This window comes from Capra hircus, chromosome 29, assembly GCF_001704415.2.
Source record: "Capra hircus breed San Clemente chromosome 29, ASM170441v1, whole genome shotgun sequence".
Lineage (NCBI taxonomy): Eukaryota > Metazoa > Chordata > Mammalia > Artiodactyla > Bovidae > Capra > Capra hircus.
The window spans coordinates 39,559,441-39,703,619 of NC_030836.1; the positions used below are offsets into that span (position 1 = coordinate 39,559,441).

General features: G+C 38.2%; 2 protein-coding genes across 2 annotated transcripts; one reads left to right on the top strand and one right to left on the bottom strand.

The window, feature by feature from the left end:
* LOC102171498 (spermidine/spermine N(1)-acetyltransferase-like protein 1) lies at positions 2,526–56,569 on the top strand. The gene is made up of 5 exons (XM_005700624.2): positions 2,526–2,655; positions 54,051–54,131; positions 54,788–54,889; positions 55,493–55,533; positions 56,399–56,569. Exons 1-5 carry the CDS (start codon positions 2,526–2,528, stop codon positions 56,567–56,569), a joined length of 525 nt encoding a protein of 174 aa, XP_005700681.2.
* APOOL (apolipoprotein O like) lies at positions 62,481–110,074 on the bottom strand. The gene is made up of 8 exons (XM_018043233.1): positions 109,975–110,074; positions 91,564–91,683; positions 86,442–86,496; positions 84,432–84,530; positions 77,101–77,192; positions 75,039–75,146; positions 74,744–74,855; positions 62,481–62,991 (listed from the first exon to the last, which is right to left on the bottom strand). The coding sequence occupies exons 1-8, from the start codon at positions 110,059–110,061 to the stop codon at positions 62,903–62,905; spliced, it is 762 nt and encodes a 253-aa protein (XP_017898722.1). The 5' UTR covers positions 110,062–110,074; the 3' UTR covers positions 62,481–62,902.

Below are 144,179 nucleotides of genomic sequence, written 5' to 3' on the forward strand. Positions count from 1 at the left end.
TGGCTCTATTATCTTGGTCATGAAGATCTTTTTTGTACAGTTCTTCTGTGTATTCTTGCCATCTCTTCTTAATATCTTCTGCTTCTGTTAGGTCCATACAATTTCTGTCCTTTATCGAGCCCATCTTTGCATGAAATGTTCCCTTGGGATCTCTAATTTTCTTGAAGTGATCTCTAGTCTTTCCCATCCTGTTGTTTTCCTCTATTTCTTTGCATTGATCGCTGAGGAAGGCTCTCTTATCTCTTCTTGCTATTCTTTGGAACTCTGCATTCAGAGACTTATATCTTTCCTTTTCTCCTTTGCTTTTCACTTCTGTTCTTTTCACAGCTTTTTGTATGGCCTCCCCATACAGTCATTTTGCTTTTCTCATTTCTTTTCCATGGGGATGGTCTTGATCCCTGTCTCCTGTACAATGTCACGAACCTCCATCCATAGTTCATCAGGCACTCTATCTATCAGATCTAATCCCTTAAGTCTATTTCTCACTTCCAGTGTATAATCATAAGGAATTTGATTTAGGTCATACCTGAATGGTCTAGTGGTTTTCCCGACTTTCTTCAATTTCATTCTGAATTTGGCAATAAGGAGTTTATGATCTGAGCCACAGTCAGCTCCCAGTCTTGTTTTTGCTAACTGTATAGAGTTTCTCCATCTTTGGCTGGAAAGAATATAATCAATCTGATTTCAGTGTTGACCATCTGGTGATGCCCATGTGTAGAGTCTTCTCTTGTGTTGTTGGAAGAGGGTGTTTACTATGACCAGTGCGTTCTCTTGGCAAAACTCATCCTTTGCCCTGCTTCATTCCATATTCCAGGACCAAATTTGCCTGTTACTCCAGGTGTTTCTTGACTTCATACTTTGACTTCCTACTTTTGCATTCCAGTTCCCTGTAATGAAAGGGGCATCTTTTTGGGTGTTAGTTCTAAAAGGTCTTGTAGGTCTTCATAGAACTGTTCAACTTCAGCTTCTTCAGTGTTACTGGTTGGGGCATAGACTTGGATTACTGTGATATTGAATGGTTTGCCTTGAAAATGAAAAGAGTTCATGCTGTCATTTTTGAGATTACATCCAAGTCCTGCATTTTGGACTCTTTTGTTGACCATGATGGCTACTCCATTTCTTCAAGGGATTCCTGCCCAAAGTAGTAAATATAATGGTCATCTGAGTTGAATTTACCTATTCCAGTCCATTTTAGTTCGCTGATTCCTAGAATGATGACATTCACTCTTGCCATCTCCTTCATGGGAAATAGATGAAGAAACAGTGGAATTAGTGGCTGACTTTATTTTGGGGGGCTCCAAAATCACTGCAGATGGTGATTGTAGCCATGAAATTAAAAGGTGCTTACTCCTTGAAAGTAAAGTTATGACCAACCTAGATAGCATATTCAAAAGCAGAGATATTACTTTGACAACAAAGGTCCATCTAGTCAAGGCTATGGTTTTTCCAGTGGTCAGGTATGTATGTGAAAGTTGGACTGTGAAGAAAGCTGAGTGCCAAAGAATTGATGCTTTTGAACTGTGGTGTTGGAGAAGACTCTTGAGCATCCCTTGGACTGCAAGGAGATTCGTCCAGTCCATCTTAAAGGAGATCGGTCCTGAGTGTTCTTTGGAAGGACTGATGCTAAAGCTGAAACTCCAATACTTTGGCTACCTCATGCTAAGTGTTGACTCATTGGAAAAGACCCTGATGCTGGGAAGGATTAGGGGCAGGAAGAGAAGGGAACAGCAGAGGATGAGATGGCTGGATGGCATCTCTGACTTGATGGACATGAGTTTGGGTAAACTCCAGGAGTTGGTGATGGACAGGGAGGCCTGGCATTCTGCGATTCATAGGGTTGCAAAGAGTCAGACACGACTGAGCAACTGAACTGAACTGAAAGGGCAGTTGATTTCTGCTTATCTGTTTAAAGGCAGAACCAACAAGATTTCCTGATGGACAAGAAAGAGAGTGTATTTTTAAAAAGAGGACTGAAGGATGACTTTAGGTTTTTGGCCTAAGCAAATGAAAGAATGGAATTGCCATTGTCAACTACAAATTGGCAATTACCAAGAGCATTGCCAATGACTGAACAACAAGGCATTTCACATTTACATCTACTGAGATTGAACACCATGCTGCTATAGCTGGTGACCTTCAATAACCCCTGAGGGAGTTCAGAGTATAGTGAGGCACTCTGTGCTCCAGGGAATCTTGTGGGACAGGTCTTTAGATAGTTGGATGTTTTTAGGAGCAGATTTTATGACCTCAATCCTTGCATCTCCTCATATCTAAAGAAGCACTAAATCCCTTCATGGTGACATCAGACCCTCATGACTAACAAAAAGCCTTTTGTAAGTTGAGTGCTTCATGTTATTGAACTCCCCCTTCACCAAAACCTTATATACTGACTTTCCCCCACTGCTGCTTTGGAGCAGTCTGTCAGAGCTATCTGAGATGCTGCCTCCTGGTCTGCACTCCTCATTTTGCCCCAAATAAAACTTAACTCACAACTCTTAAGTTGTACATCTTTTTAGTCGACAGTTATGGCGACCGATGAAGTGACCCAGAGTGGACTTTCTTCCTTCAACTGGACTCCAAGAGGAACCGGAGCTTTGGTATCAGCAGCGGCCCCTTGTGCCCATCTGCCTCCTTGGGGAGGGCAGATGAATTTGGGTAAGCCTCTCCTGGTTCTTGAATCTCCCATATTGGTTGAGACTGTGAGTTTTATTTGGCGGTGGAGAAGGTTACCTGCCCCCTCCTAGTAGGAAAGATACTAGGGGGGACCTCGGTGAAACATCTGGGGCATACCCATTCATGGCCAAGACACTGAGTGGGACTCGTGGAATTCCCACCCAGTTAAAAGATGCTGGGTGGGGGGCTGGCTGAAAGATGCCAGGAGAATTGCCCATCCAGTGGAAAAGTACTGGGTGCGAGGGCGGGGCGGGGGGGGGGTTGCTCAATTGAAAAAAAAAAAAAATGAAGAATATCTGGGGCTCGGCTGAAAGATGCCAAGGTTGTTCCGTTGTAGGGGACTGAATGGTCTTGGCTGCGTGGTTAAGTAAGAGGCTGATCTAACACTTTTCCTCAGTTTGACTGCCATTATATAATTTGTCAGGATAAAAGTGAGGAAAATACATGAGAGCTTTGCTCTGAAGAAAAGGGACAAGACTCCTGGCTGGTTTCAGTTTTCTCAGGTGACTGAGAAATTTACGGGAGTAGTGGAGGCCTAGTCCTCATGCCGTGCAGTGGTCCCATAGGGAAACACACTCATCAATTAAAACACTTGCTCATCTGGGAGTCGCATGTAAGAACTGGCCATTCAGTGACCTGAGCAGCCATGGTGGTCTTAGAGTCGCAGAGGCAGAGTCCGAGACACATAAGACGAGATGAAATGACTCTGGAGTGACTCCTGGAGGAGTTAAGCTCACAAGCAGCACATTGGCCCACTACACAGTTTCACTAGTGATTTTTATCCCTGACAAATTCAGCTTAAAATGGGAAACAGAATCTCTCAACAAGACATAAAGGAGTGTCAGAAAGCCAGCCTCTGACTAACAGTCTAGCCAGATTCATGCAAAATACATATGGAGCTCACACTTGCAAGTACCTAGTTAATTGGAGAAATTATACTAAAAGAGATCTCAACCTAAAATGGCCAAATTTGGGTTCTTTTGATGTTCTAAAATTGATATGTTTCTGTGTACAATTAGAAAAGGCCGGCCATATTTGACTGGTATCTAGAAGCTTCTAAAACAGAAAATGATAGAGTAACTTCTTTGCAGAAAATCAACAAGAAATTGCTTGAAACTATATCAAAACTAAAGCAAGGCTGCTAGCAGTGACTTTGCCAGGTCACAGGTCTAATTGAACTGGGAAGTCACGTTTGGCATTTATGCCTTTTGGCTTTTGATTTCTGGGCATCTCTTTACCTTTTGTTTCATTTGGAGTGACTCTTGGCTGGTGAAATTCTGGTTTGGTTTGGTTTGTTGGTTTAGTTTGAGTGCACAGACATCTGGTACAGACTGTTCAAGTTAATACATGAATTTCTCTCTAAGGTTCCACACTCCACCCGGGAATCCCTTGGGAAAATTCTTTTAGATGATTGGTCAATCTATAGCTATGATCCAATGACAAGGAAAATGGCCTAAAACTATTAGATCTCTGTTGACATAGGATAGGAAAATGAACTGAAGTTCCCTTTTGTCCAGGACTTCCTCCTGTAATCAACAGCCTGGGGCTGATCAAACTAAGACCCCTACTTCTTCAGAGGGACAATCCCTGCTGGGACCAATCTGCCCTTGTTTTCAGGGCCAAGTTGAGTACTACCTGGTCTAAATTTTGGCTATAAAACTATGGTCACACACAAAAAAATAAATAATTTTTGACAATGTGGTCATAATATTCTTAGACTCCATTATGTCTCAGTGTGTGTCTTTATTTCTTTTGATACTATTGCTGATTGCTGGGATAAGTTTGTAAATGAGCTCTAATCTAATTGGCCTTAAAAAAAGTAAATGCTTACAAATCAAATAATTCTAAATACAAGAGAAATTTACCTAAATGAATTTCAGGTTCATGTGAATTGGAAAACATTCATTGTTAAACACCTGATATTAATGTTTATTTGTTGATCTGAGTAATGTAGACATGTCTAAGAGTAATTAACATTAAGCAGAATATTTCTATTGTACCTAGGTTTAATATAAGTTAAATATTATATCTGTTACAAGTTTGTCAGCAAGGAAATTACCTTGCTGAGTGAAGAAACTTCTAAAAAAACCGTAAATGAGATATGAGCCTTTAGACAAACTCTATTAAGAATAATTATACTTTAGGAATGTCTGTCTAAAATAGTCTATCCAGATTGGGGTAACTTGAACTTCTGAGGGTTGTGCTAAACTAAGTGTTGGAAGCCTATTGAATAGCTAAGTCATTTACAAATAAAATAAATATTAAGATTTTGAAACATTTACTACTAAACACTAAACACTACCTCTTACAGAGAAACTAAAGAGATTTGGGCTCAAAAAGAGATGTTTGGTGCCATCCTAAAATGTTATCTCCAAGAAAACAAAGGTTTTAGAAATTATCACTGGTATTTATGCTCAACAATCTATAAAATCTGATGTAAAAGTCATTTCTTGGTTGCTTAATGGAAGTAGGAAGTGTCTTTTCGGTAAAGAAGGTATGAGGAATGGAATTACCTTTTTGTTAAAGGAGAAAAGAAGTAAGCCTGCCTTACAGGTGGCTTTTTAGGATGGAAGAACACAGTAATGGGTACAGAAAGTGATAAGGTTTGTAAAAAGTGAACCATAAGGAAAGAGTTTTGTATATGGTTAGGACTAAGATTAAAATAAAGTTAATTAAGTTTATCTTTTAAGTAAAGTAAGCTGGTGCAAAAACTTGAATTTAGCTTTTCTCTGTTAAGAGGACACTTTGTCTTCAGATATTGGACTGCCTTTGATAATAGATTTAAGTTTCTTTATCTCTTAAATGATCTGTTCTGAAATTCTTTATTGTGATTTTGGCTAGGTGAATAGCTATTGTTTCACAATGACCTAGAGTCCTATCTGACTGAGTGTTGTAAACGTTTTTGATATTTGCCGACAAAGCTTCCTAAATCATTCTAATAAAGATTTCTAGCTAACTTTGGGATGCTTCAGAGGGCCCCTGAAACATCCCAAAGAGAGATATTACACTAATTAGGTTCATTTTGTGTCCAAAATTACATGGGGGATATTGTCAAGTGAGTAATAAGTCTCAGGTTATATTGTATGGTAAATGTTACGAATATATATATATATATCCTAGAGACTGTATGGAGTTCCTAAAATTTTGATGTTTGGGTAAAATGCTATCAGGCATAATTCTAGATGCTATCTCAAAATATTGTCATAGCACTAACCAAGTTTCAAAAAAATGCTTCCTCTTCAAGATTTATAAAAAGAACTTTTGGATAAGCACCAGTTTCTGAACTGGGTAAAGATTCTAATGAAAAACCTGATGATGTCACAAAGGTTAACAAAAGGACTGAATGAACGCTTATAACTGAACATGCTTATTACTTTTATGGTTTCTAGTTTTCCAAGTTTAAGAAAAACCTTCCCCTCAAACTAATTATGATGGTAATTTGGTAAAATTATATTTTATAAACAAATCGAAACATTTATCTTTTCTATCTGAACCCTCCAGAGACTGGAAACTCTTAGTTTCCAGTAACTTTATCAGAAAAGTTAGGAAGGTTATCACACTAACAGGTAAGAAATCTGAAGGAACTTGAAGGAATCTGAGACCTTGAGAAGGGAGGAATTTACTTAGATATGTTAGAAAAAATCTGTGATAAACCTTTGGCATGACTTTTCTCACCCTGAAAAGTTTTATTTTAAAAGCTCAGTCTGAGACTTTTATAGTCTCAGCAAAGCAAAAAAGTCTATGATCAATTATGGTTATATAAATCATAAAGCCAAGTTTATTGCTACCAGACCTGTATTACAAACAAGTCTTAATTTGTTATATTTGGCAAAAATGATGGTGATTTTAGGGAGAAAAAGATATTTCAATGAATGTTAAATCCCAGTTTGTTAATGAAGGTCTGTATCTACTAAGACTCATTTCCCGGATAGTTGTTTGCTGTTAGGGTATATTAATGTAAAATTTAATTGAATTATTAAAGGACATTCTAGGGTTGTTTCTGAAACTCATCTCAGTAATCTCTCTTTGGATGAAGACTAGATGCCTCACACATCACCTTCAGTCAAGACTGGATGAAGACATAATTTAAGGAACTGTCTCTAACCTGTGTGGAAGAACTTTTCTATCAGGTAGTCTTAATTAGCTCATGCCCAGTGAAATTGAAGGGAAATTGACTCTTCAGTTAATTGCTGCTTCCAAAGGCCCCTAAGCTGGACTGGTCCATAGAGAGGTATGATGACCTCAAACTCACCTTAAAACAATGCTCAAACAGAAAAAACTAAACTACAGTGGATGACAAGAAGATGACATCAGAAGTAGACAGCTTGCCCAAGCTGCTGATCTGACTTTTATGATCATTTATTATGTTTTCTTCATTCCTTGGACCTATGCCTATCAACTACATGTTTTAAAAACTCAATCCAGGGGGCGGTCCTAAGATGGTGGAGAAATAGAACGGGGAGACCACTTTCTCCCTCACAAATTCCTAAAAAGAACATTTCAACACTGAGCAAATTCCACAAAACAACTTCTGAATGCTGGCAGAGGATATCAGGCAACCAGAAAAGCAGACCATTGTCTTCGAAAACAGGTAGGAAAAAATATAAAAGACGAAAAGAGAGACAAAGGAGGTGGGGAGGGAGCTCCGTCCTGGGAAGGGAAGCCTGTCCCGGGAAGGGAATTTTAAGAAGAGAGGTTTCCAAACACCAGGAAACACTCTCCCTGCCGAGTCTGTGGTGAGCCTTGGAAACACAGAGGGCAACATAACAGAAAGGAAAAATAAATAAATAATTAAAACCAACAGATTGCAAGCCCAACAGTAACTACCCCAGCGGAAAAGCAGCACAGATGCCTGCATCCGCCACTAGCAAGTAGGGGCAGGTCAGGGAAGCGTGGAAGGCGCGGGCTGCAGAGATTTGTAAGAATTGGGCAGGAACGCCCCACGTGCAACCAGAACGCTCTAACTTGGGCTAGCAAACCAGACTGTGGGATAGCTACCACGCGAAAAGCTCGAACATAAGACACTGCCAGGACCGCACACAGAACAAAGGACGGAACAGAAATAGCCGGCTGCAGACCATCTCCCGCCGGGAACAGGCAGCCAGAGCCGTAAGGGCTAGAAAGGGGCAATTGCAGCCCCGGAGAGACTTTACCTACCAAACTGCAAGCAGGCTTCTTTGCTGAGACTTCTGGGGGTGCTGGACAGTCACCATCTGCCTCACAAGGGGCACCAGTGGTACACCCAGAAAATTGAGCAGCAGAGACAGAAAAGGCGACAAGCTGCAGCAACCGCACTCGCCAAACTCCTGAGCTACTTGGACCTGGGAAGGGCACAAAACGCAGTCCCAACCGAATCTGAGCCTCTGAGGGCTACCTGAGCGGCTTAGAAGGGGGAGGTGCACACAGCCTAGGGCCGGCCTCAGACGGTTCCCGGCTGAGCATTGTAGAGCCAGAGCAGTTTGTGCACCATGAGAAGGGACAGGTCCAGTGGGGCTGAGACACTGTGTGCACACGACAGTGCTATTTGTTTGCAGCATCCCCCCCTCCTCACAGTGCAACTGAACTAGTGAGCCTAAAAAACCAGCAAACAGAAGAAGTTAAACAGAGGGAACCGCCTTGGAAGTGACCCCACACTGCCCACACATCAGAGAAGGGCCAGATATATCTTTACTATTTTTACAATCATTCCTTTTTTTTCCCTCCCCCTCTTTTTTTTATCTTTTTATCTTTCTTTTTTTTCCTAACTTTTTTTAAAATTGTTAAGTCTTCTATTTCTCCTCTAATTTTTATTTCTATAACCTACTATTACTTTTCAAAAAAAAGACTTTTTTTTAAGGCAAACACCATATATAGTCTTTATGTGGTTGTTGTTGGAGTTTTTAAATAATTCTTGTGGCTTTTTTGTCTTTTTTTTGTTTCCTTCTGCTTCTCTTCTTTAATATTGTATTTTTGAAAATCCAACTTCTACTCTAGATTTTTAATCTTTGCTTTTTGGTTTTTGTTGTCAATTTTGTACATTTAAAAACACAAACTTCACTACCCGATTTTACCTGATAGCAAGATTACTGGCTTGACTACTCTCTCCTCCTTTGGACTCTCCTTTTTCTCCACCAGGTGGCCTCTGTCTCTTCCCTCCCCCTTCTCTTCTCTATCCAACTCTGTGAATCTCTGTGTGTTCCAGATGGTGGAGAACACCTAAGGAACTGGTTACTGGCTGGATTTGTCTCTCTCCTTTTCATTTTCCTCTTTTATCCTCCTGGCCACCTCTGTCTACTTCCTCCCTCTCCTCTTCCCTGTATAACTCCATGAATACCTCTAAGCAGTCCAGACTGTGGAGCGCACATAAGGAAGTGACTACTGGCTAGCTTGCTCTCTCCTCTTTTGATCTCACCGCGTCTCATTCCAGTCACCTCTAACTACCTCCTCCCTCTTCTCTTCTCCATGTAACTCAGTGAACCTCTCTGGGTGTCCCTCAATGTGGAGAATAAAGCCCACTTGGTCATGGTGTATGATCTTTTTAATGTGTTGTTGGATTCTGATTGCTAGAATTTTGTTGAGGATTTTTGCATCTATGTTCATCAGTGATATTGGCCTGTAGTTTTCTTTTTTTGTAGCATCTTTGTCAGGTTTTGGTATTAGGGTGATGGTGGCCTCATAGAATGAGTTTGGAAGTTTACATTCCTCTGCAATTTTCTGGAAGAGTTTGAGTAGGATAAGTGTTAGCTCTTCTCAAAATTTTTGGTAGAATTCAGCTGTGAAGCCGTCTGGACCTGGGCTTTGTATTTGCTGGAAGATTTCTGATTACAGTTTCAATTTCCGTGCTTGTGATGGGTCTGTTAAGATTTTCTATTTCTTCCTGGTTCAGTTTTGGAATATTGTACTTTTCTGAGAATTTGTCCATTTCTTCCACATTGTCCATTTTATTGGCATACAACTGCTGATAGTAGTCTCTCATGATCCTTTGTATTTCTGTGTTGTCTGTTGTGATCTCTCCATTTTCATTTCTAATTTTATTGATTTGATTTTTCTCTTTTTGCTTCTTGATGAGTCTGGCTAATGGTTTGTCTATTTTATTTATCCTTTCAAAGAACCAGCTTTTGGCTTTGTTGATTTTTGCTATGGTCTCTTTTGTTTCTTTTGCATTTATTTCTGCCCTAATTTTTAAGATTTCTTTCCTTCTACTAACTCTGGGGTTCTCCATTTCTTCCTTTTCTAGTTGCTTTAGGTGTAGAGTTAGGTTTTTTTTTTTTTGACTTTTTTCTTGTTTCTTGAGGTATGCCTGTAGTGCTCTGAACTTTCCTCTTAGCACTGCTTTTATAGTGTCCCAAGGTTTTGGGTTGTTGTGTTTTCATTTTTATTAGTTTCTATGCATATTTTGATTTCTATTTTGATTTCTTCTGTGATTTGTTGGTTATTCAGCAGCATGTTGTTCAGCCTGCATATGTTGGAATTTTTAATAGTTTTTCTCCTGTAATTGAGATCTAATCTTAATGCATTATGGTCAGAAAAGATGCTTGGAATGATTTCAATTTTTTTAAATTTATCAAGGCTAGATTTATGGCCCAGGATATGATCTATCCTTGAGAAGGTTCCGTGAGCAATTGAGAAAAAGGTGAAATTCATTGTTTTGGGGTGAAATGTCCTATAGATATCAATTAGGTCTAACCGGTCTAATGTATCATTTAAAGTTTGTGTTTCTTTGTTAATTTTCTGTTTAGTTGATCTGTCCATAGGTGTGAGTGGGGTATTAAAGTCTCCCACTATTTTTGTGTTATTGTTAATTTCCCCTTTCATACTTGTTAACATTTGTCTCACATATTGTGGTGCTCCTATGTTGGGTGCATATATATTTATAATTGTTATATCTTCTTCTTGGATTGATCCTTTGATCATTATGTAGTGGCCTTCTTTGTCTCTTTTCACAGCCTTTGTTTTATTTTTATCGGATATGAGTATTGCCACTCCTGCTTTCTTTTGGTCTCTATTTGCATGGAATATCTTTTTCCAGCCCTTCATTTTCAGCCTGTTTGTGTCCCTTGTTTTGAGGTGGGTCTCTTGTAAGCAGCATATAGAGGGGTCTTGTTTTTGTATCCATTCAGCCAGTCTTTGCCTTTTTGTTGGGGCATCCAACCCATTTACATTTAAGGTAATTATTGATATGTATGATCCCGTTACCATTTACTTTATTGTTTTGGGTTCAGGTTTATACACCCTTTTTGTGTTTCCTTTCTAGAGAATATCCTTTTGCATTTGTTAGAGACCTGTTTTGGTGATGCTGAATTCTCTCAGCTTTTGCTTGTCTGTAAAGCTTTTGATATCTCCTTCGTATTTGAATGAGATCCTTGCTGGGTACAGTAATCTGGGCTGTAGGTTATTTTCTTTCATCACTTTAAGTATGTCTTGCGATTCCCTCCTGGCCTGAATAGTTTCTATCGAAAGATCAGCTGTTATCCTTATGGGATTCCCCTTGTGTGTTATTTGTTTTTTTTTTTTTTTTTCCCTTGCTGCTTTTAATATTTGTTCTTTGTTTTTGATCTTTGTTAATTTGATTAATATGTGTCTTGGGGTGTTTTGCCTTGGGTTTTTCCTTTTTGGAACTCTCTGGGTTTCTTGGACTTGGGTGATTATTTCCTTCCCCATTTTAGGGAAGTTTTCAACTATTATCTCCTCAAGGATTTTCTCATGGTCTTTCTTTTTGTCTTCTTCTTCTGGGACTCCTATAATTCGAATGTTGGAGCATTTCATATTGTCCTGGAGGTCTTTGAGATTGTCATCATTTCTTTTAATTTGTTTTTCTTTTTCCCTCTCTGATTCATTTATTTCTATCATTCTATCTTCTATTTCACTAATCCTATCTTCTGCCTCCATTATTCTACTATTTGTTGCCTCCAGAGTTTTTCTGATCTCATTTATTGCATTATTCGTTATATACTGACTCTTTTCTATTTCTTCTAGGTCCTTGTTAAACCTTTCTTGCATCTCCTCAATCCTTGTCTCCAGGCTATTTATCTGTGATTCCAATATTTTGGATCATTTTCTCTATCAATATTCAGAATTCTTTCTCAGGTAAATTCCTTATCTCTTCCTCTTTTGTTTGTTTTGGTGGGCATTTCTCCTGTTCCTTTACCTGCTGGGCATTCCTCTGTCTCTTCATCTTTTGCTGTGTTTGTGGTGGCCTTTCTATATTCTGGTAATTTGTGGAGTTCTCTTTATTATGGAGCTTCCTCACTGTGGGTGGGGTTGTATCAGTGGCTTGTCAAGGTTTCCTGGTTAGGCAGGCTTGTGTTGGAGTTCTGGTGGGTGGAGCTGGGTTTCTTTTCTCTGGAGTGCAGTGGACTGACCAGTAATGGGTTATGAGACATCAATGGTTTTGGAGTAGCTTTGAGCTGCCTGTATATTGAAGCTCAGGGGTGTGTTCCTGTGTTGCTGGAGAATTTGCGTGGTATGTCTTGCTCTGGAACTTGTTGGCCCTTGGGTGGAGCTTGGGTTCAGTGTAGGTATGGAGGCGTTTGATGAGCTCCTATTGCTTAATGTTCCCTGAATTCAGAAGTTCTCTGATGTTCTCAGGCTTTGGACTTAAGCCTCCTGCTTCTGGTTTTCAGTTTTATTTTTGCAGTAGCCTCTAGACTTCTCCATCTATACAGCACCCATGATAAAATATCTAGGTTAAAGATGAAAAGTTTCTCCACATTGAGGGACACCCAGAGAGGTTCACTGAGTTATATGGAGAAGAGAAGAGGGAGGGGGTAGTTAGAGGTGACTGGAATGAGATGAGGTGGGATCAAAAGAGGAGAGAGCAAGCTAGTCAGTAGTCACTTCCTTATGTGTGCTCCACAGTCTGGACTGCTCAGAGGTATTCATGGAGTTATACAGGGAAGAGGAGAGGGAGGAAGTAGACAGAGGTGGCCAGGAGGATAAAAGAGGAAAATGAAAAGGAGAGAGACAAATCCAGCCAGTAACCAGTTCCTTAGGTGTTCTCCACCGTCTGGAACACACAGAGATTCACAGAGTTGGACAGAGAAGAGAAGGGGGAGGGAAGAGACAGAGGCCACCTGGTGGAGAAAAAGGAGAGTCCAAAGAAGGAGAGAGTGGTCAAGCCAGTAATCTCACTCTCAGGTAAACTTGGGTAGTGAAGTTTGTGTTTTTAAATGTACAAAATTGACAGCGAAAAACAAAAAGCAAAGATTAAAAATCTAGAGTAGAAGTTGGATTTTCTAAAATACAATATTAAAGAAAAGAAGAAGAAGGAAAAAAGAAAAACAAAATAAAACAAGAAAACAAACAAACAAACAAAGAAACAAAGCCACAAGAATTATTAAAAACCACCAACAACCACACAAACACTATATATGGTGTTTGCTTTGAAAAATAGAGTTTTTTTTTTGAAAAGTAGTAGTAGATTATAGAAGTAAAAATTAGAGAAGAAATAGAGAACTTAACAATTTTAAAAAGTTAGGGGAAAAAAAAGTAGAAGAAGAGAAAGAAAAGAAGAAAAAACAACCTCACAACAGCATCAACAAAAAAAACAAAAAAAAGGAATGATTGTAAAAATAGTAAAGATATTTCAAGCCCTTTCTCTGGTGTTGTGGGCAGTGTTGGGTCACTTCCAAGGAGGTTCCCTCTGTTTAACTTCTTCTGTTTGCTGGTCTCTTCAGTGTCTGATTTCCGTCCTGACACAGGGAGGGTGGTGGTGGGCACTTTTTTTTTTTTTTTTTTTTTTGGCTCGCTTGTTCAGTCGAGCTGTGGGGAGGGAAGGATGCTGCAAACAAATAACACTGTCGTGTGCACACAGTGTCTCAGCCCCACTGGGCCTGTCCCTGCTTGCAGTGCACAACCACTCCGGCTCTACGTTGCTCAGCCGGGAACTGTCTGAGCCCGGCCCTAGGCTGCGTGCACCTCCCCGGTCTAAGCCACTCAGGTTCGGCACTCAGGTAGCCCTCAGAGGTGCAGATTCGGTTGGGACTGCGTTTTGTACCCTTCCCAGGTCCGAGTATCTCAGGTGTTTGGTGAGCACGGTCGCTGCGACTTGTCGCCTTTCCTGTCTCTGCTGCTCAGTTTTCTGGGTGTACCGCTGGCGCCCCTTGTGAGGCAGATGGTGACTGTCCAGCACCCCCAGAAGTCTTAGCAAAGAAGCCTGCTTGCAGTTTGGTAGGTAAAGTCTCTTCAGGGCTGCGATTGCCCCTTTCCAGCCCTTATGGCTCTGGCTGCCTGTCCCTAGTGGGGGATAGTCTGCAGCTGGCTATTTCCGTTCCATCCTTTGTTCTGTGTACGGTCCTGGCAGTGTCTTATGTTCAAGCTTTTTGCGTGGTAGCTATCCCACAGTCTGGTTTGCTAGTCCAAGTTAGTTCGTTCTGGTTACGCATGGGGCGTTCCTGCCCAATTCTTACAAAACATTGCAGCCCTTGCCTCCCGTGCCTCCCTGCCCTGCCCCCACTTGCTACTGGCGGATGCAGGCATCTGTGCTGCTTTTCCACTGGGGGAGTTACTGTTGGGCTTGTAATCTGTTGGTTTTAATTATTTATTTATTTTTCCTTCACTGTAATGTTGTCCTCTGTGCTTCCAAGTCTCACCACAGATTCGGCAGGGAGAGTGTTTCCTGGTGTTTGGAAACCTCTCTTCTTAAAATTCCCTTCCCGGGACGGGCTTTCCTTCCCAGGATGGAGCTCCCTCCCCACCTCCTTTGTATCTTTTTTCATCTTTTATATTTTTTCCTACCTGTTTTTGAAGACAATGATCTGCTTTTCTGGGTGCATGATGTCCTCTGCCAGCATTCAGAATTTGTTTTGTGGAGTTTGCTCAGCGTTGAAATGTTCTTTTGAGGAATTTGTGAGGGAGAAAATGGTCTCCCCGTCCTATTCCTCTGCCATCTTAGGACCGCCCCAGATAGTTGGATGTTTTTAGGAACAGATTTTATGATCTCAATCCTTGCATCTCCTCATATCTAGAGAAGCACTAAATCCCTTCATGGTGACATCAGACCCTCATGACTAACAAAAAACCTTTTGTAAATTGAGTGTCTCATGGTATTGAAGCACCAAAACCTTATATATTGACTTTCCCCACTGCCACTTTGGAGCAGTTTGTCAGAGCTATCTGAGATGCTGCCTCCTGGGCTGCAGGCCTCATTTTGCCCCAAATAAATCTTGCCCCAAATAACTCACAACTTTCAAGTTGTACATCTTTTGTAGATGATACCATCAATTGAGACGGGAAAGACTGTGTAGAAAGAACATTTTGGGGTGGAAGTGATGGGAGCTGAAGAGTTCAGTGCTGTACTTGGTGATTTTGAAATGGGTATTAGACATCCAAGTAGAGATCTTGAATAGGCAGTTATATCTCTTAAGTCTGGAAGCATGAATTTTCCCAGTTGGATAGTATTTAAAGACATGAGGCTAGATGTTATCACCAAAGGAGGTATGAGGATGAAGGAACAAGTTCTATACACTCCAGCATCAAGTAAGTGGGGACAAGACAAGAGCCTAATGACAGTAATTGAAAAATGATCAGTGAGGCAGAAGAAAAAGATAAAAACAGGAGAGAGGAATATCCTGGAAGCTAAGTGAAGATTCAAGGAGGAGAGAGTTATCAACTGTGTTAATTGCTACTGATGGATTAAGTAAGATGAAAACTCAGAATTGAACATTGGGTTTAATATCATAGTGGTTAGGGAGAAGAAATGAACTGAGTTTTGGGGAACAGCTTTCTGAACCGGTTACTACATGAGGGATTGTAAATACTTAATTCTCATAGCAATCCTGGGAGACATGTCATTTTTTCTATCATAATGGAAAATAAAATTTTTATATAAAAATACATTTAAAATGTAGTTTAGATTTTTTTTCTCAGAAACGAGTAAGTAGGTGAGAAATGTGAACATTGGTTGAGAGATACATAGCTATTTCACGTAAAAATAGTCAACCTCATAGAAGTAGAGAATAGAATGGTGATTTGGAGGGATTGGGAGAGGGGTAAATAGGGAATTTTCTCAATGGGTATGCAGTTTCAGTTATGTATGATGAATAAGTTAATAGAGATCTGTTGTACAACACAGTACCTATAGTTAATAATACAGATTTGCACACTTTAAAATATATTAAGAGGATAGGGGATTGGAGACAGTGAAGAAGGGCCTTGATCTCACCTCTTCTCATGAACACACCAAAATCACAACTAACTGCTGAGTAACCATTGATAAAAAATATTGGGACCTACCAAGAACGATATCCTACATCCAAATACATAAAGAAGAAACCACAAAGAGATGATTGGAGTGGCACACTGGTGATAAAATCAAATCCCAAACAACCTGGTTAGGTGACACACAAACTGGAGAATAATTATGTTGCAGAAGTTCTTCCACAGGAGTGAGAGCTCTAAGCCCTACATCAAGCTCCCACATCAGCTTAGGGGTGTTGTATTAGGAGAAGGAGCCCCCAGAACATTTGGCTTTGAAGGCTAGTGGGGCTTCACTGCAGGAGCTTCACAAGACTGGGGGAAACAGAGACTCCATTCTTGGAGGGACATACAAAGTCTATCACACACTGGGATGCAGAGAGAAGCAGTAAGTTCATAGGGGCCTGAGTCTGACCTACCTGCTGGTCTTGGAGGATCTCCTGAGGAGGTGGGGGCTGGTGGTGGATCTCTCTGGCATCATAAATGGTGGTGAACATATCGAGGAATGAACTCTTGCTGGAGGCTGACAGCAAGACCCTTGCTTGAGTCATTAGCAAGACCTGGCCCCACCCAAACAGCCTGTAAACTCCAGTCCTGGGACACCTCAAGCCAAACTATCAACAAGATGGGAACACTGCTCTGCCCATTAGCAGAGAGGTAGCCTAAAGACTTCCTGAGCCCACAGCCACCTCTAGACCCTCCCCTTGACATGGCCTTGCCCACCAGAGGGTCAAGACCCAGATCTACCCACCAGGAGGCAGAAACCAGAAGCAAGAAAATTGTGATATCAGAACCTGTGGAACTGAATCTGCAAATATGGGTCAGAACCAGCTGGTCCTTGGCCTTTGGGTGAGAAGAGTATATTGCTGGGACACATAGGGCATCCCCTACAGAAAGCCACTTCTCCAAGGTTGAGAAACATAACTAACCTACTACATACATAAAAACATAAATAGAATTTAAACAAAATGAGATAGCAAAGGACAGATGAAGGAACAAAATAAAGCCCCAGAAGAACAAGTAAGTGACATGGAAATGGACAATGTACCCAAGAAAGCGTTCAGTGTAATGATTGTAAAGATAATCCAAGAACTTGGGAAAAGAATAGATGCACAGAACAAGAAGTTACAAGCAGTTTTTAACAATAAGTTAAAATATTTTAAGGGGATAGATTTCATTAAGTGTTATTAAAAAAAAAAAAAGCAAGTGAGTAAGCAAGCAAAGATACCATAAAAAAATGTAAGGAAATTTTGGAGATGATGGATATGTTTAGTGGCTTGGTTGTGGTGGTGGCATTACTGGTGCATGCATATGCTCAAGCTTATGCAGATATAAACATTAAATGTATGAAAATTTTGTATATAAATTATACCTCAAAAAAAAATAGCAACACCAAAAAGAGATTTGCATCTTGTTTAAATGTACTGAGGTACTCTCATTTTGATGAATGATGGATGTAGGGGGTCAGAGTTAATTGAATTTTTAAATGTATTTATTTTTAATTGTAGGATAATTGCTTTCTTAAATAAACTTTATTCTATTTATAACAAATTAAAATGTAGTTCTTTTAAATAAAATATGACTGAAACATTTAAAAAGTATATATCAGGTATGTGTCCTTAGTTTGGCCAACTTTATTTAATTGTCTATATGTAAATATATTTTAAATTTGGCTTTTTTGATTCATTATTTGAATAAAATATTTGGAACATCTGTGCATGTACGTGTGTGTGAGAGAGAGAGATCTGCCTGTAGGGGTGTAGGTAGTGGTATGTGTATCCTAAGACAATTTCAGCAATGCCATTAAAATATTTTAAGAACTTAAAAATAATGATAATATCATTTAATTGGATATGTTCAATTATAATTTGTTAGTGCCTAACTCTGATTAACAATGTCAAAATAACTCACTCAGACTGTGTGGTGCTAATATATTTAGTAATAAAAATTGCCCATTGTCATCAGATATATATTCAAAGAACCTGATACATATGCACAGGCACACCAAGTCCAGAGCAGTTATATTCCACATTGAGATCTACCAGTAAAATAAGTTGAAATAATTTGTTTGAATCAACTTGTTGCAGAAAAACTTTAAAACAGGCATAATGTCAATGTGATGTAGCAGTTAACAATTGTAAAGACTTGTAAAAGAAATGAGGCATATAATCATAATAGGGATTAAGAAGATAGATAAAAGGTAATTTGTTTTTAGCCAAAATTTTGATTACATGCCTCCAGAATTCCTCCAACTAAGAGTTTACAAATAACATTAAAATTGCCAAGTAACTTGTATAATGTTTCTTCATTGCTGTATTATGTTTACTTCCCACTCCTTGGATGTAATTTTGCCATCTGGTTTGTATTCTCATCTCAGTCTTGGAATATTCTCATAGATTATCACCAACAACTCTTAAATGTGAAATCAAATGGCTTTTTTTTTTTTTTTCACTTTTCATCTTCTTCAGTATTTTTTTTCTGGTATTTTGCCCTATTGAATGACTGATTCATTCAACAAATCCTTGCAGGACATCTTCTACATAACAGGCATTACACTAGGTGTTGGAGATAAATAGGACTAAATTTTTGTCTTTGTGGTGCTTTCAAAAAGAATAAGTGATTAACTTCCAATTAATATAAATACATTTATATTAAAAAATAAATAAATAAAATTAAAAGAAAAACCTACCCTACATTCAAAGAAATTGTAGTAGAGTAGTTTAAGTGCTATGTTAGCAATATGATGGAGCTTAGTCTTGAAGGTTAAGTAGAAATTCACCAGGGGAAGAAGAGCTGTGACGAGAGGAGGGAGGGTGATTTAACAGTAAGTTGTAGTATACATCAACACCCAAAGGTGAGAGAGAAAATAGTGCACTTGAGGAACTTTATATCTTAAACCTATGGAAATAAAGCAAACAGCAGGAGATGAACAGAATTCGAGTCAATCTAAACATGTAGTCCACCATCATGAAAGTAAGGAAGAAACACCAGTGGTCCTCACAGCAGCACCTAAAGACTCCTGTAATTATGAGAGAAGATCAGTGAACAGAGACTGTGAGTGATTATTAAAGGAGAGAAGTGAGAATGGATTTCGAACTTTCTCCTCCAGCCTCTGTAAATTACTAGGTAACTTTCTGGTCATGAACTTGTTGGGTCCTCATATCTATAGTTCCTATATATAGAACGTACGTGACTTGTCTGTGAGTTGTATACCACTTCGGTTTAGTCACAGGTTATTTGTTACTTACAAAAACTATTTGTTTGTACTATCTTTGTACTAGGTTTCATGTTTTATTGTTTGCCACCCCCACACCTCATGCATGAAATATACTTTCATGAATACAGTTTTCAACCCTGTGCAAATCAGAAATCTCTGACCTTATGGCCACCAGACTGCTAAACAATAATCTGAGGACATCACTGAATATCATTGACAAGGAGAAGAGATGAAGAAAGAGTAAGAAAAAAGGAAGTTGAAAAAGGCAGAAAGAAAAATGGAAGTAAGGAGAGTTGTCAGGGAGAGAAAATAAGGAGGAGACAGGGAAGGAAATATTAGGCAAAGCAATAGACATAGATGTAATCCAACTAGAACACTAGGCTTTAATTAGGATTTCCTCTCTCTCTCCCCTCAAGTTCACAGTTATCAGCATGTCACTTCACATTCTGCTAATATTCTACCATATATTTTCCATTAAGCTCATTTTGATAAGTTTTTAACCTTCTACCCACTGTGTATCTCAAAATCTACTACTTCTCTTACCTACTGGCAAATGTATTTTTTGTACTATTTCCTGCTTGGAAGGTATCCATTATTGTACTTTTTTCTCCACTCCTTCTTCCTGGAGACCAATAAAATGGAAGTTTCATGAGAATTCCAGGGTGAGTCATGCCACCTGTTAACACAAATAATTTTTTATCTACCTGGCCCTTGTTGACCTAGCATAATTAATTTGATTCCAATAATTATATTTCATTTAAAAATGATCTCCTTGTTTTAGAACACTTATATCAGTAAAATAGGTATTTCATGGTATTAGTACACTGTTATGAGAATATATATTGATTGTTTAGTTGCTGAATCTTGTCCAACTCTTTTGCGACTGCATGGACTATAGCCCACCAGGCTCCTCTGTCCATGGAATTTCCCAGGCAAGAATACTGGAGTTGGTTGCCATTTCCTTCTCCAGGGGATCTTCCCGACACTGGGACTGAACCCATGTCTTCTGCATTGGCAGGTGGATCTTTACCACTGAGCCACAAGGGAAGCTGAGAATATATATATCCACTTTTGAAAAGGGAATTTTAATTTTTTTCAATTACCATGAGAGCTAAGTTCTTATTTAAGTGTTTAGTAAGAAATAAGATATGAGGGTTATGAATCACAGAGAGTAGTAGTCCAACTCTATGTAACCTCTGTCTGAATTTCCTTTACAAAATTACACTTGTCTTTGAGATGAATCCAAACTTTTCTTGGCTCAAAATTTATAGGTTACTATTGTCACTAAAGTGCTCTGCTTAAACATTCTGATGACAAGTAACTCAGACCCTCAGAAAGCAGCCAGCTCTGTCAGAAGTATTCTTTCTTCTATTAAGCCAAAATTTACTCTTCTGCAACTTCCAGTCAATATGGAGAAAATTTACCTTGGACCACTGGAAGACCTGCCATATGGTGAGACCTTATCTCATTGACTATGAGTGTAGTTAATGTCCCCCTTCTTCATCTCTATTCTTTCTAAGACAGTAAGTTTTTTTTTGAACTGAAAGGAATAAAAATAATTAGTAACAACAACAATTTAATGATAATAACAACTCATATGTTGGTTCTTATCTTCTCTTGCCTACTCAAGGACTCTGCTCTGCAATGCTTCCTTCTCTCCTCTGCAACAGAATTTTTGGTTCTCCATTGGATCATTCCCATCAATAAACATGCTTTTATGCATCTCAAAAACAAAGAAAAACCTTACATCTTCTTCCAGATATTTTCCTTACTCTCTTTAACAACAAAACTCCTCAAAAGAGATATCTAGACTTGTTACTTCCAACTTTTCTTCTACATTGTCTTGAACCCACTTCAAACTTTTTTCTCTCTGTTTCACTAAAACTGTTGCTACTATGCTCACCATTGATTACCATGATGGGAATTACCAAAGGCCAATTCCCAGGCTTCATGTTACATGACTTATTTTCATGACTATGTGTCCCAGTTTACCCAGACAGTCATGGTTTTGGCCATTTCTCCCCATATGGTTATTAATACTGTTATCTTTCACTCTCATAAGTGTCCCAATTTGAACAAGTTACATGATCAGCTCACCCTACCTATCTGATGCAGTGGTTCACTCTCTATTCTTGAAAAACTTTCTTCACTTGGATTCTAGGACATCCCCCTCTTTTGCTTTTTCTCTTAGTTTACTGGACATTCCTTCAGAGTTGTCTCTGTTGCCTTGTTAATTTCTAAACCATGGAGTACCATGGTCTAAAGCTAAACCTCTTCTCTTTTCTATCTCACTTCATAGGAGATACCATCTCACCCCAGGAAAATGACTCCAGCATTTCTATCCCCACTCCAAAGTGCTCAAACTACAGACTCATATATCCAACAACCTACATGAAATTTCCACCTGGTTGTATAATAGATATCTCAAACTTATTTCTAAAAGCCCCTTCCAATTTTTCCCCTTAAATAAGCTCCTTGAAGTCTTAGATTCTACATATTCTAACCATATATCCTTTTAGTTGCTTCCTTGTTTACTGAACTTCAAACCACTGCACTGGCTTCCTTATTGTTATTCCAAAATGTTAGCACCCTCCTTCACGGCCTGAAACACTCCAGCTCCAAATAACCAAGTTTCACTCTTTCCTTCAGGTTTCTGTTAAATGCCAACTTGTGAGACCCTCCCTGGCCACCCTATTTTAATTTCGCATCACCTCCACAACCCCAGCTCTTCCAAATCTCCTTCCCTGCTTTATTTTGCTTCATAAAGTTATAATATTTTGCTTCATAAAGTTACAATCATCTGACACTCTATACATTTTGTTAGTTGGTTATTTCTGTCTCTTCCTATTAGAAGGTAAGATTCATGAAGGCAGATGATATTTAAGCAGAGACATAAAGGAATTCATGGAGGAGTCACATGGTTTTCTAGCTGAAGGACTTCTGGAAAAAGGGAACAGAGTGACACTGTATTACTGAATCTAACTTGGGTCCACTTGCGTTCAGCAAAGCCAATCTACTGACATCAGGTTGTGGTGAAGGGAAGTACAGCATTTATTGCAGGGCAACAAACAAGGAGTCTAAGGCAGCTAGTGCTTAAAATACTTGAACTCCCAGAAGGCTTTCAGGGAAAGGTTTATAAAGACAGGTGATGTTGGGGGATTGTGAGGAGTGTGATCAGCTTCTGGACATTCTTCTGATGGATTTGTGGTGAGGTAATTGGGAGTCAACACCATTAATCTTCTGGTTTCACCTGGTCTGGGGTCTACTTGCTTGTGGGCAGCACATAGTTAACATCTCCCACCTGGCAGGGATTTCAGTATCTGTAAAACAGCTCAAAGGACATGGCTCAGAAAAGTATCTATAGCTCTAGAGGAGGAACTAAAGGTCCCTGACTTTGTTTAATGGATAAGCTATTATTATTTTGTCTTGCTTGACTGTTTTCCTTTCTTTCTGCATTTAATTACTTCTCTGATTAAATATACTCTTTGGAACTTGGGGGAGCTTAGGAGGCTACAGTTTTTCTACAGATAAGAAGCAGGTGGAAGACATGGGGGGAGGGACTATTCTGGGAAGGCCTTATAGGGTCCTGCTCGGTTGCAACTACGTGACTTACTTTGAAAGCATCACATTGGCCACTGAGAAAATACTTCAAGGGGAAAGGGTAGAAGCAGTGGGGATAGTGGAAAGCTATCACAGCCTTCTGGCTTCAGCTCCCACATATGAACAGCTTGTAAGTTCATCACTCCTATCCTTACAGCAAGGAAAAGGCTGAACAAACTGAAGATCAGTGATTTTCTTAGACCCATCAGAGAATTAAGGCCACAGACCAAGTCATTGCCTCCTAAAACTAGAGTGACAGGTGAACATAGAAAATAAAAGTCCAGATCATCTTATCTGGAGTAGAAGCCACTGGAGCCAGTAACTGATAGAAACACTTAAATGCCAATTAAAGAGTTGCTGGAGACTCAACATGGACCAGCTAGATAGTTAAAAAAAAAAAAAAAAAAAAACTCCTGGGGCTCAGTCTGAGAGGGGGCACATTTTCATTAATTTTAATTCCAGGAGCCCCACCAGATTTTCAAGGTGAAGATCTGAGGAAAATCCATCATACTTTAGGTAATTGGAGGGGAAAAGTAACCATACTGAAATATGACCAGAGAAAAGTAACCACTTTGAAATGTCCAGAGTGTTCTGTTCACTGTAACAAAGGCCTGACCTCAGAAAGTACCTTATCTAACTTAAGGGGAGAGCATCTAGGCAACTCCAGGCCCTTCTAGTTTTCCTTTTTCAGATACAAGAGGTAGAAAAAAGAACAAATGTTTCTGAAAGTCACAGTTCAAGACTCAGGGCCAGTAACAAAATGAGCTCTAATCACAAGATTGAACAAGTTGCAGATCTCTGGAATCCTTGCTTTTGTTATCTCCAGACTTTCATAAAGCCTTCCTTTAGTACCTAGAATATTCTCCACTCTCCTTTAATATGAATAACCCCCATTTCTCACTTATAACTTGGCTTAGACTGTCATTTCCTCAAAAAGGCCTTACTTGACCCTTTAGTTTGAAACAGATGCTCTTTTTTCCTGCTCCTTTAGCAGTCTCTGCATATCTGTAGCATGGCTCTTAAACTTACTTGTTTATTTATCATCTATCTATCTCTCCAATAACACTGAAACCTTTGAGAGCAGAGATTTATTCATCTTTCTCTCCTTGAAGTCTGACACATGAAGTCTTACACATAGTAGATGAACAAGAAATGTTTTATGAATAAATGCTTAACTGAATGAATACATTTTCTTTTTCTTCAATCTAATCTCCAAATTTCTACATTCCCTTTCACTCATTTCTTCCCTTTCTTATAAGTCAGACATTTCTCTCTTATGATTTAATGTGTTTTAAAGACTTCTATTTTGAAGTTTCCACTGGCAGAAAACTGTGTATGTGTGTGTGTATACATATACATATATATTTGATTAACTTTTATGTTATTATTACTGATTTAGAATACTAAAAAAATTGGAAGCAATACACTTTTGGAGTTAATGGCGACCTCCTCCAAGAGGGTTTAAGCCACATGCTGCGTGACCCAGGTCTCCTGCACCCAGAGCTCCTGCCCATGCAGCACGCCACTGCTGATCCTTGCCTCCACGGGAGATACTCAAACACTCAAAGGCAGGTCTGGCTCAGTCTCTGTGGGATCTCTGGGTCCCGGTGCACACAAGGTTTTGTTTGAACCTTCTGAGCATCTCTGGTGGGTATAGGGTTTGATTCTAAATGTGATTTTGTCCCTCCCACCGTCTTGCTGGGGCTTCCCCTTTGCTGTTGGATGTGGGATAACTTTCATTTGGTGGGATCCAACATTTTCCTGTCGATAGCTGTTCAGCCACAAGTTGTAATTTTGGAGTTCTCTCAGGAGAAAGTGAGTACACATCCTTCTACTCCACCATCTTGTGTTTTGTTCTTTACCAACTGAGCTATCAGGGAAGCTTGAAAGCTGTGCTGATGGGCACTTAATATTCAGAAGGCCCATGGGGTTGTGAGTAAACAACACCTGCCGTCAAGGAATGTTCTAGGAGTGTTCATCAAAGCACAGGGCAGACGTTCAAGAGTCAGTTGCAAGATGTTTCACTCATGCCCCTACAAAATCGGGGAGTTGTTGATGGATAGGGAAGCCTGACATGCTGCACGGGATTGCAAAGAGTCAGACAAAACTGATTGACTGAACTGAACTGACCCTACAAATGAAATTGTGCCCTTTGGCTCCAGAAGTTTGTTTTTTCCTTGTTTCAACTGCCAAGCTGCCAAGCGCTGGGGGCAGCTGGTTACACTTCAAGGAATCTTGAAGGAAAGAACCTCAAGACAGTAAATTTTTTGAGCTATTTCAAATCCAAAAAGATGATGCTGTGAAAGCGCTGCACTCAATATGCCAGCAAATTTGGAAAACTCGGCAGTGGCCACAGGACTGGAAGAAGTCAGCTTTCATTTCAATCCCAAAGAAGGGTAATGCTTGATGATAGGAAAGATTGAAAGCAGGAGGAGAAGGGGACAACGGAGGATGAGATGGTTGGATGGTATCACCGACTCGATGTACATGAATTTGAGCAAGCTCCAGAGTTCATGACATACAGGGAAGCCTGACATGCTGCAGTACAGTTCAGTTCAGTCGCTCAGTCATGTCTGACTCTTTGCAACCCCATGGATTGCAGCACACTAGGTTTCCTTGTCCATCACCAACTCCCGAAGCTGGTTCAAACCCATGTCCATTGAGTCACTGATGCCATCCAACCATTTCAACTTCCATCATCCCCTTCTCCTGCTTTCAGTCTTTTCTAGCATCTGGGTATTTTCCAACGAGTCAGTTCTTCACATCAGATGGCAAAAGTATTGGAGCTTCAGCTTCAGCATCAGTCCTTCCAATGAATATTCAGGACTGATTTCCTTTAGGATTGACTGGTTGGATCTCCTGGCAGTCCAAGGGACTCTCAAGAGTCTTCTCCAACACCACAATTCAAAATCATCAATTCTTCTGCACTCAGCTTTCTTTATAGTCCAACTGTACATCCATACATGACTATTGGAAAAACCATAGCTTTGGCTAGACAGACCTTTGTTGGCAAAGTAATGTTTCTGGCTTTAAATATGCAGTCTAGGTTAGCATAGCATTTCTTCCAAGAAGCAAACATCTTTTAATTTCATAGCTTCAGCCACCATCTGCAGTGATTTTGGAGCCCAAGAAAATAAAATCTCTCACTGTTTCCATTGTTTCTGCAACTATTTGTCATGGAGTGATGGAACCGCATGCCATGATCTTAGGTTTTTTTTTTTTTTTTTTGAATGTTGAGTTTTCAGCCAACATTTTACTCTCCTCTTTCACTTTCATCAGAAACTCTTCAGTTCCTCTTCATTTTCTGCCATAAGGGTGGTGTCATCTGCATATCTGAGGTTATTGATATTTCTCCCAGCAATCATGATTCCAATTTTGCTTCATCCAGCTTGGCATTTTGCATGATGTACTCTGCATATGAGCTAAATAAACAAGGTAACAATATACAGCCTTGAGGTACTCCTTTCCCAATTTGGAACCTGTCTATTTTTCCATGTTTTGTTCTAACTGTTGTTTCTTGACCTGCATACAGATTCCTCAGGTGGTAGGTAAAGTGGTATTTTATTCCCATCTCTTGAAGAATTTTCCACAGTTTGTTATGGTCTACACAGTCAAAGGCTTTGGCATAATCAATTAAGCAGAAGTAGATGTTTTTCTGGGACTCTCTTGCCTTTTTGATGATCCAAAGGATGTTGACAATTTGATCTCTGGTTCCTCTGCCTTTTCTAAATCAAGCTTGAACATCTGGAAGTTTGTGGTTCATGTACTGTTGAAGCCTGACTTGGAGAATTTTGATCATCACTTTGCTAGTGTGTGAAATGAGTGCAATAGTGCATTATTTTGAACATTCTTTCGCATTGCCCGTCTTTGGGATAGAATGAAAATTGACCTTTTCCAGTCCTGTGGCCACAGCTGAGTTTTCCAGATTTGCTGGCATATTGAGTGCAGCACTTTCACAGCATCATCTTTTAGGATTTGAAATAGCTCAACTGGAAATTCATCACCCCCACTAGCTTTGTTCATTGTGATCCTTCCTAAAGCCTATTTGACTTTGCTTTCCAGGATGTCTGGCTCTAGGTGAGTGATCACACCATTGTGGTTATCTGGGTCATGAAGATCTTTTCTGTATAGTTCTTCTTCCCCCTCTTTTCAATATCTTCTGCTTCTGTTAGGTTCATGCCATTTCTATCCTTTATTTTGGCCATCTTTTCATGAAATCTACCCTTGGTATCTCTGATTTTCTTGAAGAGATCTCTAGTCTTTCCCATTTTATTGTTTTCCTCTGTTTCTTTGCATTGATCACTAAGGAAGGCTCTATCTCTCCTTGCTTTTCTTTGGAACTCTGCATTCAAATGTGTATATCTTTCCTTTACTGCAGTCCATGGGGTTGCAAAGAGTTGGACACAACTGAGCAACTGACTTGACTGACTGACACTTTTGGAGTTTTAATTCTGAGTGCAGAAGAAATATTTGGTCCTGATACAAACATTTTATTTGCTTTAAGACTTCCCTAAAATATGTATTTCTTTCAGTTTATTTTTGAGTAATGCAAAGAGTGATTTACTGTTTTCCATATAAGGTAATACACATAGAACACTTGCTTCATCATCATTTATAATTATAGAAAACAGGAATAATGAAATAATGTATTCATGCAAAAGAGCTATGTTATTGCTAAATGGCAATACAAAGCAATGATATAAGGTAACTTACATTATGGCATTGGAGAAGGAAAAGGCAACCCACTCCAGCACTCTTGTCTAGAAAATCCCATGGACGGAAGAGCCTGGTGTCCATGGGGTCTCAAAGAGTCGGACACGACTGAGCGACTTCACTTTCACTTTCACATTATAGCATGGGCTGAAAAAATTCAGTGACAATTCAGTTTTTTTTTTTAAGTATCAGTTTTTCTGATATTTGCCAATAGAATATGGAGGAAATTAAGATCATTAGATCACACAATGTTAAAGCTATAAGATGCCTTGTTTACAAATGGTGAAAATTAGTTTTCAGATAAGTTAATGCCTTCACTCAAATCACATAGTTTAGATTGGGGTTATTGCTTCTCGGCCTTTTGGCTAAGATCAAGTGTAGATTGGGGTTAATGCGAAATAATATTTCTTTGTTTTCATACCTGATAGTATCAATAATAATAATAATAAATACATTTGCATAGTGCTGCAAAGTTTAAAAAGTACTTTCAGATGCACTTCTTTGATCCTCAAAACCATCTTTAAGGTAAGGCAAATATTTTTTTTCATTATTTTATTTATTTTTTTTAATTTTTTATTTTTTTTAAATTTTAAAATCTTTAATTCTTACATGCGTTCCCAAACATGAACCCCCCTCCCACCTCCCTTCCCACAACATCTCTCTGGGTCATCCCCATGCACCAGCCCCAAGCAAGCTGCACCCTACGTCATACATGGACTGGCGATTCAATTCTTACATGACAGTATACATGTTAGAATTCCCATTCTCCCAAATCATCCCACCCTCTCCCTCTGAGTCCAAAAGTCCGTTATACACATCTGTGTCTTTTTTCCTGTCTTGCATACAGGGTCGTCATTGCCATCTTCCTAAATTCCATATATATGTGTTAGTATACTGTATTGGTGTTTTTCTTTCTGGCTTACTTCACTCTGTATAATTGGCTCCAGTTTCACCCATCTCATCAGAACTGATTCAAATGAATTCTTTTTAACAGCTGAGTAATACTCCATTGTGTATATGTACCACAGCTTTCTTATCCATTCATCTGCTGATGGACATCTAGGTTGTTTCCATGTCCTGGCTATTATAAACAGTGCTGCGATGAACATTGGGGTACATGTGTCTCCTTCAATTCTGGTTTCCTCAGTGTGTATGCCCAGCAGTGGGATTGCTGGGTCATAAGGTAGTTCTATTTGCAATTTTTTAAGGAATCTCCACACTGTTCTCCATAGTGGCTGTACTAGTTTGCATTCCCACCAACAGTGTAGGAGGGTTCCCTTTTCTCCACACCCTCTCCAGCATTTATTGCTTGCAGATTTTTGGATCGCAGCCATTCTGACTGGTGTGAAGTGGTACCTCATTGTGGTTTTGATTTGCATTTCTCTAATAATGAGTGATGTTGAGCATCTTTTCATGTGTTTGTTAGCCATCCGTATGTCTTCTTTGGAGAAATGTCTATTTAGTTCTTTGGCCCATTTTTTGATTGGGTCGTTTCTTTTTCTGGAATTGAGCTGCAGAAGTTGCTTGTATATTTTTGAGATTAGATGTTTGTCAGTTGTTTCATTTGCTATTATTTTCTCCCATTCAGAAGGCTGTCTTTTCACCTTGCTTATATTTTCCTTTGTTGTACAGAAGCTTTTAATTTTAATTAGATCCCATTTGTTTATTTTTGCTTTTATTTCCAGAATTCTGGGAGGTGGATCATAGAGGATCCTGCTGTGATTTATGTCTGAGAGTGTTTTGCCTATGTTCTCCTCTAGGAGTTTTATAGTTTCTGATCTTACATTTAGATCTTTAATCCATTTTGAGTTTATTTTTGTGTATGGTGATAGAAAGTGATCTAGTTTCATTCTTTTACAAGTGGTTGACCAGTTTTCCCAGCACCACTTGTTAAAGAGATTGTCTTTACTCCATTGTATATTCTTGCCTCCTTTGTCAAAGATAAGGTGTCCATATGTGTGTGGATTTATCTCTGGGCTTTCTATTTTGTTCCATTGATCTATATGTCTGTCTTTGTGACAGTACCATACTGTCTTGATGACTGTGGCTTTGTAGTAGAGCCTGAAGTCAGGCAAGTTGATTCCTCCAGTTCCATTCTTCTTTCTCAAGATTGCTTTGGCTATTCGAGGTTTTTTGTATTTCCATACAAATCTTGAAATTATTTGTTCCAGTTCTGTGAAAAATGTGGCTGGTAGCTTGATAGGGATTGCATTGAATTTGTAAATTGCTTTGGGTAGTATACTCATTTTCACTGTATTGATTCTTCCAATCCATGAACATGGTATATTTCTCCATCTATTAGTGTCCTCTTTGATTTCTTTCATCAGTGTTTTATAGTTTTCTATATATAGGTCTTTAGTTTCTTTAGGTAGGTATATTCCTAAGTATTTTATTCTTTTCGTTGCAATGGTGAATGGAATTGTTTCCTTAATTTCTTTTTCTACTTTCTCATTATTCGTGTATAGGAATGCAAGGGATTTCTGTGTGTTGATTTTATATGCTGCAACTTTACTATATTCATTGATTAGCTCTAGTAATTTTCTGGTGGAGTCTTTAGGGTTTTCCATGTAGAGGATCATGTCATCTGCAAACAGTGAGAGTTTTACTTCTTCTTTTCCAATTTGGATTCCTTTTATTTCTTTTTCTGCTCTGATTGCTGTGGCCAAAACTTCCAGAACTATGTTGAATAGTAGCGGTGAAAGTGGACACCCTTGTCTTGTTCCTGACTTTAGGGGAAATGCTTTCAATTTTTCACCATTGAGGATAGTGTTTGCTGTGGGTTTGTCATAGATAGCTTTTATTATGTTGAGGTATGTTCCTTCTATTCCTGCTTTCTGGAGAGTTTTTATCATAAATGGATGTTGAACTTTGTCAAAAGCCTTCTCTGCATCTATTGAGATAATCATATGGTTTTTATTTTTCAATTTGTTAATGTGGTGAATTACATTGATTGATTTACGGATATTGAAGAATCCTTGCATCCCTGGGATAAAGCCCACTTGGTCATGGTGTATGATCTTTTTAATGTGTTGTTGGATTCTGATTGCTAGAATTTTGTTGAGGATTTTTGCATCTATGTTCATCAGTGATATTGGCCTGTAGTTTTCCTTTTTTGTGACATCTTTGTCAGGTTTTGGTATTAGGGTGATGGTGGCCTCATAGAATGAGTTTGGAAGTTTACCTTCCTCTGCAATTTTCTGGAAGAGTTTGAGGAGGATAGGTGTTAGCTCTTCTCGAAATTTTTGGTAGAATTCAGCTGTGAAGCCGTCTGGACCTGGGCTTTTGTTTGCTGGAAGATTTCTGATTACCGTTTCAATTTCCGTGCTTGTGATGGGTCTGTTAAGATTTTCTATTTCTTCCTGGTTCAGTTTTGGAAAATTGTACTTTTCTAAGAATTTGTCCATTTCTTCCACGTTGTCCATTTTATTGGCATACAACTGCTGATAGTAGTCTCTTATGATCCTTTGTATTTCTGTGTTGTCTGTTGTGATCTCTCCATTTTCATTTCTAATTTTATTGATTTGATTTTTCTCTCTTTGCTTCTTGATGAGTCTGGCTAATGGTTTGTCTATTTTATTTATCCTTTCAAAGAACCAGCTTTTGGCTTTGTTGATTTTTGCTATGGTCTCTTTTGTTTCTTTTGCATTTATTTCTGCCCTAATTTTTAAGATTTCTTTCCTTCTACTAACTCTGGGGTTCTCCAACTCTTCCTTTTCTAGTTGCTTTAGTTGCAGAGTTAGGTTATTTATTTGACTTTTTTCTTGTTTCTTGAGGTATGCCTGTCTTGCTATGAACTTTCCTCTTAGCACTGCTTTTATAGTGTCCCACAGGTTTTGGGTTGTTGTGTTTTCATTTTCATTCGTTTCTATGCATATTTTGATTTCTTTTTTGATTTCTTCTGTGATTTGTTGGTTATTCAGAAGTGTGTTGTTCAACCTCCATATGTTGGAATTTTTAATAGTTTTTCTCCTGTAATTGAGATCTAATCTTAATGCATTATGGTCAGAAAAGATGCTTGGAATGATTTCGATTTTTTTGAATTTATCAAGTTTAGATTTATGGCCCAGGATGTGATCTATCCTGGAGAAGGTTCCATGAGCACTTGAAAAAAAAGTGAAATTCATTGTTTTGGGGTGAAATGTCCTATAGATATCAATTAGGTCTAACTGATCTAATGTATCATTTAAAGTTTGCATTTCTCTGTTAATTTTCTGTTTAGTTGATCTGTCCATAGGTGTGAGTGGGGTATTAAAGTCTCCCACTATTATTGTGTTATTGTTGATTTCCCCTTTCATACTTGTTAGCATTTGTCTTACATATTGCGGGGCTCCTATATTGGGGGCATATATATTTATAATTGTTATATCTTCTTCTTGGATTGTTCCTTTGATCATTATGTAGTGGCCTTCTTTGTCTCTTTTCACAGCCTTTGTTTTAAAGTCTATTTTATCGGATATGAGTATTGCCACTCCTGCTTTCTTTTGGTCTCTATTTGTGTGGTATATCTTTTTCCAGCCCTTCACTTTCAGTCTGTATGTGTCCCTTGTTTTGAGGTGGGTCTCTTGTAAGCAGCATATAGAGGGGTCTTGTTTTTGTATCCATTCGGCCAGTCTTTGTCTTTTGGTTGGGGCGTTCAACCCATTTACGTTTAAGGTAATTATTGGTAAGTGTGATCCCGTTACCATTTACTTTATTGTTTTGGGTTCGAGTTTATACACCCTTTTCGTGTTTCCTGTCTAGAGAATATCCTTTAGAATTTGCTGGAGAGCTGGTTTGGTGGTGCTGAATTCTCTCAGCTTTTGCTTGTCTGTAAAGCTTTTGATTTCTCCTTCGTATTTGAATGAGATCCTTGCTGGGTACAGTAATCTGGGCTGTAGGTTATTGTCTTTCATCACTTTAAGTATGTCTTGCCATTCCCTCCTGGCCTGAAGAGTTTCTATTGAAAGATCAGCTGTTATCCTTATGGGAATCCCCTTGTGCGCTATTTGTTGTTTTTCCCTTGCTGCTTTTAATATTTGTTCTTTGTGTTTGATCTTTGTTAATTTGATTAATATGTGTCTTGGGGTGTTTCGCCTTGGGTTTATCCTATTTGGAACTCTCTGTGTTTCTTGGACTTGGGTGATTATTTCCTTCCCCATTTTAGGGAAGTTTTCAACTATTATCTCCTCAAGGATTTTCTCATGATCTTTCTTTCTGTCTTCTTCTTCTGGGACTCCTATAATTCGAATGTTGGAGCGTTTCATATTGTCCTGGAGGTCTCTGAGATTGTCCTCATTTCTTTTAATTCGTTGTTCTTGTTTCCTCTCTGATTCATTTATTTCTACCATTCTATCTTCTATTTCACTAATCCTATCTTCTGCCTCCGTTATTCTACTATTTGTTGCCTCCAGAGTGTTTCTGATCTCATTTATTGCATTATTCATTATATTTTGACTCTTTTTTATTTCTTCTAGGTCCTTGTTAAACCTTTCTTGCATCTTCTCAATCCTTGTCTCTAGCCTATTTATCTGTGATTCCATTTTGATTTCAAGATTTTGGATCATTTTCACTATCAATATTCGGAATTCCTTCTCCGATAGATTCCCTAATTCTTCCACTTTTGTTTGGTTTGGTGGGCAACTCTCCTGTTCCTTTACCTGCTGAGTATTCCTCTGTCTCTTCATCTTGGTTATATTGCTGCGTTTGGGGTGGCCTTTTTATATTCTGGGAATTTGTGGAGTTCTCTTTATTATGGAGCTTCCTCACTTTGGGTGGGGTTCTATCAGTGGCTTGTCAAGGTTTCCTGGTTAGGGAGGCTTGTGTTGGAGTTTTGGTGGGTGGAGCTGGGTTTCTTCTCTCTGGAGTGCAATGGAGTGACCCGTAATGGGTTATGAGACATCAAAGGTTTTGGGATAATTTTGAGCTGCCTGTATATTGAAGCTCAGGGGAGTGTTCCTGTGTTGCTGGAGAATTTGCGTGGTATGTCTTGTTTTGGAATTTGTTGGCCCTTGGGTGGAACTTGGTTTCAGTGTAGGTATGAAGGCATTAGATGGGCTCCTATTGCTTAATGTTCCCTGAATTCAAGAGTTCTCTAATGTTTTCAGGCTTTGGATTTAAGCCTCCTGCTTCTGGTTTTCAGTTTTATTTTTACAGTAGACTTTTACTCTAGACTTCACCATCTATACAGCACCGATGATAAAACATCTAGGTTAAAGATGAAAAGTTTCTCCACATTGAGGGACACTCAGAGAGGTTCACTGAGTTATAAGGAGAAGAGAAGATGGAGGGGGTAGTTAGAGGTAACTGGAATGAGATGCGGTGAGATCAAAAGAGAAGAGAGCAAGCTAGCCAGTAGTCACTTCCTTATGTGCGCTCTATAGTCTGGACCGCTCAGAGGTATTTACAGAGTTATACGGGGAAGAGGAGAGGGAGGAAGTAGACAGAGGTGACCAGGAGGATCAGAGAGAGGAATGAGTAGGAGAGAGACAAATCCTGCCAGTAACCTGTTCCTTAGGTGTTCTCCACCGTCTGGAACACACAGAGATTCACAGAGTTGGATAGAGGAGAGATGGGGGAGAAAAGAGACAGAGGCCACCTGGTGGAGAAAAAGGAGAGTCCAGAGGAGGAGAGAGTGGTCAAGCCAGTAATCTCGCTCTCAGGTAAACTGGGATAGTGAAGTTTGGGTTTTTAAATGTACAAAATTGACCACAAAAACCTAAGAGCAAAGATTAAAAATCTGTTTTTGAAGACAATGATCTGCTTTTCTGGTTGCCTGATGTCCTCTGCCAGCCTACAGAAGTTGTTTTGTGAAGTTTGCTCGGTGTTGAAATGTTCTTTTGAGGAATTTGTGAGGGAGAAAGTGGTCTTCCCGTCCTATTCCTCCTCCATCTTTCCCTCTCCTCTAAGGTAAGGCAAATATTATCCTCAATTTATAGATGAAAAAGCAGGTGGTGGTGGAGGGAGGGCTCAAAGAGATTATCTAACCTCTAAATTTACATAATCAGTAAAGATGTAGAACTGAGACTAGTCTTTTGGCTCTAAATCACACAATAAATCAATAAAATGTATAGGAATCTGAATCAGCAAGTTAGTAACAAAAATTCACTCACTTTTAGATTTATTTTTTTTCCTCTCAAATATCTCACTAAAGAATTATAAATGGTAGACTTTGAGGAAATTCAGTTGATAAAATACTCTGAGGTAGTTCAGTTTATAAAATACTCTGAGTCAGTTTTTCAATGTTTCAAAGTAATTTTGAACTTTAACTACAATGAATAAGTTTCATATAATGGTATATATCAGCTTAACAAAAACAGCAGAGTGAAATCTGTAATAAGCCGGATAAAGGGTCATTGGATATTTATCCATCGTTAGATATTTCAACTTCTGAAGGTTTGCTCAAGTCTTGGGCAACTTATGAGGTACCTAGCCCTGTATTAGGCGTTCTAAGGGCTACAGAACTCAAATGATTGCTGATCCTTGAGAATTCAATATCCTGATTGAGCTGTCCAAATCAGCAAGTATAAAACAATTATATGAAAAGCAAGTACAAAAGTGGTGCAGTTTATAAATGCTAAAGGAATTCACAGAAAAGATCAGAAGACCAGAGTAGCAGAAAGATGTCTCATTATGCTGAGAATAGTAATATTTGTTATAAGCATACATTTTGGGAATAAGTTGCCTAAATTTAAATCCCAGTTTTACCATTACTAACTGGGTGTCCTTGGGCAAGTTACTTAACCTCTCCGGTGCTTCAGAGTCTTCACTTGTAAAACAGGGATAAAGATATTACCTATATCATAGGATTATTGGGAATATCAAATGACTAATTTTTTGTAACGTTCAGAACAATTCCAGATACCAAATATATGTGAATAAGACATAAAATAATGAGTGACCTGAATACATGGTAGGGTAGACTAGAGGGTAAATCTTGAAGCTAAGGAAACCAGATGAGAAGCTCCTTCATTAATCCAGGCTGAAATGATATGGGATGGGAAGGATGTGACAGAAAATTCAGAAGGATGATGGGCATATTTGGTGATGGATTGGAGATAATGAAGGGGAAGGAGAGCCTGAAATATAAAATGGTCATGAATTGATCCTTACGTTAATGCTTGGAAAGCCAGGTTGATACTGGGACCTTTGAAATCATTTATAGCTTTCTGGATCTGTGTGTGTGTGTGTGTGTGTGTGTGTGTGTGTGTGCGTGTGCGTGTGCGTGTGCGTGTGTGTGTGTGTGTGTGTTCGCTCATGCTAAGTCATTTCAGTCGTGTGTTTTGTGAACCCATGAACTGTAGCCCGCCAGGCTCCTCTATCCGTGGGATTCTCCAGGCAAGAATATTGAAGTGGATTGTCCTGCCCTCCTCCAGGGGATCATCCCATCCTAGGGGTCAAACCCAGGTCTCTTACATCTGCATTGGCAGGAGGGCTCTTTACCACTAGCACCACCTGGGAAGCCATATATATATATATATATGCCCTGAAGAGATTTTTTTAGACCAGGAGCGACATGGGATTACAATGAGTGAAGCATACTTAAACCTCCTGAACTACATCATGGGTCAAGCAATTCTTTCCCTTCAGAGTTCACTAAGAACCTTGAACAGGCAGTTCAAAATTTTTGAAAAATTCACACATTTAGATTTAAGGCATTGCTTAGCAATGGTGAGGTCTTCAATGAAATGATTCAAGAATGAATTGACTGGACTGTGGAAGGACAGTTTTATTATTGTAAGTTTCATGACATGGACATTGTAAAGAAAACTTACAGTTGGCCATTAGAAAGATTTTTAAAGTACTTGAACATACAAACAAGGTTTTGGTTTTTTTTTTTTTTTTCTACAAGATATATTCACACACTTACGATTTTTCATCTGAAATCTGTACATGGCATGTTCAGTTCAGTTCAGTTCAGTTACTCAGTCATGTCCGACTCTTTGTGACCCCATGAATCGCAGCATGCCAGGCCTCACTGTCCATCACCAACTCCCGGAGTTCACTCAAACTCACGTCCATCGAGTCAGTGATGCCATCCAGCCATCTCATCCTCTGTTGTCCCCTTTTCCTCCTGCCCCCAATCCTTCCCAGCATCAGAGTCTTTTCCAATGAGTCAACTCTTCGCATGAGGTGGCCAAAGTACTGGAGTTTCAGCTTTAGCATCATTCCTTCCAAAGAACACCCAGGACTGATCTCCTTTAGAATGGAGTGGTTGGATCTCCTTGCAGTCCATGGGACTCTCAAGAGTCTTCTCCAACACCACAGTTCAACTTTCTTCAGAGTCCAACTCTCACATCCATACATGACTACTGGAAAAACCATAGCCTTGCATGTTACATTCCTATAAATGTTTGGTTAAGCAAATTCATCTGGCTCATTACAGATTGACTTTGAGATAAGTTCTCAGATGTGCAGAGTTCAGAAGTGTTCATTTACCATTTATATAAATCAGTGAGCACTTCTACATTCTTTTTTTTTTTTTTCCTCTCCCCTACATGCACACACACAAACTTTTCTGTTTTTCTGCCTTCAAACGGAAGGGAGAAAATTCATGCTTCAGATTAAAGCAATGCAGGGTTCTTTTGGCTTTTGCCTTTGCTTTTTTGCCTGAACACTTACTCAGTTTCTTTCCAAGGAAGACACCTACTTTTCTACATTAAAAGAAAACCCAACAAATTATTTGGTTACCCTGTTCTTCTCTCTCATAGTACCCTTTGCTTCTTCTTCACACCATGTATCACACTTTTCCCTCTAGACAGATAGATATAATTTAATGTTTGTCTCCCCCAATGACAATGTTGTCTTTGAGCACCAGTGTATTCCCAGTACATAAAGTAATTTCTGGCAGACAGATGCTCAGTACCTATTTGCTTAATGAACAAAGTGGAGAAGAAAGCTGGCATTTATTTAACACTTAGCTTCATGCTAGAAACATTCACATAAATTCACATTTATACTTTATAAGAGTTTTGTGAGGAAGGAATTATTAGCATATTTTTAAGAGGATGAAAGTCGGAGAGATTGTATAACTCTCCTAATATCACAGCATTATTAGCTAGCAGTGCCAGGATTCAAACTGAGGAGGCTTTGAATTCAAAGCTAGTGCTCTCACTCTACCACGTTGCTTCTTCTTTTATTGTAAATTAAGATATAATTGATATACAACATTGTGTTATATATATATGATTACTACGGGAGCATTAGCTGACACCTCTCTCATGTCACATAATTATTCTTTGTGTTGAGAACAGTTAAGATCTAGTCTCAGTGGGAGAGGGCAAGGGTGGGATGGTTTGGTTTGGGAGAATGGCATTGACACATGTATATTATCTTTATGTGAAATGGATTGCCAGTCCAGGTTTGATGCATGATACAGGGTGCTCAGAGCTGGTGCACTGGGATGACCCAGAGGGATGGGATGGGGAGGGAGGTGGGAGGGGGGTTCAGGATGGGGAACACATGTACACCCGTGGTGGATTCATGTCAATGTATGGCAAAACCATTACAATATTGTAAAGTAATTAGCCTCTGAAAAATAAATAAAGTAATTAATTTTAAAAAAAAGATCTAGTTTCTTAGCAACTTTAAATTGTATAACACAGTTTTGTTGTCTATAATCACTATGTTGTGCCTTAGATTTCCAGAATTTATTTACTTACTAGTTGCAAATTTTTACCCTTAAACATCTCCCCAGGTCCTCCATTCCCCAGCCCTTTACTACATTACTTCAATCTATGTTTACTGTGACTTCTCTATTGACTCAATGATGTAAAGGATGGACCAAGGAGCCATATTTAAAAGAAACAGAAGGAAGGAATAAGACAAATATTAGAAGCTAAATATTTTCACTTCAATTCCAAATATCTAAATATCACAGAGAAAGTTGGATTACAAACAACTATACAAATGCATTTTTGTAAAGTAATATATTGATAAATTGGGATATCAACAGCACACCCCTGAAGTTTTTAAAACATATTTTATTTTGGGTATTTTAAAATTTAATAGGTAATATGTATACAAATAATAAATGCTGAACATGGTATAGAAAAAAATGGAACCTTCCTACAACATTGGTGGGAATGCAAACTGTTGCAGCCACTATGGAGAACAGTATGGAGGTTCCTTAAAAAAAATGAGAAAAAAGAACTACCATATGACTCAGCAATGCCACTCCTGGGCTTATATTCAGAGAAAACCATAATTCAAAAAGATACATGCACACCAATGTTCATAGCAGTGCTATTTATAATAGCCAAGACATGGAAGCAACTTAAGGTTCTATCAAGAGATGAATGGGTAAAGAAGATGTGGTACATATATACAATGGAATATTACTTAGCCATAAAAAGAATGAAATAATTCCATTTGCAACATCATGGATGGACCTAAAGATTATCATACTAAGTGAAGTATACCAGACAAAGAAATACAAGTATATGATATTGCTAAATATGTGGAATCTATAAAATACAAATGAACTTATTTAAAAAACAGAAACAGACTCACATAGACATATAAACAAACTTATAGTTACCAAAGGGAAGGAGAGATGAATTAGGAGTAGGGATTAATAGATATGTACTACTATATATAAACCAGATAAACAACAAGGATTTACTGTATAGTAAATCTATACAGTGAACTCTATTCAGTATATTTTAATAACCTTTAATGGAAAAGAATATGAGAAAGAATATGTATATATATTTATAACCGAATCACTTTGCTGTATACCTGAAACTAACACAATATTGTAAGTCAACAATGTGCTATGCTCAGATCACTCAGTCGTGTCTGATTCTTTGTGACCTTTTGGACTGTAGCCCGCCAGGCTCCTCTATCCATGGGATTTTTCAGGCAAGAATACTGGAGTAGGTTGTTATTTCCTCCTCCATGGGATCTTCCTGATCCAGGGATCAAACCCATGTCTCCTGTGTCTCCTGCATTGCAGGCAGATTCTTTATCACTGAGCCATCAGTAAAAAGGTAATATGTACTCCTATTTGAAAAAATAAAACAATACAGAAGTATATAAAGTAAAGCCCCAAATCACCTTAACCTCCCTCCCAATCCCACTTTCCGGCTGTAACCAGATTTAATAATTTGATGTGTTGTGAACATGCCTTTTGGTTTCTGAAAAATTATCTACAATTTCCATTAAAAGACTGTTATGAAACTCACAATTGGCAGTTATTATGACAGTGAATCCAGGTGTTGGTAAATGTTTTGCGTTTAGTGTGTTTTTTCTCAGAGCATGTCTTTGTAATAATTTACATGCAGGGTTCAAAGGGCCATGCAGATTTCATATGGTTCTTCCTATCTAAGGAAGCCTTTTCTTTTCCTTTTTCTTCCTTTCATATAGTCACTCACATATTTATTTGTTCCAATGTGTATTGAGTGTCTACAATATGTCTGGCACTAGGAATATAATCATGAACAAGACAGACACAGTCCCTGGTCTCCTTACAGGTTAAAGGGAAGAACCCCAAATGGAAGAGACAAATATACAATTTTAACTCAAGGTGATGAGTAGTATGACAGAATGTGCCTCTTAAACTTTAGTGCATGGCAAAGTCATTTGGGATTCTGGCCAAATTGCAGTCTGGCCCTACACCAGACCCACTAAATCTGGAGAATGAATACTAGGAATTTGTATGTTAATAAGCTCCCAGGTGGCTCCAACTGGAGTATTTTATTTTGGCGACATATAGAGGCAGAAGGAGAGCAATAGGGAGTATGCATGTGGGAGTAAGTTTATTTAAAGGGAGTTAAGACTTCTGCAAACAGTATGTCTAAACTGAGACCTGAACAATGAGTCAGGACTAACTAGGCAATTGCAATTGGGGGGTGGGGAGGTGGAGAGAGACTTGCCTGAATGTGAGAGGGAGAGGGCCTACACTCAGGAAATGAAAGAAGCTCAATATGGCTAAAGAGTACAGTTTGAGGTGGGTAGGTAAATGGCAGGTGCATAAGAAAGCCTTTGGAAAGAGTAGTTTGAGGTGACAACCAAGGCTAGTATCGCAGGAATTGTTAACATTTAGGGGAAGTGAGGAGGAGGTGAAGAAGACTAACGGGCCATTCAATTACTTTCTGTCATGTCTTTGTCATATACTTTTCCCCACTTATACATATATCATTTTCTCTCTAAACATAAAAATAATCCATTACATTTTTACTCTCATACATTTTTTCTTTCAAATGGACTGTCACAACAAATCTATGAGATACGTTGGGCAGATATTATTTCCATTTTACTCATGAGAAAACTATGGCTCATAGAAGTTAAATTTCTTAAGGCCTCAAAGTTACTAAGAAGCACAAAACTGATCCATGATTTAGATTTTTTAATGTTTGTTGTGATCTGTTTTGGGGTATGTTGTTTGATGTTCTTACACTCTCTATTCCCCTATTTGAGGGTTTTTTGAATTCTGACTTTATCCTCCAAAATTCTATATGTTCCAGCCAACTCAAAGCCATTACACTGTTGAAAATATCGTCACCAAGCTAGTGATGATGGCACAGGTTCCAACAACTTAAGTAAGATCTACTCTTTTTCACCCCTCTCTATATGGATAACTTTTATTTATTTATTTATTTATTTATTTATTTATTTATTTATTTGTAACAAGCTTGTAGAAGAAAAGCAATATGTTAACATTATAGTACATGTTGCAAAATCAGCAGCACCTTGTGAGTACTTATTAACTAAGTACAATATTCATAGTAATAGCCTTTTCTATAACAGCTCAAGATACTATAGAAGAGTTTATTGCTATGATTTTCAGTTTCAAAGTTCAAATAAAGCAGAATGCTTTCATAAAACACCATTGACATAAACTCAGTTTCTGGAAATGTGCTTCCTTTAACTTTCAAAGTGTTAGTTGCTTAGTCATGTCCGACTCTTTGAGACCCCATGGACTGTAGTCTGCCAGGCTCCTCTGTCCATGGAATTCTCCAGGCAAGAATACTGTAGCAGGTAGCCATTTACTTCTCCAGGGGATCTTTCTGACCCAGGGATCGAACCCAGGTCTCCCACATTGCAGGTGGATTCTTTACCGCTTGAGCCACCAAAGTAGTCCTATAACTTTGCTTCCTTCTATTTGCATATTTCTTACTAACTCCAAAGAGAACTGAATTCACAGGTTCATCAATTTTGTTATTTTATTTGGTCTACTTTCATTTCAAAGTTATGTTCTTAAGACCTCCTAACTTTACTTTTCACTTTCTCCAATAATACTACTTCATTAGAGCTGGAGAAAGATTGTTGTTATTTCTCTTTTGGAGTTGGGATTCCTCTTAAACTGGAGACATTTCAGAAAGACAATAACTAAGTGGCTAAAGGTTAATAAGATTAGTGTTCCCTATAATTAATGGTGAAAGAATTTAAAATTTCTCTGGGGCCACATCTGTAGTATCAGTCACTTGCCTCTACCACACTCTGGAGGGAGAAACTTCCCCAGAGAGCTAGTTCAGGAATAGGAATAAGACTAGAAAAAACTAGAAAAGTAAGATTATAATAATATTTAGTTGGGTTATAAAGTAGTGTAAAAGGAGGACTCTTTGAAGTGAAAAAAGCAAGATTTAAATTACATTAAATTTCTTAATTTTAATTAGTTACATTAAATTAATGTGGGGAAGGGGGGCGGTCCTAAGATGGTGGAGGAATAGGAGAGACCATTTTCTCTACCACAAATTCATCGAAAGATCATTTGAATGCTGAGAAAATTCCACAAAACAACTTCTGAATGCTGGTAGAGGACACCAGGCACCCAGAAAGGCAGCCCATTGTCTTTGAAAGGAGGTAGGACAAAATATAAAAGATAAAAATAAAGACAAAAGAGTTAGGGATGGAGACCCATCCAGGGAAGGGAGTCATAAAAAAGGTTTCCAAACACGAGGAAACAGGCAGGTTTGTGGGGAGTTTTGGAATCTCAGAGGGCAACATAACTGGGAGGAAAAATAAATAAATAAAACCCAGAGATTGCATGCCTAATAGCAACTCCCAGAGGAGAAGTAGCCCAGACTCTTGCATTCACCACCAGCAAGTGGGAGCTGAACATAGAGGCCCGGGCTGCATTGCTTAGGGGAGGAACCTGGCCTGAGTATCCTGAGGACAATCTGAGGGAGCTAACATGAGACAGCAACCCAAACTGTGGGATAGCCAGAGAGAGAGAGAGAGAGAGAGAGAGAGAGAGAGAGAGAGAGAGAAGAGAGAGAGAAAACTTTTCCATGAAAAGCTCTAACCTAAGGCACTGCCAGGCCCACTCACAGAACAAAGGATTGAGCAAATATCAGAGGAGAGCTAGCCGGCTGAGGACCGGCCCATTCCCTACCAGAAGCAAGGAGGCAGGCAGGCGACAGCCAGAGCTGGAAAGGGGCATCATCTACCAAACTGCAAGCAGGCTTCTGGTTTCTAAACAAGTCTTTCTTGGATTCTGGACGGTTGACATCCACCGGGAGGGTCACAGCCAGTGATCAGCTCCCCAGAGGAGACACACCTGACACCCAATGCACACCCAGGAAACCAAGTGGCTAGGACAGGGGAGGAGATAAGATGCAGTGCCCCACTTGAGATTGTGCTCGCCAAGCACCTGGTCACTTGAGCAGCTAGGACCTGGGAAGGACACAAAATGCAGGCCCAACCAAGTCTGCACATTCATGGAATACCCGAGAACCTGAACCTGAGCAGCTTAGACCTGGAAAGTGCAACCCAGGGCCCGCTTTAGACAGTTCCCCTGCAGAGTAACCTGGAGCCTGAGCAGTGTAGACTGGGAAAGCATATACGCCTTCAGCAGGGGCAAACCCAGTGTGGCCAAGACACTGCAAGCACTCCCCACACATGCCAGTGATATTGGTTTTCAGTGTTCCTCCCTCCCCACAGCACAACTAAACAAGTGAGGCAAATAAGTGACCACATTCGTCCCTTTGTGTCAGGGCAGAAATTAGACACTGACGAGACTTGCAAACAGAAGAAGCCAAAATAGAGAGAACTGCTTTGGAAGTGACAGGTGCAACAGATTAAAACCTGGTAGTCAGCACCAACTACATTGGAAGGGGCCAATAGACCTTGAGAAATATAAGCTGGATCAAGGAACTATCTGAAACTGGACTGACTCCACACTGCCCTCAAGAGCTCCAGAGAAATTCCTAGATATATCTTTACTATTATCATTTTTTTAAATTTAAAATTTTTTTTGAAAATTTTAAGTCTTTTATTACTCCTTTAATTTTCATTTTTATAACCTACGATTACCTTGCAAAAAAAGACTCTGTTTTTAAAGAAAATTCCATAAATATTTATTTTATTTTTTTAAAAATATTGTTTTTTTTTAAACAAATGGGATCTAATTAAAATTAATAGCCAGGACATGGAAACAACCTAGATGTCCATCAGCAGATGAATGGATAAGAAAGCTGTGGTACATATACACAATGGAGTATTACTCAGCCGTTAAAAAGAATTCATTTGAATCAGTTCTGATGAGATGGATGAAACTGGAGCCAATTATACAGAGTGAAGTAAGCCAGAAAGAAAAACACCAATACAGTATACTAACACATATATATGGAATTTAGGAAGATGGCAATGACGACCCTGTATGCAAGACAGGAAAAAAGACACAGATGTGTATAACGGACTTTTGGACTCAGAGGGAGAGGGAGAGGGTGGGATGATTTGGGAGAATGGGAATTCTAACATGTATACTGTCATGTAAGAATTGAATCGCCAGTCCATGTCTGACGTATGGTGCAGCATGCTTGGGGCTGGTGCATGGGGATGACCCAGAGAGATGTTGTGGGAAGGGAGGTGGGAGGGGGGTTCATGTTTGGGAACGCATGTAAGAATTAAAGATTTTAAAATTTAAAAAATAAAAAAAAATTAAAAAATTTAAAAAAATAAATTAAAAAAAAAAAAGAATGTCCAGAGACAAAAAATATTGTTTTTTTTTTTTTTTGAGAGTCTAACCTCTAGATTTTTAATCTTTCCTTTTTGGTATTTGTTATCAATTCTGTACCTTTGAGAATCTAACCTTCAGTACCCATTTTTACTTGGGAGTGTGATTATTGGCTTGATTGCCCTGTCCCCGTTTTGATACTCCTTTTTATCCCCTAGGTCACCTCTATTGCCTCCATCCCCCTTCTCATCTCTACCCAACTCTGTGAATCTCTTTGTGTATTCCGGGCTGTGGAGAAAACTTATGGAACTAATTACTGATTAGACCTGTCTCCCTCCTTTTGACCCCACCTCTTCTCCTCCTGGTCACCTTTATCTCCTTCCTCCCTTTTCTCTTCTCTATGTAACTCCATAAAACTCTTTGGGGGTTCCAGGCTGTGGAGAGAACATAGGGATTTACTTAGTGGCTAGATTGCTCTCTCCCCTTTTGACTCTTCCTCTTCTCCACCTGGTAATCTCTATCTCCCTCATCCCTCTTCTCTTCTCCATGTAACTCAGCGAATCTTTCTGGGTGTCCCTCACTGTGGAGAAACTTTTCTCCATTAACCTAGATATTTTATCAGAGGTGCTGTATGGATGGAGAAATCTTAAGTCTACTATAAGAATAAGACTGAAAACTAGAGGCAAGAGGCTTAAATTCAAAACCTGAGAACACCAGAGAACTTCTGACTAGAGGGAACATTAATTGATAAGAGCTCATTCAAAAGCCTCCATGCCTACACTGAAACCAAGCACACCCAACAGCCAACAGTTCTGGAGGAAGATATATTTTGCAAATTCTCCAGCAACACAGGAACATAGCCCTGAGCTTTAATATACAGGCTGACCAAAGTCACTCCAAACCCACTGACATCTCAAAACACACTACTGGACACTTCATTGCACCCCAGAGAGAAGAAATCCAGCTCCACCTACCAGAACACGATGCAAGCTCCCCTAACCAGGAAACCTTGACAAGCCACTTGTCCAACCCCACCCACAGGGAGGAACCTCCGCAATAAAGAAGAACCACAAACTGCCAGAATACAGAAAGACCACCCCAAACACAGCAATATAAACAAGGTGAAAAGGCAAAGAAATATTCAGCAGGTAAAGGAACATGATAAATGCCCACCAAACCAAACAAAAGAGGAGGAGATAGGGAGTTTACCTGAAAAATAATTCAGAATAATGATAGTAAAAATGATCCGAAATCTTGAAAACAATATGGAGTTACAGATAAATAGCCTGGAAACAAGGATTGAGAAGATGCAGGAAATGTTTAACAAGGACCTAGAAGAAATAAAAAAAGAGTCAATATATAATGAATAATGCAGTAAATGAGATAAAAAACACTCTGGAGGGAACTAACAGTAGAATAACGGAGGCAGAAGATAAGATAAGTGAGGTAGAAGATAGAATGGTGGAAATAAATGAAGCAAAGAGGAAAAAAGAAAGAATTAAAAGAAATGAGGACAACCTCAGAGACCTCTGGGACAATGTCAAATGCCCCAACATTTCAATAACAGGAGTCCCAGAAGAAGAAGACAAAAAGGAAGGCCATGAGAAAATACTTGAGGAGATAATAGTCGAAAACTTCCCTAAATGGGGAAGGAAATAGCCTCCCAAGTCCAAGAAACCCAGAGAGTCCCAAACAGGATAAACCCAAGGCAAAACACCCCAAGACACATATTAATTACAGTAATAAAAATCAAACACAAAGAATAAATATTAAAAGCAGCAAAGGAAAAACAACAAATAACACACAAGGGGATTCCCATAAGGATAACAGCTGATCTTTCAATAGAAACTCTTCAGGCCAGAAGGGAATGGCAGGATATACTTAAAGTGATGAAAGAAAATAACCTACAGCCCAGATTACTGTACCAAGCAAAGATCTCATTCAAATATGAAGGAGAAATAAAAAGCTTTACAGACAAGCAAAAGGTGAGAGAATTCAGCACCCCCATACCAGCTCTCCAACAAATGCTCAAGGATCTTCTCTAGACAGGAAATACAGAAAAGGTTCATAAACTCGAACCCAAAACAACAAAGTAAATGGTAATGGGATCATAGTTTTCAATAATTACCTTAAATGTAAACAGGTTGAGTGCCCCAACCAAAAGACAAAGACTGGCTGAATGGATAGCAAGACACCTATATATGCTGTCTACAAGAGACCCACCTCAAACCTAGGGACACATACAGACTGAAAGTGAAGGTCTGGAAAAAGAAATTTCATGCAAATGAAGACCAAAAGAAAGCAGGAGCAGCAATACTCATATCAGATAAAAAATACTTTGAAATAAAGGCTGTGAAAAGAGACAAAGAAGGACACTACATCATGATCAAAGGATCAATCCAAGAAGAAGATATAGCAATTATAAACATATATGCACCCAACATAGGAGCACTGCAATATGTAAGGCAAATGGTAACAAGTATGAAAAGGGAAATTAATAGTAACACAATAAGAATGGGAGACTTCTTAGTGTAACCCCACTCACACCTATGGATAGATCAACTAAACAGAAAATTAACAAGGAAACACAAACGTTAAGTGATACAATGGACCAGTTAAACTAATTGATATCTATAGGACGTTTCACCCCAAAACAAGGAATTTCACCTTTTTCTCAAGTGCACAAGGAACCTTCTCCAGGCTAGATCACATCCTGGGCCATAAATCTAGCCTTGGTAAATTAAAGAAATTGAAATCATTCCAAGCATCTTTTCTGACCACAATGCAGTAAGATTAGATGTCAACTACAGAAAAAAAAAAAAAAGCTATTAAAAATTCTAACATATGGAGGCTAAACAATACGCTTCTGAATAACCAACAAATCATGGAAGAAATCAACCCTGTATGCGAGACAGCAAAAGAGACGCAGATGTACAGAACAGACTTTTTGACTCTGTGGGAGAGGGAGAGGGCGGGATGATTTGGGAGAATGGCATTGAAACATGTATAGTATCATATAAGAAATTAATCGCCAGTCTAGGTTCGATGCAGGACACAGGATGCTTGGGGTTGGTGCACTGGGATAACCCAGAGGGATGGTATGGGGAGGGAGGTGGGAGGGGGGTTCATGAGTGGGAACTTATGTACACCTGTGGTGGATTCCAGTATTGTAAAGTAAAAAAAAAAAAGAAAAAAAGAAAAAAGAAAGAAAGAAAGAAATCAAAATATGCACAGAAATGAATGAAAATGAAAACAAAACAACCCAAAACCTATGGGACTCAGTAAAAGCAGTGCTAAGGAGAAGGTTCATAGCAATACAAGCTTATCTCAAGAAACAAACAGAAAATTCAAATAGATAACAACTCTACACATAAAGCAACTAGAAAAGGAAGAAATGAAGAACCCAAGGGTTAGTAGAAGGAAAGAAATCATAAAAATTAGGGCAGAAATAAATGCAAAAGATACAAAAGAGACTATAGCAAAAATCAACAAAGCTAAAAGCTGCTTTTTTAGAAGATAAACAAAGCATTAGCCAGACTCATCAAGAAACAAAGGGAGAAGAAACAAATCAACAAAATTAGAAATGAAAACTGAGAAATCACAACAGACAACAAAGAAATACAAAGATCATAAGAGACTACTATCAGCATCTATATGCAAATAAAATGGACAACTTGGAAGAAATGGACAAATTCTTAGAAAAGTATAACTAACATCAATTGGAGGAACTGCAAAAGCTAGGAAAAATTCAAGAATATGTACATATTTCTGCATCTGTTTGTGTCATCTTTGATTTCTTTCATCAGTGTTTTATAGTTTTCTATATATAGGTCTTTTTTTTTAAGGTACATTTATTCCTAAGTATTTTATTCTTTTGTTGATGTTATTATATACAGGTTACACAGTACCAAATTCTGAAAGATGTGATTGATATAAGTTTAACAAATCTGAGCTACTTATCTGAGTTACAGAATGGAGACTTGAAGTGCTAATGAGACCATTCAAAGATTCCAGCCAAAGAATTCAACTATAAGAAAATTGCATTTATTTACAGTTTATTGTTTTTGAAGACTAGTGAGATTTCTTTAATAATTTTTAACTCTTTAAAAAGTGAAAGCTCATTGTGTAGATATTTCCTTTTTTATAATAGAGCAAATATCAAGAGAAAAATGTATTTCTTTTGTGGGCAGTTGGTAGTTTCAATTTTTTTTTTTTTTGCTTTAGATTCTATAGTGTTTAGTAATTTGTAAGCATAAAGTACAGTAAGCTAAATTACAGCTCTTTGGCCTCAGAATTTTCGGTAGCAGAATTGCTATTGATTAGCTAAGATGAAACTTTTATTAGAAACTTTAAATTGGTGATATTAGAGTATATGGTGGTGGTTTAGTCGCTAAGTCATGTCCGACTCTTACGACCCCATGGACTATAGCCTGCAAGGTTCTTCTGTCCATGGGATTCTCAAGGCAAAAGTACTGGAGTGGGTTGCCATTGCTTTCTCCAGGGGATCTTCCCAACTGAGGAATCAAACCCTGGTCTGTGCATTGCAGGCAGACACTTTACCACTGAGCTATGATCACAATAAACTGTGGAAAATTCTGAAAGAGATGGGAATACCAGACCATCTGACCTGCCTCTTGAGAAATCTGTATGCAGGTCAGGAAGCAACAGTTAGAACTGGGCATGGAACAACAGACTGGTTCCAAGTAGGAAAAGGAATACGTCAAGGCTGTATATTGTCACCCTGCTTATTTAACTTATATGCAGAGTACATCATGAGAAACGCTGGACTGGAAGCAACACAAGGTGGAATCAAGATTGCTGGGAGAAATATCAATAACCTCAGATACGCAGATGACACCACCCTTATGGCAGAAAGTGAAGAGGAACTAAAAAGCCTCTTGATGAAAGTGAAAGAAGAGAGTGAAAAATTTGGCTTAAACCTCAGCATTCAGAAAATGAAGATCATGGAATCTGGTCCCATCACACCACAGGAAATAGATGAGGAAACAGTGGAAACAGTGTCAGACTTTATTTTTTGGGGCTCCAAAATCACTGCAGGGGTCACTGCAGCCATGAGAGTAAAAGACGCTTACTCCTTGGAAGAAAAGTTATGACCAACCTAGATAGCATATTGAAAAGCAGAGACATTATTTTGCCGACTAAGGTCTGTCTAGTCAAGGCTATGGTTTTTTCAGTAGTCATGTATGGATGTGAGAGTTGGGCTGTGAGGAAGGCTGAGCACCAAAGAACTGATGCTTTTGAACTGTGGTGTTGGAGAAGACTCTTGAGAGTCCCTTGGACTGCAAGGAGATCCAACCAGTCCATTCTGAAGGAGATCAGCCCTGGGATTTCTTTGGAAGCAATGATGCTAAAGGTGAAACTCCAGTACTTTGGCCACCTCATGTGAAGAGTTGACTCATTGGAAAAGACTGTGATGCTGGGAGGGATTGGGGGCAGGAGGAGAAGGGGACGACAAAGGATGAGATGGCTGGATGGCATCACTGACTCGATGGACGTGAATCTGAGTGAACTCCGGGAGTTGGTGATGGACAGGGAGGCCTGGCGTGCTGCCATTCATGGGGTCGCAAAGAGTCGGACACGACTGAGCGACTGAACTGAACTGATAAATAGGCTTATGTCATCAGAAAATAAGGGCTTCCCAGGTGGTATTAGTGATAAAGAACTTGCCTGCCAATGCAGGAAACATGAGATGATCCCTTGGAAAAAGACGTGGCAAACCACTCCAGTATTCTTGCCTGGATAGAGATCATTTTACCTCTTCCTTTCTAATTGGGATGGCTTTTATTTCTTTTTCTTGTATAATATCTCTAGCTATAACTTCCAGTACAATGTTGAACAGCAATGTTGAGAGTGGGCATCCTGTCTGTTGCCTTTTCTGTAACAACTGAAATGGTCCTATGCTCTTCCCCCCCCCTCTTTGTTCTGTTAACACGATTGATTTCCTTATACTGAACCATCCTTTCATTCCTAAGATGAATCACACTTGGTCATAATGAATGATCCTATTAATATGCTGTTGGGTTCAATTTGCTGTTAATATTTTGTTGAGTAGTTTTGCATCTGTGTTAACAAGGGATATTGGTCTTTACTTTTCTTGTGATGTCTTTCTCTGTATTTGGTATCAGAATTATGGTGACTTCATAAAATGAGTTAGAAAAAGTTCCCTCCTCTTCAATTTTTGGGGAAGAGTTTGAGAAGGTTTGGTGTTAATTCTTTAAATGTTTGGTAGAATTCCCCAGTGAAACCATCTGGTGGTCCCTGACTCTTCTTTGTTGGGAGATTTTTAATTATCATTATTGATTCAAATTTTTGTTATAGGGCTGTTTAGATTTTATTTCTTCTTGAATTAATAAGTTTCATGGAATCTGTTCATTTCTTTTTGGCTATCTAATTTGTTGGTATACAATTCACAGTACTTATAATCTTTTTTATCTCTGTAGGGTCAGTGGATTTTAATTACCTGCCATCTTTTTTTTTTTCTCTTTGTCAGTCTACCTATAAATTTGTTCACCTTTTCAAATAACCAATTTTTGGTTCCATTGATTTTCTTATTGTATTTCTATCTGCTATTTTGCTTAATCTCCTTTCTAATCTTTATTGCCTTCTTTCTGCTAGTTGTGGTTCCTAAGGTGTTAGATTAAGTTATTGCTTGAGGCCTTTTTTTTCTTTTCTTTTCTTTTTTTTTTTTAATGTTGGCATTTCTAACTATAAGATCCCCTCTATCACTTCTTTCACTGAATCTCATAAGTTTTATATTTTGTGTTTTCCTTCTCATTCATCTCTTTTTTCTAATTTTTCTTTTTGCTTGTACTTTGAGCCATTAGTTGTTTGAGTGCATTATTTAATTTCCACATATTTGTGAATTTCCTAGCTTCCTTCTGTTGATTTCTAGTTTCAATCTATTGTGATTGGAAAAGATACTCTGTATGGTTTTGATCTTCCAAAATGTATTAACACTTGCTTTTTGGCCTAACATGTGGTCTATCCTAGAGAAAGTTCAAGAAAAATGTGTGTATGTTTTTGGGTGGGGTGTACTACTTCTGTTAGGGGTCCAGTTGTTCTATAGTTTTGTTCATGTAATCTATAAATATTAATGCATTTATCATTGTTCAGGTTGTTCAGTACATTATTGAAATTGATGTCATGAAGTTCCCTACTATTATTTTAGAGCAGTCTCTATCTTCAATTCTGTCAATATTTGCTTCATATATTTGGGAGCTCTGATGTTTGGTGCATAAATGTTTATAAATGTTATAGCTTCTTGCTGAATTGAACTTTCTATCACTATTTAATATCCTTCTCTCCTGTAACATTTTTCTACTTAAAGTCTATTTTGTGTTATATTAGTACAGCCATTCCAACTTTGTTTTGGTTACTATTTGCATGAAATGTCTTTTTCCATCATTTCACTATCAACCTTCTTGTGTTTATTAAAATTTTCTTTAAAAATATTTTAATTGGTGGATAAGTACTTTACAATATTGTGATGGCTTATGCCATATATCAACATGAATCAGCCATAGGCATATATACGACCCCTTCCTCTTGAATCTCTCTCCCTCCTCCCTCCCCACCCTATCCCTCCAGGGTATCACAGAGCACCAGCTTTGGGTTCCCTGCATAGAGCTTATTATACAGAGTGAAGTAAGTCAGAAAGGCAAATGTTGCATATTAATGCATATATATGGAATCTAGAAATTTATTTTTAATTGGAGGATAATTGCTTTACAATGTTGTGTTGATTTCTGCCATACAAAAACAGTAATCAATACTATATATTCTTGTTTTTTTAAATCAAGAGTCTCTTATAAGGGTTTCCCTGGCGGCCCAGTTGGTAAAGAGTCTGCCTGCATTATGGGAGAGTTGGGTTCTATCACTGAGTCGGGAACATCCCCTGGAGAAGGAAATGGCAACCCACTCCAGTATTCTTGTTTGGAGAATTCCATGGACAGAGGAGCCTGGTGGGCTACAGTCCATGGGGTCACAAAGAGTTGGACTTGACCTTTTTAATAGTCAGTCTCTTTTAGATAGCATTTAGTTGGATCATGCTTTTTTAAAACCCGTTTGCTAATCTGTCTTTTGATTAAGGCATTTAATCCACTTATATTTAAAGTAATTACTGACAAGGAGGGGCTTCTGACATTTTCCCAATTGTTTTCTATATAGTTTTTGGTCCTTCATTTCCACATTTCTACCTTCTTTTTATTTTTTCAGTAAAATGTTTTGATTCTTTTCTCATTTCCTTAGGTGTATATTCTATAGATATTTTCTTTGATGTTATTACAGGGATTATATTTATTAGGTTGACCAAAAATATTTGTTCAGGTTTTATGAAAAAACCCAAATGATCTTTTGGCCAACTCAATAACATCTAAAAGTTGTAATAGTAAAACTGGTATTTATATTAGCTTAATGTCAATAGTGTGCAAAAACTCTTCCCTTATATATATCCATTCTCCCTTTTAAAGTTATTGATGTCACAGATTACATCTTCATACATTGTGTGCCCAAGAACAAACATTAATGACCAATTTTATGCACTTGTCTTTTAAATAATGTAGAAAATAAAAACTAGAACTATAAATAAATTTGAGGTAACACTAGTTTTTTTTATAACTGCCCATATATTTACCTTTAACTAGGCACCATTATCTTTATTTCTTAATAGGGCTTTGAGTTATTACTTATTTTCCTTCCATTTCAACCTGAAGGACTCCTGAAAGACTCTATTTCATGCAGGGTAGGCCTACTGACAATGAATTTCCTCAGCTTCTTCTTCTTCTTCTCTTTTCTTTTTTTGAGTTTGGGGGAGAACTGGGGATATCTTAATTTCTCCCTCATTTTTGAAGCATTTTTTGGTGGATATAGAATTCTTGGTTAAATTTCTGCACTCTTCCTCTCCTCCCCTGTCCTCTGTACTGGCTGCCAAGGTTTCTGATGATAATCCTATTGAGGATCCATTGTATGTGACAAGTTATTTCTGCCTTGCTGCTTTCAAGATTTTCTCTTTAATTACGTGTTTTCGTATTGATCTTTTGGGGCTTATACTACTTGGGAGTTTGTTGAACTTGGATTTGTGAAATGATGTATTGCATCCAATTTGGGACGTTTTCAGTCATTATTCAAATATTCTTTTTTCCTTACCTTCTCTCTTCTCCTTCTGAGAGTCCCATAATACATATGTTGGTCTGCTTGATGGTGTTCCACGGATACCTTAGGCTTTTTACTTTTCTTCATCTTTTTTTGTTCCTCAGACTTGATAATTTTAATTATCCTATTTTTAAGTTCACTGATTCTTTTTTCATCTTGCTTAGAAATTTGGATTTTGAACCCCTGCAGGGCACTTTTATTATACTTTTCAGCTTCAGAATTTTTCGGTGGGGATTATTTTTTATAATTTATATTTCTTTATTTCTACTTTGTTTTTACATCTTTTTCCTTTGTGCATGTCTCCCTTTAGCTCTTTGAGTACATTTAAGACAGTTGTTTAAAAGTGTTTGTTGATGATCGAGTGGGTGGGGGTAGTTGGAAGACACTAATAGTCTGATGGCTGAATTTCACCAAAATTTACTGCAATTTATCAGTCAAGCTGTCCTTTGTAAGCTGCAAGTACAGGTATTAAAATAAACTCTAGTTCCAAAATATTCACTTCAGGCAGTTTATGCCTGTACAATTGTTGTACAGGTGAAGAAAGGAATTCTGGCATTGCCAACTCCACTATCTTCCTTCTCTTTACTCTAAACTTTCTAATATATTTTATGTGAATTGATATTTCAGATTTACTCAGGGACGGCTTTGGGGATAAGCCCCTTTTCTACTGTCTGATTGCAGAATTACACAATCATCAAAAACCATCAGGTAAAATAAACCTCCATTTTTCAGTTTAATCAAGAGTATATTTTCTCTACCCTGAAAACAAAGTACAGTTTGATAGCATACAGTTACTCTTAAGCCAAGGAGATGAGTTTAAGTACATAAACTAAGTCTTACTTTCTGAAAGAGAAAACGTGTGGTATGCATTTATGTTGGACTTCCCAGGTGGCACTAGTGGTAAAGAACCAGGCTGCCAATGCATGAGACATGAGAAATTGGTTCAATTCCTGGGTTAGGAAGATCCCCTGGAGAAGGATATGGCAACCCACTCCAGTATTCTTGCCTGGAGAATCCCATGGACAGAGGAGCTCAGTGGGCTACAGTCCGTGGGGTCACAAAGAGTCGGACAAAGCTGAAGTGACTTAGCAGACAGCACACATGCATTTATATTTGTATATGCATAGAAAAAAGTTAGGAAGAATATACTTCACACTGTTAAAAGATGGGTTAGCTCTTAAATGTTGTATTATAAGGACTTAAACCTTTCTTATTATACATTTCTGTATTATTTAAAATTTTGTCCAGCAAGCTTTTATTACTTATTAGATAAAAATAAACACAAAGATATTCCATTTTGGAGGAAAGAACATTGTAAGATTCAATGTATTAACTTCTTTATACCCTCTCTTTCCTCTTCCTAGGTAAAGTGACTGTTGGATTTGCCATGTACTACTTTACATACGACCCCTGGATTGGCAAGTTACTTTACCTAGAGGACTTCTATGTCATACAAGCTTACCGAAGTCAGGTAATACATAGTATTACTTATATTTTAAAAATTAAAATGGTGTATTTTAAGGAGTTTTATTATAAATATGGTATTTAAATTAGTTTATGTAACTAATTTCTATTTCATGAGACTGATCACTATCCTAGTTACCCTTGCATATGATGTGGTGAAGACTCAATCACAGATTAGAAAAGATTTATTAGTTCCCATCGAGGCTGGAATAAGCCAAGTTATCAAAGCTATACTTTTATCTTTTTTTTTTTTTTTTGGTTTTCTTTTTTTAAAGCTATTTTGTTTAATCTCTAAAACATGAATTTACATTTTGTGTTGATTTGTCTAAAATGAATAAGAAATATATTCCGTGATAAGATGATAGTGACAAGGACTCATTTCCTCTTCACTGATCTTTAAAATAAATTCAAAGTCTTTTCCATTACCTTTGGAACCACATTCCAATTCGGAAAAAGAGATATGAAAAGCATTCATGAGCTGAATTTCAACAAAAGCTATTATAAATATGTAACAACCAGATAACAGTGTTTAAATTAAAGCAAACACATTATTAAGTGGAATTTTTCAACTTATGTTTTTTCATTTTGTATTATCTACTTAAAAGGTCTAGGTATTGGAGCTGAAATGCTGAAGAGGCTAAGTCAGGCATACATTACAGTTAGTATTGTTATTCTATATGTTATCCTTTTCTTCATCAAATGTTATTATTTAACATTGCATAAATTAGATACTTTAACATCGGAACATAATCTCAAAATATACTTAATTTTTTATTCCAATTAAACTGGTTTTCGAATTAGATATTCATATAGGTCTTATTTGACTTATGTTTAAAAGCTGATATAATCCACAACCACATTATATATCTTTTTGCTACAAAGCAGAAGCAAGCAAAAGGGAGATTAGAAGGCAATTTACCCATAAAATGTGTCCACAGTATGAATATGCTGCTGCTCCTGCTAAGTCGCTTCAGTTGTGTCCGACTCTGTGTGACCCCATAGAGGGCAGCCCACCAGGCTCCCCTGTCCCTGGGATTCTCCAGGCAAGAACACTGGAGTGGGCTGCCATTTCCTTCTCCAATGCATGAAAGTGAAAAGTGAAAGTGAAGTCACTCAGTCATGTCCGACTCTTAGCGATTCAATGGACTGCAGCTTACCAGGCTCCTCCATCCATGGAATTTTCCAGGCAAGAGTACTGGAGTGGGTTGCCATATCCTTGCCACAGTATAAAAAGATTATTTTTCATTTTGGAAATACATATAGGTAAACTTTTGCTGTGGAATAAAGAAAAAAAGCTGAATTTGTTTTGAACTTCTAAAGAAAGGGTTTTAAAACTCAACAGTACTTTTTTTTCTTTTTACAGATTTAGAGAACTCCAAGTGATAACTATTGCATTATTATTTGGCAGTATTTTACACACACAGTGCCTTGCATATAGTAGATCTTCCATAAAATAAATGTGATAATGAAGATTATGTTTTCAAATAAAAGTAATGTCTGTTTTTAAACAGATAGCCATCAGAAGCCAGTGTAACTGCATGCACTTTCTTGTCGTCATTTGGAACCAGGCTTCTATCGAGTACTACACTCGTCGAGGGGCTTTAGACCTTTATTCCGAGGAGGGCTGGCATCTGTTCAGGTTTAACAGAGAAGAACTCATGGACATGGCAGGGGAAGAGTGAAAGGTGACTTATCACTTGTCCCAATATAGCCTCCAAGATCTGAATGTCGTCTGAATCCAACAGCAGTTTGACTGTCGTATAATACAGCAAGTGAACAATCTCTGGCTTCAGCAGATCTTTGAAACAGATTTTGTAGATATAACATGCCATTATGTGAATTAACATACTAATGTTTAGTAGCAGAGCTGATAACCCAAAAGAGAATTCAAAAATAACTTATACTAGGCTTTAGGATATTTATTTATTTTTTTTACTTACTGTATCCTATGAAATTTCAAATGCTTATATTTTCATATTGTAACACATCTGAAATTTGGATAAGTATTATGATCAACTGGCAGCACTTTTCCCTTAGAGGTCTTGGATTTGATGAAATATTGTACATTTGGTCACAAACAGATCTGAGGCAAAAAAAAAAGTATAAAATACTAAATTATGAAAAGCTTACCTATGAATAACTAGTAAATGAACTGCTTTATCACCTTGAGCAGATCAAGGACCACTGCCCTGACTTCATCTCAGAACTACATTCCATCTCTGTCTTTATCTTGGAACTAAATTCCATCTCTGAGAAACCAACTTTTGTTGTAACTATCTTAGGGAAGATATTACATAGTACACTGTATCTGTGTGTGTTTCTACCCTTTCTAGTAGGATATAAGCTTTTTGATAGAATTATTTTTTCACCCTATATTACAACCAGCATGTGAGTTCCTACTACGTACCAGGTATTATGGGTATAAAAGCTATGAAGTGAAAGTGAAAGTCACTCAGTTGTGTCCACCTCTTTGTGACCTTATGGACTATAGCCTGTCAGGCTCCTCTGTCTGTGGAATTCTCCAGGCAAGAATACCAGAGTGGGCAAGTTGTCATGCCGTTCTCCAGGGGATCTTCCCTACCCAGGGATTGAACCCAGGTCTCCTGCACTGCAGGCCAATCTTTTACCATTTAAGCTACCTGGGAAGCCCATTAAAAAAGGTATACAAAAATGATTCAGTTATACCAAAAGGAGCCTCATAAATAAAAAAAAATAATAATCTAGTTTTAGTTTTATAATAAATTATGTGGGCTATCACAGCCATGAATACCAAATGTAAAGGAATGTACAGGAGAATATCTAAATCCTACCTTGGGGAACTGAGAAAGAATGGGTTTGAAGAATAAGTAGGAAGTTGGAATGAAGCATGACGAGACAAAAACTACTCTGACACACTAGCATAGGCAGAGAAAGAGGTAATAAAAGAGCAAGAATGTTTATGAAGCAAGTAGTGTTACAGATAACATACTGGGAGGGCCAAAAAGTTTGTTCAAGTTTTTCTGTACAGTGTTATGGAAAAACCCAAATGAACTTTTTGGCCAACCCAATATAATATACTTGATAGTAGGGTGAGTGGGGAGAGGGAAGGAAGGATTAAAGTATATCTGGGATCATATATGAAGGCCTTGTATGTCACACTAATGGGTCTTGATTTGATTCTGTAGATAATGTTGAGTCATTGAAGATCTCAGGAAGACAACCATGTGATAATAATCTGATAGATGGGTTAGAAGAATAGGGTAGCAGACACTATATATTAACTTAAACTCAACACCATTCCAAATCCCTTACTGCTTGCCTTTCTCTTCATAGACAAAAATGTAATTTGCCAATCTTAAATTTGACTTACAAGACAAATTCTGGTTAAGATGTAGACAGAAGTCTTTTGAGAGGGATCCTAAGGAATCATTTAATTCCCTGATAAGAGGGAGTCAGAAGCATCTGGTACAGTTTTTTGTAACCCCTTTTCCTACTTTGAATGTGTGTGTGTTCCCCAGAGGTATAGGAACCATTCTGTGACCATGAGGTGACAAATCAACGTGCTAAAGAGTAGACTAGAAAGATAAATATGTCTAGATCCTTGATGACACCAATGAGTCACTATACCAACTCTGTACTGACCAATTCCAGACTTTAAACAGACTCATTTATTTAAGCAGCTACAGTTAACTGGTTTACTGTTACTTATAAGCAGAATGTAATGTTAAGTGACAGAAAGCAAGACTGATGGCAAGCAGATTGACCAGAAGCATATATAATAATCCAGGAAGTGATGATGAAGATCTGAATGAGAGTAAGGATTAGAGAAAGTAGAACTTATTTGAGAAACATAGAAGTGAGAGAGATGTAGAGGCAATTTAGTTTTCAGTCTTTTGATATTGGGGCTTCCCAGGTGGCTCAGTGGTAAAGAATTTGCCTGCCAATGTAGAAGATGCAGGTAGACCTGGGTTTGATCCACGGGAGGAGGAAATGGCAACTCACTCCAGTATTCATGCCTGAAGAATCCCATGGACAGAAGAGCCTGACCACCTGCAGGTGAAGAAGCAACAGTTAGAACCAGACATGGAACAACAGACTGGTTCCAAATTGGGAAAAGAGTACGTCAAGGCTGTATATTGTCACCCTGCTTATTTAACTTATATGCAGAGTATATCATGCGAAATGCCGGGCTAGATGAAGCATAAACTAGAATTAAGATTGCAGGGAGAAATATCAATAACCTCAGATATGCAGATGACACCACCCTAATGGCAAAAAGCCAAGAGGAACTAAACAGCGTCTTGATGAAGGTGAAAGAGGAGAGTAAAAGAGCTGGCTTAAAACCCAACATTCAGGAAACTAAGATCATGACATCTGGTCCCATCAGTTCATGGCAAATAGATGGGGAAACAATGGAAACAGTGACAGACTTTGTTTTCTTGGGCTCCAAAGTCACTGCAGCCATGAAATTAACATAGCTCTTTGGAAGAAAAGCTGTGACAAACCTATGCTGTTCTGTAATTAGTTGCTCAGTCATGTCTAACTATTTGTCACCTCAGGGACTGTAGCCTTCCAGCCTCCTCTGTCCATCTGATTCTCCAGGCAAGAATACTGAGTGGGTTGCCATGCCCTCCTCCATGGGATCTTCCCAACCTAGGGATCAAACCCAGGTTTCTCATATTAGAGATAGATCTTGTCTATTAAAAAGCAGAGACATCACTTTGCTGACAAAGGTCCACCTAGTCAAAACTATGGTTTTTCCAGTAGTCATGTATGGATGTGAGAGTTGGACTATAAAGAAGATTGAGTGCCAAAGAATTGATGCTTTTGAACTGTGGTGTTGGAGAAGACTCTTGAGAGTCCCTTGGACTGCAAGAAGATCCAACCAGTCAATTCTAAAGGAAATCGATCCTGAATGTTCATTGGAGGGATTAATTCTGAAGCTCCAATACTTTGGCCACCTGATGCGAATAGCCAACTCATTAGAAAAGATGCTGATGCTGGAAAAGATTGAAGGCAGGAGGAGAAAGGGATGACAGAGTATAAGATGGCTGGATGGCATCACTGACTCTATGGACACGAGTTTGAACAGGCTCTGGGAGATAGTGAAGGACAAGAAGGCCTGGAGTGTTTCAGTCCATGGGGTCACAAAGAGTCAGACACAACTAAGTGACTGAACAACTATTGATATTGAGAATCTCTATGGGATATACAGGGCTTTCCAGGTGGTGGTAGTGGTAAGAGAACCTGCCTGCAATGCAGGAGAAGTAAGAGACGTGGGTTCGATCCCTGGCTTGGGAAGAACCCCTGGAGGAGAGCCTGGCAACTCACTCCAGTGTTCTTGCCAGGAGAACCCCAGGGTTTCTGGAGAATCCCTGTGGGCTACAGTCCATAGGGTCGCAAAGAGTTGGATATGACTGAAGCAACTTAGCACACATGCACATATAGGATATAAGATAGACATGACTAATAAGTAGAAAGATAGGTACACACTTGGGGAGAAATATGGAAGATGGAAATATAAATAATAAGGACATATAAATGATGCTTGAAGTCAGTGAAGTATGTTGAATGGAAATGAGAGAGCATAGAATGAGAAAAGACAAGAAATGCAGACTGAGGAGCCTTAGCATGTAAGGGATTCAAAGCAAGAGAAGAATGAGTAACAAGAGGAGCAGGGATAACACTAAAAGGAGGACTGAATTTTAGGAGGGAGTGGTTACGAGTCAATCATTACATAAAATTCAAGTAGGTACAGAGGATGAGATTATTAGATAACATCACTAACTCAATGAACATGAATGTGAGCAAACTCCGGGACATACTGAAGGACAGGGAGACCTGTCTATGGGGTCACAAAGAATCAGACATCATAGAGGCCAAGGTGTAGCAAGTTATAGAGGAATTGAAATTGAGGACTTAAGAAAGTGGCATTAATTACAGTTTTATGAAGTCTGAAAATCATAGGAAGGAGAAAGAAAAGATAGCTCAAGAGGAAGAGGGAGTTAGGGAAAGGTTTTTGCTACTATTGTTTTTGGATAAAGAGGATTTGAAGCTGTTAAGAGACTGAGGAAAAGAAAACAGTTAAAAGAGAAACAAAAGACTGAAAATTAAACAGGATGGAATACGGTACTAGAAAAGACGGGAAGGAGATCAGGAACACAAATAGAAGTATCAGCTTTAGAAAAGGGGGATGCATGGCTGAAAAGAAGAAAGTCTTGAAGATATATGGGAAGAAGTTGGGAAAGACTATGTCTAATAACTTATTTTTTCTTCTGGGTAATAGGAGACATAGTCATCTTTGGCAGGTATAGGAGACTTCAGAATAAGAAAAAAAAGCAAGATAGCTCCAGAAAAACATCTATTTCTGCTTTACTGACTATGCCAAAGCCTTTGACTGTGTGGATCACAATAAACTGTGGAAAATTCTGAAAGAGATGGGAATACCAGACCACCTGACCTGCCTCCTGAGAAACCTATATGCAGGTCAAGAAGCAACAGTTAGAACTGGACATGGACCAACAGACTGGTTCCAAATAGGAAAAGGAATACGTCAAGGCTGTATATTGTCACCCTGCTTATTTAACTTCTATGCAGAGTACATCATGAGAAACCCTGGGCTGGAAGAAGCACAAGCTGGAATCAAGATTGCTGGGAGAAATATCAATAACCTCAGATATGCAGATGATACCACCCTTATGGCAGAAAGTGAAGAGGAACTAAAAAGCCTCTGACGAAAGTGAAAGAGGAGAGTGAAAAAGTTGGCTTAAAGCTCAACATTCAGAAAACGAAGATCATGGTATCTGGTCCCATTACTTCATGGGAAATAGACGGGGAAACAGTCTCAGACTATATTTTGGGGGGCTCCAAAATCACTGAAGATGATGACTGCAGCCATGAAATTAAAAGATGCTTACTCCTTGGAAGGAAAGTTATGACAAACCTAGATAGCATATTCAAAAGCAGAGACATGACTTTGTCAACAAAGGTCCGTCTAGTCAAGGCTATGGTTTTTCCAGTAGTCATGTATGTATGTGAGAGGTGAACTGTGAAGAAAGCTGAGTGCTGAAGAACTGATGTTTTTGAACTGTGGTGTTGGAGAAGACTGTTTAGAGTCCCTTAGACTGCAAGGAGATCCAACCAGTCCATTTTAAAGGAGATCAGTCCTGGGTGTTCATTGGAAGGACTGATGGTAAAGCTGAATCTCCAATACTTTGGCTACCTCATGCAAAAAGTTGACTCACTGGAAAAGACCCTGATACTGGGAGGGATTGCGGGCAGGAGGAGAAGGGGACGACAGAGGATGAGATGGCTGGATGGCATCACTGATGCGATGGACATGAGTTTGAGTAAACTCTGGAAGCTGGTGATGGACAGGGAGGCCTGGTGTGCTGCGATTCATGGGGTCGCAAAGAGTTGGACACAACTGAGTGACTGAACTGAACTGAAAACCTCTCCTGGAGACCAGAATAGGAAACTACACAGGAAACAGTAGAAGGAATGCTAAGCAGCACTAAGGGGTCCCATGTAGCACATGGTCCTCTCAAACAGATTTATTTTTGGACATCTAAGAGAAGTTAGCATTAATTAAACAAAGAGACAAAGCCAAGCCCATGTCATAAAATATGTATATTTTATTATATCTCTGGGAGATGCAAAACAAGGAGAGGGGAGGGAACACATCCTTCCACACACCATTCTAATTTAGCTGATATTAATTAAGAAAAGCTACAGCAAATATATATGTGTATATATATATATATTTATATACACACACATTTTTTTTATAAACACCCTTAAAGTCACAAAATCCATCCTAATACTTCTACCTCTGCCTCCTCTTTGAATATTTAATGTTGTTTGGATTGTATTCAGTTTGTGTTTTAGTCACTTATGTGATTTGTCAAACTGTACATTAGAAGATGTAAGGGGAAAACTTGGTTTAATTTATACCCTATTCATCAGTTACCCATTACATGATTTTTTTCACCATTATTTGAACTTCACACATCTTGTAGTTCTCTATGCAGACTACTTCAGCTTCTAGTGCTGTACATATCTATGTCTTCTGGATGAGACTGCCCGTGATCCATGAACTTGGGGTCAGGCATAAACTGTGTAGCACCTGATAAAGTGTTAAAATAAAGAAAAAAATTAGTCATCCATTTAACAAACTTCTTGTTGATATGGGGGACACATAAATTAGCAAAACAGATAAAAATCTCCACCAACATGGACCTAACATTCAAGTTGGGTGAAAGAGACAATAAGTTAAGTAAACAGTATGTCAGATGGTGGTATGCAGAAAAATAAAACAGGGTGGAGAGGCATATGGAGAGATTGGGTGATCTGCAATTTTAAACAGGGTGGCCAGGGAAAGAAAGCCTTATATATTTGAGCAAAGAACTGAAGGAGGTGCAGGTATGAGCCCTGTAGCTATTTGAGGGAAATGCCTTACTGGAGGAGCAGGTGGCAAGTGTAACAGACCTTAGGCATGTCTGAGGAGCCATAAAATAGTCAATATGGCTGGAACAGAGTTAGCAAGATATGCTGATGGTGGATGCAATGAGAGTGATAGAAGTCATGATCAGGAAACAGTGGAATGCTAGGCCACACAGGTCATGGGAAAGTTTTTCTCTTTTATTCTAAGAGATGGGAAGTCACTGGACAGTTTTGAGCAGAAGTATAACATGATATTATGTTTTTAAAAAGATTACTCTTGGCTATGGGTAGAAGAGAGTGTAGGGAAACAAGCACAGAAGTAGGGAGACCAGTTAGGAAACTATTACAGCATAGAAGACTGCAGTACCCCAGGATGGAAATGCTAATGGCTTTAATTAGGGCAGTGGAGGTGATGAAAAGATATTGAATTCTGGATAACTTAAGGACAGGATTTCCAAAATGGATTCAGTATGTTGTGTGAGTGATACTCTTTAATTTGAGAAACTAAAAGAATGGAGTTGATATTTACTGAGATGGGGGAAATGTAGAAACACGTTTTGTTGTTGTCATTCAGTCACTCAGTCGTGTCTGACTCTGCAATTTCATGGACTGTAGCCCACCAGGTCCCTCTGTCCATGAAATTTCTCAGGCAAGAATAATGGAGTAGGTTACCATTTCTTTCTCCAGGGCATCTCCCAAAATCAGGAATTGAACTTGCATCTTTTGCATTGGCAGGCAGATTCTTGACCACTGAGCCACCAGGGAAGCCCCAGAAGCATGTTTGGGAGAAGGTAAATGAAGTGTTAAGTTTTGGGTGCGCTATATTTGAATTATTAACTAGACATCACTTAATGGCAAATAGATGGGGAAACAATGGAAACAAAGACAGACTTTGTTTTCCTGGGCTCCAAAATCACTGCAGCCATGAAATTAAAAGACGCTTGCTCCTTGGAAGAAAAGCAATGACTAACCCAGAAAGCATATTAAAAGCAGAGACATTACTTAACCAACAAAGTTCCATCTAGTCAAAGCTATGGTTTTTGAAGTAGTCATGTATGGATGTGAGTTCAGTTCAGTTCAGTTCAGTTCAGTTGCTCAGTCCTGTCCGACTCTTTCTGACCCCATGAACTGCAGCACTCCAGACCTCCCTGTCCATCACCAACTCTCAGAATCCACCCAAACCCTTGTCCATTGAGTCGGTGATGCCATTCAACCATCTCATCCTCTATCATCCCCTTCTCCTCCTGCCCTCAATCTTTCCCTGCATCAGGGTCTTTTTTTAATAAGTCAGCTCTTTGTATCAGGTGGCCAAAGTATGGGATTTCAGCTTCAACATCAGTCCTTCCAACGTACACCCAAGACTGATCTCCTTTAGGATGGACTGGCTGGATCTCCTTGCAGTACAAGGGACTCTTAAGAGTCTTCTCCAACACCACAGTTCAAAAACATCAGTTCTTCGGTGCTCAATTTCTTCACAGTCCAACTCTCACATCCATACATGACCACTGGGGAAAAAAAAAAAAAAAGCTTTGTCTAGATGGACCTTTGTTGGCAAAGTAATGTCTCTGCTTTTGAACATGCTATCTAGGTTGGTCATAACTTTTCTTCCAAGGAGCAAGCATCTTTTAATTTCATGGCTGCAATCACCATCAGCAGTGATTTCGGAGCCCAGAAAAATAAAGTCTGACACTGTTTCCACTGTTTCCCCATCTATTTGCCATGAAATGATGGGATCGGAAGCCATGATCTTCATTTCTGAATGTTGAGCTTTATGCCAACTTTTTCACTCTGCTCTTTCACTTTCATCAAGAGGTTCTTTAGTTCTTCTTCACTTTCTGCCATAAGGGTGGTGTCATCTGCATATCTGAGGTTATTGATATTTCTCCCGGCAATCTTGATTCCAGCTTGTGCTTCCTCCAGCCCAGCGTTTCTCATGATGTACTCTGCATATAAGTTAAATAAGCAGGGTGACAATATACAGCCTTGACGTACTCCTTTTCCTACTTGGAACCAGTCTGTTGTTCCATGTCCAATTCTAACTGTTGCTTCCTGACCTGCATACAGATTTCTCAGGAGGCAGGTCAGGTGGTCTGGTATTCCCATCTCTTTCAGAATTTTCCACAGTTTATTGTAATCCACACAGTCAAAGGCTTTGGCATAGTCAATAAAGAAGAAATAGATGTTTTTCTGGAACTCTCTTGCTTTCTCCATGACCCAGCGGATGTTGGCAATTTGATTTTTGATTACTCTGTTTTTTCTAAAACCAGCTTGAACATCTGGAAGTTCACGGTTCACGTATTGCTGAAGTCTGGCTTGGAAAATTTTAATTGTTACTTTACTAGTGTGTGAAACAGCTCAACTGGAATTCCATCACCTCCACTAGCTTTGTACGTAGTGATGCTTTCTAAGGCCCACTTGAGTTCACATTCCAAGATGTCTGGCTCTAGATTAGTGATCACATTATCATGATTATCTGGGTCATGAAGATCTTTTTTGTACAGTTCTTCCATGTATTCTTGCCACCTTTTCTTAATATCTTCTGCTTCTGTTAGGTCCATACAATTTCCGTCCTTTATCGAGCCCATCTTTATATGAAATGTTTCCTTGGTATCTCTAATTTTCTTGAAGAGATCTCTAGTCTTTCTCATTCTGTTGTTTTCCTATATTTCTTTGCATTGGTCGCTGAAGAAGGCTTTCTTATCTCTTCTTGCTATTCTTTGGAATTCTGCATTGAGATGCTTATATCTTTCCTTTTCTCCTTTGCTTTTCACCTCTCTCCTTTTCAAAGCTATCTGTAAGGCCTCCCCAGACAGCCATTTTGCTTTTTTGCATTTCTTTTCCATGGGAATGGTCTTGATCCCTGTCTCCTGGACAATGTCACGAACCTCATTCCATAGTTCATCAGGCACTCTATCTATCAGATCTAGACCCTTAAATCTATTTCTCACTTCCACTGTATAATCATAAGGGATTTGATTTAGGTCATACCTGAATGGTCTAGCGGTTTTCCCTACTTTCTTCAATATGACTCTGAAATTGGCAATAAGGAGTTCATGATCTGAGTCACAGTCCGCTCCTGGTCTTGTTTTTGTTGACTGTCTTCTCCATCTTTGGCTGCAAAGAATATAATCAGTCTGATTTCGGTGTTGACCATCTGGTGATGTCCATGTGTAGAGTCTTCTCTTGTGTTGTTGGAAGAGGGTGTTTGCTATGACCAGTGAATTTTCTTGGCAAAACTCGATTAGTCTTTGCCCTGCTTCATTCTGCATTCCAAGGCCAAATTTGCCTGTTACTCCAGGTGTTTCTTGACTTCCTACTTTTGCCAGCCAGCAAGTTTGGAAAACTCAGCAGTGGCCACAGGACTGGAAAAGGTCAGTTTTCATTCCAATTCCAAAGAAAGGCAATGCAAAAGAATGCTCAAACTACTGCACAGTTGCACTCATCTCACATGCTAGTAAAGTAATGCTGAAAATTCTCCAAGCCAGACTTCAGCAATACTTGAACTGTGAACTTCCTGATGTTCAAGCTGGTTTTAGAAAAGGCAGAGTAACCAGAGATCAAATTGCCAACATCCACTGGATCATGGAGAAAGCAAGAGAGTTCCAGAAAAACATCTATTTCTGCTTTCTTGACTATGCTGAAGCCTTTGACTGTGTGGATTACAATAAACTGTGGAAAATTCTGAAAGAGATGGAAATACCAGACCACCTAACCTGCCTCTTGAGAAATCTGTATGCAAGTCAGGAAGCAACAGTTAGAACTGGACAGGGAACAACAGACTGGTTCCAAGTAGGAAAAGGAGTATGTCAAGGCTGTATATTGTCACCCTGCTCATTTAACTTCTATGCAGAGTACATCATGAGAAACGCTGGACTGGAAGAAACACAAGGTGGAATCAAGATTGCTGGGAGAAATATCAGTAGCCTCAGATATGCAGATGACACCACCCTTATGGCAGAAAGTGAAGAGGAGCTAAAAAGCCTCTTGATGAAAGTGAAAGAGGAGAGCAAAAAAGTTGGCTTAAAACTCAACATTCAGAAAACGAAGATCATGGCATGTGGCCCATCACTTCATGGGAAATAGATGGGGAAACAGTAGAAACAGTGTCAGACTTTATTTTGGGGGGCTCCAAAATCACTGCAGATGGTGACTGCAGCCATGAAATTAAAAGACGCTTACTCCTTGGAAGAAAAGTTATGACCAACCTAGATAGCATATTCAAAAGTAGAGACATCACTTTGCCAACTAAGGTCCGTCTAGTCAAGGCTATGGTTTTTTCTGTGGTCATGTATGGATGTGAGAGTTGGACTGTGAAGAAGGCTGATCGCCGAAGAATTGATGCTTTTGAACTGTGGTGTTGGAGGAGACTCTTGAGGGTCCCTTGGACTGCAAGGAGATCCAACCAGTCCATTCTGAAGGAGATCAACCCTGGGTTTTCTTTGGAAGGAATGATGCTAAAGCTGAAGCTCCAGTACTTTGGCCACCTCATGCGAAGAGTTGACTCATTGGAAAAGACTCTGATGCTGGGAGAGATTGGGGGCAGGAGGAGAAGGGGACGACCCAGGATGAGATGGCTGGATGGCATCACAGACTCAATGGATGTGAGTCTGAGTGAACTCCAGGAGACGGTGATGGACAGGGAGGCCTGGCATGCTGCAATTCATGGGGTCGCAAAGAGTTGGACACGACTGAGCGACTCAACTGAACTGAACTGAACTGAACTTACGAGTGTGTGAGATGAATGAAATTGTGTGGTAGTTTGAGCATTGTTTGGCATTGCCTTTCTTTGGAATTGGAATGAAATCTGACCTTTTCCAGTCCTGTGGCCACTGCTGAGTTTTCCAAATTTGCTGGCTTACTGAGTGCAGCACTTTCACAGCATCATCTTTCAGGATTTGAAATAGCTCAACTGGAATTCCATCACCTCCACTAGCTTTGTTAGTGATGCTTCCTAAGGCCCACTTGACTTCACATTCCAGGACATCTGGCTCTAGGTGAGTGATCACACCATCGTGATTATCTGTGTCATGAAAATCTTTTTTGTACAGTTCTTCTGTGTATTCTTGCCACCTCTTCTTAATATCTTCTGCTTCTGTTAGGCCCAGACCATTTCTGCCCTTTATTGAGTCCATCTTTGCATAAAACATTCTCTTGGTATGAGAGTTGGACTATAAAGAATGCTGAGGACCGAAGAATTTATGCTTTTGGACTGTGGTGTTGGAGAAGACTCTTGAGAGTCCCTTGGACTGCAAGGAGGTCAAACCAGTCCATCCTAAAGCAAATGAGTGCTGAACATTCATTGGAAGGACTGATGCTGAAGCTGAAACTCCAATACTTTGGCCAACTGATGTGAAGAACTGACTCACTGGAAAAGACTCTCATGCTGGGAAAGATTGAAGGAGGGAGGAGAAGGGGAGGACAGAGGATGAGATATTTGGATGGCATCACTGATGTGATGGACACGAATTTGAGTAGGCTCTGGGAGTTGGTGATGGACAGGGAGGTCTGGCGTGCTACAGTTCATGGGGTTGCAATGAGTCGGACACAACTGAGTTACTGAACTGATCTTACTGAAGATCTGAATACAAATACTGAGTAAGCAGTTAGAAAAGTGAATCTAAAGTTCAGGAGTCTGCTGGGCTGGTTTATAAATTTTATGTTCCTAGACTATAAATAGCATCTAAAACTATGGGACCGTATGAGGTCATCTGTAATGTCATAAAAGAAGTCCAAGGAATGAGCCCTTTCGATACTCCAACTTTTTGAGGTTAAGAATATTAGGAGAATAAGGCAGAGAAGACTGTGAAGAAACAGCCAGTCAGTGAAGTAAGAGAACCAAGAGTAAGTGATATCCCACAGGCCAAGTAAAGTGACTGTTTCAAGGAGGAAGAAGTAATCATTTCTGTTAGAAGTTACTGATGGATTACATAAGATAGAGATTGGGAATGGAACCTGGATTTGGCAGTGTTGATCAATGGTGATCTTGATAAGCTGACTATGTACCAGGCAAGATGCCACATTATTTTCATGCATTATCTCTGAATAACACCGTGAGTCAGATGACATTTTTATATTATCCATGTTTTACAGATAAGGACATTTTATTGTAGAGAGGTTAAGAAACTTGACTAGTGCCATCCAGGTGATAAGTAGTGGAACCAGGACTGAATCCAGTTTTGTCTGACTCCCAATACAACAACCCTGGATCTTCTGTAAAATGGGGGTTAGAGTAGGCAGAAATGTCACAAAATGTCACAAACCCCTGGCTCTTCTATAAAATAGGGGTTAGAGTAGTCACAAAATGTCACAAAATTATTGTTAGTATTCAACATAATAATATATACAAAGTGGTACATATAATACCCTGTGCATATTAAGTAGGTAAGAAGAATTTTTATTTTTGTGACATACACTAAAAATATTTTTCACAATTTTTTTAAATTTTAAATATTTTTCAAATTTTGATTCATTTTGAAATGATTTTTTTTTTTTTTACATTTGAGAGACAAACCTTTTTGCCAGAGAGGAATTTAATTTCTAGTTAAAAGTGAGAAATAGATTTACATACAATTATTTATTTTACATCTACCTTTTCAGAAAGTTTCTGTTTTACAAACTAGGATAGATCTATATGTAACTGCACCACTAAGTATATTTTAAAAATAGCCAGATCTTAAATAATCACTACCCATGACAAGAATACAGTTCTCCACAGACTTTTAACCTGGAATCACTACCCATGACAAGAATACAGTTCTCCACAGACTTTTAACCTGGAATCCCTATTTTACAGAAGAGCCAGGGGTTTGTGACATTTTGTGACATTTCTGCCTTTAACCTGGAATCCCTTATTCATAGCTTCTGTCAGTCATTATTAACTAGAGGAATGGGCATACAGAATTTCCTGTGGAGCTTTTCCTATAATCCACCTGCTTGGAAGCCTCAAGACTTTTAACCTGGAATCCCTTTAGAGGAGGGGAGTCTGTTTATAGAATTCACGTGATCTATGAACTTGGATAGGGGAAATTTGTCTTTGTTTTCATTAACCTCTGAATGAAAATGAATGTCTTCTTCAATAATGAATGCAGGCAACAAACCATAATACTATACTCTTAACAATACCTTAGACTCTGTCACTGATAGAAACCATAGATATTTTCATATCACACTGCAGTTGCAGATATCTTTAAATATTTATACTTACTACTACTTCAAAATTAAACCCTTTATCATATATGTTGTTAAATATTGTTGATTAATATAACTAGGGAAGCTCATACATTACTGTGTATTTTGTTTATGCATTTAAAAACATTCTGAGATGGGGTCTGTAGTACAAGTAGGTTAAGAAACAGTGTTTCTGACTGTTCCTTTTCCAAATGTGCCTTCCTGGTGGAAGCTTTTGGTCAGTACAAGTGAAAAATGTACTAAGAAATAGTTTTATCAAATAGACATACTATAGTTCAGTTCAGTTGCTCAGTCATATCCAGCTCTTTGCAACCCCATGAACCGCAGCACGCCAGGCCTCCCTGTCCATCACCAACATCCAGAGTCCACCCAAACCCATGTCCATCAAGTTGGTGATGCCATCCACCCATCTCATCCTCTGTCATCCCCTTCTCCTCCTGCCCTCAATCTTTCCCAGCATCAGGGTCTTTTCAAATGAGTCAGCTTTTTGCATCAGATGGCCAAAGTATGGGAGTTTCAGCTTCAACTTAAGTCCTTCCAATGAACATCCAGGACTGATCTCCTTCAGGATGGACTGGTTGGATCTCCCTGCAGTCCAAGGGGCTCTCAAGAGTCTTCTCCAACAACGCAGTTCAAAAGCATCAATTCTTCGGTGCTCAGCTTTCTTTATAGTCCAACTCTTACTATAGACATACTATAGTAAGCATTGAGAAATACTTATTTTATGTAAGTCTGAATGTGTCTGATTTGCTTAACAATGTCCATCAACTGACTAAGGTTTCTAACACTTCTACTAACTTTCTTAATTTATATTCTTGTCCAAAATCTGGTCAAATAGTCAGCTCACCTAAATTTGAAAGGCTCTGTTGCCTTTAGATCCCCATCTCTCAAAATTTGTTGAAAGGCTTCAGATTTTTTGTTTATTCATAGCTTCTGTCAGTCATTATTAACTAGAGGAATGTGCATACAGAATTTCCTTTGGAGCTTTTCCTATAATCCACCTGCTTGGAAGCCTCACCTCTGGAAATTCTAATTTATAATTTTTATGTAGAGTGAATTAAAAAAAAAAAAAAACTCAAGAAATTGTGATGTGGATCCCTCTGGCTTAGAACCACTTAGCCTAGGTCATTTGATTGTTGCCTTTTTAAAAAGGGTTTGTCTCATGCTTTTCTGAGTAATTAAAGATTATATCTTTCCTCAGAAATTTCTTCATCCCTTTTGATAAAAGGCTCTCTGTCCTGCCAAAGAATTAGCAGTCATAAACTCTTCTTGAATCTCATTCCCTTAATCATTATAATGCTTTTCTTTGTACTTTATCATATTTTAAATCTCTAATGAAAAACTATTTATGCTTAGCTTTTTTAGTCGACTTTAAAAATAGCTGCTGTTATAGCAAACAGGTAAAGAATAAAGATGTTTATTAAATGGCAATGAATTATTGTCTCAAATAGCCATTAGGTATTATCTGTTCACTGATAACTTAGTTTACGCCTTATCTCATTTATATTTTAAGCAAGTTAGGTATCAAAAATAGGACAGATCACTAATAAATCTCTGAGTGAAGTTATGAATATTAGAGATTCCATTTTTGTTTCTTCTGTATAAAATCGGGATGATATTCAGTATTCAGCTGTCTCAGTAACTGAAACAATTAAACATATGAATCATTGCAAAGTGCACTCTCACACTGATCTATTCTTTCCATTCTTTTTTCTCTCTCGCTTCAGTTTGTCTTTTTTATCCTATATTTGAGTTCATTATTTCTGTCCTCTTTTTGTATACAATCTGCTATTAAACCCATCCAATAAGTTGATAATTTCAGGTACTGTATTTTTCACATCTAGAATATCCACTTGATTTTTTCACAGATTCCAACTGGCTGTGAAATTTTCCATCCTTTCATCTATTTTGTTCATCATATTTTCAACTTGATATATTAGTCATAGTCATTTTAAAGTGTTTTTCTTCTAACTTCAATATTTAGATCACCTGTGGGTCTGCTGTAATTTTTTTCTCTTTTCTTAGTCACATCTTCCTGTCTCTTTGCATGACTAATATTTTATTTGTAGGACTTCCCTGTAGCTCAAATGTTAAAGAATCTGCCTGCAATTCAGGAGACCAGGGTTCGATCCCTGGGTGTGGAAGTTCCTCTGGAGAAGGGAACAGCAATCCACTCCAGTATTCTTGCCTGGAGAATCCCATGGACAGAAAAGCCTGGCAGGGTACAGTCCATGGGGTTGCAAAGAGTTGGACATGACTGAGTGACTAAAACACAATTTTATTTGTACAGTGGGCACTGTGTAATGAAGAATTGTAGAAGCTCCAGATGATATCATCTGCCAGAGTGGGGACTCCTTTCCTTTTTTGAGGAGGGGTAAAGTATTGATACTTACCATCTCACTCCAATCAGGCACCAAGTTGTGTTGCAGTTATGTACCTCAGGTATGGTACTCTCTAGCTTCTGATTGACAGCTTGAGTTTCTGTCTCCCTAACACTAAAAGACTGTATGAAATTTTGTTTTGCTTTATAGGATTTTGATTTTGGATATTTAGTGTCATGACCCATATAATAATCTGGGAAATATCATGAGGGGAACATGAGTCATGTATGTATGACACACCTCATCCCTCTAAAATAAGAATCAGCAAATTTATTTGCAAAGGACCAAAGTAAACATTTAAACTTTGTAAATCATAAGGTCTCCATCACAACCACCCATTTTAGGGTGAAGGCAGCCACAGACAATACATAAATGAGTGTGGCTGTGTTCCAATAAAACTATTTATTTATGGATACTAAAATTTAAATTTCATACAATTTTCACTTGTCATGAAACATTTTCTTCTGATTTTTTAAAAAACTATTTAAATTACATACAAACTATTCTTTGCTTGTGGAATGTGCAAAAATAGTTAGTGAGCCAGATTTATTTAGCACAAGGTCCATAGTTTGCCAACCTCTATTTGAGAGGGACATTAATCTTGTGAGACTGTGAAAGATTTCATTCTACTTTCATCAGATTTTGAAGAGGTCCATGTCACCAAATTTCCAAATTTGTAATTCCCAAACTAAAGTTGGCTAGGGATGGTCTGGTCCCATTGATATGCTGTAACATCTCCACAAAGATCTCTGGAGCTGACAGACATTTAGAGAAATGACCAGATATATTACATACTTGAGGGAATATGATCAACTGTGGATTATTCAGAGAGTCTAAAACCTGTATAACTTATCTTGATTAGAAAAGAGAAGTGACAGGAAGATATTAAAACTCAAATTAGGTTTGTTAATCAGTGAGAGCTTTTATAAAGATTAAGTGATAGGGGAGGAGACTAAAATCTCCTCAGAGGAAATTAGAGACTAAAATCTTGTTTTAAATTAGATAATCTATATGCAACGGAGGAACTTGGACTTCGGTGTCAAGAATATCTAGACTATAAACATAACTCTATTTGTAAACTATAATTTTGGGTAAGTTATTAAGCTCCCTGAATCTCAGTCTATTCATCATAAAACAATTATAATTACATACACACTAGAGTTTTTTTTTTTTTTTTAACTTTGCTTTTTGGGAGAGGATTGAATTACACATTTATAGCTCTTTGCCCCACAGCAGTTGCTCAGTAAAGGGCAGATATTTTCATTATTCTCTAATTCTCTACCTCTGAGTTGGTCCTATTTCCTTTGTAATAAGATGACTTGATGCATAGTATCATTTGCTTAGTACAGATAAACCTACATAAGCCAATGACTGGTGAGTTTATGTGAATATACTATTGAAATGATATGTTTCTTTTTGATCACAGTAAAACCATGGTAGTATTTGTTTAGAAAGTATAACTGTCACATTTTGATCTCTCATAGTTGCCTGTAGCAACTAGCAAAGATATTAGTATTATAATTTGTGCTATTTTTACTATTTTATGCTGAAAGTTTTCCTAGTATCTAAACTAAATAAAACTGACTGTGGAAGCGAAGATGGATGGGGACAGAACAAAAAATGGAAACCTGGTATTTCTTCTATGTAGATGTGACATATTGTTATAGCCTATAAACTAGAAGAATCTAGAAAGACACATTTTCCTTTATCTGATAGAGAACCTCATAACCTAAAAAGATACACAGACTACCGATATGAGAAGGACAAAACATTTATGAAAACACATAAATAAATTCAAACTACTAATTATAATACTATAAAGTTATTTAAGAAAATAATTTTAAAAATGAATTATTCCAAACAAACCTGATGTAGATTTGGTCTTTGTTTCAGAGCTGAGTTCTGTTGGCAAAGGCACTGAATGTTTCAGGTTGTGAGTTGTTTTTGCAGGTGTTTCTATTTCATCAGCACTTCCTAGCTGTTTACCAAAAAAAATTTCCTTTCATAAGTAAATCATTTTACTAAAATAATAAAACATTCTAAAAAATTATAGCATGCAAGGTAGTATATTCCTTCATCTCTTTTCATTCCATCCTTGACCTCTGTCTAGGACATCCACCTAAACAAAACAGTCTACATTTTCAGTCCATTTAAACTCTACCTTAGTTTTTTCTTTATGTTCAGGAAGTTTTTTGTTGTTTTTTGTCCACAGTGATTTAACTGCTTCATACATTTGCTGGCTTGTAGCATATGCCTTTTTCCCAGCTACCTAATTAAAACAAAAAGTGAGTCAAATAATATAAATTTTTAAAAGTTAAAATAACAAATATTAAAAAAAAATTATGTTTTGTATTTTATATGAAAAACCAGGTCAGAATCAACAGTAAAGCTATAAGTCTCTAGATCATGATAACACAAAACCTCATTTTCTATATCTTATACAAAAAATTATTTGCCTCATGTTATATATTATTTTCAGGTGTGATTTTTTAAAAAGCTTAACAACATGTCACAGAGATATTTCCATATCAGTTTATATACCAGAAGATCTGCTTCTAATAGCTGTGCAGTCTGTACTCTATAATGAACACATAATTCATTTAACAAATCCCCTATTGATGGGCATATGAGCATTATGATTTGTTTAACGAATCCCTTGATGATAGGCATTCTTTTTTTTCCTTTGGGCAATTATAACCATGCTGTAATTAGCACCCTTCCACAAATAACTGGGATCGTATACCCTTGTGGTAATTCCTTGGGTATATCATTAAAGATGATATACATTTTAATTTTTGATACTATTGCCACATTGCCTTCAGAAATTCAGCACTGTACTGTAGCAATTTACACTCCCATCAAGAGTATATAACTATTTTCCAACCCAGTTTCTCAGCAGCAATGTTATGAATCTTTTAAATCTTTGTCAAATGGAAAGGCTAAAAACCAGTATCTAAATGATCTTTAAAATTTGCATTTATTTGGTTGCTAATCAAGTTAAGCATCGTTAATATATTAGGCCATTTACGTTTCTTATTTTGTGGATTGTTCATATACTTTCTTCATTTTCTTAGAGGGCATTCATTGTTTTCCTGTTGATTTATAGAAGTTTTTAATATATTGAAGGATATTATTTAGTCCTGTGTTATATATGTGGAAATAACTTTCCCAGTTTTTCATTTATCTTTTAACTTTGTATATGGTATACTGTGATCAACAGAAATTATGACTTTGATGTAGCAAAATAATTAATTTTTTTTGATGGCTTCTGGCTGTGTTTTAAGAAGGCCTTTCCTATCTCAAGATTATACAAAAACACCTTTCTGCTCTTTTAATATTTTATAGCATTATATTTTCTCATTATATCTTCATTCCACCTGCAATATTTTTGCATGATATTTAGTAAAGGTCGAAGTATTTTTCTGAAATGTCAATTATTCCAACACATTTCTTGAATAGCCCACCTTTTCTTTACACACTGATCTGAAATGCCACTTGTACATTAATCCTCAAACCAGCATTTATATTGTTTTTTTAAATATAAATTTATTTATTTTAATTGGAGGTTAATTACTTTACAATATTGTATTGGTTTTGCCATACATCAACATGAATCCATCACAGGTATACACGTGCTCCCCATCCTGAACCCCCCTCCCTCCTCCCTCCCCATACCATTCCTCTGGGTCGTCTCAGTGCACCAGCCCCAAGCATCCAGTATCATGCATTGAACCTGGGCTGGCGATTCGTTTCATATATGATATTATACATGTTTCAATGCCATTCTCCCAAATCATCCCACCCTCGCCCTCTCCCACAGAGTCCAAAAGACTGTTCTATACATCTGTGTCTCTTTTGCTGTCTCGCATACAGGGTTATCATTACCATCTTTCTAAATTCCATATATATGTGTTAGTATACTGTATTGGTGTTTTTCTTTTTGGCTTACTTCACTCTGTATAATAGGCTCCAGTTTCATCCACCTCATTTGAATGATATTTTAACAAATTAATCCTATTTATTTGTGATAATCATGTAATTAACAATGGCATTAACAAGCTGAGATGCTAATGTGATTTTGCCACCAGAGTTGCCACCAGAGTTAATACCAACTATATTTCCCTGAAAATTAAATGTTACAGGTACTGTGTGACATTTAAATATTGTCACACTGAGAATTTAAACAAATACTGAAATGAAGCTATCACTTAAAAAGAGCTTACCTTTGCAATTATTACTGATTGAACGGGGTAGCAAACAGTTGCTCCCAAAGTGGCCAATCCCAATGGATAAGCAATTCTCTTAAACCGAGAACCTGTAACATTAAAACACACTATTAAACTCCAAACAGATGCTGCCAGACACTCGATGCTTTTATAATTTTAATGTTTTCTTTGTTCCCCTTTAAGCCATCATCTATGCTAAGTTATTTTTTTAGGTAAAAATACCAATCAAGATGAGAGGTAAAATGTCCTTAAGTATCACAGTTCAATTAATATCTTTTAGTTGTCACATTCAATTTAAGAAAAGTATTATTAAAAAAAGTAAAAGTATTCTCAATCTAACATTAATAATTACCTACACAAAGGGGGTTGATGATTTTATTCTTTTTAAAAGCTAGGTATTTTTTCATGTCCTAAGAAACCCAGAGTTGTAGCCACAGTTTTTCCAAGTTTGTAACACCATGTTAAACTGAAATGGACTCTTTTTAGATATTTTTTTTTTTTACTAAGTCTCCAGAAAGCTGAAATGATCCTACTAACTAATAAAGTTAAAGATTTTAAAAGGTACATAACTCCTTCATGTCATTGCTTTAGAATACTGAAGTAATAATTTAATAATTGCAAGTAACTTGTAATAATTCATTCATTTTACTAGTGCATTAATTAAGCATCTAGGAGTCATTTTGAAACTGTTTAAAGTAGCAAAATTCTTCAAAAAAAAAATCTTCCAAATAGAACCTCACTAGGAACTTCATATATAAAATCTATAGACTTGAAGTTACTCCAGTTAGCCTGAGGAAGTGAAGCTCATTATCAAGCCCTACCTACATGGCTTTTCCACTATTCCCATACCATCACTGAACACGTTCATGGAACCCTAGATTCTACAGAATAGTTTGAAACCCACTACTCTAAGCCGTAGCTTAGTTCAAACATACTGTTAATTCAAAACAGTATGTATCTTAAATGCTTGTGTGGGTACCCTTGACTCTAAATATGATCTGGGAAATTATTATAGATTATGTGATTTCTAATTATGGTAAGTACTTTTATTCTCTAGAACAGAATTTACAACTCAATTTAAAAATTAGACAGTTTATCTGGTATATCAGTAAAATATACCAGTTTATCTGGTATATCAGAAAAATATACCAGGCAACTTCACAGCTTAGGGAAGGTAAAACAAGATATATTTCTCTATCTGGTTTTGACTATCAGTAATGAGGCCTTCTACAGTCATGTCTACAATAGATTGAACATTGAGGGAGGTGGGTAGGTAGGCTGCTTCAACCCTTAGTTTTACTTTCCTTTAGATATAGACTGGTTTTGGTGATATTGGGAAAGAAGGTCTAATTATATTAAAATATGTCTTGCTCACTATTATCCTAGTATCTGTAGTTTGGTTCTTGATTTTACTGACCTAATATTTCTTAATGTAGGTTTCCTTGACTCAGCCAAATTCGAATTCTGCTGCTCCTAAGCTTGGAAGGTGACAGTTTTTCCTTTATGTGTCATCTTATTTTATTCTTTATTTACTTTTTTTGTAGTTCCTATACTTTTAAAAATCATTTTAAAATTGAAGTATAACCATTCCTTTATTGGTTGACATTGAATAGTATACCATTCTCTAATCAGCTATCCAAATATATAGTATATGATGCATAAATATGTTTGGATTTATTCTGTTTTTTCATATGAATATATATCTATGGGAAAAATGGAAGTGTGGTTAATTTACAATGTTGTGTTAGTTTCAGGTATATAGCAAAGTGATCTAGTTATATATATTCTTTCACATTCTTTTCCATTATTGGTTATTACAAGATATTGAATATAGTTCCCTGTGTTATATCATTGTTGTTTATCTAGTTTACATATAGTAGTGTATATATGTTAATCCCAAACTCCTAATTTCCCTCCCTCTCTCATCCCCACTATCCCTTTTGATAACTATAAGTTTGTTTTCTATGTCTATGATTCCATTTCTGTTTTTTAAATAAGTTCATTTATATAGTTTAGATTCCATATATAAGTGATATCCTATGATACCTGTCTTTCTCTTACTTCACTTACTATGATAATTTCTAGGTCCATCCATGTTGCTGTAAATGGCATTATTTCATTCTTTTTTTATGGTTGAGTAATAATATTCCATTCTCTGTGTGTGTATATATACACACATCATGTATTCTTTATTATTTTAAATATTAAACAGATTTGCATTAATCCTCTCTTTACTTGATATAAAAGGCCAGGTTACAAGAAAATAAATTGTATTTGTGTTCAACTGCCCTACTCCTAAAAGTAGGAAATGACTCTAGACATAGTCACTAACTAGCTATATAATATGTACTATGCAATCATTGAATGATTTCCTTTCTCTAGAGCTCTATCTGTAGCATTAGAGGATTATACTAAACCAACATCTTTCATACTTTTTTGACCATGACTCACACTGAAGAACAAATTTTGACCTATCTCTCTTTGTCTGTTTCTATTTCTCTTTCACACACACAAACACATACACACACACACTACTGAAACAAAAGTCTCACAATATTTATCCATACTGAGTACAAAACACTCTTATATTTGCTATCCTCCTCTATTTTATTTTTGAATAAAATGTTTCCTGAGAATCACCATATGTATTTCACTACTTACTTATAAACTGAGCTCTGTAATTTAAAAAATATTGGGTTAGATTATTCTCTACTTCTGACACTTTAGAGTCATTGTGGATGACCTAAGGAACAGTTTCTCTTACAAGTGGATTATGAGAACTGAGTAATACACTTTGGCCAGTTTCCTTTAAAATTGAATTCTCTGTCTTACTGTTACATATGGTGATCTTGGTTTTCAATGTCTTTCCTAACAATTTATAATATGTATGCAATTAGAGGTTGCATGTAGTGTTAGAATAAAAACTATGATACAAGGAGCCATTAATACTATCTATAAGGAAAGTGTTAGATCTATTGTGATAGATGCATGGGCTATAGTAGAATGCTGGAATGTTCTTATAACTTACAGAGGTTTTATATGTGATTAGGTATACTTGGGTTGAGGCTACTTTAAATACTAAAGCTGGGTAAACCAACCATAATGTATCTGATGTCAAACTCCAGGCTGGTTCAGAACTGTGGTTCAGCTGGTTCTAACCACATGTAATTTAGTTTGGAGATAATGACTGGCATTGGGAGACGGAAGATAAATGGAAGGTGCTCAAAATGGCTACTGACCAGAAGTAAGGGCTTAAGTGAGGAGGGGAGGCAGTAATTCCTACTGAGAGAAAATTCCATACGAGAGATGGAAGATGGGCAAATACAAAATTCACCATGTGCTTATGAGAGTTATTTAATGATGTGCAGAAAAGAGTTAACATATGCCCAAGACTGCTACCATTACTAAGGTATGCTTGCAAGACTAGCAATTAGCTGGCACCTGGAAACCTGACTGGTAAGTAGTTCACTACACTAACAGAAACTGTTTCCTGAGTCACAAGAATGGTTCAGTTCAGTTGAGTTGCTCAGTCGTGTCTGACTTCACGACACCATGGACCACAGTACACCAGGCTTCCCTGTCCATCACCAACTCCTGGAGTTTACTCAAACTCATGCCCGAGTCGGTGATGCCACCCAACCATCTCATCCTCTGTTGTCCCCTTCTCCTCCCGCCTTCAATCTTTCCCAGCATCAGGGTCTTTTCAAATGAGTCAGTTCATCAAATCAGGTGGCCAAAGTACTGGAGTTTCAGCTTTAGCATCAGTCCTTCCAATGAATATTCGGGACTGACTTCCTTTAAGATTGACTGGTTGGGTCTCCTTGCAGTCGAAGGGACTCTCAAGAGTCTTCACCAATACCACGGTTCAAAAGCACCAATTCTTCAGTGCTCAGCTTTCTTTATAGTCCAACTCTCACAAATAACATGGTTTATGCTGAACCACTATTGATACTTTCCTTCTGGGAGTCTGGAATATTGGTACATGCCAGTGTACCAGACAGTGTTTATATGACTAGTCTCCAATAATAGCTTCGGTCACTCAGTCTCTAATGAGCTTCTCTGACTGACAACATCTCATAAGTATTGTCACAATTCATTAGAGGAGGAATTAGTTGCATCTTATATGTGAACCGTGAACTTCCAGATGTTCAAGCTGGTTTTAGAAAAGGCAGAGGAACCAGAGATCAAATTGCCAACATCCGCTGGATCATCAAAAAAGCAAGAGAGTTCCAGAAAAACATCTATTTCTGCTTTATTGACTACGCCAAAGCCTTTGACTGTGTGGATAACAATACACTGTGGAAAATTCTGAAAGAGATGGGAATACCAGACCACCTGACCTGCCTCTTGAGAAACCTATATGCAGGTCAGGAAGCAACAGTTAGAACTGGACATGGAACAGACTGGTTCCAAATAGGAAAAGGAGTACGTCAAGGCTGTATATTGTCACCCTGCTTATTTAACTTATATGCAGAATACATTATGAGAAACGCTGGGCTGGAAGAAGCACAAGCTGCAATCAAGATTGCTGGGAGAAATATCAATAACCTCAGATATGCAGATGACACCATCCTTATGGCAGAAAGTGAAGATGAACTAAAAAGCCTCTTGATGAAAGTGAAAGAGGAGAGTGACATTCAGAAAACTAAGATCATGGTATCTGGTCCCATCACTTCATGGCACATAGATGGGGAAACAGTGGAAACAGTGGGTGACTTTATTTTTCTGGGCTCCAAAATCACTGCAGATGGTCACTGCAGCCATGAAATTAAAACATGCTTACTCCTTGGAAGGAAAGTTATGACCAACCTAGACAGCATATTCAAAAGCAGAGACATTACTTTGCCAACAAAGGTCCATCTAGTCAAGGCTATGGTTTTCCAGTGGTCATGTATGGATGTGAGAATTGGACTGTGAAGAAAGCTGAGTGCTGAAGAATTGATGCTTTTGAACTGTGGTGTTGGAGAAGACTCTTGAGAGTCCCTTGGGCTGCAAGGAGATCCAACCAGTCCATTCTAACGGAGATGAGCCCTGAGATTTCTTTGGAAGGAATGATGCTGTAGCTGAAACTCCAGTACTTTGGCCGCCTCATGCGAAGAGTTGACTCTTTGGAAAAGACTGATGCTGGGAGGGATTGGCGGCAGGAGGTGAAGGGGATGACAGAGGATGAGATGGCTGGATAGCATCACCGATTTGATGGATGTGAGTTTGAGTGAATTCCGGGAGTTGGTGATGGACAGGGAGGCCTGGCGTGTTGCAATTCATGAGGTCGCAAAGAGTCGGACACGACTGAGCGACTGAATTGAACTGAACTGAACTGAACTATGACTTATACAAGGAGCCTGGTGGGCTACAGTCGTTAGAGTCACAAAGAGTTGAACATGACTGAAGTGACTGAGCATGCACACATGACATACAACTCTACTGGGAGTAAACTCCTGGAAGCTTGTAATTTGTTTCCTCTAAGTTTTGCCTGATGCATCTTTTCCCTTTGTTGAGTTTACTTTGCATCCTTTCAATGGAATAAATCTTAGCCATGAATATGACTATAGGTTGAATCTTCTAAGTCTTCTGAGCTAACCATCTAACCTGGGAATGGCTGTGGGGACTCTCTCTGTACAAGTGGTATAGTGACAAGGAAGGACAAAGTTGGTAGAGATACAGAGTGCAAAGATGAAAAGAAATGAAACATATTAACCCTCATGTGCTGAATGAGAGTAGTGATTGAGTTGTCTACCTCAGAATCTCCATTCCCAGCTAGCTGATGTCAGTTCCAATAACCTTGATCAGGATGAAACCAAGAGGCAATAAATTTTTTTCTGAGATGTATCAGTATCTCTGTCTCAATTTCTTAATATAGTCCCCCAAATATGGGTGTTCACAACTAAGCAGAGAAAAGCAGTTTGAGTGGTAAGTATACATTATTATATAAATGTAAATTTTTCAAGGTCCATTTTTTAATAGTGAGATATTATTAAGATCTTGTCAAAAATAATGTTATCTAAAAGATGAAAAACAAAATGATAAATTACAATTTTAATAGGAACAGCTATATATTTTTCAAATTTTATTTTTAAATGACCATTCAGGAAATTCAACTTTTGGGGGGTTCAGTTCTATCCATTTTAATATATGTAGAGAGTCATGAAACCACCACTAAAATCAGGATATGTTCTATCACTCCTAAAAGTTATCTCATGCTATCCCTTTGTAGTCACACCTTTTCCCCACTTCTGTGAACCACGGACATTCTTTGTCACTAAAGTTTTGCCTTTTTGAGAATAATATGAATGGAATCATACATTGTGTAACTTTTTAAGACTGGCTTCTTTAACTCAGATTCATCAAGATTGTTGTATGTGTCAATAGTTCATTCCTTTTGTTCCTAAATAGTATTCCTTTGTATGAATGTGCCACAGATTAGTTCACTGTTGAAAGACATTTAGGTTGTTCACAGCTTTCGGTGGCTATGAACGGAGTTACTATAAATACACCAGGGAAGCCTGGCATGCTGCAGCTCATGGGGTCGCAAAGAGTCAGACATGACTGGGCGAAAGAACAACAATGACAACTATAAACATTAGTGTACAGGTTATCCAGAGTAAATACCCAAGAGTAGGAATACTGGATCTCATAGTAATTACATGTTTAAGTTTATGAGAAACTGTCAGGTTATTTTCCAGAATGGCTATCTCATTTTGTATTCCTACCAAAAGTGTACAAGAGTGTCAGTTGCTCTACAATGTCAACTACATTTTGTATGAGTATTCTTCTTAATTTGAGATATTCTAATAGGTATGTATTGTTATCTCACTGTATCTTTTTTGAGAAATTGTTTTTTAATTGAAGGATAATTGCTTTACAGAATTTTGTTGTTTTCTGTCAGACATCAACAGGAATCAGCCATAGGTGCACCCATATCCCCTCCCTCCGGAGCCTCCCTCCAATCTCCCTCCCCACTGAACCCTTCTAGATTGCTATATAGTTCCCTGAATCATACAGCAAATTCCCATTGGCTATCTATTTTACATATGTTATTGTAAGTTTCCAGGTTACTCTCATCATACATCTCACTCACAGTAGTTTTAATTTGCATTTCCCTAATAACTAATGATATTGGACTTCTTTTGGAATCACTGTATTTCTAAAAACACAAAAAAGTCTTTATGAAAGTAAAGTAAACACATGGTACTATAGAATCTAAAAATTTTTTACATTAGCCTATCCTACTAACATTCAATAAGGGATATGTGGTTTTCCTGTAGCAGTAAAATTCAGAAATTAGTATAATCGCATTGAAAGAGGGAATATATATATTTTAACCTTACCTTTTCTTGCTGAAATGAAGCCTGCCAATCCTGAAACTGTAATCACTCCAATTTTTGGAAGAAAATCTCGAGGTGGATTCTTCAGATATACATATGCATCTCAAGAAACCAGTTAAAAATTAATATGAATAACTTACAATTGGGCATTCATATCAGTATGATGAAAAGTTAAGAGATTTGCTAAGATAATAGCAGATGATTTAAACATTCGTGAGTGCCAACTCATTGGAAAAGACCCTGATGCTGGAAAAGATCAAAGACAAAAGGAAAAGGGGATGAGATGGTTGAATGGCATCACTGGCTCAATGGACATGAGTTTGAGCAAACTCCAGGAGATAGTGAAGGACAGAGGAGGCTGGCAGGCTACAGTCCATGGAGTTGCAAACAGCTGGACAAAGCTTAGCAACTGAACAACAACAAAAAGAACTACACAAAATAATGATTTGAGCAGCAGCTTAAAAAGCCAGTTATAATAGTTACCTGCTACAGAATAAAAATCTTCCTTCCACAGCTTATTTAATAGCACTTATTTTCTTAATAGAAGTGATTATTACACTTTAATGAAATATAATGCTAAAGTGCAGACCTTAAGATGGATTACTATAAAGTGAATTCCTGATTGTGTATGCACAATAATGGAAATGCTTCTGGCCTTATCTATTTAAACAATGGTAAGATACAGAACGGAGAAAGCAATGGCAACCCACTCCAGTACTCTTGCCTGGAAAATCTCATGGACGGAGGAGCCTGGTAGGCTGCAGTTCATGGGGTCACTAAGAGTCAGGCATGACTGAGTGACTTCACTTTCACTTTTCACTTTCATGCATTGGAGAATGAAATGGCAACCCACTCTAGTATTCTTGCCTGGAGAATCCCAGGGACAGAGGAGCCTAGTGGGCTGCTGTCTATGGGGTCGCACAGAGTCAGACACAACTGAAGCGACTTAGCAGCAGCAGCAGCAGCAGCAGGATACAAAAAATAATTGAAATAGATACTTTATTAAGGAACTTTGAATAAGGGTCTAATAAAACATGCAGCTACTACACTCTGCTTGTCACACTGTTCCCCAGTAACCTCAGAGTAGTTGTTGCTCTCAGTTAAAACCAATGGTCAGAGTACAGATAAAAAGTAGACAGAGAGTGGGTAGAGGTCCAGATATCTTTACTTTTTTACATGTTTATATGGTTTCTGGTTCCATGCAACCCCCAAAAACACTCTTCTATCATAATTATTTAATGAATTTCATTTATTTAATATTCCTCAAGGCTGATGAGGCATATAACTTGGAATTAATGGGAATTAATCTCTACACACATTATATGATGATACATATACAGGTTATCAATATCAGCAACATTTAAAAATTTTAGCTAATCTTTCTGTCCCTACCCCCACACACATTTATTTTGACAACTGACTTAGTTTAAGAAGGGAGCTATATCTGCTGCCAAACCCCATTATCAAATTAACAAGTCAAATACAATTGTTTTCCAACATTAGCTCAAATATTCTAGGGTGACTAATTGAAGTACTGTTTCTGAGCAATTGGTAGCAAACTACTATGCATTTTAACAGCAAACAGTACTTATTTAAACTAACTAATAATAATGGAGATATATTTCTAGTTTATGGTTTATGAATATATAATATGGGTTTTGTAGCCAAAACAGTTTTAGTCCAGGTGTTGCCACTTACTAGCTATGTGACCTTGGTAATCCACTTAACCCTTCTAAACCATAAGTTCCTCATCTATAAAATGGGAGTAAGTATAATACCAACATTCACAGGTTTGCTACAAAATTAAATTAGATAAATTATGTAAAATGCTTATTATAGTGCCTCAACATATAATAATTGCTAAATAAATAATGGATACCATTGCTTTATTATTGTCATAAACTGCTATATGGAGTAAAACATGATAATGGTATGTATGTTTTCTCACATGTAAACTCTGCAAGTTAAAAAGACAATAGACCATTTCCAAATATAGTTGGTTCACTCACCTACCTTTTCCAAATTGCACTGTATCCATTATCCCATTTTTCACAAAGACATAAACACCCTAGTAAAAAGGAGGGGAAAAAGGACATCTGTATTTTTGAAGATGTTGATAATTAGATCAAATAGCCCACATCTCTGAGAGTGTATGAAATTTCACCAAAATAAATCTAGCTTCTCTATTATCTATCAGGACACTTCTTGAACTTAGCTTCTTTTCTTATTTTTCATCTATTTAACATGGATAATACATGTTATTATTTTCCTCATATAAATGGGTAAATTAATGCCTAGAAAATAATCATTGCAGCTCACAGAAAAGTTATTACAGAAATACAAAGATTTATCATCTTAGTTTATGACAGTGTAAAAAAATGAATGGAATTTTTAAAAAGCATGAAGAGAGGTACCTTTCAGCTTAGAAGCAACATCTGCTTAATAAAGATGTAAGAGCAACAACATTAATGATTTGTGGAGAAAACAACAAAAAGCCTAAACAAAGTGCTTCATCTCCCTTTTTCTTAGTGTGCATTCAGTTCAGTTCAGTTGCTCAGTTGTGTCCAACTTTAGCCATATCATGGACTGGAGCATGCCAGGCTTCCCTGTCCATCACCAACTCCCAGAACTTGCTCAAACTCATGTCTCAGTTCAGTTCAGTCACTCAGTTGTGTCCAACTCTTTGCGACCCCATGAATCACAGCACGCCAGGCCTCCGTGACCATCACCATCTCCCGGAGTTCACTCAGACTCACGTCCATCGAGTCCGTGATGCCATCCAGCCATCTCATCCTCAGTCGTCCCCTTCTCCTCCTGCCCGCAATCCCTCCCAGCATCAAAGTCTTTTCCAATGAGTCAACTCTTCGCATGAGGTGGCCAAAGTACTGGAGCTTCAGCTTTAGCATCATTTCTTCCAAAGAAATTGCAGGGTTGATCTCTTTCAGAATGGACTGGTTGGATCTCCTTGCAGTCCATGGGACTCTCAAGCGTCTTCTCCAACACCACAGTTCAAATGCATCAATTCTTTGGTGCTCAGCCTTCTTCACAGTCCAAATCTCACATCCATACATGACCGCAGGAAAAATCATAGCCTTGACTAGACGGACCTTAGTCGGCAAAGTAATGTCTCTGCTTTTGAATATACTATCTAGGTTGGTCATAACTTTTCTTCCAAGGAGTAAGTGCCTTTTAATTTCATGGCTGCAGTCACCGTCTGCAGTGATTTTGGAGCCCCCAAAAATAAAGTGGCAAGAATACATGGAAGAACTGTACAAAAAAGATCTTCACGACCCAGATAAGCATAATGATGTGATCACAAATCTAGAGCCAGACATCTTGGAATGTGAAGTCAAGTGGGCCTTAGCAAGCATCACTACGAACAAAGTTAGTGGAGGTGATGGAATTCCAGGTGAGCTGTTTCAAATCCTGAAAGATGATGCTGTGAAAGTGCTGCACTCAATATGCCAGCAAATTTGGAAAACTCAGCAATGGCCACAGGACTGGAAAAGGTCAGTTTTCATTCCAATTCCAAAGAAAGGCAATGAAAAAGAATGCTCAAACTACCACACAATTGCAGCCATCTCACATGCTAGTAAAGTAATGCTCAAAATACTCCAAGCCAGGCTTCAGCAATACTTGAACCGTGAACTCCCTGATGTTCAAGCTGGTTTTAGAAAAGACAGAGGAACCAGAGATCAAATTGCCAACATCCTCTGGATCATCGAAAAAGCAAGAGAGTTCCAGAAAAACATCTATTTCTGCTTTCTTGACTATGCCAAAGCCTTTGACTGTGTGGATCACAATAAACTGTGGAAAATTCTGAAAGAGATGGGAATACCAGCCCACCTAACCTGCCTCTTGAGAAATCTGTATGCAGGTCAGGAAGCAACAGTTAGAACTGGACATGGAACAACAGACTGGTTCCAAATAGGAAAAGGAGTATGTCAAGGCTGTATATTGTCACCCTGCTTATTTAACTTCTATGCAGAGTATATCATGAAAAACACTGGACTGGAAGAAATACAAGCTGGAATCAAGATTGCCAGTACAAATATCAATCACCTCAGATATGCAGATGACACCATCCTTATGGTAGAAAGTGAAGAGGAACTAAAAAGCCTCTTGATGAAAGTGAAAGAGGAGAGTGAAAAAGTTGACTTAAAGCTCAACATTCAGAAAATGAAGATCATGGCATCTGGTCCCATCACTTCCTGGGAAATAAATGGGGTAACAGTAGAAACTCATGTCTATAGAGTCAGAAATGCCATCTAACTATCTCATCCTCTGTTGTCCCCTTCTCCTCCTGCCTTCAATCTTTTCCAGCATCAGGGTCTTTTCAAATGTGTCAGTCTTCACATCAGGTGGCCAAAGTACTGGAGTTTCAGCTTTAGCATCAGCCCTTCCAATGAATATTCAGGACTGACTTCCTTTAAGATTGACTGGTTGGATCTCCTTGCAGTCCAAGGGACTCTTAAGAGTCTTCTCCAACACCACAGTTTAAAAGCATCAATTCTTCAGCACTCAACTTTCTTTATAGTCCAACTCTCACATCCATACATGACTACTGGAAAAATCGTAGCTTTGACTATATGGACCTTGTGAGCAAAGTAATGTCTCTGCTTTTAGTATGTTGTCTGAGTTTGTCGTAGCTTTCCTTCCAAGGAGCAAGTGTCTTAATTTCATGGCTGCAGTCACCATCTGCAGTGATTTTGGAGCCCAAGAAAATAAAGTTTGTCACTGTTTCCACTCTTTCCCCATCTACTTCCCATGAAGTGATGGAACTGAATGTCATGATCTTAGTTTTTTGAATGTTGAGTTTTATAGTGTGCATTAGAAAAATAAATAAGACATTCATCTTAGGATAGAAATCATCCTACACAGTTTTTCAATAGGAACACATATTCTCTGCAAATCAACATCATATTAACACATTGGAGGGATTAAAGCTTTAAATCAAATTACTCCTTTTACCTGTTTCTATTTTAATACAGGAAATATTGTTACACACATTTTTTTAATAGGTATTATCTCAATTACATCAGAAGAAAAGTGAAGGTATGGAGCAATTTACCAGTACCAATTGCCCATTGTCATGCTGTACTCTATCAATGGAACTACAAAACACAGTGTAAATATATAGTCTCCTTCTATGAACTATATGCTATGAAATCATGGAATAAAAACAACAAAAGAAAACAATGACAACAATAAAATATTTTAAAAAAAAAGAAAATAGAAATAATTACATTAAATAAGAAAGAAATAAGTTATTGCTATTGACAAAGTATTAGTAACTTTGTCTCAGATATTTTCATGATGATCAGATGCAGAACCTGTTTATTGTGTTTTAAAGCTGTACAAACCAACAGGTATCCTAATTGCCACTGAGCCATTTCTCCTTAGGGATTGTCTCTTGAGAAAATGTTACCTTCGAAGTTATAATACTTACAGACCAGCTGATTGGGAGTCATGTAACTGTTGAGGAAGAAAACTAGTCACTTCTTTTGGGAAATTTTCCTTATCTGTGTTTAGGAATTCACTTTTACCACTGGAGGTCACTGCTACCTAAATTTCAAAACACTAAGGAATAGGAATAGAAAATGAATTTGCCCTCCATGATTATAAGTTTAATGCAGAATGTAATTTGAGTCAGAGGTAATTTTTAGAGAATAGATTATTTTTAAGAAAAAATTAGAGAGGAAATGTTTACATTGAAGATGGAATGCGTTTAAAGCACCCTCCTTCAACTTATTCAGTTCAACATATTAACAGAATAAAAAAGTTCTTTTGGTCTTAAATTGGGTGATGGAAACAATAGCAATTTAAAGATCTCTCAGGAACAATTTCCCTCACTATGGAAAATGAGCTCTTAAGAGACTTCAGTCTGAATCATCCAGATGTTGACATATAGACTCAGGGGCATGATTCAGACCCTATTAGTTAAGCTATTTCTTGCTAAGACTAAACTATAGTACAACTAGTCAAACTATTAAGAGAGTATTAAAAGTCTATCAGAATTGTTTGACAGGCATAAAATAAAACACCATATATTCATCAGATGTTTGAAATGCCAGCTGAAATGACCATAGTTCAAAGATTTGCTATTTAAAGACATTAGAATTTTCTTTCTAAAAAGAATGGATTAGAAACAAAAAAGGCACAAGGGTTCACAATTGGATAGGTTAGATTTGAGGAAAAGTTGTGTGGTTATTAGGTCACAATGATTAAAATAATAGTACCAACATTATCACTATGACATTGATACAGGAAATGTTGATGTTAGCACACATCTATGTGGACGTGATAATGAAACAGCAGTAATGTACTAGCTTATTCCACCATTCTACTGCTGGATAGTGTCGATTCAAAGCTAAGTATTAAAATAAGGTGAATTCTATTTTGCCCAATAGATGACTATAGTCAGAAATGCCTTATGAATCAAACCCAATATGTGAACATTTTACTTAGTCAAATAAGGAACAATGCAGAAGTAACCTCAGAACTTCATGTAAAAGCTCAAACAATGTTTTGTACATGCCGTGTGACATAAATGCTTGTTGAACTTCTTTAATCTATGCAGTAGTGGTAGAGTACATTATATATGGCCACAAATTTTTTGCTGCTATTCATACTGAGAGATGGCATCTAATTCATCTCCCATAAAAACTTAGTGACTTTATTTAACAACAAAATGTTGTACAAGTAACCTTCCTGGATATCTTAAGATAGGTAGGAAGCTTGGTGAATTGTGACTAGGGCTTCTTGTAACATTTTCTCTAGAAGCCCTGAACTGTCCATGTAAGTTATCTGACTACCTGAGGCTGAGTGTAGATGCTTCAGTCAACATTCCCAGCTGAGCCCAGCCTTATAACCATCTGTGACAAGGTACCAGCGATGAGAATGAAGCTGTCTTGGACCCTCTAGATAGTGACCTTTGTCAATAACATATGTGAAGAATCAGCTATCTGAAGTATGATTAAATTTCTGACTCACAAAATCATGAGTTAGAATAGTTACCATTTTAAGCCATTAAGTTTTGGGGCAGTTTGTTACATATCAGTGGATAACTGGAACAACTGTTATGTAAGACAAATGAGAACCCTCTGATATTAAACCACTATCAGAATTCACTTACCTTGCACCAGCCAATATAATGACCAGTTGTAGTGCGAATGGATGCAAAGCCCATTTGTAGATGACCAGGCTGCTCTTCAACATATTTAGACTGGAGAGGTGGTGCAGTATATATGGGGAGCTAGAAGGGGAAAAGTTCATATCAAAAATACAAAATAGCTGGACTTCTTTTTTCTAGCATATGGGAGGATAAGAATCCTTACCAACCTTGCTACTGAAAACAACTGAAAAATGCTGATAAAATATATTTTGCATGTGTGCTAGGTCACTTCAGTCACATCTGACTCTTTGAGACCCTATGGACTATGTAGCCCGCCAGGCTTCTCCAGGGAAGAATACTGGAGTTGGTTGCCATGCCCTCCTCCAGGGGATCTTCCTGACCCAGGGATCGAATCTGCATCTCTTATGTCTCCTGCATTGCCAGGCAAGTTCTTTACCACTAACGCCACCTGGGAAGACCAAATTATATTGTAAACCATTTTAAATGCAGGAATAACCTGGTAACCTGTTTATAAAGACTATTCAAAAGTCAGACATTAAGTGAAGGCAAAAATGCAGAGATGAACAACAAAACCAGCTTTTATCTTGATGTCATTTGCTGTGAAACAGATGGTTAATGGAGTATGGATTCAGAAAACAAAGCCCAGAATGAGCTTGAAATGGGCAATCTTACTGGAGACCATTTAAAAACTGGCATCTCAAGGTGCTGCATCCCAAATTAACGTTGAGCTAGAAATAAATATTTCACTGTAAGGGACTGTTAAGATAACTGATTGTCTCAAAGATTGGTCACTGAGTAGAGAAGAAAGAACATTTCCTAAGAATTTTCAGTCACAAGTGAGAACTCATAAACTACAGCACAAAACTATCTTAATAATCTAAGAAATCTCAAATCAAGTGTACATGTAGTGTGGTCCCAGGCTGGTATCCCCCACAGATATGTAGCAGATGCAAATGAACAGATTCTTTCTGGAGGAAGCCACCCAGACTTCAAAGAATTACAACAGATAAATTTCTATGAAATATGAAACACAATTTTTAAAAATTTAAAAAATTCAAAGAAGCAAAATTAGAAAAAAAATAGAAAGGATCTTGACAAGAGCTAGCAGAAACAACAAAGAGCAGAATCAGAGCTGCAAAATGTCTACACTAGAACATATGATATGAAACACATTTTTTTTTTTTTTTGCTGTTGACAATGAGGGTTACTCCACTTCTTCTAAGGGGATTCTTGCCCACAGTAGTAGATATAATGGTCATCTGAATTAAATTTGTCCATTCCTGTTCATTTTAGTTCACTGATTCCTAAAATGTTGATGTTCACTCTTGCCATCTCCTGCTTGACCATGTCCAGTTTACCTTGATTCATGAACCTAACATTCCAAGTTCCTATGTACCATTTTTGTCTACAGGATCGGAATTTACTTTCAACACCATGCCCATTCACACCTGATCATTGTTTCTGCTTTAGCTCAGACAAATCATTCTTTCTAGAGCTATTTCTCTGCTCTTCCCTAGTAGCATATTGTACACCTACTGACTTGGGGTACACATCGTCCAGAGTCATATATTTTTCCCTTTTCATACTGTTCATGGGTTCTGAAGGCAACAATACTGAAGTGGTTTGCCATTCTCTTCTCCAGTGGACAACATTTTTCCAAAACTCTCAACCATGACCCATCCATATTTGGTGACAAGAGTCCAAAATGCAGTACATGGGGACAATCTCAAAAATGACAGAATAATCTCAGTTTGTTCACAAGGCAAACCATTCAATATCACAGTAATTCAAATCTATGCCGAACTAATGCTGAAGAAGCTGAAGTTGTATGGTTATATGAAGACCTAACCTAGAACTAACATTAAAAAAAAAAAGATGCTCTTTTCACCATAGGGGATTGGAATGCAAAAGTAGGAAGTCAAGAGTTACCTGGAGTAATAGGCAAGTTTGGCCGTGGGAGTACAAAGTGAACTAGAGCAAAGGCTAATAGAGTTTTGCTACAAGAACACAATGGTCATAGCAAACACTTCTTCAAACAACACAAGAGATGACTCTACATATGGACATCACCAGATGGTCAATACCAAAATCAGATTATATTCTTTGAAGCCAAAGATGGAGAAGCAAAAACAAGACCAGGAGCTGACCGTGGCTCAGATCATGAGCTCCTTATTGAAAAATTCAGGCTTAAATTGGAGAAAGTAGAGAAAATCACTAGATTATTCAGGTATGACCTAAATCAAATTCTTTACAAGTATACAGTGGAGACGACAAATAGAGTCAAAGGATTAGATCTGATAGAGTGCTTGAAGAACCATGGAGGGGGGTTCATAACATTGTACAAGAGGTGGTGACAAAATCATTCCACAGAAAAAGAAATGCAAGAAGGCAAAATGGTTGTCTGAGGAGGTCTTATAAACAGCTGAGAAAAGAAGAAAAGCAGAAGGCAAATTAGAAAGGGAAAAACACACCCAACTGAATGCAGAGTTCCAGAGAGTAGAAAGGAGAGGTAAGAAAACCTTCCTAAGCTAACAATGAAAAGAAATAGAGGAAAACAATAGAATGGGAAAAACTAGATATCTCTTCAAGAAAATTGGAGATATCAAGTGAATATTTCATGCAAAGATGGGCACTACAAAGGATAAAAATGGTAAGGACTTAACAGAAGCAGAAGAGATTAAGAAGAAGTAGCAAAAATACACAGAAGAACTATATAAAAGCCTTAAGACCTGCATAACCATGATGTTGTGATCACTCACCTAGAGCCAGATATTCTGGAGCATGAAGTCAAATGGGCCTTAGGAAGCATTACTACAAAGCTAGTGAGGGTGATGAAATTCCAGCAGAGCTATTTAAAATCCTAAAAGATGATGCTGTTAAAGTGATGCACTCAATATGCCAACAAATTTCGAAAACTCCTCAACGGCCATAGGACTGGAAAAGGTCTGTTTTCATTCGTATCTCGAAGACAGACAATGCCAAAGAATGGTCAAACTATCGTACAACTGCATCAATTTCGCATGCTAGCTAGGTAATGATCAAAATCCTTCAACCTAGACTTCAGCAGAACATGAACTGAAAAACTCCAGATGTACAAAGTGGATTTAGAAAAGGCAGAGGAATCAGAACCCAAATTGTTGACATCTGTTGGATCATAGAAAAAGCAAGAGAATTCCAGAAAAATATTTAATTCTGCTTTATTGACTATGCCAAAGCCTTTAATTGTGTGGATCACAACTGCAGAAAATTCTTAAAGAGATGGGAATACCAGACCACCTTACTGGTCTCCTCAGAAACCTGTATGCAGGTCAAGAAGCAATAGTTAGTACTGGACATAGAACATGGACTGGTTCAAAATTGGGAAAGGAGTATGTCATGGCTGTATATTGTTATACTGCTTATTTAACTTATATGCAGATTACATCATAGGGAATCCCAGGCTGGATGAATCACAAGCTGGAATCAAGTTTGTCAGGAGAAATATCAACAATCTCAGATATGCAGATGATACCACTATAATGGCAGAAAGCAAAGAGGAACTAAAAAACCTCTTGATGAGGTTCAGAGAAGAGAGTTAAAAAGCTAGCTTACATAATGGAGTATTACTCAGCCATTAAAAAGAATACATTTGAATCAGTTCTAATGAGGTGGATGAAACTGGAGCTTATTATACAGAGTGAAGTAAGCCAGAAAGAAAAACACCAATACAGTATACTAATGCATATATATGGAATTTAGAAAGATGGTAACAATAACCCTGTATGTGAGACAGCGAAAGAGACACAGATGTAATGAACAATCTTTTGGACTCTGTGATAGAGGGAGAGGGTGGGATGATTTGGGAGAATGGCATTGAAACATGTATAATATCATATATGAAACGAATCGCTAGTCCAGGTTCGATGCATGATACAGGGTGCTTGGGGCTGGTGCACTGGGATGAGCCAGAGGGATGGTACGGGGAGGTAGGAGGGAAGGGGTTTCAGGATGGGGAGCACGTGTATACCTGTGGCGGATTCATGTTGATGTATGGAAAAACCAATACAATATTGTAAAGTAATTAACCTCCAATTAAAATCAATAAATTTCTATTAAAAAATTTCAACATTCAAAAAACTAAAATCACAGCATGGCATCTGGTCCCATTCAGTTTAGTTCAGTCGCTCAGTCACGTCCGACTTTTTGCGACCTCATGAACTGCAGCACGCCAGGCCTCCCTGTCCATCACCAACTCCCAGACTCCACCCATACCCATGTCCATCAGTCAATGATGCCATCCAACCATCTCATCCTCTGTCATCCCCTTTTACACCTGCCCTCAATCTTTCCCAGAGTCAGGGTCTTTTCAAATGAGTCAGCTCTTCACATCAGGCGGCCAAAGTACTGGAGTTTCAGCTTCAACATCAGTCCTTCCAATGAACACCCAGGACTGATTCCCTTTCCCATCACTTCATGGGAAATAGATGGGGAAACAGTGGAAACAGTGGCTGACTTTATTTTGGGGGGCTCCAAAATCACTGCAGATGGTGATTGCAGCCATGAAATTAAAAGACGCTTACTCCTTGGAAGAAAAATTATGACCAACCTAGATAGCATATTGAAAAGCAGAGACATTACTTTGCCAACAAAGGTCCATCTAGTCAAGGCTACGGTTTTTCCTGTGGTCATGTAAGGATGTGAGAGTTGGACTGTGAAGAAAGCTGAACACTGAAGAACTCATGCTTTTCAACTGTGGTTTCTGAGAAGACTCTTGAGAGTCCCATGGGCTGCAAGGAGATCCAACAAGTTCATTCTGAAGGAGATCAGCCCTGGGTGTTCTTTGGAAGGAATGATGCTAAAGCTGAAACTCCAGTACTTTGCCCACCTGATGTGAAGAGTTGACTCATTGGAAAAGACTCTGATGCTGGGAGGAATTGACGGCAGGAGGAAAAGGGGACGACAGAGGATGAGATGGCTGGATGGCATCACCGACTCAATGGACGTGAGTTTGAGTGAACTCCGGGAGATGGTGATGGACAGGGAGGCCTGGCGTGCTGCGATTCATGGGGTCCCAAAGAGTCGGGCACGACTTAGCGACTGAACTGAACTGAACTGAAGAGGATAGACCATAAATATTCTCACCACACACACACACACAAGGAAAATGGTAACTATATAAGATGTCAGATGTTAATTAGCTTGACTGTGCTCATTTTACAATGTATACATAAGTCAAAAAATCAAGCTGTACACTAAATTTAAGAAGGCTTTCTTACTTATCCTTGCTAGTCTCTGGGACTCTGTATTCAGTTAGGTATAGCTTTTCCTTTCTCCTTTGCCTTTCAATTCTCTTCTTTCCTCAGCTACTTGCAAAGCCTTCTCAGACAACCTCTTTTCCTTCTTGCATTTCTTGGTCACTGCCTCCTGTACAATGTTCTAAACCTCTGTCCCTAATTCCTCAGGCACTCTATCAAATCTAATAAAGACAGAAATGGTATGGATCTAACAGAAAAAAAAAAGTGAAGTTGCTTAGTTGTGTCTGACTCTTTGTAACCCCATAGACTAGAGCCTGCCTGGCTCCTCCTTCCATGGGATTTTCCAAGCAAGAATACTGGTGTAGGTTGCCATTTCCTTCTCCAGGGGATCCTCGTGATCCAGGGATCAAACCCAGGTCTTCCACACTGCAGGCAGATTCTTTACCATCTGATCCACCAGGGAAGCCCATGAGAAGATATTAAGAAGAGGTGGCAAGAATACACAAAGGAACTATGAAAACAAAGGTCTAATGACCAAGATAACCACGATGATGTGTTCACTCACCTAGAGTCAGACATCCAGCAATGTGAAGTAAAGTGATCTCGCCTTACTATGAGCAAAGCTAGTGGTGGTGAGGGAATTCCAGCTGAGCTATTTAACGTCTTAAAAGATGATGCTGTTATAGTGCTGCACTCAATATGTCAACAAGTTTTGGAATATCAGCAGTGGCCACAGAACTGGAAAAGGTCAGTTTTCATTACAATCCCAAAGAAGAGCAATGCCAAAGCATGTTCAAACTACAGTGAATCTTCAGTCACTTCAGATACTAGTAAGGTTATTTTCAAAATCCTTCAAGCTAGGCTTTAGTAGTATGTGAACCAAGAAATTCCAGAAGTACACACTGGGCTTCAAAGAGGCAGAGGAACCAGAGATCAAATTTCCAGAATTTATTTTTTTTTGCCTAAATTTATTTATTTTAATTGGAGGATAATTACTTTATAATATTGTATTGGTTTTGCCATACATTGACATGAATCTGCCAAAGGTATACACGTGTTCCCCATCCTGAACACCCCTCCCACTTCCCTCCGCATACCATTCCTCTGGGTCATCCAGTGCACCAGCCTCGAGCATCCTATATCATGCATCAATTTGTTTAACATATGATAATATACATGCTTCAGTGCTATTCTCCCAAATCATCCCACCCTTGCCTTCTTCCACAGAGTCCAAAAGACTGTTCTATACATCTGTGTCTCTTTTGCTGTCTTGCATAAAGGGTTATCGTTTGTCAGGGAGTGTTAAACAGGAGGATTCCTACGTACTGTTTCTCACAAGTCTTTTGTTTCTTTCTAAGCAGAACAGCAGGCTGCTCTGAGGAACTGAGATAATTGTGTGAGACAGGCTTGAATCTCCTTTAGTAAACATTATCTTTATGACAAAACTGTTTAGTCTCAATCCCCCTTCTTGAGATATGGATTGTCTTCTGACCTTGTGACCATTATTAACCCCTTGTTCCCCTGGTAATGGTTGCTGTACGTTTGGTTTTCTGAACTTTATCATTGTCAAAAGAAATTTCTTGTACCACAGCCTATATATACTCACAGAAAAATCATTAAAGCACCTTTGCTCCATCAGAGCTTAGATCCCCGTGCCTTTCTTTCCTTCTTCCTTCCTTCCTCCCTCCCTCCCTCCTTCCCTCCCTTCCTTCCTTACTTTCTCTCTTTCATTCTTTCTTTTGCTCTTTCTCTCTTTCTCTATCTCTCTCTCTACCTCCGGATCTCTCTTTCACTTTCTTATCATCGACTCCAGGCCACAAGGTCCTGGTCCATTAAAGGACCTCAACAATCTTTACTGTCTTTCTAAATTCCATATATATGTGTTATTATACTGTACTGGTGTTTTTCTTTCTGGCTTACTTCATTCTGTATAATAGGCTCTAGGTTCATCCACCTCACTAGAACTGATTGAAATGCATTGTTTTTAATGGCTAAGTAATACTCCATTGGGTATATGTACCACAGCTTTCTTATCCATTTGTCTCCAGATGGGCATCTAGGTTGCTTCCATGCCCTAGCTATTATAAACAGTGCTGCCATGAACATTAGGGTACACGTGTCTCTTTCATTTCTGGTTTCCTCAGTGTATATGCCCAGCAGTGGGATCACTGGTTCATATGGCAGTTCTATTTCCAGTTTTTTAAGGAATCTCCACACTGTTCTCCATAGTGGCTGTACTAGTTTGCATTCCCACCAACAGTGTAAAAGGGTTCCCTTTTCTCCACACCCTCTCCAACATTTATTGCTTGTAGACTTTTGGATAGCAGCCATAAGACTGTTGTGAAATGGTACCTCATTGTGGTTTTGATTTACATTTCTCTGATAATGAGTGATGTTGAGTATCTTTTCATGTGTTGTTAGCCATCTGTATGTCTTCTTTGGAGAAATGTCTCTTTAGTTCTTTGGCTCATTTTTTGATTGGGTCATTTATTTTTCTGGAATGGAGCTGCAGGAGTTGTTTGTATATTTTTGAGATTCATTCTTTGTCAGTTGCTTCATTTGCTGTTATTTTCTCCCATTCTGAAGGCTGTCTTTTCACCTTGCTTATAGTTTCCTTTGTTGTGCAGAAGCTTTTAATTTTAATTAGGTCCCATTTGTTTATTTTTGCTTTTATTTCCAATATTCTGGGAAGTGGGTCATAGAGGATCCTGTTATGATTTCTGTCAGAGAGTGTTTTGCCTATGTTCTCCTCTAGGAGTTTTATAGGTTCTGGTCTTACGTTTAGATCTTTAATCCATTTTGAGTTTATTGTTGTGTATGATATTATAAAGTGTTCTAGTTTCTTTCTGTTACAAGTGGTTGACCAGTTTTCCCAGCACTGCTTATTAAAGAGACTGTCTTTTCTCCATTGTATATTCTTGCCTCCTTTGTCAAAGATAAGATGTCCATAGGTGTGTGGATTTATCTCTGGAGCTTTCTATTTTGTTCCATTGATTGATATTTCTGCCTTTGTGCCAGTACCATACTGTCTTTGTAGTAGACAAAGACATGACTGTGGCTTTGTAGTAGAACCTGAAGTCAGGCAGGTTGATTCCTCCAGTTCCATTCTTCTTTCTCAAGATTGTTTTGCTATTCGAGGTTTTTTGTATTTCCATACAAATTGTGAAATTATTTGTTCTAGCTCTGTGAAAAATGCCATTGGTAGCTTGATAGGGATTGCACTGAATCTATAGATTGCTTTGGGTGGTGTACTCATTTTCACTATATTGATTACTCCAATCCATGAACACAGTATATTTCTCCATCTGTTAGTGTCCTCTTTGATTCCTTTCACTAGTGTTTTATAGTTTTCTATATAGAAGTCTTTTGTTTCTTTAGGTAGATATATTCCTAAGTATTTTATTCTTCTCGTTACAATGGTGAATGGAATTGTTTCCTTAACTTTTCTATTTTCTCGTTATTAGTGTATAGGAATGCAAGGGATTTCTGTGTGTTGATTTTATATCCTGCAACTTTAAAATATTCATTGATTAGCTCTAGTAATTTTCTGCTAGAGTCTAGGGTTTTCGATGTAGAGGATCATGTCATCTGCAAACAGTGAGAGATTTACTTCTTCTTTTCCAATTTGGATTCCTTTTATTTCTTTTTCTGCTCTGAATGCTGTGGCCAAAACTTCCAGAACTATGTTGAATAGTAGCGGTGAAAGTGGGCACCCTTGTCTTGTTCCTGACTTTAGGGGAAATGCTTTCAATTTTTCACCATTGAGGATAATGTTTGCTGTGGGTTTGTCATATATAGCTTTTATTATGTTGAGGTATGTTCCTTCTATTCCTGCTTTCTGGAGTGTTTATCATAAATGGATGCTGAATTTTGTCAAAGGCCTTCTCTGCATCTATTGAGATAATCATGTGATTTTTATTTTTCAATTTGTTAATGTGGTGTATTATTTTGATTGATTTGCAGATATTGAAGAATCCTTGCATCCCTGGGATAAAGCCCACTTGGTCATGATGTAGGATCTTTTTAATGTGATGTTGGATTCCGTTTGCTAGAATTTTGTTAAGAATTTTTGCATCTATGTTCATCAGTGATATTGGACAGAAGTTTTCTTTTTTTGTGGCATCTTTCTCAGGTTCTGGTATTAGGTGATGGTGGCTTCATAGAATAAGTCTGGAAGTTTACCTTCTTCTGCAATTTTCTGCAAGAGTTTGAGTAGGACAGGTGTTAGCTCTTCTCTAAATTTTTGGTAGAATTCAGCTGTGAAGCTGTCTGGTCCTGGGTATTTGTTTGCTGGAAGATTTTTAATCACAGTTTCAATTCCTGTGCTTGTGATGGGTCTATTAAGATTTTCTATTTCTTCCTGGTTCAGTTTTGGAAAGTTGTACTTTTCTAAGAATTTGTCCATTTCTTCCAAGTTGTCCATATTATTTCCATATAGTTGCTGATAGTAGTCTCTTATTATCCTTTGTATTTCTGTGTTGTCTGTTGTCATCTATCCATTTTCATTTCTAATTTTATTGATTTAATTTCTCTCCCTTTGTTTCTTGACATGTCTGGCTAATGGTTTGTCAATTTTATTTATCTTCTCAAAGAACCAGCTTTTGGCTTTGTTGATTTTTGCTATGGTCTCTTTTGTTTCTTTTGCATTCATTTTTGCCCTAATTTTTAAGATTTCTTTCCTTCTACTAACCCTGGGGTTCTTCGTTTCTTCCTTTTCTAGTTGCTTTAGGTGTAGGGTTGGGTTATTTAACTTTTTTCTTGTTTCTTGAGGTATGCCTGTATTGCTATGAACTTTCCCCTTAGCACCGCTTTTACAGTGCCCCATGGGTTTTGGCTTGTTGTGTTTTCATTTTCATTCATTTCTACGCATATTTTGATTTCTTTTTTGATTTCTTCTGTGATTTGTTGGTTATTCAGCAGCATGTTGTTCAGCCTCCATATGTTGGAATTTTTAATAGTTTTCCTCCTGTAATTGGGATCTAATCTTACTGCATTGTGGACAGGAAAGATGCTTGGAATTATTTCAGTTTTTTTGAATTTACCAAGGCGCTTGATTTATGGCCCAGGATGTGATCTATCCTGGAGAAGGTTCCATGAACACTTGAGAAAAAGGTGAAATTCATTGTTTTGGGGTGAAATGTCCTATAGATATCAATTAGGTCTAACTGGTCTATTGTATCATTTAAAGTTTGTGTTTCCTTGTTAATTTTCTGTTTAGTTGATCTATCCATAAGTGTGAGTCGGGTATTGAAGTCTCCCATTATTATTGTGTTATTGTTAATTTTTCCTTTCATATTATTAGCATTTTATGTTACATATAGTGGTGCTCCTATCTTGGGTGCATATGTATTTATAATTGTTATATCTTCTTCTGGACTGATCCTTTGATCATTATGTAGTGTCCTTCTTTGTCTCTTTTCACAGCCTTTGTTTTAAAGTCTATTTTATCTGATATGAGTATTGATACTCCTGCTTTCTTTTGGTCTCTATTTGTGTGGAATGTCTTTTTCCCTCCCTTCACTTTCAGTCTGTATGTGTCCCTTGTTTTGAGGTGGGTCTCTTGTAGACAACATATATAGGGGTCTTGCTTTTGTATCCATTTAGCCAGGTTTTGTCTTTTGGTTGGGGCATTCAACCCATTTACATTTAAGGTAATAATTGATAAGTATGATCCCATTGCCATTTACTTTATTGTTTTGGGTTTGAGTTTATACAGCCTTTGTTTCCTGTCTAGAGAAGATCCTTTAGCATTTGTTGGAGAGCTGGTTTGGTGGTGTTGAATTCTCTCAGCTTTTGCTTGTCTGTAAAACATTTAATTTCTCCTTCATATCTGAATGAAGTATATTGCTGGGTATATTTTAATGAGATCTGGGCTCTAGGTTATTTTCTTTCATCCCTTCACTATGTCCTGCCATGTCCTGAAGAGTTTCTATTGAAAGATCAGCTGTTATCCTTATGGGAATCGCCTTGTGTGTTATTTGTTGTTTTTCCCTTGTTGCTTTTAATATTTGTCCTTTGTGTTTGATCTATTTTAATTTGATTAATATGTGTCTTGGGGTGTTTCACCTTGGGTTTATCCTGTTTGGGACTCACTGGTTTTCTTGAAATTGGGTGATTATTTCCTTCCCCATTTTAGGGAAATTTTCAACTATTATCTCTTCAACTATTTTCTCATGGTCTTTCTTTTTGTCTTCTTCTTCTGGCACTCCTATAATTTGAATGTAGGGGTGTTTCACATTGTCCCAGAGGTCTCTGAGATTATCCTCATTTCTTTTAATTCATTTTTATTTTTTCCTCTCTGTTTCATTTATTTCTACCATTCTATCCTCTACCTCACTTATCCTATCTTCTGCCTCCATTATTCTACTGTTGGTTCCCTCCAGAGTGTTTTTGATCTCATTTATTGAATTATTCATTATATATTGACTCTTTTATTTCTTCTAGTTCCTTGTCAAACCTTTCTTGCATCTTCTCCATCTTTGTCTCCAGGATATTTATCTGTAACTCCATTTTGTTTTCAAGATTTTGGATCATTTTCACTAGCATTATTTGGAATTCTTTATCAGGTAGATTCCCTATCTCTTCCTCTTTTATTTGGTTTGGTGGGCATTTATCCTGTTCCTTTACCCACTGGGTATTTCTCTGCCTTTTCATGTTGTTTATCAGCATTTCTTTTTTTTTAATTTTTATTTTTACTTTATTTTACTTTTTAATACTGTATTGGTTTTGCCACTCATTGACATGCATCCACCACGAGTGTACATGTGATCCCAAACATGAACCCCCCTCCCACATCCCTCTATCAGCATTTCTTTTATTTCTTTTTGTTCTCTGATTGCCATGGCTAGGATTATCAAAACTCTCTTAAATAGTAGTGGTGAGAGTGGGCACCCTTTCTTGTTCCTGATTTTAGAGGATATTCTTTCAATTTTTCACCATTGAGGGTAATGTTTACTGTGTGTTTGCCATATATGGCATTTATTATTCTGAGGAATGTTCTTTTTATGCCTGCTTTCTGGAGAGTTTTTAAAATCATAAATGAATGTTGAATTTTGTCAAAGTCTTTCTCTGCATCTGTTGAGATAATCATATGGCATTTAATCATTCAATATGATGTATCACATTGATTGATTTGCACATATTGAAGAATCCTTGCATCCCTGGAATAAAGCCTACTTGGCCATGGTGTATGATCTTTTAATATGCTGCTGGATTCTGTTTCCTAGGATTTTGTCAAAGATTTTTGCATCTATGTTCATCAGTGATATTGGCCTGTAGTTTTGTTTTTTTGTGGCATCTTTGTCTGGTTTTGGTATTAGGGTGCTGGTGACCTCATAGAATGAACTTGAGAGTTTGCCTTCCTCTGCAATTTTCTGGCAGAGTTTAAGATTGGTGTTCGCTCTTCTTTAAAATTTGGGTAGAATTCTCCTGTGAAGCCATCTGGTCCTGGGCTTTTGGCTGTTGGAAGATTTTTTTTATTACAGTTTCAATGTCCATGCTTGTGATGGGTCTGTTAAGATTTTCTATTTCTTCCTGGCTCAGTTTTGGAAGGTTATGCTTTTCTACTAATTTGTCCATTTCTTCCAAGTTGTCCATTTTATTGGCATATAAATGTTCATACTAGTCTCTTATGATCCTCTGTATTTCTGTGTTGTCTGTCTGTTGTGATTTCTCCATTTTCATTTCTAATTTTATTGATTTGATTCTTTTCCCATTTTTTCTTGTTGACTGTGCCTAATGGTTTGTCTATTTTATGTATCTTCTCAAAGAATCAGTTGTTTGTTCTGTTGATTTTTGCTATAGCCTCCTTCATTTCTTTTTCAGTTATTTCTGCTCTGATTTTCATGATTTCTTTCCTTCTATTAACTTTGGGGATTTTCTGTTCTTCTTTTTCTAGCTGAGAAATCTGTATGCAGGTCAGGAAGCAACAGTTAGAACTGGGCATGGAACAACAGACTGTTTCCGAGTAGGAAAAGGAGTACGTCAAGGCTGTATATTGTCACCCTGCTTATTTAACTTATATGCAGAGTACATCATGAGAAACTCTGGACTGGAAGAAACACAAGCTGGAATCAAGATTGCTGGGAGAAATATCAATAACCTCAGATATGCAGATGACACCACCCTTATGGCAGAAAGTGAAGAGGAACTAAAAAGCCTCTTGATGAAAGTAAAAGAGGAGGGTGAAAAAGTTGGCTTAAAGCTCAACATTCAGAAAACGAAGATCATGGCACCTGGTCCCATCACTCCATGGGAAGTAGACGGAGAAACAGTGGAAACAGTGTCAGACTTTATTTTTGGGGGCTCCAAAATCACTGCAGATGGTCACTGCAGCCATGAAATTAAGACGCTTACTCCTTGGAAGAAAAGTTATGACCAACCTAGATAGCATATTCAAAAGCAGAGACATTACTTTGCCGACTAAGGTCCGTCTAGTCAAGGCTATGGTTTTTCCAGTAGTCATGTATGGATGTGAGAGGTGGACTGTGAAGAAGGCTGAGCACCGAAGAATTGATGCTTTTGAGCTGTGATGTTGGAGAAGACTCTTGAGAGTCCCTTGAACTGCAAGGAGATCCAACCGGTCCATTCTGAAAGAGATCAGCCCTGGGATTTCTTTGGAAGGAATGGTAGTAAAGCTGAAAGTCCAGTACTTTGGCCACCTCATGTGAAGAGTTAACTCATTGGAAAAGACTTTGATGCTCGGAGGGATTAGGGGCAGGAGAAGAAGGCGACGACAGAGGATGAGATGGCTGGATGGCATCACGGACTCGATGGACGCGAGTCTGAGTGAACTCCGGGAGTTGGTGATGGACAGGGAGGCCCGGCATGCTGCGATTCATGAGGTCGCAAAGGGTTGGACATGACTGAGTGACTGAACTGAACTGAACTGAACTTAGGTGTAAAAGTTTGGTTGTTTATTTGATGTTTCTGTTGTTTCCTGAGGTAGGCCTGTATTGCTAAGAATCTCCCTCTTAGCACTGCTTTTACTGAATCACATAGGTTTTGGGTTGTTGTGTTTCATTATTATTTGTTTCTATGCATATTTTGATTTCCTCCATGATTTGTTAGTTATTAAGAACATGTTTAGCCTCCATATGTTTGTGCATTTTTATAGTTTTTCTATAGTTGATATGATCTTACCATTCTGTGATCAGAAAAGATGCTTGAAATTATTTCATTTTTTTACAGTTTACCAAGAGTAAATTCGTGGCCCAGGACATAATGTATCCTGGAGAATGTTCCGTGTGCACTTGAGAAAAAGGAAAAATCCATTGCTTTTGGGTGAAATGCCCTGTATATATCAATTAGATCTAACTGGTCCATTGTATCATTTAAAGGTCTATTTCCATGTTTATTTTCTGTTTTGCTGATCTATCCACAGGTGTGAGTGGGGTATTAATGTCCCCCACTATTGGTGTGTTACTGCTAATATCACCTCTCATACATGTTAGCATTTCCCTTACATATTGTGGTGATCCTATGTTGGCTGCATATATACTTACAATCGTTATACCTTCTGGGATTGATCCCTTGTTCATTATGTAGTGTCCTTCTTTGTCACTTCTACATAGAAAACACTAACAATAATACCAGAAAATTACTTTAGCTAATCAAAGAATGTAGTAAAGTTGCCAGATATAAAATTAATACACAAAAAACCCTTGCATTCCTATACACTAACAATGAAAAAACAGAAAGATAAATTAAGGAAACAATCCCACTCACCATGGCAATGAAAACAATAAAATACTTAGGAATAAATTTAAAGCAACAAAACACCTATATATAGAAAACTATTAAACACTGATGAAAGAAATCAAAGATGACACAAACAGATGAAGAAATACACCATGTTCATGGATTGGAGGAGTCAACATAGTGAAAATGAGTACACTACCCAAAGCAATATAAAGATTCAGTGCAATCCCTATCAAGCTACCAGTGGTATTTTTCACAGAAATGGGACAAATAATTTCACAATTTGTATGGAAATACAAAAAACCTCAAATAGCCAACGAAGTCTTGAGAAAGAAGAATGGAACTGGAGGAATTAACCTGTCTGACTTCAGACTACACTACAAAGCTACAGTTATCAAGACAGTATGGTACTTGAACAAAGAAAGAAATATAGATCAATGGAACAAAATAGAAAGCCCAGAGGTAATTCCACACACCTACAGACACCTTATCTTTGATAAAGGAGGCAAGAATATTCAATGGATTAAAGACAATCTCTTTAACAAGTGGTGCGGGAAAAACTTGTCAACCACTTGTAAAAGAATGCAACTAGAACACTTTCTAACACCATACACAAAGATAAACTCAAAATGGATTAAAGATCTAAATGTAAGGCCAGAAACTATAAAATTCATAGAAGAAAACACAGGCAGAACACTCTCTAACATAAATCACAGCAAGATCCTTCATGACCCACCTCCCAGAGTAATGGAAACAATAAATAAATAAATAAACAAATAGGACCTAACTAAACTTAAAAGCTTTTGGGCAACAAAGGAAACTGTAAGCAAGGTGAAAAAGAAGCCTTCAGAATGGGAGAAAATAATAGAACATGTAAAAACTGACAAAGAATTAATCTCCAAAATATACAAGCAGTCCATGCAGCTCAATACCAGAAAAATGCACAATACAATCCAAAAGTGGAGAAAAGAACTAAACAGACATTTCTCCAAAGAAGACATACAGATGGCAATGTAGGACACCTGGGTTTGATTACTGGTTGGGAAGATCCCCAGAGAAGGGAAAGGCTACCCACTCCAGTATTCTGACCTGGAAAATTCCATGGATTGCATAGTTCATGGGGTTACAGAGATGGACATGACTGAGCAACTTCCACATACATACATATGTGAATAGTCCATAGCACTTAGCTGGCCACTTTGTTTAATAAATATCTCAACTGAATTCTGCTTAAAATGTACTGAGGAACACAATAAATACCAAGATATCTTGTTCATTCCATAACATAGTAAAGAGCACAGATTTATTTTAAAATTCAGAAATATGTAAATTAAGCATTAGAACCAAATGCCCGTTTCCTATTATCCAAGCTAGATTTTAAGCTTTCCAAAGATAGAAGTGCCAAGGTAGGCTTAAAAACATCATCTCACTAAGATTAATAAAAAGCAGAAAAAAATACTGAGAGTCTGCAAGTATACAGGAGAGTAAATCTATTCTAGACTGCTAATGAAAATTAATAAAACTTTACCCAGTGCTTTGTACATGCCTCACATATATAAGAGAAACTCAGGAAATATTTTTTTGTTTAATGAATAAGTAAATACCACCTTTATGCATGTCAGTTTGGCAACTTACTGATATTTTTCATGCTTTCTCACCTACAATTCCATTTCTAGAGATTTATTCTAAGGAAACAGTTACATATGTACATAAAGATTCAGGTACGAAGTGTTTTGACAAAGCACTGATTATATTAGGAAAATAATTGGAAATACACTAAATTTCCAGAATATATGAAAAATATACATTTGATATGATGTATTAATACAACAGAATATTTATGCCACCATTAAGAATTCTGTCCAATGCCAGCCAACAGTCAGTGACAGGGTCAAGACTCAGATTTAGGCCTGTTTGCCTCCAATATATATTTCTAAGCATGCAGATATATCTTAAGGGTAACTTGAGGCTAGAAAAGATGAAACGTACCATGGTGAAGAGAATAAGTTACTACAATGAGACATTAAAAAGCTGGTATGATAGACTAGATTAATGAGATGTAAGTTAAAGACATAAATGTACCTGTAACTAAGTCTAAAATGTACATATGCATAATTACAAACTTGGAAATTGCTAGTAAGCTATGTACTAGTAGCTTACTAGTAGCCCATATAAAAATGTTTAATGAATTTTAGAGAACTGCACATTCACCATGTCATGGTCAAAAGCTGATTTTAAGTAAAGTTGATTGTGAGGACCCAAAACAAAAATAAATATAAAAACAAATGTGATCTTAGACTGAAACACCAGGGAAGCCTGCTGCTGCTGCTGCTAAGTCGCTTCTGTCGTGTCTGACTCTGTGCAACCCCATAGACGGCACCCCACCAGGCTTCCCCGTCCCTGGGATTCTCCAGGCAAGAACACTGGAGTGGGTTGCCATTTCCTTCTCCAATGCATGAAAGTGAAAGGTGAAAGTGAAGTCACTCAGTTGTGTCCAACTCTTAGCGACCCCATGGACTGTAGCCTACCAGGCTCCTCCGTCCATGGGTTTTTCCAGGCAAGAGTACTGGAGTGGGGTGCCATTGCCTTCTCCATCAGGGAAGCCTAGTCAGCATTAAAACAGAAATAAATTATCTTGAACAAGAGAAGTCAGAGTCTGACTCTATCTTGCAGTATTCAAAATACTTACACCAGAAGAAAACACTAGCTATCCTGAACATGTTTGGCAAAGAAAGATCATGAAAGTGAAGGAATTCAAAGCTTTGACCCAGGAGTAATTGTTAAATTACCAATATGCTTACCCAGGAAGCAAAACTAAATAAAATGAATGGACATCTGAAGAGTTGTTTTGTGGAAGAGAGATGAGAATTGTTCTGGATAGCATCAATGCAAGAGATACAGGGCCAATAGGTAGAAGTTATGATTATGAGACAAGTTTGTGTTTGATTAAAGAAAGGACCTTAAATTGAATGAGAGCTGCCAAAAAATGGAATTGACTGCCTTTATCCAGTTTTATTCATGTTGAAGAAAACAGCCAGTTAGTGTGCCTATTGTAGAGGGGATTACAATACTATAGAGAAGGCAAATTAGGAAACATCTAAGATTGCTTTCAAAACTGAGATCTTAATGAATTTCTTAAACTAAAGCTTCCAAATATCATGTGCACCTGTATAAATTTTTTCCAGAAACAAAAATTAGACTGCTTGCAAGAACTAAAACCCTATACTACTCATCGATTATTCATTAAGAAAAATAAAAAAAAAAGTTTTTCATTGGAGTTAGTATTTTAGATGTTTGGGCTAAAAATAATACATTTACTTTGAGACATACTGTTACTATTTCTCTCAACTTGAAAAATATGCCTAACAAATACTTCAAAGACATTTTTGATGAATAGAGTTAACAAAAAAACAAACCTCACAGTTTTTACATCATATTTATGTCATACAAAATTCACAAACTTTTGTAGGCAAGTTACCTGCTCTGGTTTCACTAGCTGCTTTTTGGACTCCTCTTCTTTGGCCATATGCACACTTATAGATGCATATATTAGACCTGCTGGCATGGTTGTCAGCTTTCCCATCTGAGAAAATATATCAAAATGTATTTTTAATGAAAAGCTTCCCACCCTATATTTCCTGATAAGTTCAGGGGAGGCACATTTGAGTAACACTATAGGTTTCATTTAAATGTATTAAAAACTCAAGCATTTCAAACAATTCATACCTTTTTAGGATATAATTCCTAAAATTCTCCTCTCATGCTAGATGGTAGAGTATTATTTTTACCAATTTGTTAACTGCTTACTTCATATGGAATATAGCAATATAATAATTACCAGGAAGAAGTGAATATAAACTTTTATGAGTGAAGTGAGATAGATTATGATATTCACTCAGTTCACAAATATTAACTGAGTAATTACTATATGCCAGACCCATTGGAAACAAAACAACAATTCTTGCTTTCATGGAGCTGATGTTCTAGTGGAGTAGAGACAGAAGATATACACAATACATAAATTATATGGAATATTACAATCAATAATGCTAAGGAGAAAGTAAAAAATATGGGTGATCTGGAGTACTAGGTGATTCAGGTTGTATCTTGAAACAAAATTTATAATCACATTATTTATAAAAATAACTTCCTACCATTACAAATCTTATGCCCCTAACTAATACATTTCTTTTTAGCTATTATATTTAATGCTTGATCTAAAGCCAAAAGTGACCTTTGTTTTTGATATAACTTGATTTAAATTAAAAATGCAGGAAAATTACTGGCTCTAAGAACAAAGTGCTCCAGTGTTTATCCAGTATCAAAATAATTCCTAAAGATTATACATTCAACAAGGCCAAATGAAAAACTTTCCAGGGAACAACTATTTTAAGAGCTTTATTCTTTAGACTCAAAAGGAGGGCCTGATGAAATTGACAAAAGACATCCACAGCGAAGAGGTTTATCTGGCTTACACATAAGTGGAATTTTTCAAGAACTGGAAGAAACACCAGCCAAATAATTCCAAATGTTCTCGGATAACAGTGATAGTAACTGCATTTCATTTCTGACATTTTTTTCCATAATTTCTAGGCAGAATAAGGGAAAGTACTGGTAGTAGTAAAGCAATTTCCTGTTTAGGCATGACTCTGATTTAGATTGAGACTTCAAAAATATACAGTAAAATTAAGACTCAACACTAATAAAAAAAAATTGTGTTCACTGTTTTTCTACCTTCAACCTTCCCTCTAGTACATATGTCAGCATCATGGAACAATTTATCTAGTCCTGGCTTCCTGAAATACATCACTTTTGATTTCTTATACATAGTTGGTATTTACTAATGAAATAACAAGATTCCCACTCAATATATAATGTCAGGTATCAAAAAATATATATTAAAACTGATGCTGGCAAGAATGTTCTCCTATGTACCTGAAGAAAAACATTCTAATAAACCTCTGAAGTGATTATTTAAAGCATGTCAATTCTTACAATATTTTAAAGCTACTTTTAAAATACCTGATTAGACATTACTTCCTAGATAAAAGACAAATATTTTTGAAGATTGCTAATATCGGAAAAAATTTCAACAATCTATGTTCTCATAGTCACTTTACTTCACATAAAGGAAAAATAACATGTAGACTATAAAATAATTTCATAGGTATTACTTAATAATTATAATCCTGTGCTACAGAGTGTGGAATGATTAAACTAGTGGCCTAAACTTTTCCATATTTCAGCCCGGGAACTTGGGGCACAGTTTCCAGCCTGATATATGAACTTTTCCATATTTCAGTCTGGGAACCTGGGGAGTAAGCCACTAATTAGTCTGCAGAAGAGAACATTCTTGCCAGCATCAGTTTATATATATATATATATTTAAAGTTAGGGCTTCCCTTACAGCACAGTTGGTGAAGAATCTGCCTGCAATGCAGGAGACCCTGGTTCAATTCCTGGGTTGCAAAGATCTGCTAGAGAAGGGATAGGCTACCCACTTCAGTATTCTTGGGCTTCCCTTGTGGCTCAGCTGGTAAAGAATCCGCCTGCAATGCGGGAGACCTGGGTTCGATCCCTAGGTTGGAAAGATCTCCCGGAGAAGAGAAAGGCTACCCACTCCAGTATTCTGGCCTGGAGAATTCCATGGACTGTATAGTACATGGAGTTGCAAAGTGTTGGACATGACTGAGCGACTTTCACTTTCACTAAAAAGTTAAAACAGTAGTATAACCTTGAAAAATGCCCAAGCATTGATATCTTTGCTACATTTTCTACTCTGTCCATCCACCTTGACTTTCAGTGATAAAGCTGTATGGCATAATGGCAAAAATATAAGCTCACAAGTTGCACAGACTTGATTTTGAATTCAAGTTGTGGAGCTTACTGTCTACATTTGGGCAAGTTACTTAAGCTCCTAAGAGTTATGCTGCTCAATATGGTCATTACTAGCTACACTGTTGTTCAGTTACTAAGTCATGTCCGACTCTTTGCAACTGCAACACTCCAGGCTTCCCCATCCTTTATCATCTCCCTGAGTTTGCTCAGACTCATGTCCATTGAGTCAATGATGCCATCCAACCATCTCATCTTCTTGGCCCCCTTCTCCTCTTGCCCATAATCTTTCCCAACATCAGGGTCTTTTCCAATGGGTTGGCTCTTAGCATCAGGTGGCCAAAGTATTGGGGCTTCAGCTTCAGCATCAGTCCTTCCCATGAATATTTTAGGTTGATTTCCTTTAAGACTGACAGGTTTAATCTCCTTGCAGGCCAAAATCAAGAGTTTAGTCCCAGCTCTGTTTTTAAACAACTATGTAATCTCTAGTTAAGTCACAGGCCTATGTTTCTTGATTTGTAAAAATATCGTGTGCAGATAATCTCTGAGGGCCTTAGAACTGCACTCTCCAATAAGGTAGCCAATATCCACATGTTATTTAAAATTATATCTCAATTAATGAAAATTTAAAAATTAAAATAAAAAATTAGTTCTTTCATCCCCCAGCCACATTTCAACGTCTCAATAGATACATATGACTCTAGTGGCCACCAACTGGACAGCACAGAAACAGAACATTCCACCATAGGGGAAAGTTTTATTGGGTAGCACTAGCACTGCTTTACAGCTCCAACCTTTAGGATTTTCTTATAATTCTATCAAAAAAGAGATTAAGATTTTAATGAGATATATACACTTCTATGTTTATCACAGCATTATTCACAATGGCCAAGATATGGAAACAACCCAAAAGTCCATTGACAGATGAATGGATAAAAAAAGATGTGGTATACATATATGTGCATGAGTGCCTGTGCACTAAATTGCTTTGATCATGTAACCATAGGGTTACTCTTTGTAACCCTATGGACTGTAGCCCCCCAGGCCCCTCTGTCCATGGGATTCTCCAGGCAGGAATATTGGATTGGGTTGCCATGTTCTTCTCCAGGGAATCTTCCCAACCTAGACCCAAACCTGGGTCTCTTAAGTCTCCTTCATTGGCAGGTAGGTTCTTTACTACTACCACCACTTGAGAAGCCCATACACAATGGAATATTATTCAGCCATGATAAAGGAGGATATCATACTATTTTCAAAGATATGGATGGACTTTGAACATATTATACTAAGCCATATAAGTCAGAGAAAGACAAGTACTGGAGAATGTCATTTACATGTGAAATCTAAAAAGTCAAACCTGTAAAAACCAGATAGTAAAATGATGGTTACTAAGGGATGTGGGGGAGGGGAATAAGATTGATGGGGTTTAAGGGTACAAACTTGTACATAGTAAATAAGCCATAGAGATCTAATGCACAATATAGACAATATTGTACTATAATTATATAATTTGATAAATATTATATAACAGCAGTCACATTACAACCTATACATGTATAAAAGCAACATACAATACACCTTAAACTTACACATTACATATCAAATTTATTCAATAAGAAACGACAATTTCTGACTTCAAATATGCCAGTTTTAACTCTAAATCCATCTATTCAGGGCATATATGTTAACCTGAAAACAGCAGAAAAAAGAACTGGATACTATTTATACCACTGCAGAAGAATATAATGGCATTACATTTTAAAGAAAGTAAAATATGAAAATGAGAAATTTTATCCTGTTATAGGAATGATAGTTTAAATCCATAAATCAGAAAACAATCTCATAAAATCATGAAAACAAACCTATGAAACAGCTGACCCTGGAACACTGGAGGGCTTAGGGGTGCTGACCTACCTTGCAGTCAAAAATTCATGTATAACTTTACAGTTGGCTTTCTATATCTGTGGCTTCACACCTACAGGTTCAACCAAACAGGGATCATGTAGTACTGCAGTAAAAATTTATTGAAAAGAATCTGCGTATAAGTGGACCTGTGCAGTTCAAACTCACGTTGTTCACTGTATTCATTATACTTACATCTTTCCATTTTTTACACAAATAGTAGTCAAACAACTGTGCTAGATACTAGAAAAATAAACATAAAAAAACATGCCTCCACTCTCCAAGCCCCATTTCCAAGGGAATTTACCATCACTTTTCTATCCTTGTCTCTGTTCACTACTCTCCCTCAGGAATTCTTTTATGTAGTTAAGCTCAACTGGTTGCTTATTTCCATCTCATAACCCCCAGGAATACCCTCTTTACTATACTGGCATTCTTAAGAACTACTTAGATATAGTACTCTTCATGTGGTTTTTCCTACCCCTCTAATATATATATAATTATTTCTAATTAGAAATAGTCAACCAAATCCAGGAAGCACAGAGAGTCCCAGGCAGGAGAAACCCAAAGACGAACACACTGAGACACATAGTAATCAAACTGGCAAAAATGAAAGACAAACATAAAATATTAAAATCAACAAAGGAAAAACAACAAATAACATACAAGGGAATTCCCATCAGGCTATCAGCTGATTTCTCAACAGAAACTCTACAAGCCACAAGGGAATGGTATGATATATTTAAAGCGATGAAAGGGAAGAACTTACAACCAAGAATACTCTACCCAGCAAGACTCTCCTTCAGATTTGATGAAGAAAAATCAAAACTTTCCAGACAAGCAAAAGTTAAGAGAATTCAGCACCACCAAACCAACTTTACAACAAATGCTAAAGGAACTTCTCTAGGTAGGAAATAAGAGAAAGAAAAGACCTACCTCTACAAAATAAACCCAAAACAATTAAGAAAACAGTAATAGGATCATGTGCTGTGCTGTGCTTAGTCACTCAGTCATGTCCGACTCTGCGACCCCATGGACTGCATCCCACCAGGCTCCTCTGCTCATGGGACTCTCCAGGCAAGAATACTGGAGTGGATTGCCATGCCCTCCTCCAGGGGATCTTCCCAACACAGGGATCAAACCCAGGTCTCCCACATTGCAGGCAGATTCTTTACCATCTGAGCCAGGGAAGCCCAATAGGATTATATGTATTGATAACTACCTTAAACGTAAATAAATTAAATGTACCAACCAAAAGACAGACTGGCTGAGCAGATGAAAACATGTACATATATGAAAATATGTGCACTCCACGTACCACCTCACTCTGCTTGACCCCCCAAGTTGCATGTAATTATTTGTTAGGTTAATCATGTTCCTATTATAGCTTGCATTTGTAATTATCTTTTTTTTGTTGGGGGGGGCGGTCTGGCTATTGATCGTGAAGGGCTTCCCTGGGGGCTCAGAGGTTAAAGTATCTGCCTGCAATGTGGAAGACCTGGGTTTGATCCCTGTGTTGGGAAGGTCCCCTGGAGGAGGGCATGGCAACCCACTCTAGTATTCTTGCCTGGAGAATCTCATGGGCGGAGGAGCCTGGTGGGCTATAGTCCATGGGGTCGCAAAGAGTCAGACATGACTGAGTGACTTCACTTTCACTTTCATTGATATCAAAACTGATAAACATCTTTCACTATTATGATTATGTAACTATTCCTCACTTAAAACAAGTGTATCATGATTGGTCAACAGAAAAATAACAGAATTCTGTATCACAAGAACTACCATTTAATAGAAAAACCTGTAATCACTTTTTAAAAATCCAGATGCATATCAGAATTATCTTGGAATTTTTTGAAAAATTCAAATGCCCAGTTATTGCTTTCTTTTTTCCACCAGAGCTCCAGATATGATTCTAGTTAGCATCCATGTTTAAAAACAATTGAACTATATGAGGACCTTTTACTTTTATCTAGTTAAATGGCAACCCACTCCGGTATTCTTACCTGGAGAATCCCAGGAACAGAGGAGCCTGGTGGGCTGCCATCTGTGGGGTCACACAGAGTTGGACATGACTGAAGCGACTTAGCAGCAGCAGTACAAGTTTGCTTCACTTTTTCTATTTCATATTCTGTGTTCCCATTTCATTTAGTTTAAATTTTTCCAACTTTTTATTGATGTTTTTTCTCAAGCCTTCATCAAGTGTAGTACAAAAGCTCTTGTATACACATAGATGAATAATATGTGTAATATATATATTAGAATACTTATGAGTTTTTGCTTAACTAAAAAATGTATAACGTTTGATTCCACTTGTTTTAGTATGAATAGAATGTAAGACTTCTAACTTTAAGAAATAGATGTGCAACAAGAAACAAAGGTTTAATGTATAGCATAGGGAACTATAGTAAATAGCTTGCAATAACCTGTAATGGAAAATAATTTCAAAAATAGTATAAATGCATATATAACTGAATCACAAAACAAAAGAATTCTACTTTTGAAATTTAGTAATGTTTATCTTTTTGCCAGTTTTTCTAAATGTTCTATGGAAATCTTATAACAGTGTATGAGACACAAAATATAAATATATTTGTTTAGGGTGTAAGATTAATATAAATTAACATAAACAGAAATCTATTATATTTAAATTATTAATGATATCATTCAAGATTCTCCTATTCTTATTTTTTCTGTACTTGATAAAATATCCTCAGAGAAATGTTAATATGTCTCACTATGATTAAACATATTTTTCTTTGCTCTTTTATTTTTCTGATTTTGCTTTATGTATCTTTGTTTCATTATTGTTAGATGTCTAATGGTTTATAATGTCTATCTTCTTTGTGAACTGCACCTTTTATCATGAAAAATATTCATCTTTTTTCATTTAAAAGTAAATAAATTAAAAAAAAAACCAGCTAGAGCATATTAAAACAAGCAAAGTTAAATAACGAAGATACCGAATGATGAAGAATAGGTTAAACTCTCTCTGGTTTAAGATGAATGGGAAGTACATGCTACACTTCAGTTCTAATCTTCATCAGAATTAAAGTTCCAGTACTTAAAATGTCCAATCTTAATTAGCCAGAACAAATAACTGAAACCTCAGTGTGACTTGGACAGATTTTTTTTTTTCCAACGGTAGCATTAATTGTAGAACATTATGTTAAAGCATTTCAAGCACCAAGTGCTTTAATTATGATGTAATAAATAACTAAATTATTTTGAAGTTTATTTCACCTTGGAGTACGAAATGAAGCAGGGCAAAGGCTAATAGAGTTTTGCCAAGAGAACACACTAGTCATAGCAAACACTCTCTTCCAACAACACAAGACAAGACTCTCCACATGGACATCACCAGATGGTCAACACCAAAATCAGATTCATCATATTCTTTGCAGCCAAAGATGGAGAAGCTCTATACAGTCAGCAAAAAACCAGACCAGGAGCTGACTGTGGCTCAGATAAGGATTTCCTTATTGCCAAATTCAGACTTAAATTGAACAAAGTGGGGAAAACCACTAGACCATTCAGGTATGACCTAAATCAAATCCCTTATGATTATACATTGGAAGGGAGTAATAGATTTAAGGGACTAGATCTGATAGACAGAGTGCCTGATGAACTATGGACAGAGGTTCATGACATTGTACAGGAGACAGGGATCAAGACCATCCCCATGGAAAAGAAATGCAAAAAAGCAAAATGGCGGTCCGGGGAGACGTTACAAATAGCTGTGAAAAGAAGAGAAGTGAAAAGCAAAGGAGAAAAGGAAAGATATAAGCCTCTGAATGCAGAGTTCCAAAGAATAGCAAGAGGAGATAAGAAAGCCTTGCTCAGCAATCAATGCAAAGAAAGAGAGGAAAACAACAGAATGGGAAAGACTAGAGATCTCTTCAAGAAAATTACAGATACCAAGGGAATATTACATACAAAGATGTGCTCGATAAAGGACAGAAATGGTATGGACCTAACAGAAGCAGAAGATACTAAGGAGAGGTGGCAAGAATACACAGAAGAATTGTAAAAAAAAGATCTTCATGACCCAGATAATCATGATGGTGTGATCACTCACCTAGAGCCAGACATCCTGGAATGTGAAGTCAAGTGGGTCTTAGAAAGCATCACTATGAACAAAGCTAGTGGAGGTGATGGAGTCCCAGCTGAGCTATTTCAAATCCTGAAAGATGAGGCTGTGAAAGTGCTGCACTCAATATGCCAGCAAATTTGGAAAATTCAGTAGTGGCCACAGGACTCGAAAAAGGTCAGTTTTCATTCCAATCCCAAAGAAAGGCAATGCCAAACAATGCTCAAACTAATATACAATTGCACTCATCTCACATGCCAGTAAAGTAATGCTCACAATTCTCCAAGCCAGGCTTCAGCAATACATGAACTGTGAACTTCCAGATGTTCAAGCTGGTTTTAGAAAAGGCAGAGGAACCAGAGATCAAATTGCCAACATCCGCTGGATCATCAAAAAAGCAAGAGAGTTCCAGAAAAACATCTATTTCTGCTTTATTGACTATGCCAAAGCCTTTGACTGTGTGGATCACAATAAACTGTGGACAATTCTGAAAGAGATGGAAATACCAGACCACCTGACCTGCCTCTTGAGAAACCTATATGCAGGTCAGGAAGCAACAGTTAGAACTGGACATGGAACAACAGACTGGTTCCAAATAGGAAAAGGAGTACGTCAAGGCTGTATATTGTCACCCTGCTTATTTAGCTTATATGCAGAGTATATCATGAGAAACGCTGGGCTGGAGGAAGCACAAGGTGGAATCAAGATTGCTGGGAGAAATATCAATAACCTCAGATATGCAGATGACACCACCCTTATGGCAGAAAGTGAAGAGGAACTAAAAAGCCTCTTGATGAAAGTGAAAGAGGAGAGTGAAAATGTTGGCTTAAAGCCAAACATTCAGAAAACGAAGATCATGGCATCTGGTCCCATCACTTCATGGGAAATAGATGGGGAAACAGTGGAAACAGTGTCAGACTTTATTTCTTTGGGCTCCAAAATCACTGCAGATGGTGATTGCAGCCATGAAATTAAAAGACACTTTCTCCTGGGAAGGAAAGTTATGACCAACCTAGACAGCATATTAAAAAGCAGAAATTTTACTTTGCCAACAAAGGTCCATCTAGTCAAGGCTATGGTTTTTCCAGTGGTCATGTATGGATGTGAGAGTTGGACTGTGAAGAAAGCTAAGCACCGAGGAATTGATATTTTGAACTGAGGTGTTGGAGAAGACTCTTGAGAGTCCCTTGGACTGCAAGGAGATCCTCAGTCCATCCTAAAGGAGATCAGTCTTGGGTGTTCATTGGAAGGACTGATGCTAAAGCTGAAACCCCAATACTTTGGCCACCTCATGTGAAGAGTTGACTCACTGGAAAAGACCCCAATGTTGGGAGGGATTGCGGACAGGAGGAAAAGGGGACGACAGAGGATGAGATGGCTGGATTGCATCACTGACTCGATGGACATTAGTTTGAACTCTGAGAGATGGTGATGGATAGGGAGGCCTGGCGTGCTGTGATTCATGGGGTCGCAAAGAGTCGGACACGACTGAGTGACTGAGCTGAACTGAACTGAATTATTACTAAATCCTAAAGAAATCAATCCTAAAGGAAATCAGTCCTTAATATTAATTGAAAGGACTGATGCTGAAGCTCCAATACTTTGGCCACCTGATGTGAAGAACTGACTCATCAGAGAAAACCCTGATGCTAGGAAAGTTTGAAGGCAGGAGGAGAAGGGGACGACAGAGGACAATATGGTTTGATGGCATCACCAACTCGATGGACATGAATTTGAACAAGCTCCGGGAATTGGTGATGGACAAAGAAGCCTGGCATGCTGCAGTCCATGGGGTCATAAAATGACACACAACTGAGTGACTGAACTGAATTATTACTAACACCTGAAAGTGTCAAAAGTTGATCTTAGTTAAATAAAAACTAAAGTAGAAAATTAAAAATAAGAACAGGGAATGTAGCAGTTACGTAAACATTTTAAACATCCTCCAGAAATAGTAATGTAGATGGGCATAATTCAATTTTATTCAGTTTATCATAATCAGAGTCAGAAAAATACTAATTTACTGTCAAAACCAGTAAATGAATTTTCAAAAACATCTAACAGCTCCCTTTCACAATACATATTTACAAGCATGTGTATATCAAAGGATCTAGGCTATATCTACCTTATAGTGTTGTAGGAAAGGAATATTGAGAGCATTCTATTTACTTGAGGATATGATGATACTCCAGAGATGATTTTCAAGGTGTTGTCAATTTAGAGTTCAGTTGCTACTAAATTTCAAAATAGCATTAAATAAACTATACAGAAAATGAAGTGAATCTTTCTAAAATACTGCTTTGTTTTCTTGGATCAACAAACAAGCCATCTTAGTTTCTCCCTCTGTATATATCCTCTGGGGTTAGCAGACATTTGGTCTTGTTCAAAATGTCTGTAAGACGTTTGGCCCACATCAAAAGGTCTTTGATATTTGGTCCTATCCAAAAGCACTTGACACAGATCAAATATGCTCATGGATGTTTTAGACGGGACCAAGTTTCCAGGATCTTTTGGTGTTGTCCAAATGTCTCATTAACCAACTGTCTTATGGATCAAATGTGTTTGTTAGACCCTCTGGCTCTAACTAAATCCATCTTCCTAGGCCAAAACATGTCAAGTATATTCCTTCCTCAATGCCTCCACTTCATTTTCTCTGCTAGAGTATCTATCCCTCTCCTAAATCTAACAGTGACTGGCACATAGTAGGTACTCAAAAATATCTGTAGAATGAATACACTTGTCCAAACCCTGCCCTTCCTTGAAGGTCTAGCTCAAGTCCTACTACCTCACTCAGAGCCATCTTTCTAACTTCATAAAGCTCTTATTTGTGTGAAACACGAATCTGGAATTAAATAAACATAGTGTTATGTTACTATTTACCCTTAAATATATATATAGCCTATTTTTCTAATAAAATATAGGTTCCTAGTGAGTAGTCTTATGCCTCTTTGCATTCACAGGGCTCTGTAGGGCTAAGGATTTGAAAAAAGTTATAAAATAATTCATTTGTTTATACAGGGCAGTATGCATAGGTAATCTAGCAAGTTCTACTATGTAACATTTATTGACTACCTATGTGCCAACCATTTGTGAAGGGAAATGATAACTAAAGGTCCTTAAAGCTAATCTGAAATTGTAAGACTGATTCAAAGGCCTGAGTTTTTTGAGAATTCAATGAAAATTATGTATTATGGTCTCTCCAAATGTAGTTATTCTCAAAATTTTGCATACGCTTGCAGGTTCTGCCATACTCTCTGACACATTTGGGGACCCAATTAATTCAGCCCCACCATAACTAAAATTTTTCACAAATACATCTTATCCTAATTCAAGTATAAATGCCTCAGAGAAATTTTCTTATTAACAATTCTTACAAAAATGTTTCAAGAATCAAATACTATAATAGATGAAAAATTTATGAACTGTTTAGTGTTAGATAAATGAAAGGAAGTATTCTTATACCACTTTTTTTGACTAAATCTCAACCTTCTGAAGACTATATCTAATGAACAAGCCTGATTCCTTCTTACTAGAAACAACATTCTACTTTGCATGTGCCATGCCAAAACTTCTTCATGAAATTAATGTAATTATTATATCAAATATCTTAAAATATAATACTCTCTAAGTTGATCCATTTTTAGCTGCTGCTGCTGCTAAGTCACTTCAGTCGTGTCTGACTCTGTGCAACCCCATAGACGGCAGCCCACCAGGCTCCCCCGTCCCTGGGATTATCCAGACAAGAACACTGGAGTGGGTTGCCATTTCCTTCTCGAATGTATAAAAGTGAAAAGTTGAAGTGAAGTCGCTCAGCCGTGTCCAACTCTTAGTGATCCCATGGACTCCTACCAGGCTCCTCCGTCCATGAGATTTTTCAGGCAAGAGTACTAGAGTGGGGGTGCCATTGCCTTCTCCTCATTTTTAGCTACAATGGTCAATAATACCTTGCTTAAGTAATACCTTAAGAAAAAATATACCTTTATACGATAATTGCTTAACTTTTTAAAGGCTTCATTTTTTGGGGTCAAGATTCAAAAATGGAGGGAGCCAGAAAGGTATAAAAAGAAGTATTCCTCTTAGTGTAAGGCTGGTGCCTGAGGAGCTGTTCACAAGGAAAATCTCATCAGCACAAGGATGTTTATGATTTGTCCTTAGTGACTAAACCACCATCACCACCACTGTACTTTGGTAGGGAAAAGAGAAAAGTTAGTCTGCCATCCCTGGTAAAGGAAAAAAGTAGCTTACCCATCTCCAGTTGCTCCTACTTTTTGCTCTTTCTTCTCATCACCTCTTCCCCCCACCCGTTTTTCCCCCAGCAACTATCTATCTATTCTACTTATTTTCCTTTTCTAATAGACTTTAAAATATATATTTATTTATTTAGGTTGCTCTGGGTCTTCATTGTTATGCACAGGCTTTCTATAGTTGCAGTGAGCAGGGGCTACGATTCTTTGTGGTGTGTGGGCTTCTCATCACAGTGGCATCTCTTGGGAACACAGGCTCTAAGTGTGTGGGCTTCAGTAGTAGCATGTGGGCTCAGTAGTTTGGTACATGGCATATGGGATCTTCCTAGACCAGAGATTGAACCTGTGTCCCCTGTATTAGCAGGTGCATTTTTAACCATGGGACCAGCAGGGAAGTCCTTGTTTCACTTATTTTTCAATCCTTATTTTACTTCCATTTCCTACTTTTCCATCTTTCTCCCTTTCCTTTGTAGATCTGAATGGCTAATAGCTTCCCTTATCAGCAGGGGAGAGAAGACTATGACTTTCTGGGTGATTTCTGGGTAATTTCCTTCATCCATAAAGCTAAAGTACAAACACACAGGCATAAATATACAACTGATGAAGTTTAGCCTCTTTTGAAATATTAGGTAGGAGACAGGAAGAACATAAATTGGCCTGAAAAATCAAGCACTGCTTCAAGATAAACTAAACATTATTGAAACCAATATAAAATGCTAAGAGAGACTGGTTTCAAAATATCATGCTGTGTTTCAGCACCGTCTTTGTACTACAGTTTCAGTCTCAGAATGCAAAGGGACCTTACTGGTCTTCTGGTTCAGTCATTCCTCTGACAATAGAATGCCTCCTATAACACACTACCAAGTGACCCCAAGTGAGTGTATGTATGGACCCCCCTCAGTAATGGGAATCTCCCCTAATAGATCATTCCATCCTTTTATAGCTCTATGAGAAAATTCTACTAAAGACAGAACTGAAACATGCAATTTTCACTGGTCCTGATTACACTCTTTTGGTTCATGAAGCAGAGGTCCAGACAATCTTGCCAATGAAAGCATATTATAATTCTCCATTACTAACTTGTGTGTCCCCTATATTACTTTTTCAAGATTAATAAATTTTATGACAATGGCAAGTGCATTAACTCATCTTTTGCTTTAACAGAGATATTACCATATCTTTTGTTCTAACTAAAATTGAAACAAGAAAAGGTGCTAATGCTTCATTATGTAGCTATTGTATAAGAACTTTTCTTGAGAGCAAGATAAAAGTCTTACACAGGACTTTGTTCGGTTTTAAAGTAATCACCAGTGAGTCACTAACATGTCTATATATATCATGGTGCTTATTTTCTTAAAAAAAAATGAGTGGGTGAATCATCTCTAAGAGAATAAGCTATTATTAAATCTACTGAGACCAGAGTCTATCAGCTACAGCATTACTTGTTATACTGGTACATGGAAAGCAGATACTTTGTTGAAATAGGAACTTTTAAAACTCTGCCTGTATTTTTTCAAAACACTTGTAATAAAGAGCAAATAAACTATGAAAACATATCTGTACAATTTGGGCCTTCCATGTCAGCATTTCAAACAGTCTATTTCAAAGGGTTGAAATGCTGAGATAAAAAATAAAGAACCTGTGAAAAAGCTATAGGGGTAAAACAGCCACAAACTATAAGGCTTTAGCATCTCAATCCTCAAAGATTTGAGACTCTAGTATACCTTAATTTACACTCTTATCAGTTAGGTTTTTAATGGATGATCAATGAAAAATGTTAATCTTATTTCCACTCTACTAGAATTCTACCAAGAGAATCCTTAAGTTTGGGTTATTCTTAAAGAAATCTTTCTTAATGCATGTTTCACATTATAGTTTTTGAGTAAACAACCTCAGAAATAACCTCTGCAATTAAATTACACAAAAATGGAATGGTAACCAAATAAACAGATTGTATTTTACAATTTTAAAGATGATTTCTCTCATTAAAATATAATGAATAACCATCAAGGGTCTGAAAAAAATCAAAATAATTCTAAGAAGAAACAAGGATCCCCAGGTACGATCCCTGGGTCAAGAGGATCCCCTGGACAAGGAAATGGCAATCCACTCCAATATTCTTGCTTGGAAAATTCCATGGATGGAGGAACCTGACAGGCTAAAGTCCATGGGGTTGCAAAGAGTCATACACGACTGAGGGACTTCATTTCAAGAAGAAACAAGGCTATAAATATGTAATCATTTTAATAAAAGCTGAATATATAACACAACAAATTCCTATTCTACTTGTTTGAAACTGTTGTTCACTGTTATGAAAAGCAAGTTACCAGCCTACTGGCAATATGAATACTTGAGAATGTTTTCCATAGTAAGAATTTCTGTTTCCTTGGTCTCAGGATCACTTGATAAATGATTATTCTATTGATGGAAGTGATCAAGTGGTACAAAAAAATTCTTCACGACCCAGATAATCATGATGGTGTGATCACTCACCTAGAGCCAGACATCCTGGAATGTGAAGTCAAGTGGGCTTTAGGCAGCATCACTACAAACAATGCTAGTGGAGGTGATAGAATTCCAGTTGAGCTATTTCAAATCCTGAAAGATGATGCTGTTAAAGTGCTACACTCAATATGTTAGCAAATTTGGAAAACTCAGCAGTGGCCACAGGAAACAATGCTAGTGGAGGTGATAGAATTCCAGTTGAGCTATTTCAAATCCTGAAAGATGATGCTGTTAAAGTGCTACACTCAATATGTTAGCAAATTTGGAAAACTCAGCAGTGGCCACAGGACTGGAAAAGATCAGTTTTCACTCTAATCCCAAAGAAAGAAAGAAAGAAAGTGAAGTCGCTAAGTCATGTCCGACTCTTTGTGACCCCGTGGACTGTAGCCTACCAGGCTTCTCCGTCCATGGGATTCTCCAGGCAAGATTAATGGAGTGGGTTGCCATTTCCTTCTCGAGGGGATCTTCCCGACCCAGGGAATAAACCCGGGTCTCTCGCATTGTAGACAATGCCAAAGAATGCTCAAACTACTGCACAATTGCACTCATCTTACATGCTAGTAAAGTGATGCTTAAATTCTCCAAGCCAGGCTTCAGTAATACATGAACCGTGAACTTCCACATGTGCAAGCTGGTCTTAGAAAAGGCAAAGGAACAAGAGATTAAATTGCCAACATCTGCTGGATCACTGAAGAAGCAAGAGAGTTACAGAAAAACATCTATTTCTGTTTTATTGACTATGCTAAAGCCTTTGACTGGATCACAATAAACTGTGGAAAATTCTTAGAGATGGGAATACCAGACCACCTGTCATGCCTCTTGAGAAACCTGTATGCAGGTCAGGAAGCAACAATTAGAAATGGACATGGAACAACAGACTAGTTCCAAACAGGAACAGGAGTACGTCAAGGCTGTATATTGTCACCCTGCTTATTTAACTGATATGCATGTTTCTCATGTACATCATGAGAAACACTGGGCTGGAGGAAGCATAAGCTGAAATCAAGATTGCTGGGAGAAATATCAATAACCTCAGATATGCAGATGACACCACCCTTATGGCAGAAAGTGAAGAAGAACTAAAGAGCCTCTGGATGAAACTGAAAGAGGAGAGTGAAAAAGCTGAACATTCAGAAAACTAAGATCATGGCATCTGGTTCCATTCAGTTCAGTTTAGTCGCTCAGTTGTGTCCGACTATTTGCGACCCCATGAATCGCAGCATGCCAGGCCTCCCTGTCCATCACCAACTCCCAGAGTTCACTCAGACTCACGTCCATCGAGTCAGTGATGCCATCCAGCCATCTCATCCTCTGTCGTCCCCTTCTGGTCCCATTACTTCATGGCCAATAGATGGGGAAACAGTGGAAACAATGGCTGACTTTATTTTTCTGGGCTTGCAAATCACTGCTGATGGTGACTGCAGCCATGAAATTAAAAGATGCTTACTCCTTGGAAGGAAAGTTATGACCAACCTATACAGTATATTAAAAAGCAGAGACATTGCTTTGCCAACAAAGGTCCGTCTAGTCAAGGCTATAGTTTTTCCAGTGGCCATGTATGGATGTGAGAGTTGAACTATAAAGAAAGCTGAGTGCTGAAGAATTGATGCTTTTGAACTGTGGTGTTGGAGAAGACTCTTGAGAGTCCTTTGGACTGCAAGGAGATCCAACCAGTCCATCCTAAAGGAGATCAGTCATGGGTGTTCATTGGAAGGACTAATGTTGAAGCTGAAACTCCAATACTTTGGCCACCTGATGCGAAAAGCTGACTCATTTGAGAAGACCCTGATCCTGGGAAAGATTAAGGACAGGAGGAAAAGGGGATGACAGAGGATGAGGTGGTTGGATGGAATCACCGTCTCAATGGACATGCTGCTAAGTCACTTCAGTCGTGTCTGACTCTGTGCGACCCCATAGATGGCAGCCCACCAGGCTCTCCCATCCCTGGGATTCTCCAGGCAAGAACACTGGAGTGGGTTGCCATTTTCTTCTCCAATGCATGAAAGTGAAAAGTGAAAGTGAAGTCGCTCAGTCGTGTCCGACTCTTTGCAACCCCATAGACTGCAGCCTACCAGGCTCCTCAGCCGGTGGGATTTCCCAGGCAAGAGTACTGGAGTGGGGTGCCATTGCCTTGGGTAAATTCCAGGAGTTGGTGATGGACAGAGAGGCCTGGTGTGTTATGGTTAATGGGGTTGCAAAGAGTCAGACATAAGTGAGCGACTGAACTGAACTGAACTGAACATATCTGAGAGAGCTAGTTCTTGGGCGGGTTGATAAGGAGTCCAGTTGAGGAGCAGGAGGAAGTGACAAACATTTTCCATCCTTTGTCTTGGTCACATAAGAGTTTTTTTTTTTTTCCCTTAAGCTCCGAGTTGTTATGGCAACAATCTAACTTTCTTTAAACCCAGAGCTAACAACAAAACAACTCATCTTGCTCAAGGGTATGTTTTTCCTTAAACTCTGTACTAATGATTATATAACAACAATGTATCTTGCTGGATGATATGTTTCTCCTTAACAGGAACCTGTTCCTTCTGGCTAATCTTGTTATTTGTTATTTTAAGATGCACGTTGTGGGAGTGGGTCTGCTAAGACCTTCACCACCTTGAGGCATTCTTTTGACCTATTGTTAGTAACCAAGGAAAAAGGTCTATAAATCCCTTGCTAAGACTGGGAGGTGGGGGGTGGGGCACTCTTTCTGCCCACTGTTGATGTCTATGGGGCATTCTTTCTGCCCACTGTTGATGTCTATGTCAGAATCTTTCTCTATCCCTTTCCACTTTAATAAAACTTTTGCCACACAAAGCTTTGAGTGAGTGAAGCTGTGTCTTTGTCCCAAAGCGAAATTTTCTCCTTCAGAGATCATGAATCTGACACTGTTTACTGTAAACTATCATCTCTGTCTCAAACTCTTTATCCCTTCTCCATATCCTTCCCTCCGCAGTCATGAATGAGTCTGTTCTCTTAGTGTGAGTCTCTTTCTATTTTGTAATTAAGTTCATTTGAATTATTTCCTTTTAGATTCCACATATAAGGAATGATATTTTTCCTTCTCTGTCTGATTTCTCTGTCTGACTCAGTAGGAAGCAATATATATATTTTTGAATCTAGTGAAAGTGAAAGTCGTGCAGTCATGTCCGACTCTTTCAGTCCATGGAATTCTCCAGGCCAGAATACTGGAGTGGGTAGCCTTCCCTTCTCCAGGGCATCTTCCCAACCCAGGGATTGAACCCAGGTCTCTCACACTGCAGGTGGATTCTTTACCAGCTGAGCCACAAGGGAAGCCCATCTAGAGTTATGATTAATTTCCTCTAAATATATTTAAGTATAAATGTCTAAAAATTAAAATTTGAATCATATATTTGCATATATGGGTGTAACAGAATGCACTGATTCATTCAATCAACAGCCATTCATTCAAGTGTCTTCTGTATACTATATCTCAAGAGCCTGAGAAACTTGAGCTACAAATATGAATAAAACGTGATCCCTGCTTTTAAGGAAACTTTTAGCTTAATGAGGAAAAAATACAAAAATAAAGCAATACATGGTTTTAAGCAGTATAAAAGAAGTGTGTACAATGGGGATACAGAGAAGGATTTAATATTTTCTATTTAGGGAGCAGAGATAAGGATGATATGTTCATTTTCAAGTATTTCAAGGAGATGGAAAATTTTACCTATACAGGACATAAATTGCCCAGCCTATGAAAGCCTGGGATAATTCAGAATTTAATCATGTTACTCTTATGAACTATTAATTAATATTTCTTCAACCAGGATGCTTTGTTCTTTAAGGGCAAGAAGTCTAAAAGTTATTCAAAGTTTTAACTCAGTCAACAAACAGTTCCTAAAGAAACACTATGCTCTAGGCAAGTGTCATCTTAGGCCATGAGGGGTATAAAGATGCAAAATCATTATTCTTGCCCTTAAGTACTGTATAATCTCTAGTGTGCAAGTTGGACAAATATATCACCAGTAAAGGATGATAAAAGAATATGGTGGAGGACTTCCACTTACGGAAAAATGAAGAAGATACATTTTCCCCAATTCCTTTCACTAAGTACAGTTCAAATACAAGATATTATATAGAAAATAAGTACAGGAAGACTCAATGGTGGAGAGAAGATGGAAACCAGATAGGCATGTCAGGACCTGAGGAATGACATGCAGTGAGGTCCCTGGATTTTCTTTTTGCCTCATATGTCTTAGACTGTCTGCTGAAGAAGCTAGCAACACAGAAATGGCAACCAGTGAGGACTGACACCCAAGAAAAGCAGCTCTCTTTAGCCAAAAGACCAGGAAAGGGGGTGTCTAGCAAGACACAAAACAGTCACTTTACTACAGTCAAAAACCACAGACAAAATTGCATGAGCCAATGCTGAGGGGAGAGAGAACCTAGGCTTTCATTCTGGCTAGGCTGAAATACGGCATTCTAACACTCCCCATCCCACCAAGGTAGCATTACAGAAGGTAGAACTTTCATCCCTGCCAGATGGTAATAAGCCCTGGCCCCCAAGATATTAGTGGAAACCATGTAGGGAATCTGAATATCCATTACCATCTGATATTAATGAGGCCACCCCTCCCCTTCCCTGATAAAGCAGTACATGAGAAGGCCTAGTGGAGAGTCATGATTTTCCCTATCATCAAATGGTAACAAGGTCACTCCCCCTCCCCACTCCACTAACAGTGCTCACTATTGGGAAGCGCTAATGAGGTACTTCTACCCCTTCCAGCTGGGGTGCTAATAGCAGAAATCTATGGGAGAGGGGAAGTGGGGGCAGGGCAGGGACGCGCGGGAGGCGCGGGCTGCAGAGCTTTGTAAGAATCGGGCAGGAACGCCCCACGCGCAACCAGAACGATCTAACTTGGGCTAGCAAACCAGACTGTGGGATAGCTACCACGCGAAAAGCTCGAACATAAGACACCGCCAGGACCGAGCACAGAACAAAGGACGGAACGGAAAAAGCCGGCTGCAGACCATCCCCCGCCGGGGACAGGCAGCCAGAGCCGTAAGGACTGGAAAGGGGCAATTGCAGACCCGGAGAGACTTTACTTACCTAACTGCAAGCAGGCGCCTTTGCTAAGACTTCTGGGGGTGCTGGACAGTCACAATCTGCCTCACGGGGTGCACCAGCGGTCCACCCAGAAAGCTGAGCAGCAGCGGCAGAAAAGGTGACAAGCCTCGGCAATCGCGCTCCCCAAACTCCTGAGCTACTCGGACCTGGGAAGGGCACAAAGCGCAGTCCCAGCCGAATTTGCGCCTCTGAGGGCTGCCTGAGCGCTGAACCTGAGTGGCTTGGACCAGGGAAGTGCACGCAGCCTAGGGCCGGCCCCAGACGGTTCCCGGCTGAGCATCGTAGAGCCGGAGCGGTTTGTGCGCCACGAGAAAGGACAGGCCAAGCGGGGCAGAGATACTGTGTGCACACGACAGTGCTATTTGTTTGCAGCATCCCCCCTCCCCACAGCGCGACTGTACTAGTGAGCCTAAAAAACCAGCAAACAGAAGAAGTTAAACAGAGGGAACACCTTGGAAGTGATCCCACACGGCCCATAACACCAGAGAAGGGCCAGATATATTTTCACTATTTTTAAAATCATTCCTTTTTTTTTTTTTTTTGCTTTTTGGTTTTTTGTTTTTCTTTCTTTTTTCTTTTTTTTTCTAACTTTTTTTTAATTGTTAAGTCTTCTATTTCTCCTCTAATTTTTATTTCTATAACCTATTATTACTATTTAAAAAAAAAGACTTTTTTTTTTAAGGCAAACACCATACATAGTCTTTGGATGGTTGTTGGTTTTCTTTGTTTGTTTGTTTTTTAATAATTCTTTTTTTTTCTTTCTTCCTTTTTCCTTCTGCTTTTCTTTAATATTGTATCTTTGAAAATCCAACCTCTACTCTAGATTTTTAATCTTTGCTCTTAGGTTTTTGTTGTCAATTTTGTACATTTAAAAACCCAAACTTCACTACCCAAGTTTACCTGAGAGCGAGATTACTGGCTTGACCACTCTCTCCTCCTCTGGACTCTCCTTTTTCTCCACCAGGTGGCCTCTGTCTCTTTTCTCCCCCATCTCTTCTCTATCCAACTCTGTGAATCTCTGTGTGTTCCAGACGGTGGAGAACACCTAAGGAACTGGTTACTGGCAGGATTTGTCTCTCTCCTACTCATTCCTCTCTCTTATCCTCCTGGTCACCTCTGTCTACTTCCTCCCTCTCCTCTTCCCCATATAACTCTGTAAATACTCTGAGCGGATCCAGACTATAGAGCGCACATAAGGAAGTGACTACTGACTAGCTTGCTCTCTCCTCTCTTTGATCTCACCTGCATCTCATTCTAGTTACCTCTAACTACCCCCTCCATCTTCTCTTCTCCTTGTAACTCAGTGAACCTCTCTGAGTATCCCTCAATGTGGAGAAACTTTTCATCTTTAACCTAGATGTTTTATCATCGGTGCTGTATAGATGGAGAAGTCTAGAGGCTACTGCTAAAAATAAAACTGAAAACCAGAAGCAGGAAGGCTTAAATCCAAAGCCTGAAAACATTAGAGAACTCTTGAATTCAGGGAACATTAAGCAATAGGAGCCTCATCAAATGCCTTCATACCTACACCGAAACCAAAGCTCCACCCAAGGGCCAACAAGTTCCAAAACAAGACATACCATGCAAATTCTCCAGCAACACAGGAACACTCCCCTGATCTTCAATATACAGGCAGCTCAAAATTATCCCAAAACCTTTGATGTCTCATAACCCATTACGGGTCACTCCACTGCACTCCAGAGAGAAGAAACCCAGCTCCACCCACCAGAACTCCAACACAAGCCTCCCTAACCAGGAAACCTTGAAAAGCCACTGATAGAACCCCACCCAAAGTGAGGAAGCTCCATAATAAAGAGAACTCCACAAATTACCAGAATATAAAAAGGCCACCCCAAACGCAGCAATATAACCAAGATGAAGAGACAGAGGAATATGCAGCAGGTAAAGGAACAGGAGAGTTGCCCACCAAACCAAACAAAAGAGGAAGAAGTAGGGAATCTACCTGAGAAGGAATTCCGAATATTGATAGTGAAAATGATCCAAAATCTTGAAATCAAAATGGAATCACAGATAAATAGCCTAGAGACAAGGATTGAGAAGATGCAAGAAAGGTTTAACAAGGACCTAGAAGAAATAAAAAAGAGTCAAAATATAATGAATAACGCAATAAATGAGATCAGAAACACTCTGGAGGCAACAAATAGTAGAATAACGGAGGCAGAAGACAGGATTAGTGAAATAGAAGATAGAATGGTAGAAATAAATGAATCAGAGAGGAAACAAGAAAAACGAATTAAAAGAAACGAGGACAATCTCAGAGACCTCCAGGACAATATGAAACGCTCCAACATTCGAATTATAGGAGTCCCAGAAGAAGAAGACAGAAAGAAAGATCATGAGAAAATCCTTGAGGAGATAATAGTTGAAAACTTCCCTAAAATGGGGAAGGAAATAATCACCCAAGTCTAAGAAACACAGAGAGTTCCAAATAGGATAAACCCAAGGTGAAACACCCCAAGACACATATTAATCAAATTAACAAAGATCAAACACAAAGAACAAATATTAAAAGTAGCAAGGGAAAAACAACAAATAACACACAAGGGGATTCCCATAAGGATAACAGCTGATCTTTCAATTGAAACTCTTCAGGCCAGGAGGGAATGGCAAGACATACTTCAAGTGATGAAAGACAATAACCTACAGCCCAGATTACTGTATCCAGCAAGGATCTCATTCAAATACGAAGGAGAAATCAAAAGCTTTACAGACAAGCAAAAGCTGAGAGAATTCAGCACCACCAAACCAGCTCTCCAACACATTCTAAAGGATATCCTCTAGACAGGAAACACGAAAAGGGTGTATAAACCCAAACCCAAAACAATCAAGTAAATGGTAACGGGATCATACTTATCAATAATTGCCTTAAACATAAATGGGTTGAACGCCCCAACCAAAAGACAAAGACTGGCCGAATGGATACAAAAACAAGACCCCTCTATATGCTGCTTACAAGAGACCCACCTCAAAACAAGGGACACATACGGACTGAAAGTGAAGGGCTGGAAAAAGATATACCACGCAAACAGAGACCAAAAGAAAGCAGGAGTGGCAATACTCATATCCGATAAAATAGACTTTAAAACAAAGGCTGTGAAAAGAGACAAAGAAGGCCACTACATAATGATCAAAGGAACAATCCAAGAAGAAGATATAACAATTATAAATATATATGCACCCAATATAGGAGCACTGCAATATGTAAGAGAAATGCTAACAAGTATGAAACGGGAAATCAACAATAACACAATAATAGTGGGAGACTTTAATACCCCACTCACACCTATGGACAGATCAACTGAACAGAAAATCAACAAAGAAATGCAAACTTTAAATGATACATTAGATCAGTTAGACCTAATTGATATCTATAGGACATTTCACCCCAAAACAATGAATTTCACCTTTTTTTCAAGTGGTCATGGAACATTCTCCAGGATAGATCACATCCTGGGCCATAAATCTAAACTTGATAAATTCAAAAAAATCGAGATCATTCCAAGCATCTTTTTTGACCATAATGCATTAAGATTAGATCTCAATTACAGGAGAAAAACTATTAAAAATTCCAACATATGAAGGTTGAACAACACACTTCTGAATAACCAACAAATCACAGAAGAAATCAAAAAAGAAATCAAAATATGCATAGAAACTAATGAAAATGAAAACACAACAACCCAAAACCTGTGGGACACTATAAAAGCAGTGCTAAGAGGAAAGTTCATAGCAATACAGGCATACCTCAAGAAACAAGAAAAAAGTCAAATAAATAACCTAACTCTACACCTAAAGCAACTAGAAAAGGAAGAGTTGGAGAACCCCAGAGTTAGTAGAAGGAAAGAAATCTTAAAAATTAGGGCAGAAATAAATGCAAAAGAAACAAAAGAGACCATAGCAAAAATCAACAAAGCCAAAAGCTGGTTCTTTGAAAGGATAAATAAAATTGACAAACCATTAGCCAGACTCATCAAGAAGCAAAGAGAGAAAAATCAAATCAATAAAATTAGAAATGAAAATGGAGAGATCACAACAGACAACACAGAAATTCAAAGGATCATAAGAGACTACTATCAGCAATTGTATGCCAATAAAATGGACAACGTGGAAGAAATGGACAAATTCTTAGAAAAGTACAATTTTCCAAAACTGAACCAGGAAGAAATAGAAAATCTTAACAGACCCATCACAAGCACGGAAATTGAAACTGTAATCAGAAATCTTCCAGCAAACAAAAGCCCAGGTCCAGATGGCTTCACAGCTGAATTCTACCAAAAATTTCGAGAAGAGCTAACACCTATCCTCCTCAAACTCTTCCAGAAAGTTGCAGAGAAAGATAAACTTCCAAACTCATTCTATGAGGCCACCATCACCCTAATACCAAAACCTGACAAAGATGTCACAAAAAAAGAAAACTACAGGCCAATATCACTGATGAACATAGATGCAAAAATCCTCAACAAAATTCTAGCAATCAGAATCCAACAACACATTAAAAAGATCATACACCATGACCAAGTGGGCTTTATCCCAGGGATGCAAGGATTCTTCAATATCCACAAATCAATCAATGTAATTCACCACATTAACAAATTGAAAAATAAAAACCATATGATTATCTCAATAGATGCAGAGAAGGCCTTTGACAAAATTCAACATCCATTTATGATAAAAACTCTCCAGAAAGCAGGAATAGAAGGAACATACCTCAACATAATAAAAGCTATCTATGACAAACCCACAGCAAACATTATCCTCAATGGTGAAAAATTGAAAGCATTTCCGCTAAAGTCAGGAACAAGACAAGGGTGTCCACTTTCACCGCTACTATTCAACATAGTTCTGGAAGTTTTGGCCACAGCAATTAGAGCAGAAAAAGAAATAAAAGGAATCCAAATTGGAAAAGAAGAAGTAAAACTCTCACTGTTTGCAGATGACATGATCCTCTACATGGAAAATCCTAAAGACTCCACCAGAAAATTACTAGAGCTCATCAATGAATATAGTAAAGTTGCAGGATATAAAATCAATACACAGAAATCCCTTGCATTCCTATACACGATTAATGAGAAAGTAGAAAAAGAAATTAAGGAAACAATTCCATTCACCATTGCAACGAAAAGAATAACATACTTAGGAATATATCTACCTAAAGAAACTAAAGACCTATATATAGAAAACTATAAAACACTGATGAAAGAAATCAAAGAGAAAACTAATAGATGGAGAAATATACCATGTTCATGGATCGGAAGAATCACTATAGTGAAAATGAGTATACTACTCAAAGCAATTTACAAATTCAATGCAATCCCTATCAAGCTACCAGCCACATTTTTCACAGAACTAGAACAAATAATTTCAAGATTTGTATGGAAATACAAAAAACCTCGAATAGCCAAAGCAATCTTGAGAAAGAAGAATGGAACTGGAGGAATCAACTTGCCTGACTTCAGGCTCTACTACAAAGCCACAGTCATCAAGACAGTATGGTACTGGCACAAAGACAGACATATAGATCAATGGAACAAAATAGAAAGCCCAGAGATAAATCCACACACATATGGACACCTTATCTTTGACAAAGGAGGCAAGAATATACAATGGAGTAAAGACAATCTCTTTAACAAGTGGTGCTGGGAAAACTGGTCAACCACTTGTAAAAGAATGAAACTAGATCACTTTCTAACACCCCACACAAAAATAAACTCAAAATGGATTAAAGATCTAAATGTAAGACCAGAAACTATAAAACTCCTAGAGGAGAACATAGGCAAAACACTCTCAGACATAAATCACAGCAGGATCCTCTATGATCCACCTCCCAGAATTCTGGTAATAAAAGCAAAAATAAACAAATGGGATCTAATTAAAATTAAAAGCTTCTGCACATCAAAGGAAAATATAAGCAAGGTGAAAAGACAGCCTTCTGAATGGGAGAAAATAATAGCAAATGAAGCAACTGACAAACAACTAATCTCAAAAATATACAAGCAACTTCTGCAGCTCAATTCCAGAAAAATAAACGACCCAATCAAAAAATGGGCCAAAGAACTAAATAGACATTTCTCCAAAGAAGACATACGGATGGCTAACAAACACATGAAAAGATGCTCAACATCACTCATTATTAGAGAAATGCAAATCAAAACCACAATGAGGTACCACTTCACACCAGTCAGAATGGCTGCGATCTAAAAATCTGCAAGCAATAAATGCTGGAGAGGGTGTGGAGAAAAGGGAACCCTCCTACACTGTTGGTGGGAATGCAAACTAGTACAGCCACTATGGAGAACAGTGTGGAGATTCCTTAAAAAATTGCAAATAGAACTACCTTATGACCCAGCAATCCCACTGCTGGGCATACACACTGAGGAAACCAGAATTGAAAGAGACACATGTACCCCAATGCTTATCGCAGCACTGTTTATAATAGCTAGGACATGGAAGCAACCTAGATGTCCATCAGCAGATGAATGGATAAGAAAGCTGTGGTACATATACACAATGGAGTATTACTCAGCCATAAAAAAGAATTCATTTGAATCAGTTCTGATGAGATGGATGAAACTGGAGCCAATTATACAGAGTGAAGTAAGCCAGAAAGAAAAACACCAATACAGCATACTAACACATATATATGGAATTTAGGAAGATGGCAATGACGACCCTGTATGCAAGACAGGGAAAGAGACACAGATGTGTATAATGGACTTTTGGACTCAGAGGGAGGGAGAGGGTGAGATGATTTGGGAGAATGACATTCTAACATGTATACTATCATGTAAGAATTGAATCGCCAGTCTATGTCTGATGCAGGATACAGCATGCTTGGAGCTGGTGCATGGGGATGACCCAGAGAGATGTTATGGGGAGGGAGGTGGGAGGGGGGTTCATGTTTGGGAACGCATGTAAGAATGAAAGATTTTAAAAATTAAAAAATAAAAAAATAAATAAAATTAAAAAAATTAAAAAAAAAAATAGGTCATGACATGACTGGACCCAAAGATTTGTTCAACCCAAATCTACACCAAGACCTTGGGATCCACAGTTCCTATAGCAAGTTCAGTTCAGTTCAGTCGCTCAGTCGCGTCCGACTCTTTGTGACCCCATGAATCGCAGCACACCAGGCCTCTCTGTCCATCACAGACTCCCAGAGTACACTCAGACTCACATCCATCAAGTCAGTCACGCCATCCAGCCATCTCATCCTCTGTCATCCCCTTCTCCTCCTGCCCCCAATCTCTCCCAGCATCAAAGTCTTTTGCAATGAGTCAACTCTTCACATGACGTGGCCAAAGTACTGGAGTTTCAGCCTTAGCATCATTCCTTCCAAAGAAATCCCAGGGCTGATCTCCTTCAGAATGGACTGGTTGGATCTCCTTGCAGTCCAAGGGACTCTCAAGAGTCTTCTCCAACACCACACTTCAAAAGCATCAATTCTTTGGCACTCAGCCTTAACAGTCCACTCTCACATCCATACATGACCACAGGAAAAACCATAGCCTTGACTAGATGGACCTTAGTCGGAAAACTAATGTCTCTGCTTTTGCATATGCTATCTAGGTTGGTCATAACTTTTCTTCCAAGGAGTAAGTGTCTTTTAATTTCATGGCTGCAATCACCATCTGCAGTGATTTTGGAGCCCCAAAGAATAAAGTCTGACACTGTTTCCACTGTTTTCCCATCTATTTCCCATGAAGTGATGGGACCGGATGCCATGATCTTTGTTTTCTGAATGCTGAGCTTAAGCCAAATTTTTCACTCTCCACCTTCACTTTCATCAAGAGGCTCTTTAGTTCCTCTTCACTTTCTGCCATAAGGGTGGTGTCATCTGCATATCTGAGGTGACTGATATTTCTCCCGGCAATCTTGATTCCAGCTTGTGTTTCTTCCAGTCCAGCGTTTCTCATGATGTACTCTGCATATAAGTTAAATAAACAGGATGACAGTATACAGCCTTGACATACTCCTTTTCCTATTTGGAACCAGTCTGTTGTTCCATGTCCAGTTCTAACTGTTGCTTCCTGACCTGCATACAGATTTCTACAGATTTCTCAAGAAGCAGGTCAGGTGGTCTCGTGTTCCCATCTCTTTCAGAATTTTCCACAGTTTCTTGTGATCCACACAGTCAAAGGCTTTGGCATAGTCAATAAAGCAGAAATAGGTGTTTTTCTAGAACTCTCTTGCTTTTTTCCATGATCCAGAGGATGTTGGCAATTTGATCTCTGGTTCCTCTGCCTTTTCTAAAACCAGCTTGAACATCAGGGAGTTCGCGGTTCACGTATTGCTGAAGCCTGTCTTGGAGAATTTTGAGCATTACTTTACTAGCATGTGAGATGAGTGCAATTGTGTGGTAGTGTGAGCATTCTTTGGCATTGCCTTTCTTTGGAATTGGAATGAAAACTGACCTTTTCCAGTCCTGTGGCCACTGCTGAGTTTCCCAATTTTGCTGTCATATTGATTGCAGCACTTTCACAGCATCATCTTTCAGGATTTGAAACAGCTCAACTGGAATTCCATCACCTCCACTAGTTTTGTTCATAGTGATGCTTTCTAAGGCCCACTTGACTTCACATTCCAAGATGTCTGGCTCTAGATGAGTGATCACACCATCGTGATTATCCAGGTCGTGATGATCTTTTTTGTACAGTTCTTCCATGTATTCTTGCCACCTCTTCTTAATATCTTTGGCTTCTGTTAGGTCCATACCATTTCTGTCCTTTATCGAGCCCATCTTTGCATGAAATGTTCCCTTGGTATCTCTAATTTTCTTGAAGAGAGCTCTAGTCTTTCCCATTCTGTTCTTTTCCTCTATTTCTTTGCATTGATCGCTGAAGAAGGCTTTCTTATCTCTTCTTGCTATTCTTTGGAACTCTGCATTCAGATGCTTATATCTTTCCTTTTCTCCTTTGCTTTTCACTACTCTTAATTTCACAGCTATTTACCTCCCCAGACAGCCATTTTGCTTTTTTGCATTTCTTTTCCATGGGGATGGTCTTGATCCCTGTCTCCTGTACAATGTCACGAACCTCATTCCATAGTTCATGAGGCACTCTATCTATCATATCTAGTCCCTTAAATCTATTACTCACTTCTGCTGTATAATCATAAGAGATTTGATTTAGGTTATACCTGAATGGTCTAATGGTTTTCCCTACTTTCTTCAATTTCAGTCTGAATTTGGTAATGAGGAGTTCATGATCTGAGCCACAGTCAGCTCCTGGTCTTGTTTTTGTTGACTGTATAGAGCTTCTCCATTTTTGGCTGCAAAGAATATGATCAATCTGATTTCAGTATTGACCATCTGGTGATGTCCATGTATAGAGTCTTCTCTTGTGTTGTTAGAAGAGGGTGTTTGCTACTACCCTGTGCATTTTCTTGGCCAAACTCTGTTGTCTTTGCCCTGCTTCATTCTGCATTCTAAGGCCAAATTTGCCTGTTACTCCAGCTGTTTCTTGACTTCCTACTTTTGCATTCCAGTCCTCTGTAATGAAAAGGCCATCTTTTGGGGGTGTTAGTTCTAAAAGGTATTGTAGGTCTTCATAGAACCATTCAACTTCAGCTTCTTCAGTGTTACTGGCTGGGGCATAGACTTGGATTACTGTGATATTGAATGGTTTGCCTTGGAAATGAACAGAGATCATTCTGTCAATTTGAGATTGCATCCAAGTACTGCATTTCGGACTCTTTTATTGACCATGATGGCTACTCCATTTCTTCTGAGGGATTCCTGCCCACAGTAATAGATATAATGGTCGTCTGAGTTAAATTCACCCATTCCAGTCCATTTTAGTTCACTGATTTCTAGAATGTCAATGTTCACTCTTGCCATCTCTTGTTTGACCACTTCCAATTTGCCTTGATTCATGGACCTGACATTCCAGGTTCCTATGCAATATTGCTCTTTACAGCATCAGACCTTGCTTCTATCACCAGTCACATCCACAGCTGAGTATTGTTTTTGCTTTGGCAAGTTACTTATCAATAAGTAAGAGATGAACTTTAAGACTTTTAGGGAAAGATTCCATTCCCTTCCAAACCTGATGGTTGGAAGAATAATCAGATAAACAGAAAAATCTGAGAAAGAAACATGATGTGGCTTACAGTCCCCATACTTACTTGACTATGCACTCTGAGAAGGCCGCCAGCCCAAGGAGCACAAGCCACTTCATGCTTCTTTCCTGGCTCCAGGTACTCAGGGAAGTTTGGGTTCTTAGCATGTAGTGGTGATCAGGAGCCCCTAGTTATACATGCTCTGACCTATCCTAGTTTTCCCCTTTAGGCCACTAAAAGATCTGAAAAAATCACAAAAGTCTCGACAAAATCTTTACCTTCATCAGTGTCCTTGTTGAGTGGCCTTTGAAGTTTTTCAGAATACAGAGAATTGAACTGTAATCTCTTCTTTGAAGCTTGGCTGAAAAATCAAACTGACCAACATGGACATCTAAGTGTAAACTCTATTTGCGACATGCAGGCTTAGTTGCTCAGTGGCATGTGGGATCTTAGTTCTCTGCAACTTAGTTCACAGGAACAAAACTTTGCTGTTTGCAAATGCTTTGCATTGCAAAATAGATCCTTAACCACTGGACCACCAAAGAAGTCGCTATATTTACCTTTTAATACATATTACATGTTTATCATTTTGGGTACTGTTCATTCCCCCTGTAGATCCAGATTTTCACTTGGTTTTAAATTCCTTCTGACTTGAAACCTTTAAAAAAAACATTTATTACATTGGTCTGTTGGTGGTGATGCAGTCTTGTAGTTTTTGTATGTCTGAGAAATTATTTTATCTTGTTTTTGATATGTATTTTTCTTGGGTATAGAATTCTGAGTCATCTCAGCATTTAAGATGTGGTGCCAGTGTCCTCTGGCTAACATTGTTTCATTTGCCTAATCTGCTCTCATCCCCATTTTTTGTTCTACTGTGTCTGCTTTACCTTCTGGTTACATTTCTTTGGTTGATTGTCTTAAACCATCAGTTACGAGGTGCCTTTGTATAGTTGTCGTATTTCTTGTCATTGAATTCATTGAGCTTCTTTGTTAATGGGTTTAAAGCTTTCATCATTCCTGGAAATTTTTCAGCCAGTAATTATGAAGTTCTTTGCTCTATTCTCTTGTCATTCACTTGCTGTGAGATTCCATTTACATATATTTTAGCACTCTTAAAGTTACTTCAAAGCTCTCTGATGCACAATTAACTATTTTCCCACAGCCTTTGCATTTCTATTTCACTTGTCTCTGTTTAACATACTCAATATTCTTCAGCTTCATGAATATAAGGATTATTGATGTAGTAAGCATTTTAATGTCCTTCCCTGCTAATTATGTCATATGTATTTTACTTGTGTTTTTGCTAATTGATTTTTCCCTCATTATGGAATTTTCTTGCTTCTTTACACATCTGGATTTTTCTCCTTTTAAATTTATTTATTTATCTTAATCAGAGGATAATTACCTTACAATATTGAGATGAAACTAGAACAAATACTTTCACAATTTACATGGAAATTTTAAATTGGATTGTGGATGTGGCCACTTTACCTTTGGATGCTGTAACAAAAAAAAAGAGAGGCAAAAGAGGTAGGGACAGAGATCCATCCCAGGAAGGGAGTCTTTAAAAAGAGAGAAGTTTCCAAACACCAGGAAACACTCTCACTGCCGAGTCTATGGCGAGCCTTAGAACCTCAGAGGACAACATAAGTGAGAGGAAAAACAAATAAATAATTTAAACCCACAGATTACATGCCCAACTGTAACTCCCAGCAGAGAAGCAGCACAGACGCCTGCATCCGCCACTAGCAAGAGGAGGCTGGGCAGGGAGGTGCGGGCTATATTGCTTAGAGTAAGGACTGGGCCTGAATGCCCCAAAGGCAATCTGAGGGAACTAACTTCAGATAGCAAACCAGACCCTGAGATAGCTATTGAAGTGAAAAGCCCTAAGATAAGACACTGCCAGGCCCGCTCACAGAAAAAAGGACTCAGCAGAGCTAACCAGCTGTGGACCAGCCCCTCCCCTGCCAGAGAGAGAGGAGTGAGGGCAGTCAGAGCTGGAAGGGGACAATCGCAGCCCCAGAGAGGCATCATCTACCAAACTGCAAGCAGGTTTCATTGCTAACCAAGGTTTCTTCGGATTCTGGGTGGGCAACGTCTGCCTGAGAAGGTGCGCCGGTTGTACACCCAGAAAACCGAGCAGCAGGGAAGGGAGAGGCAATAAGTCTCAGGGACTGTGCTCACCAAACACCTGGTCTCCTGAGCGGCTCAGATCTGGGAAGGGCACAAAACGCAGGTCAAACCAAGTCTGCACCTTTGAGGAGTACCCGAGTACCTGAACCTGAGCAGCTTAGACTGGGAAGTGCATGCAACCCAGGACCCGCCTCAGACAATTCCCGGCAGAGCAACCTAGAGCCTGAGCAGTGTAGACAGGGAAAGCATACACGCCGTGAGCGGGGGGCAAATGCAGTATGGCTGAATTACCGCCATGAGACAGCCAGTGTTATCTATTGGCAACGTCCCTCCCTCTCCACAGCACGACTGAACAAGTGAGCCTAAAAAATTGTCTACCACCACCCCATTGGGTAAGGGCAGAAATTATACACTGAGGAGACCAGCAAACAGAAGAAGGTAAAACAGAGGGAACTGCCCTGAAAGTGACAGGTGCAGTAGATTAAAACCCCACAGTTAGCATGGACTACATAGGAAGGGGCCTGTAGATCTTTAGAAGTATAAGCTGGATGAAGGAACTATCTGAAAGTGAACTGACCCCACACTGTCCACAACAACACCACAGAAAGTTCTAGATATATTTTTACTATTTTCATTCTTTAAATTTATTTTTTTTTATTTTTAAGACCTCTACTACTCCTTTAATTTTCTTTTTTATAACCTACTATTAGTTTGAAAAAGAGACGATATTTCTTAAAGCAAAATTCATATATATATATGTATATATATTATCATTTTTGTGACTTTGTTTTTTTCCTATAATATTGTATTTTTGAGACTCCAAATCTACTCTAGATTTTTAATCTTTGCTTTCTGGTATTTGTTAACAATTTTGTACCTTTAAGAACCCAATCTTCAGTAATCATTTTTACTTGGGAGCGAGATCACTGGCCTGATTGCTCTCTCCCGCTTTGGATCTCCTTTTTCTCCACCAGGTTGCCTCTATCTCCTCCCTCCCCGTTCTCTTATCTACCCAACTCTGTGAATCTCTTTGTGTGTTCCAGACTGTGGAGAACACTCAGGGAACTGATTACTGGCTGGATCTGTCTCTCTCCTTTTGATTCACCTCTTTATCCCCCTGGCCACCTCTGCCTCTATCCTCCTTCTTTTCTTCTCTCTATAACTCTGTGAACATCTCTGAGGGATCCAGACTGTGAAGAGCACATAGGGAAGTGATTACTGGCTAGCTTGCTCTCTCCCCTTTTGATTCCCCCTCTTCTCCTCCTGGTCACCTCTATCTCTATCTTCCCTCTTCTCTTCTCTGTGTAATTCTGTGAACAACTCTGAGGGATCCAGACTGTGCAAAGCATGTAGGAAGTGACTGCTGGCTAGTTGGTTCTCGCCTGTTTTGATTACCTCTCTTCTACTCCTGGTCACCTTTATCTCCCTCCTCCCTCTTCTCTTCTCTTCTCCATGTAACTATGTGTACCTCTCTGGGTGTCCCTAAGTCTGGAGAACTTTTCATCTTTAGCCTAGATGTTTTATCATTGGTGCTGTATAGATGGAGAAGTCTTGAGGCTGCTGTAAGAAGAAGACTGAAAACCAGGAGCAGGAGGCTTAAGTCCAAATTCTGAGAACACCAGAGAATGCCTAACTCCAGGGAACAGTAATCAACAGGAGCTCATCAAATGCCTCTATACCTACACTGAAACCAAGCACCACCCAAGGGCCAACAAGTTCCAGACCGACATACCACACAAATTCTTCAGCAAAACAGGGACAAAGCCCTGAGCTTCAAAATACAGGCTGCCCAAAGTCACTCCAAACCCACTGACATCTCA

What these genes read in the sequence shown, in the direction of transcription:
- LOC102171498 (XM_005700624.2), top strand. Translation starts at nt 2,526, where the DNA reads ATGGCGACCGATGAAGTGACCCAGAGTGGACTTTCTTCCTTCAACTGG. An exon ending in GGGAGGGCAGATGAATTTGG is followed by an intron (nt 2,656 to 54,050) that starts GTAAGCCTCTCC and finishes TTGATATTTCAG; the next exon opens with ATTTACTCAGGGACGGCTTT. An exon ending in TGCTGAAGAGGCTAAGTCAG is followed by an intron (nt 55,534 to 56,398) that starts GCATACATTACA and finishes GTTTTTAAACAG; the next exon opens with ATAGCCATCAGAAGCCAGTG.
- APOOL (XM_018043233.1), bottom strand. Translation starts at nt 110,061, where the DNA reads ATGCCAGCAGGTCTAATATATGCATCTATAAGTGTGCATATGGCCAAA. An exon ending in TACAGTGCAATTTGGAAAAG is followed by an intron (nt 84,531 to 86,441) that starts GTAGGTGAGTGA and finishes TGGTTTCTTGAG; the next exon opens with ATGCATATGTATATCTGAAG. An exon ending in AACATAAAGAAAAAACTAAG is followed by an intron (nt 74,856 to 75,038) that starts GTAGAGTTTAAA and finishes TTTGGTAAACAG; the next exon opens with CTAGGAAGTGCTGATGAAAT.